Source organism: Tamandua tetradactyla, chromosome 10 (genome assembly GCF_023851605.1).
Source record: "Tamandua tetradactyla isolate mTamTet1 chromosome 10, mTamTet1.pri, whole genome shotgun sequence".
Lineage (NCBI taxonomy): Eukaryota > Metazoa > Chordata > Mammalia > Pilosa > Myrmecophagidae > Tamandua > Tamandua tetradactyla.
Genome location: NC_135336.1, coordinates 17,138,156 through 17,282,334, shown reverse-complemented (window position 1 = coordinate 17,282,334; position 144,179 = coordinate 17,138,156). Strand labels below are relative to the sequence as shown.

Genomic DNA, 144,179 nt, shown 5'->3' with positions numbered 1-144,179 from the left:
CAATCCATCACATACAAGGGAAGCCCAATAAGACTATGTGCAGATCTCTCAGCAGAAACCATGGAGGCGAGAAGACAGTGGGATGATATATTTAAATTATTAAAAGAGAAAAGTTGCCAACCAAGAATTCTATATCCAGCAAAATTGTCCTTCAAAAATGAGGGAGAAATTAAAACATTTTCAGACAAAAAAATCACTGAGAGAATTTGTGACCAAGAGACCAGCTCTGCAAGAAATACTAAAGGGAAGACTAGAGACAGATACGAAGACAGAAGAGTGTAGAAAGGAAGACTTATGAGTAAAGGTAAAAAGAAGGAAAATTAGATATGACATGTAAAATCCAGAAGGCAAAATAGTAGAAGAAAGTACTACCCATGCAGTAATAACACTGAATGTTAATGGATTAAACTCTCCAATCAAAAGACATAGTCTGGCAGAATGGATTAAAAAACAGGACCCATCTATATGCTGTCTCTACTCAAAGGACACGAGGCCAAGGACACAAATGGACATTTACACACCAATGTTTATAGCAGCATTATTAACAATTACCAAGAGATGGGAACAGCCAAAATGTCCATCAACAGAAAGCTGGCTAAACAAACTGTGACATTTACATAAGATGGAATATTATGCAGCTGTAAGACAGAATAAAGTTATGAAGTATGTAACAACATGAATGGACCTTAAGGACATTATGCTGAGTGTGATTAGCCAAAAACAAAAGGACAAATACTGTATGGTCTCACTGATATGAACTCACATTAGTGAATAAACTTGGAATATTTCCTTGGTAACAGAGACCATCAGGAGATAGAAATAGGGTAAGATATTGGGTAATTGGAGCTGAAGGGATACAGATTGTGCAACAGGACTGAATATAAAAACTCAGAAATGGACAGCACAATACTACCTAACTGTAACACAATTATGTTAAAACACTGAATGAAGCTGCATATGAGAATAGTAGAGGGAGGAGGGCTGGGGCATAAATGAAATCACAAAGAAAGACGATAAAGACTGAGATGGTGTAATCTAGGAATGCCTAGAGTGTATACTGATAGTGACTAAAGTAAATTTAAAAAATGTTTTTGCATGAGGAAGAACAAAAGAATGTCATTACTGCAATGTGCTGAAAATAGATGGTACTTAATAGTTTAAAATTTCAACCTATGTGTGAGACTAAAGCAAAAAATGTTTATTTGGTACAAATCTATACTTTGACTAGTGCATCTCCTAATATAACTTATGTAGATAGTTGATTGAACACCTTAAATACATGGAACTTTGTATAGGACATGAGATTTTGTTGGTTTGTCCAGGTGATGCCCTGATGAATTCCAGAGTGATTTTATCAGTGAGTGGAAAAGTATTTGCAAAGTCCCCTTTGGGGAATGGTGAGAACGGGGGAAAACTCAAAAACTCAACTTCCCCAAGTTGAATTCTTTTTTTCTTTTTTTATAGAGAAAAAAATAAAAATAATAATAATAAAAAATATATATATATATAAATTATAGTAATAACATGGATGGACTTAGAGAACATTATGCTGAGTGAGTCTAGCCAAAAACTAAAGGACAAATACTGTATGGTCCCACTGATGTGAACCGACATTCGAGAATAAACTTGGAATATGTCATTGGTAACAGAGTCCAGCAGGAGTTAGAAACAGGGTAAGATAATGGGTAATAGGAGCTGAAGGGATACAGACTGTGCAACAGGACTAGATACAAAAACTCAAAAATGGACAGCACAATAATACCTAATTGTAAAGTAATCATGTTAAAACACTGAATGAAGCTGCATCTGAGCTATAGGTTTTTGTTTTGTTTTGTTTTGTTTTTTTACTATTATTATTTTTATTTTTTTCTCTATATTAACATTCTATATCTTTTTCGGTTGTGTTGCTAGTTCTTCTAAACCAATGCAAATGTCCTAAGAAACGATGATCATGCATCTATGTGATGATGTTAAGAATTACTGATTGCATATGTAGAATGGTATGATTTCTAAATGTTGGGTTAATTTCTTTTTTTCCGTTAATTAATAAAAAAAAAAAAAGTATTTGCAAAGTCCCCTTTGGGGAATGGTGAGTATGGGGGAAAACTCAAAAACTCAACTTCCCCAAGTTGAATTCTTTTTTTTTTTTTGTAGAGAAAAAAATAAAAATAATAATAATAAAAAATTAAAAAAAAAAATATATATATATATAAAAATTATAGTAATAATATGGATGGACCTAGAGAACATTATGCTAAGTGAGTCTAGCCAAAAACTAAAGGACAAATACTGTATGGTCCCACTGATGTGAACTGACATTCGAGAATAAACTTGGAATATGTCATTGGTAACAGAGACCAAGTTGAATTCTTGATATTCTCACAAGCAGTGTGGACAACCAAAGCTATAGGCTGAGCCCCTGGTCTTGGGGTTTGTTCATATGAAACTTAACCCCACAGGGGATAGGTCAAGCCTACTTAAAATTAAGCCTAAGAGTCACTCCCAAGAGAACTTCTTTTGTTGCTCAGATGTGGCCTCTCTCTCCAGCCAACACAGCAAGCAGACTCACCACCCTCCCCCTATCTACGTGGGACATGAATACCAGGGGTGTGGATCTTCCTGGCAGCGTGGGACAGAAATCCCAGAATAAGCTGAGATTCAGCATCAAGGGATTGAGAAAACCTTCTCGACCAAAAGGGGCAAGAGTGAAATGAGACAAAGTGTCAATGGCTGAGAGATTCCAAACAGAGTCGAGAGGTTATCCTGGAGGTTATTCTTATGCTTTAAGTAGATGTCACCTTGTTATCCAAGATGTAATGGAGAGGCTGGAGGGAACTGCCTGAAAATGTAGAGCTGTGTTCCAGTAGCCATGTTTCTTGATGATGATTGTATAATGATATAGCTTTCACAATGTGACCGTGTGATTGTGAAAACCTTGTGTCTGATGCTCCTTTTATCTACCTTGTCAATGGATGAGAGGAAGATATGGAATAAAAATAAATAATAGGGGGAACAAATGTTAAAATAGATTTTGTTTGAAATGCTAGTGATCAATGAAAGGGATCAGTAAGGTGTATGGCCTGTAAAATTTTCTTTTTTCTGTTTGTTATATTTTTCTGTTGTCTTTTTATTTCTTTTTCTGAATTGATACTAATGTTCTGGGAAATGATCAGGATGATTAATATGCAACTATGTGATGGTATTGTGAATTGCTGAGTGTATGTGTTGGGAATGTTTGTTTCTTGTAACTTTTTTTAATTAAAAAAAAAGAAAATGCAGGAAAACAACAACAACAAAATGCTTCACTTGTTAAAAAGTAATTTGCATCCAAACAATGGATTATTATGCCATTCTTAAAAATAATTATATGTAATATAATGAAAAAAATCTGTTAAGATACATCAAGTGAAAAAATTCAAGGAGCAAAACAGTGATTGGCACAATCCTTTTTAGGTGAACAAAAACTGTTAATAGTGGTTAACTCTGGGAAAAGAGTGATGTAATATAATGGGAGTGGAAAGGTAGGAGAGGGAAGAAAGGTAGCTTTTATTTTTCACTGAATAGCTTTCCTACATAAATTGAATTTACTAAAAATGTGTAAAAAAGTTTTTTTCTTTAAAGTAACTTGGATTTAGAGCAAAAATATAACAATATGCAAAAAAAATTTTAAGTTACTTGAAGTACAGCACATGTTAGAAATAGCTTCTACTTAGCATGATCATCATCTCTTCAGTTCTTTGAAAACTACCAGTCAAAGCAACAGAAATATTGAAACTTCAAAATTCTCCCCTAAAACTTACCACATTAATGCTTAGTTTTCTTGCCAGTTCTTCATCACTTTTCAATTGTTCTTCTATCTCTCTTTGCCTTTTTTCTGCTTGTCTTTTTTCCTCTTCTTCTTCCTCTGCCAATAATCTTTTTATGAATTCTTCACTGGCTTTGTTTTCTTCTTCCTCATTGGCTCGTCGTTCTGCCTCCACCTTAAAAAAAAATGATCAATAAAAAACAATCCTTACTTGAACTTTTTACTATACTTGAAATAGTTCATAACAAGATTAGTAAAAGAAAAGAAAAAAGAGAACAAACAGGAATTAAAACATCTCAAATGACACAAATTTCGAGAGGCAAACTCCTATAAAACAGTTCACAAAGGCCCTGTCCAGAAGCCTTTCCAATAAGGCAAACGTAACTATGATCATAGCCTCATACCTCCTTTCCTCAGTCCTTATCACAGTTTCTACTGCACTGTCACACATCTGTGGAAGTGTTTCTTATAAATACCTTCCTTGGTTAACAGAGTGCCATATGCTGAACGACTTAGGCCTGGTTCCTGAACAAAAACCCTAGCAAATGATAAAACTGACTTAGACCCTTGAATTAGGGTCTATTTCAGAAGTTGGGTTAATCCCAAAGCTGGCAAAAGAGAAAAAAGTGTTGAACAACTCCAATGGTCATTATAATTTTTTTAATTTACAGTGGAGGAGGACACTGAGGCACAGATAAGTAGGGGCAGAGTTGGGACTCAAACCTAGATTTTAGAACCTAAAGCCATGCTTGTGGTCATTTAAACTATAATGCCTGATACAAATAATACAAGAAACACTTTAGCAATTCAAAGGATTTGCTTAAAAAAAAAAAAAAGACGCTCTTGATGTCATGTGAGGAAGGAAACATGAGGCAATATCTGTTAGAGGACTTTCAAGTTTTCTTGATTTTAATGGAAAATTATAGGAAGAGACTGCGGAAGAGACTGCTTTCTCTTCTTTTGCATGTTATTGTATGCACCTCTGAGGTTCAAGATTTTGCAGTCATCTTGCCATTAGCCTGAAACCAATAATGAATCCCTCTGGAATTCCAGTTATACTTTTCTCATGGTTTAAAAATGGTAGTTTAAGTTGGGTTTTATTTGTAGTCAAAAGTGTCCCAATACAATAGAGTCTGTTCTCACTACACTGTGAGAATTAAATAATTCCTTTAAAGTTTTTACTTAGCACATTGCATATATAATAAACTGATAATTATGTCAGCTACCATAATTATTTATTATTTATTAGTTCTTCTAGACCTGTACAGTCCAATATGGTAACGACTACTTATATGTGGCTAAAGAGAATCTGAAATGTGGCTAGTGCAAATTGAGATGTACTGCAAAATACACAGAAGATTTTGAATACCTGGTAGGAAAGATACAATGTAAAATCATTTAATTTTTATATTTATTACAGAATAGAATAATAGCATTTTGGATATATTGGGTTAAGGTAAAATACAAAACAACAGCATTTTGGACATATTGGGTTAAAATAAATGCCACCTTTGTTAACTTTTAAAAATGTAACTATTAGAAAATTTAAAATTTAAACTACTCATGGGCTCACATTGTACTTCTGTCAGACAGTGTTGATTTACACAGTTGGAGAATGGGGAGGACTAGGGCTCTTTAATTCAAAGACTTAACTAAGTATTTAGATAATTCACATCTAGCCCATTATGCTCTCTTCACCTAAACCCATAACCATTTTTCCATCCTTCAAGCTCAAAGCTTCAGGGAAATGAAAAATGAAATACAAAAAATCTCCACACTTAAACTTAGGGATCATTATTACATAAGATGAGCACCAATTATGCATAAATAAATAAAAGCTAGTTTCTTGCTATTTTAAACACACGTAAAAATTGAAAGCCTATAAAGTACATTAAAATTATTTAAATTCCAATATACACTTTTAAAATAAGCACATAAAACTATATATAAAATCTGAAACTGAAAACAGCAAAGAATTTTCCCAAAAGATAATAAATATTCAGCACCCACCTTGCTTATTTCTTCTTCATATTCTCTTCTCAATTCCCCAGGTTTACTTAACAGACGAACTGGCTGATAGTCATCAACTGTTTTATATTCAAAAAAAAAAAAGAAAAGAAAATAATACTATAGACAACACATAATATTATGGCTAGCTTCGGTTTTCTATAAAACTACATTAAAATAAAAATACAAAATTAATCTTCACGAAATTCCAATTTTGAAGGTCAGAGGTTTTCTAATTTAAAATAGCATGTGAATATATAAATTTAACCCTTCCTCTAGACTTTTTACTGTTGGTAAAATAGCAGTAAAGGAATAATAAAAGAAATATAACCCCCAACGAAGAATAACAAAACAAATATAATTCTCAATCAGTAAATGAAAGATTTCTAGAAAATGGGATTTAATGGAAGACAACTAACTTTTATAGGACAATGAAGAAAAATGCAACATTTAGAAGAAAAAGGATACAGCTGACATGGCAAAGGGAGGGATGATCTGCTTCATTTACCTGGAAAACAGCCCGGACCCTAAAACTCAAGGCAAGATAAAATCTAGAATAAAAAGGTATGGGATTGAAAACAGAAGAATTTAAAGTTTATAGACTGTACATACAGAATACATTTTGCCTGGATATATGTGCATGTGCACACATACACATTCACAGGTATTCTATAAAGAAACTGAACTGTATGGGGAGAGCCAAAGCAGCTAATGTGAGGAGTGGTGATCCTGAGAAAAGCACTCTACAAGCTGGCAATTAGGGGTGGCAAATCATAATGGCCAGCTTTCCATCTGCTTGTCTCCAATGTCAGCCACCAATCCCCATCCAATGTACACAGAACATTTCTGATAGTGGCTCATTTTTAAATATGAAAGCAAAACAAAAGTTCATTACACATTTGTATTAAACCTATAGGTTTAAAGAGAAAGACTAAGTTATACAAATTGGGGGAAAATACCCTGCAGTTAAGAGGCATTGCAGGAACAGAAAACAATCTGTGTGTATTTATCTTTCTAGCTATACAGCTCTACAGCAAATTGGATGACAATTTTAATCCATAAGACAAGAACAGAACACTATAAAAAGGAATATCCAGAGAACAGTTGAGAACACTTAGAAATTAAAAATGAGGGCTGGAAGATAAAAATTATTCCAGAAAGAAAAAAGACAAAAGAGACAAGAAAAGATGAATGATACAAAGCATCAATCCAAGGAGTCCAACTTTCAATCTATAGGAAATAGAAAGCATAAAGTAAACAGAAATAAAGAAATAAGCCAAGAAATAATAAAAGGGGAATTTGATAGAGCTGAAGGATCTGTTTGCAGAGAGGTAAGAGTTCACTGGGTAACCCCAAATTATACAAGTCACTGTAAAATTTCAGAACACCAGGGACAAATAGAATATACTAGAATCTTCTAGGATAAGAAAAAAGGGGTAAAAAGGAATAAGGATCTGTCTAAAACCATACTCTTCATGTTCAGCAATGAATGCAATAGATGAGAAAGGTACAGTGTCTTCAAAGATGGGGGAGAAAATTATTTTGCAGCTAAAATTGTATACCCTGCCTAGCTGTCAACCACATATACAGGAAGAAAACAAAGACATTTTCAAACATGCAAACTTAGAATGTTTACTGCCAATCACTTTTCTTAGGAAATATATTAAGAATATCTTCCAGAATACTAAAGAGGTAAGCCAAAAAGACTAAGAGATAAAGCTCATGGAACAATGGAACAATGGATCTAGGAGAGAGAGGAGTAGGGAAGTCTTTGGAAGACAGAAATGTAATGGGTCTAAAGAACAGAAAGCACAGACTGTAGCAGGAAGAAAGAAGAGCACCAGAATGGAAGCCTTCAGCAAAAATTTTAACATTTTATCCCTGGGGGAAGGATATGATTTAGGCAAAGGGAACCAATTAGAAACTTCAGGGTGAAAAAGAACTGCAAATAAAGAAGAGATAATCATAAACTCAACAATACTGTTTTCACTTAATGTTCCTACTTTGAAAATAATAATTTTATGATCATTGAAATAAATTTAAACGTCAAACTCCTTTGACAATGTAAAAGTATACTAGACAAAAGTTGAGGTAGAAGGAAAGAGAACTTAAATAAGAATAGCACTATTAATAATCTCATATTACAAATGTGGAGCCAAGACACGGGCAATGGTTGATGAAACAAAAAATAAAGGTATAAATATATAAAAGTTATAGAGATTAATATACCAGGAGTTGCAAACTCAAATGTGTATGGGGGTTTAGGAATTAAAGTAAATGAGTTTGTGGTGAACAGAAATACATATGCCTGTCTAAAGGGGCAGCTGATCCTCAACTCAGGCACATCAATATCCTATTTCTGCTTTTCCAAGAGCACCCAGAAATCCTGATTTTAGTGTAAAATTTCCCAGTTTTAAACACTGGTAAAGGATGGGTATTGGCCTGCAGGCCACAATTTGCAAACACTGCAATAGTGGAACTAAAAATAGTGATAAAACTCCATCAGGAACAAGAGAGGAAATATGCTAAATTCCCATTTATGTGAGCCTCTGAAGAGGATCCATTTGAGACAATGTAGTGGGAAAATATAGGAAAGAAAGGTAGAAGTCTCGTAAAAGCATAGGATGGGTGAAAAACAAAGCCCAGGTACATAGGAGAGACAGGAATAAAGGGTGGAATAAGATACATGCAGTGAGGTAAGCTTAATATCAGATAGTATAGATTAAGGGTTGGCAAACTTTTCTGTAATAGGCTATACAGATAGTATCTTCTGCTTTGTGGGCTATACAGTCTCTGTTGCAGTAACTCAACTGTATTTTAGTATGAAAGCAGCCATAAACATAAATTAGTGAGTGTGAAGCCTGTGTTCCAATAAAACTTTATTTACAAAAAAAAAAAAAAGATACTGCGGGAATAGGGAATAAAGGCTTAAAATGTACAGCATTTCTATTTGGGATGATAGAAATGTCTTGGTAATGGATGGTGATGATGGCAGCACAACACTGAATGTAATTAACAGCACTGAAATATATATATGAATGCAGTTAAAAGAATAAACTTAAAAAGCAATCCATGGAACTGCACTATGCAAAGACAGAAAAGCCTAAATTTAACCACTGTATTATATTAACAGTAAAATCATAAAGACATGTTTTTATCAACTGTAACAAATGTACCACCACACCAATTAAAAAAAAAAAGGCATGGGCCAAATTTGGCCTGTGAGAATTGGTTTGCTGGCCTATGGCTTAAATATCCCTAACTACTTTAAGTTCTCAAGAGAAATTCTTTGAGAACTTATTCTGATGGGTGTGAAGCCTTTATTATAAACAGTATCTCTTCAAGCTGTTACTGCAGTAAAAGAATGACCCAATTGAATAAGGCTGGGCTTTAATCTGCATTAATGGAGTCTTCATAAGCAGAATGAAATTCAGACATAGAGATAAGAGAAACCACAGGGAGCAGCCAGTAACTTGAAGTCAATGGAACCTAGGAGAAAATGAGAAGATGCTGCCATGTGCATTGTCACATGACGGAAAAGCCAAGGAACCCCAGAGACACCAACCCCAAGAGGAAGCAATCCTTCCAGCCTGTGAAACTGTGAGCCAATAAATTCTGTTGGTAAGGTCACCCATTGCATGGTATTTGTTTTAGCAGCTAGGAAACTAAAATAGGGAAGATTTCAAGTTTATTGTTATTTAAAAGCTCCCTAGCTACATAAAATAATAAAAATATCCAAGAAAATTTAGAAAAAGAATAATGAAAACCAACTTACTCTGTTAAATATCTAAACTTAAAATTAAGCAATATTAAGGAGAAAGTATGTGGCTAACATAGCTGTATAAAATAGTTAAAAAGTTAAAATCTCCAGAACTCTGGAAAATAGGCATATATTAAGGAAACTGGAAAAAGGATGGACCATTAAACAAGCGGTGTTAATACAACTGGCTAGCCATGTGGGAAAAAAGTTAAGATGCCTACTTCAAATAATACTAGAAATAAAGTCCTGGCAGATTAAAACATCTTGAATAGAAACAACTTATAAATGAGATTATGAGAAGAAAATAGAAGAGACAAATTTAAAATCTTAAGATGAAACCCCAAAACAATCAAAACTTTCATATGATGACAAAACCACAACATTTGAAAATAACAAACTGGGTGTAATTCTTTGCAAAAACACAAACTACTAAAGAATTAATTTCCAAAATTTAAAAAGAACCCCTACAGGCAATATACAAGATTCCACAAGGGTTCCAGGCACTGGAGTAATTTTCCAGAAACCTACAACCTCCAGATGGGTCCCTGGTCCAGATAATTCCTAAAACCTAGCCCAGCCTCTCCAGAACATCAGATAGTTCCATCTCCCTACCTCATATTAGTGACAGACCCTTGTAATATCAAAAACTTAGAACTGCCGTAGCCCAAACAACCCCAAAGAGAGGTACAGAAAGATCAAAGGTGATGGTAGAATTATACATAGAAGATAGGACTTAACAATTGATTATGAATGCTGAATCGTTAAATTCATACCTCTTTTAGTCTCCAGTATTTTAGAGCAGCTAGAAGTAAAAACCTAAAACTGAAATTGTAACCCATGTCAGTCTGAAATATGTTCTACAACTAACTGCGGCGCTGTGTTTTGAAATTTATAGCTTTTTGTATATATGCTATTGTTTACAAAAAAAAGTTAACTGTGATGATATAAAAAAAGTTATTTAAGCCCTCTAGCGTCCTATATTCTGGAGCAGCTAGAAGGAAAAATATGAGAGGATCACATGGTAGCCCATGACAAACTCTGGGATCTATCCTGTAACCACTTTTGAAGAGTACCTTGAAAACAAGTTTTTTTTTATTTTTTTGCTTTGTATATATGTTATACGATATAAAAACAAAAATTAAAAAAGTGAAAGGTTGGGAAAAGATATTTCAAGCAAACAATCAGAAAAGAGCAGGAGTAGCTATAGTAATATCTGACAAGTTAGACTTCAAATGCAAAACAATTAAGAGACAAAGAAGGACACTATGCATTTTAAAAAGGAACAATTCAACAAGAAGACACAATAATCATAAATATTTATGCACCAAGCCACAGAGCTCTAAAATACATGAGGTAAACACTGACCATTATAGTTGGAGATTTCAATTCCCCACACTCACCAATGGACAGAACATCCAGAAAGAAGATCAATAAGAGACAGAATTTGAATAACACAATAAATGAACTAGACTTAACAGACATTTACACCTCACAACAGCAGGATATACATTTTTTTCTCAATGCTCATAGATCATATTCAAGGAAAGACCACATGCTGGGTCACAAAGCAAGTCTCAATAAATTAAAAAAGACTGGGATCACACAAAACACTTCCTTAGATAATAATAGAATGAAGTTGGAAATCAATAACAGGCAGAGGGGCCAGAAAATTCACAAATATATGGAGGCTAAATAACATACTCTTCAATATCCAGTGGGTCAAGAGAGAAATTACAAAAGTAATCAATAAATATCTCAAGGCAAATGAAAATGAAAACACAACATGTCAAAATTTATGGATGCAGCAAAGGCAGTGCAGAAGGAAAATTACTGCCTCATTATTTATGATGAATTTTCTTTATCATTAAAAAGATGAAAAAGCAAAAATCGAGGAATTAACTGTTCACCTGGAAGAACTAGAGAAAGAACAGCAAACTCACCCCAAAAGAAACAGAAGATGAGAAATAATGAAGATTAAACCAGAAATAAATGAAATTGAGAACATGAAAAGAATCAAGAAAATCAACAAAGCCAGAAGTTGGTTCTTCGTGAAAAATCAACAAAATTGATGGGCCCTTAGCTAAGCTGACAAGAGAGAGAGAGAGAGAGAGAGAATATGCAAACAAATTCAGAAATGGAAGAAGAGACATAACCACTGACCCTGCAGAAATAGAGGAGGTGATGAAATGATAAGATGCGCAACTATATGCTAATAAACTAGACAATGCAGATGAAATGGACAACATTCTAGAAAGGCATGAAAAACCAACAATGACTTGAGAAGAAAGAGATGATCTCAACAAACCAATCATGGGAAAAGAGACTGAATCAGTTATCAAGAATCTCCCCAAAAACAAAAGTACCGGACCAGATGGGTCACGTGTGAATTCTACCAAGCAATCCTGCTCAAACTCTTCAAAAAAAATAGAAGAGGGAAAGCTACCTAACTCATCCTATGAAGCCAACAGCACCTTAATACCAAAATCAAACAACAATACTACAAGAAAAGAAAATTACAGACCAATCTCTCTAATAAAGGTACAAGATTTCTCCACATGCAAATCGATTCCAGCAGCACACTTAAAAGAATTATACATCATGACCAAGTGGGATTTATTCCAGGTATGCAAGGATGGTTCAACATAAGAAAATCAATTAATGCGATACACCATATCAACAAATCAAAGTGGAAAAACCACATGATCTTCTTGACTGATGTAGAAAAGGCATCTGACAAAATTCAAATCGAGAGCATGAAAACAATCAAGAAAATCAACAAAGCCAGAAGTTTGTTCTCTGAGACAATCAATAAAAATTGACGGATTTTCTTGATGAAAACACTTCAAAGGATAGGAACAGAAGGGAACTTCCTCAACATCATAAAAGGAATACATGAAAAACCCACAGCTAGTATCATTCTCAATGGGGAAAGACTGAATGCTCTCACTCTAAGATCAGGAACAAGACAAGGATGCCCACTATTACACTGTTCCTCAACACTGTGCTGGAAGTTCTAGCCAGAGAAATTAGACAAGAAAAAGAAATAAAAGGCAACCAAATTGGAAAGGAAGAAGTAAAACTCTCACTGTTTGCAAATGAGATGATACTATATGTTGAAAATCTCAAAAAAAACTACAGCAGAGCTACTAGAGCTAATAAATGAGTAAAGCAAAGTGGTAGAGTACAAGATCAACACCAAAAATATCAGCACTGTTTCTATACATTAGTAATGAGCAATCTGAGGCGGAAAATCAAGAAAATATCCCATTTACAATAGCAACCAAATGAAGCAAATATTTAGGAATAAATTTAAATAAGGATACAAAAACCCATTAACAGAGAACTACAAGAAATTGCTAAAAGAAATCATGGAAGACCTAATAGAAGTGTATACCATGTTCATGTAGTGCAGAAAGAAAAATGAAGTGGGAGGTCTCATACCATCTGACTTTAAAGCATATTATGAAGCTACAGGGATCAAAACAGCATGGTACTGGCATAGACAGATATACTGACCAATAGAATTAAACAGAGTATTAAGCAATAGACCCTCTCATCTATGGACAATTGATCTTTTTAAAAAAATATTTTTATTATAAACAACGAACAAACCATACACATATTCTTGACATACAAACCATTCTTGACATGGTTATAATCAACGGCTCACAACATCATCACATAGTTGCATATTCATCACAACGATCATTTATTCCATAATCAGACACAAGGTTTTCACTATCACACAGTCATATTGCAGAAACTGTATCATTTTACAATCATCTTTGAGAAACATGGCCACTGAAATACAGCTCTACAGTTTCAGGAACTTCCCTCTAGTTACTCTAATACACCATAAACTAAAAAAGTATATATATCTTCTATATATTGGATAAGAAGAACCTCCAGGATAACCTCTTGACTCTTTTTGAAATCTCTCAGCCACTGACACTTTGTCTCTTTTCTCTCTTCCCCCTTTCAGTTGAGAAGGTTTTCTCAATTCCTTGATGCTGAGTCCCAACTCATTCTAGGATTTCTGTCCCACGCTGCAAGGGAGAGTTTACACCCCTGGGAGTCATACCCCAGGTAGAGAGGGGGACGGCAGTGTGTTCCCTTGCCATGGACAACTGATCTTTTTTTTTTTAATTTATTAATTTTAAAAAATTTAACAAACAAACTAAAACATTAACATATATAATCAGTAATTCACAATATCATCTCTTAGTTGCATATTCACCATTTCTTACAACATTTGCATTAATTCATAAAAAGAAATAAAAAAAAAGAAAAAGAAATAAAACGAAAACAGAAAGAAAAAAAACAGATTATACCTACCATACCCCTTAACCCTCGCTTTCACTGATCTCTAGCATTTCAAACTAAATTTATTTTAACATTTGTGCCCCCTATTATTTATTTTTATTCCATATGTTCTACTTGTCTGTTGACAAGGTAGATAAAAGGAGCATCAGACACAAGGTTTTCACAATCATAGAGTCACACTGTGAAAGCTATATCATTATTCAATCATCCTCAAGAAACATGGCTACTGGAACACAGCTCTACATTTTCAGGCAGTTTCCTTCAGCTTCTCCATTACATCTTGAATAACAAGTGATATCTACTTAATGCTTAAGAATAACCTCCATCCAAATCTCTTTTTCCTGTCTTTTCCCTTTAGCCTGCATAACTCCTGTTAGTATTTCTTGTAGGGCTGGACTCTTGTTGATGAACTCTCTCAGTGTTTGCTTATCTGTGAATATCTTAACTTTCCCTCAATAAAAAAGAATTTTTTTGTATGCTGTATGGCAGGGAACACATTTCATTCTTTTTCCATGTGAGTTTCCCTATTGGAGCACCATTTGCTGGATTGTTTGTTTGGCTTTTCATTTATGTGTTCGTTTGTTTGGGAAGTGCATAGGCTGGGAATTGAACCCGGGTCTCCTGCATGGCAGGCGAGAATTATACCACTGAACTACCCTGGCATGCCCTCTCCCTCATTTTCTTTCTTTCTTTTTTTTTTTTGCATGGGCAGACACCAGGAGATGAACCCAGGTCTCTGGCATGGCAGGCAGAGCCATAGTGGCCTGCCCTCTCCCTCATTTCTGAAGGACAGTTTGGCCAGATAGAGAATTTCTGTCTGGTAGTTTTTTCTCTTTCAATACCTTAAATACATCATACCATTGCCTTCTTGTCCCTGTGGTTTTGATGAGAGAGTGGTACTTAGTTTTGTTGAGGATCCCTTGTGTGTGATGGATGGCTTTTCTCTTGCTGTTTTAAGAATTCTCTCTTTATCTTTGTCTCTTTACATTCTGATTGGCATGTGTCTTGGAGTATGTCTATTGGGATTTGTTCTGTTTGGAGTACACTGTGCTTCTTAGACATATATATTTAAATCTTTCACATGAGTTGGGGAATTTTCAGACATTACTTCCTCAAGTATTCTTTCTGTCCCCTTTCCCTTCTCTTCCCTTTCTAGGACACCATGGCACCTATGTCTGTGTGCTTCATGTTATCATTCAATCCCCTGAGACCCTGTCAATTTTTCCATTCTTTTTTTCTATCTGTTCTTCTGTCTGTATAATTTCAGATGTGCTGTCTTCTAGTTTGCTGATCCTCTCTTCTCCCTGATCAAATCTGCTATTTTATGCCTCTACTGTATTTTCAATCTCTTCTATGTACCTTTCATTCCCAGAAGTTGTTATTTTTCTTTGTATGCTTTAAAATTTTTCTGTATGCTCACCCAGCGTCTTATCTTTTTATCCATATTTTCCTTCATCTCCTTGAATTAATTTAGGCAATTTGTTTCAACATCTTTTATTAGTTGTTCCAAATTCGGTGTCTCCTCTGACTTTTTAATTTGTTATTTTGACTGGGCCATGTCTTCCTGTTTCTTAGTAAGGCTTGTAATTTTTTGCTTATGTCTAGGCATCTCATTATAAAAAAAAAAAGAATAACCTCCAGGATAACCTCTCAACTCTGTTTGGAATCTCTCAGTCATTGAGACTTTGTCTCATTTCATTCTTCCCCCTTTTGGTCGAGAGGGTTTTCTCAATCTCTTGATGCTGAGTCTCAGCTCATTCTAGGATTTCTGTCCCATGTTGCCAGGAAGGTCCACACTCCTGGGAGTCATGTTTCACGTAGACGGGGAGGGTGGTGAGACTGCCTGTTGTGTTGGCTGGAGAGAGAGGCCATATCTGAGCAACAAAAGAGGCTCTCTTGGGGGTGACTCTTAGGCCTAAATTTTAAGGAGACTTGACCTATCCTTTGCAGGGTTCAGTTTCATATGAACGAAACCCAAGACTGGGGGCTCAGCCTATAGCTTTGGCTGTCCACACTGCTTGTGAGAATATTAAGAATTCAACTTGGGGTAGTTGAATTTCTCCCTGTTCTCACCATTCCCCGAAGGGGACTTTGCAAATACTTTTCCACTCACTGATCGAATCACTCTGGGATTCATCGGGCATCACTCTGGACAAACTAACAAAATCTCATGTCCTACCTGAGATTCCAAGTACTTATGGCATTCAATCAAACTATCTACATAAGTTATATTAGGAAATGCACTAGTCAAATACAAATTTTGTACCAAATAAACATTTTTTGTTTTAGTCTCATACATAAGGTGAGATTTTAAAATATTAATTACCATCTATTTTCAGCACCCTGCAGTAATGACATTCCTTTGTTCTTCCTCATGTAAAAACATTTTTAAAATTTGTATATTTAGTCACTATTATTATACACCCTAGGCATTCCTAGATTATACCATCTCAATCTTCAACATCTATCTTTCTTTCTGATTTCATTTATGCCCCAGCCCTCCTTCCTCTATCATTCTCACATGCAGCTTCATTCAATGTTTTAATACAATTGTATTACTGTTAGGTAGTATTGTGCTTCCATTTCTGAGTTTTTATATTCAGTCCTGGACAACTGATCTTTGATAAGGTAGTCAAGCTAACCCACCTGGGACAGAGCACCCTCTTCAATAAATGATGCTTGGATAACTGATATCCATATGCAAAAGAATGAAAGAGGATCCATATTTCACACCCTATACAAAAATTAACTCAAAATGGATCAAAGACTTAAACATTAGAGCTAAGGCCATAATACTTTTAGAAGAAAATGTAGGACAAATAAAACTTGTAATAGGAAGCAGTTTCCTAGACTCAAAGAATGAGCATTAAGAAAAGAAATATATATAAATGGGAATGCCTCAAAATTAAATACTCTTGTGCATCAAAGAGTAAAACTCTGTCAAGAAAGTAAAAAGGCAGTCTATGCAATGGGGGACAATATTTGGAAACCACATATCAGATAAGGGCTTACTATCCAGAATATAAAGAGATTCTTCAACTCAACAGAAAGACAAATAACTCAATTCGAAATGGGCAAAAGACATGAACAGACACTTCTCAAAAAAGGAAACACAAATGACTAAAAGGCACATAAAAAGATGCTCAACTTCACTGGCTATTAGGGAAATGCAAATGAAAACCACAATGAGCTATCACTTCATACCCACTAGAATGGCCGCTATCAAAAAAACAGAAAACGACAAATGCTGGCGAGGATGTGGAGAAAGAGGCACATTTATTCACTGTTGGTGGGAATGTAAAATGGTACAACCACTCTATGAAGGCAGTTCGTTGGTTCCTCAGGAAGTATAAAAGTGCCATATGATCCAGGAAGCCCATTACTAGGTATATATTCAGAGGACCTGAGGGCAAGAACACAAATGGGCATTTGCACACCAAAGTTTATAGGAGCATTATTTACAATATGCTAGAGTTGGAAACAACCCAAAATATCCATCAATGGATGAGAGGCTAAACAAGCTATGGTACAAACATTTGACGGAATATTATGCAGCTATAAGACATAATAAAGACATGAAGGATGCAACATGGATGAACCTTGAGGACATTATGCTGAGTGAAATAAGCCAAAAATAAAAGGACAAATACTGTATAGTCTCACTAATATGAACTAATATTAATGAGTGAACTTTGAGAACTGAAGTTAAGAACACAGGTTATCAGGAGATAGAAATAGGGTAGAGGTTGGGCAATTGGTGCTGAAGGAATACAGTTCGTGCAATAGGACTGACTATAAAACCTCAGAAATGGACAGCACAATACTACCTGATTGTAGCACAATAATATAAGTACACAATAATATAAGCTCAATGTATGACTGAGGGAGAAGGGCTGGGGCATATATGAAACCATAACGAAAGATAGAGGATAAAGACAGATATAATTTAGGAGTACCTAGAGTGAGAATGGTGGTGGTTAAATGTATAAATAAAAAACGTTTTTGCATGAAGGAGAACAAATGAATGTCAACATTACAGGGTTTTGAAAATAAAGGGTATATAAGAAAAAGGACAACCAATGCAAACTAGGGTCTATAGTTAAAGTAACACTGTAATGTGCTTCCACTGAATGTAACAAAGGCATTAGGCCAAAACTAAATGTCAATGGGGGTGGGGGGTGGGGATATAGATTCTTAATGGAAGAAAAGGAAATGTCTTCAGATAGATTATGGTGGCGAAGGGAAGTCTACACACTTAGGGTGATATGTGAATAAAACTCTAAAAACGATCAGAGGGAAATAAGTGCTAGAGAAAATGAGGAGAAACAGACATGCCTATTCACTGTCAGGAGAGAAACTGAGAGGCGCAGCCCCTTGGAGGGCAGTGTGGTGGTTTCACAGAGGGCTAGGGGGTAGGTTTGCCACATGATCCTGAAACCCCTTTGCTCAGTATAATACCTGGAGCAACTGAGTCTTGGGACAGGAATGGACGTTTGCACACTGGACAGGAATGGACATTTGCATACTGGTATTTATGGCGGCAGTGTTCTAATCCACAATGGATGGAGGTGGCTTAAGCGTAAAATGACTGAAGACTGGAAGGAGGAACTGTGGTATATACATACAGTGGGCAACTGAGCGGACGCAAGAAGGAATGAAGTCGTGAAGCATCAACTAGGTGTATGAACTTAAGAAGTGAATGTTGAATGAAATGTCAGGAACAATAAGACAGATATTACCATGCCTCAATCATAAGACTATAAAAACTCGGTTAACTGAAGTCAAGAACATGGGCTATCAGGCTGCACCTACTGTAAAGAGTCTTAGATTGTAAGCTCTTACAGCAGTCACATATATTCAGGAGTCATAACTGTTATTTCTAAATTCTGTGATACTGAGCTGTTTGTTTATAACCTGGTCATTTCTACAAACTTCAGGTATTTATGTCCCACCTGAGACAAAGAGTTAGAGCTCTGAAGCTATGAAAGTCAGCAGTACCCCATACAGGAACTGTTTAAAAACTTGAAAAGGGTTCTGACTTTGAGTAGAGATGCAAATGAAGCTGATCTAGACAGGATGAAGGTAAATCAGAATACAGGGTAAAGGATATCATCCATATTTTAAAATTTCAACTTCTGTGAGAGACCAAAGGGAGAGATGGTTATTTGGTGCAAAATTTATATTTTGGCATTAATAACTAAATTATTATTTAGTTATAACAATAAACTAGTTTAACTTGTATAGTCAGTTAAGGTGAACTGAACTGAGTACATGGAACCTTAAACAGGATGTGAGATTTTGTGGTTTATCCAGGTTAGCACGATGGCCTAATATATCCCAAATTAAAGAAAAACATTAATCTACATATTCAAGCTCACCTAACTTCAAGTAGGATAAATGCAGAGATCCACACCCAGACACATCATAGTCAGTCAGAAAGAGAACCTATGTAGCCAGAGACCTTTGGAGATGAAGAAGGAAATACGTCCCCAGGAGGAGCTCAATGAAACAAGGAGCCTGGAGGGAAAGCTAGCAGACATTGCCACGTTCATCAAATGCTTTCCCAGTTGAGAGCTGTTCTAGTCTGCTAGCTGCTGGAATGCAATATACCAGATACGGAATGGCTTTTAAAAGGGGGAATTTAATGAGTTGTTAGTTTACGTTCTAAGGTTGAGAAAATGTCCCAATAAAAACAAGTCTATAGAAATGTCCAATCTAAGGCAGCCATCCAGGGAAAGATACGTTGGTTCAAGAAGGCCGATGAAGTTCAGGGTTTCTCTCTCAAGTGAGAAGGCACATGGTGAATATGGCATCATCTGCTAGCTTTCTCTCCTGGCTTCTGGTATCATGAAGCTTCCCGGGAGGCTTTTCCTTCTTCATCTCCGAAAGTCGCTGGCTTGTGGGCTCTCATGACTATGTCATTCTTCTCTGGCTGTCTCTGAATCTCCCATTCTCCAAAACGTTTCCTCTTTTATAGGACTCCAGTAAACCAATCAAGACCCACCCAAGTGGGTGGAGACATGTCGCCACCTAATCCGCTTAGCAACCACTCTTGACTAAATCACATCATCCAGGGAGATGATCTGATTACCGTTTCAAACATACAGTATTGAATAGGGATTACTCTACCTTTATGAAAAAGGATTTTGATTAAAACATGGCTTTTCTAGGGGGTATACATCCTTTTAAACCAGCACAAGAGAGAATCCCTGAACGTCATCGGCCTTCTTGAACCAAGATGAATTTTTGAAGGCTATCAACTACCCTTTCTCCAGTGTCCCACCAAATTACACTTGATAAATACAGTTCTCATACTTCATCTGGATGGATGAGGCAATACATCTGAGCTAGAGAGCAGACTTATTTCTTATATGTGATACCATTCCAGCACTGGGCTCACGGAGGCTGAACATTTGCTCAGTAATCCATAGAGGCTACTGTCTTCTATTGAAGAAGATATCTAACAGTAAGTAATATTATTTGGGAGACTTCGAAAATAATAAAAGAATCAGAAAAAAAAAATGGTGGAAGAATCTGTAAACAAAAACAAGTATCTATCTAAGACTGCAAGTAAAGAAGAAATTGAGAAAGAGGCTGAAGATACCAGTTTGTGTCAGGAGACACAGAGATGGACATCCACCTATGGTCATGTCAGGAAATGATCCAAGTCTAATTCCAAGCTGAAACTGGTGCACAACCTGGCCCTATGTGAGCAGTCCTCTACCCCATATGCCGATGGGCCACTACAAACCTAGGCAATAATTCAGTTGCCCATCACTTGTCCTTCTGACAAGGAAGAGAAGTCCACAAAGGATGTCTCTGAAAAGGAAGACAAGGTAAAAACAAAGAAAAGGTCCCAAGAAAGATGTGTCCAGAGACTCCAGTCAAGAATATATGGACTCGATCATATGATAAGAATGTTTTTATTTAATGTTATGTATCATAAATAAAAAATAAATTAATTTAAAAAAAGAATATATGGACTCTACTGAAATAGATCTACATGAATTTTTTGTAAATACACTGAAAATGAATCCAAGGGACAGAATGATGTTGCTAAAATTAGAACTGGAATTTATTAATGACAACAATAACCAGTTCAAGAAGTTGTCACTGGATGGTATTACACTGGTAGATGACCTATTTGATCAGACTGGAAAAGTTGTCATCATCAACAAAACCAGTAACACAAGAATTCCTTGACACAGATTCTCAGAACACATAAAGGATAAGAAGAACACAGAATCTCAACAGAGAGTCATTCTTAAGAGAGATGATGCCAGTATGGATAGAGATGATAAACAGATCAGAGTTTCATTGCGGGATGGAAGGAGGAGCAAGCCAATAGAAGAGAGAGGAGAATTATCAAAGAGTGAAGAGAGAATATTTGCCCGACAGACTGGCCGGAACGGATATCTAAATGACATCAGGGGGAACAGCAAGGGGCTGAGCCGTACCTGAAGCAGCCAACAGAGCAGCACAGGTAGCAATTCAAATCCCTGGAGCAGCACTGATTCTGAAGGCTCAGTCAGGAGGATGCAGCCCCTTGACATCAAAACCAGAGCGTCAGCAGAATTTCTATCCGCACCTGGGGTGACAATACTGTAAGCAGTAAAGGTGGTAGTGCAGGAAGGACTTCTAGGCCAGGTATGGTCTCAACCAGTATGGATCAAGATGATAACCAGTCTGTCTGGGGCCTTCTCCCTTGTACTGCCCAGTAGTAGCAGCTTCTTGCTCTTCCACCCACACCTCAGCAACTGCTAACCTTGAATAATCACATTATCTCATAGGCAGGTGACCTCAGCAAACCTTTTTGACAAATGAGCTTTAGCTTCCAAGGATCTGTTGAAGCAGCTGACCCATCCTCAGCTCTGTTCCGGCCTCCACTTATTTCCTAATACCCTCAGCAGACTAGCTTCATCATGGCTTCTACATGGACAGCCCCTCCCCACCTCGTAACTATTCTGCCTCTAGCCATGCACCACCTACTCAGCAAGTCCTGCTGTTCTGGGGCTACATGCAACCCCCTCAACAGATTCAGTTTTCTTACTTTACTATCCCTCTGGACAGTATCTTCAACAGCAATATTGACCTGTCTCTCACCTGGGGGCCTACAACCCCTAGCGTGGTCAGTAGCTGCCTCAGCCATCCCAGCAGCCTGGTTTACAGCCCGCAATGCCTAATCAGCAGCAGGTGGCTTACCAAGGCATGACTAGGGTCCAGCAGCCATAGAACCAGGGCCTGCTCAGCAACCAGAGGAGCAGCATGGGGGACCAGATGCAAGGTCTGGTGGTTGAGTACACTCCTCTGCCTTCTTACCAAGTCCCAATGGATAATGACTGTCAAAATATGGTCAGACCACCCTTCCAGCAGCCCATGCTGGTCCCTGCAAGCCAGTGTGTATAAAGGGCCTTCCGGCAGGGGGTGTACCAGTGTACTACAGCATGACTCCATTGGCTCAGCAGAATGGCATGAGCCCTTCTGTGGTGTTTCTGCAACCTCCTGGCTCTGAGCAACACCAGATGGCTCAGTCTACCTCTCCCTGCAGTCCACTACACATGCCACAGCAGTACTCAGGAGTGTCACCTTCTGGACCAGGTATGGTGGTCATGCAGCTGAATGTCTCTAATGGACCCCAAGCCCCCCAGAACCCCTCCATGGTCCAGTGGAATCACTATAAATATTACAGTGTAGATCAATGGGGCCAGAAGCCTAGAAACCTATACAATCCTGATAGTGGCCCCCAGACCAATACACAGACAAGCAGTAGCTCCGTCACACCCCCTATCCGTTCCTAACACCCTCTCTGGTCATCAGCCTCAGGAACATCTGCATAGTACTCAGTCCTCTACCTGTTCTCACACAGTCCTCCCGGCTTGGAGGTCCAGCATAGGGTGACAGGCAGTATTTCTCTTAGGCCACATCTGCCCTCCCTTGTTTCACGGCCAGTCGACTTATACAGTGCACCAGAGTAGACTGAAGCATGGAAGCCAGGGCCAGACAAACACTCAAATCTGCCTCCACTGACCTGGGGGCAGCTGACACTGTCCTGTGGCGGGTGCTGGAAGTGACAGATCTCCCTGAGGGCATTACCCACACTGAGGCTGACAAACTCTTCACTCAGCTCACCCCGTTTGCAACACCAAGATCCAAGACTTATCTGGACCAGGTAAGTCCTAAAATGCAGAGGGGCTCAAGGACACTCAGGAGCTGCCTGGCTAGGGTGGAGAGGACAATGGCGGGATTGCTAAGAACAGCCGCCATGCGGACCTTGCTGCCTTGTAAACCATCACGGCTGTGTCCCCCAGACCACTTGGCTGCCCAAAATGCCTCCCTTCGCCTCAATAACTCTGTGAGTCACTCCAAACTTTGAGTGACCAAAAAGAACTATGACCTGAGGATCCTGGAGCAAGCCAGCTCCCAATTAGTGAAGGAGGGAAAAAGAATGGCACAGTAGCAGTGGGGACAAGGTAAAGGAGGGCCGAGAGATCCAGAGAGACCACTGACAGAGATAGAAATACGGAGGCAGACACTAAGCTGGAACATAAGACAGTAGAAAGGAAGATGGAAATAAAACACTCACTGGCACTGGACTCCTCACTCCCCTGCCATCATCCATTTTCTGTCACAGTCAGCTCCTCTCTGCTTCCCTTTCCTCCCCATCCTCTTCTATCATTTTTTATCTCTCCTCCCACCACGAAGTTAATTTCCTTCATATTCTTCGGTAAGGCAGAATTGGGAGGGTCCACACTCCCCTATTCTATTTCCTTGGTATCCTATGCTTCCTTTCACTTTTTGGCCTTTCATATATTCATATGTCCAGAATATGGACAGAATTAAGAAAAATGAATTTCCCCTTCCTCTCACTTTCCTCATCTTGCCTCCCCAAATGCCACAGAGTTAAAACTTGGGTCCACCTTCACCCCCAGAATACTTGTGTATTGTTTGATGTTTGTGCCACAGTAAAAGACACAGTATTTAATTGCACATACACATGTTTGCTGGGTATATTCATTATAAACTTTATTTAATCTGGTTTTTTGTTTGTTGGGGGGGTTACTTGGGGGAGGTTGGTTTTGTTTAAAAAAAAAAAAACTTCTGTCAAAAAAACAAACAAACAAACAAAAGACAAAGACAGATGAACTAGGGTAACTTTCCAGAAACCTACAACCTCCAGATGGGTCCCTGGGCCAGGTTAAGTCCTAAAATGCAGAGGGGCCAGTCTCTCCAGAACATCAACTAGTTAGATCCCCCTATCCCATATTACCAGCAGCCCCATTCAACATGACAAAGTTAGAATGGGCATAGCCCAAATAGCCCTATAGAGTGGAAGAAAAGATCAAAGGTGATGGTGGAGTATAGAGATAAGGCACGGTTTAACAAATGAGTACGATTGCTGAATCATTATATTGATATTTATTTTAGTCTCCAATACTTTAGAAAAGCTAAAAGTAAAAACCTAAAATTGTGGAATTGTAACCCATACCAAACTCTGAAATCTGTTCTACAACTAATTGTTGCAATGTGCCTTGAAATTTACTACTTTTTTGTATATATTTTATCACAAAAAAAAAAGAGGAAGAGTATAGCAGAGAAGATTAGATTTAACAAATGAGGATTACTGCTGAATCATTACATTGTTTTCTTTTGGTCTCCAGTGTCTGGGGGCAAGAAAAAATGAAAAATCATGGAACTGTAACCCATACCAAACTTCAAAATCTGTTCTGTAATTAGTTGTTAAAAAGTACTTGGATACTTATTGCTTTTGTATATGTATTCTACAAAAAAAAAAAAAAAAGTTAAAAAAACAGAAAATTCTGAAACTAGCAAGAGAGAAATGACTGAAGTATAAGGGAACATAGACATCATATAACAATATCATACTACATAAAATGAAACACTGCTTAAATAACAAAGACAGCTCAAATGCCCTATCATTTTTTTGTCCTGAAATGCATGTATTCCGGTTAAATTTGGATTTGGGATCTCCTGATCAAATTTCTTAGCAAAGGATGTCATGATTTAAGAGGAGCTAAAAGTAGTGTGGTTTCTCAACATCTTAATGATGATGTATTCCTAACTATAAGTTAAAGCACATTATCATTTTGCAAAATGAATTTTAAAAACTAGCTTCCATTTACAAGCCAACTTTTTTCTGAAATCTGGAAGTACCCTTGAATCAATTTTCTATCTTTAGCAACTGAATAGGGATGATTTAAGAATCTGGAAACTAACATTTTTCATATGAGTATCTCAAACTAGTTTTCCATATTGGAAATGACACTTTTTCTTCTAAACCAAGAAACAAACACAAATCTAAAAATCCAACTATAAAAATAGATAAATCAATAATGACTATTTCTTTTACAAAGTAATTTTCTATAGTTGTTTAAATACCAAGTTTTGTTAGTATTTTTACAAGTAATCTGAAATGCAAAAATACATTCATAATCTAAGAAGTCAAGTATACCAGCGCACAGGCAACACAGCAGCAGTAAACACTGCAGAGTTTAGTACCCTAATCAGAGGAAACCCATTGAAGGCAAATATTGTTTGGAGTATGCTGAATAGATTTTGAGTCCACACTTTTGAGGGCTTTGGGTAAAAATGCTGAACTACACAGGACTGGCTATTTTAGACTAGTTATATGACTAACAGAAGAGAATAAAGAATTAGATGAATAAAAGCACATAGGCAAGAAAGTTAGAAACAAATTTAAAGTAAAAAGAAAAAAAAAAGAAAGTAAAAAAATTAACACAGGAATCCAGCAGTTTCCTTACTCCTATTGCTGCTGTTGTACTGTGGTTTACCGCTCATCTATATACACTTTACGTAACATTTTATATGACTAAGGCTTTAAACAGGCAATTCTTGTGGGGCTTTTCTCATTTTTAGCACAACAAACATCAACTTAACACTCTAAATATGGGCAGCCTGGGCATTATAACAATGAACAAAACCTTGCTTTGACCTCAATCCACATTTTGTAGGCCATAAAAAAAAACCCAAAATTCCCGTAAACAATTTGGCCAAATACTAGTGGTTTGACTTTTTTTTTCATTGGAAGGTGGTGATTCTGTCTTTAAAGCAATTTTTTTTTAAACAAATAAACACGCTGGGTTTTACTCACCGATTTCCTCTGATTCTTGCCCCGACGCTCTAAGCTTGCATTCTTTTGGGTAATGTTTCTGAATTATCTTCCACAGTTCCGTATTGATCAGAGAATTTCTTCGGGTATGATACCGGGTCCACGAAGAGACTCGGCGGCGACAGAAGGGACAGCATAAATTTGCCTTCTCAACAGTCGATTGGAAGCATGGATTACAAAGCGTGTGGTTACAAGGGAGAGTTACAGGCTCGATTAAGATTTCCACACAGATTCGGCACTGGCATTCCGATAAGGAAGGGATGGGGTCTTTACGTACAGCCATTTTAATTTGCTAATGACGCCTATTCCACATCAACTACTGTAAGAAAAAGAATCTTATTTTCGGCCCAATTACAGGGTGTTAGTTGTGTTTAAATATTTTTCCCAGCAACAGATCAGAATTCACCGATTAAGAGCATCAAACACGTCTTGCAGCAAAAAGAAAAAAAGGTTCTCTGAGGGTCAGAAAAACAGTAATACTCTGGATGGCGGTGAAGGAGTCCATTTTTAAGGCAAACGTTGGGTCAGAAAAGAAATGAACGTTTCTGTGGGGAGGCCCTGGCTGTTCCGAGGCATTACTATGCCTGTGTGGCAGGATGGACCGTGGGCTCCGCTTTCCTGGCGCGGAGGGAAGTGTACGTCACATTTCCCCTTCACTCTTACCCGGTGAGGAGGCTCCCCTTAGCTGCGGCAGCCAACCTCCAAGCCGCCAACTTGCGAAGCCACCGAGCCACTGCTACGGGAAGAACGCTGCATTTGCTGAAACGCGGGGATCCGGGTGGACCACAACTTCCCGCCTTGCGGTCGTTGAGGGGGCAGCCTGCAAGCCCCCGGCGTTCCAACTTTCCGGGACCTCGCGCGGTTTGTGAGGACTTCGCGTCCCGCCCCTTCCGTCGGTTTTGCCAGTCAGTATGCCTATTCGTGGTGGCGGTGTCGCAGCGACCCAGCAATGGCTGATGACGTCAGAACTGCCCGCCAAAAGGGCGCCTCCCAACCAGAGAAAAAGAGCCAAAGAGCAGAGCCGCCTGACGCAACGCGGGGTGGGACTTCCGGGTCTCGCGCTAGGCGCCGGGGCGCTGAAGAGGACCCGCCCCTCACTCCCACCAACCTCGGGACTCCCCGGAGGCGTGTGGAAGCCTTCTTCGCTTTGGCTTGGGTGTGGCCCCAGATTCCCCTGCGTTGTTTGCTTCCACTGACAGCGTAAACCTAGGGATGTAGCAAGATTAGTAGTCTGTGGGCAGAAAGAAGGGAATGCCTCAAAACAAAACCCCAAACTACTTTTTTGTTTGTTTCTGTTAATTTATAACTAAGCCCCTTAGGTCGCTTTCCGAAAGTTCTCCGCAGAGCTTGTCCGACAAAGGTTATGGTCAGAAAATCTGCAAACCCACCACAATTTAACAGGCATTTATCCTTCCTTCTGTAGCCTGGGTTCTTCCTAAAGTCTGCGGTCCGGAGACGGATTCGCAATCGCTTCTCGGCCTTTTGGCTAAAATCAAGTTGCAGAATTAGGTTGTTGTGGATGCCCTTCCTTCTCTGGGCGTGAGAAACATACTGCAGGGCTGCCTCTGCCTTGGGGCTTGGGCACGTCATGTGCATCATTTATGATACACTGTTTTATTATTAAATTACAATCTATAACAGTCAAAACTATAAAAGAGGCTGACACGCTTCACATTTTATTACATTTTTTTTACATTTTAAATAAGTTTTTACACCTTGGCGTAAAGTTTTTTAACTGATTCTACAGAGTTGGGTTCAATGAAAAAAAGCAGATTTTGGCTAGGAAAATGATGAATAGTGTGATCTCTAATACTTAAGAACCAGGACTAAGGTTTTTTGGTTTTTTTTTTTTAAGGAACTGGTAAATAGGTGTGAAAGGATCACTTTGCATGAAAACAGTCTTTTGGGTTTGCTCCAGGGCATTAAGGTTGGGAGGGGAGTGATTTCCAGATTGAGCTAAAACGAGGAGGTGTAGGTCTTGGCTAGAGAGCTTTGGGAGCTTTTGTTTTGTCTTTATTTAATGTGAGTTCTGAAACTTTTGGCTGTTACCCAGTTTTCTATAGTGTCAATCCCTTTACCTAGTATCCCACCTCCTTAATATGGCTCCAGTCTGCCTTTCCAGCAGGATCTTCTATTATTTAAACGAATTTTGATTAAACTATAATCTGCTTAACTGTTACCTAAATCTTGTGCATCCTGAATGTGTTGCTTTGTGGCTTTGCACAAAATCCTACTTCAAGGATTATTTTAATGTATTTCTTCTAGAAAACATTTATCCAATAACACAGGCATACCCCATCTTCTAAACTCTCCAATGCATATATGGCCTAGTGATAGTGATTTTTATAGTCAGATTATTTGACTGTTGCATTTTTAATTTTCAGATGTTTAGCCTTATGTAATGAATATACATTTAATGTATTTCCTCAAAGCCAAGGAAATTGCATTTTGGACCCACAGTCACTTGCTCTGCCTTGGTCAATTCCAGTTTGTATTCCTGGAATACAAACTGTAACGTTGCACTGAGCAGTATAGGAGCTGGCTTTCCAATGGCTGCTGAGAGGACCTGCATAATGGGGTAACTCACTGTTGAGCAAAATTTGATTAATTGAAAACAGTAGTGTGAGCCAGGGAGCTAGATAAATTCCCTTTCCTTTTTCCTTCCAAGGTATGGTTTCTCCAAACTGTATCTGATGATGGAGAGGACTAAATGAATGTACCTGCAGAGCAGCCTTCTGTGCCTCTCATGGCTCATCTTGAAGGAGGGTCCAGAAAGATAGTACCTTACAATTACTTCTCATCCTTTCCTGTCTCACTTCCCTGTTACCTCATTCTGGCTGCCCAGAATTTGCACCTCCCAAATAAAGCATTGGTACTTAATCCTTTCCTTGAGGACAGAGTCCACATTATTAAATGGTTCTATTATTTACAGCACCTATTGCATTTTATATAGGTGCATTTATAAAATTGCATTATTATAAATAAATGGTCAATGTGTGAGTTTCCTTTCCAGTATAAATGACTGTGGTACTGAATTAGAGAGAAAATGTACATCAACATATAATTTATAGCGTTTCATGATTGTTCTAGTTTACTAGCTGATGGAATACGACATACCAGAAACAGAATGGCTTTTAAAAACAGGAGTTTAATAAATTGCTAGTTTACAGTTTTAAGGCTGAGAAAATGCCCATAGAAGTCTATAGAAATGTCCAATCAAAGGCATCCAGGGAAAGATACCTTGGTTCAAGAATGCCAAGGAAGTTCAGGGTTTCTCTCTCAAGTGGAAGGGCACATGGTGAACACAGCATCATCTGCTAGCTTCCTGTTTCTTGAAGCTCCTGGGGAGGCATTTTCCTTCTTCATGTCCAAAGGTTGCTGGCTGGTAGACTCTGCTTCTTGTGGCTATGTCATTCTTCTCTTCTCTCTCTGAATCGCTGTCATTCTCCAAAATGTTTTCTCTTTTATAGGACTTCAGAAACTGATCAAGACCACCCAAATGGGTGGAGACATGTCATCACCTAATCCAGCTTAACAACCACTCTTGATTAAATCACATTTCCAGGGAGATGCTCTGATTACAGTTTCAAACATGCAGTATTGAATAGGGATTATTCTACCTTTATGAAATGGAATTTTGATTAAAACATGGCTTTTCTAGGGGACATACATCCTTTCAAACCAGCACAATGATATATATGTTAGGTGATTCTTACAGTTTGTTTTCTAATAGGTAATACATTCATGTGGCTCAAAATTCAAAATGTACAAATAGATTAACAGTCAAAAAGATTTCCTCTAAGTATTCCTCCCCAGTAAACCAATCCTACCACTTTCTTATGATCTCACCAGAATAAATTATTTCTGGATATGTGTGTGTGTGTGTGTGTGTATGAATACATATATATATATGTATTCATACACACACATATGCCCTTTTTTCCCAATTAACAGTATTTTTTTGGAAATAATATTTTTAAAGCAACAATAGATCTTAGTTATAACTCCATATCATAATATGAAGAGCTTCACTCTTTTATGTGGCTACACAGAAAAAATCCATTGTATCAATTTTTACTTCCTTTAGCATTCCCTTCACTTTTGTTATAAAAATAGGCCTATAATGAATAAATGTGTATATACATACACATTTTCTCCCATTTGCAAGATAAATTACTAGGAGTATAATCACTGAGTCATAGGGCAACTGGTTAGTTTTAGACTGATGGTATTAACTCTTTCAAGGATGACTTTTGCCCTTCTGAGGTCCTGACTGCTTTCCCCTTTTCAATTACTTGAACAGCTCTCAGCAAACCATCCTGCAGAGCCTGGTTCTTTACCATATTAGTGATCATGACAGTGAAATCCCTGATGTACATCTGCCTCACTTTAGCAGGATAGTGTTCTGCCTTGTTACCATGTGCAATAAAGAAAGTACGAAGTACTATGACATCTCCTTCTTCCAACCCAAACTCCTCCAGGACAGATTCCCACACAACTCTAATGCGCATGTTCTTGACTTTTCGCCTAAGAACAGAGGCTAAGGTGGGAAGACCTCTCGCCAGGTCTGGCAACTTCTCAAGCACATGCGTGTGCAAGCAGATGAGTACTTCAATGACATAGCTGTATAAAATATTCCGTTCCATTGATGTGAACCTATAAAAAATGTGAAGAGCTCCTTTAGCAGTAGACTCAATGTAACAAAAACAAAATGATTAACAATAAAAAACATTAAATAAAATAAAATGAATTCAATTAGGTTAGCTCAAAGTACAAATCCTTTAGGAGAACCAGCTTCTGTGTTATAGAAAATAGTTACTGCACTAAACTGGGAAGCTTAGCTGTCTGCCCTCCTGTACTATAAGTTTGTCAATGGCAGGGGATATATATTATCCATCTCTGTGTTAGTAAGACTAGCAAGCAAGAGGTTCTGTGATGCGATGAGTATCACAGTGCCTGGCATTTAAACAAGTACTCAGATTAATCTTTTTTAAATGAATGAACCTAAGAAGATGTAATTTTTTCAGACTCCATTGTTGGAACCATATTGGGAAATCAGTTCTGGAATGCCCTCTGGAAACTCACAAAGTCACAGAATTCCACTGATTTCTCCTTGGATACTCACTTAAGTGCTAGAACTGCTGTCCATAGCTCATCTTGGGCTGCCTGGCTTGCCAGGGTCTTACTGTGATGTTCAAATTTCTGTGTCAGATTATCCTTGGTGAAATCCAGTTCTTTGAACTGTGCTTCTAAAGCTTGGAGTTTGTGATCTATTCTATGGGATAAAAAAAATCAAGGGTTAATTTAGCTCACAGGACAAAACTAAGGTTTTGAATTAAAATAAGGCTTTAGACATTGATGGCAACAACTATTAAATATGGATAGCTATTTAAATTTAAAATTATGGACAGATGTTCCTATTTGTCATTCCCTTTAGCCACCATTCTAGTGTAGCAGGCAGGCCTTTCCGTCTTTCTGGTTTAGCTGTGCTCTCTGAAAAATCCCCAAACCCCCTCTCCTTGCAGGCAAGCGAGATGAGGCACATTTCCTGGTATAGAAACCGCCCCCCCCAGCCTTCAGAAACTGGTAAAGATGCACATAGGCAAAAGAAGACATTCCTGGGGTGGGGGCCCCTCAATGGTTAAAGCTCTGGGCCATTCTCAACTTAAATCAGCCAATTGTTTACCTTGTCTTTAACATATTGTACAGTCTATAAAAGCTAAGGTTGCCTTTTGTTCGGGGCTCAGACTTTTGAGGTGACTCAGCTGGGCCCTCGTGCACACAAGCTAATAAAACCTGCTTCCTGAAACTACGGATCCTTAGTCTCAGCCTGTTCTAACTCCGCGGAACGTTCCTGGAGGCCTGCAGCCTCGTTCCTGGTTTTCGCGCTACATTTCTGGGGGCTCGTCCGGGATATGAGGCAGGTGTACTGTCATCTCCCTCGCCCGTGGCGGTGGCGGCACCTTGACTTGAGACCCGATGGAATCCAGTGCCAGCAGCGGGGCATTTCCCCGTCTCTCAGATTCCTGAACTCCCTGGATGGGGCGCCTGTCACCGCCAGAGCGGCAATGGATCCGGGACAGTTTCTGGAACCAGGTTTCTGGGAGCACCGCCCGTCTGTCTGGTAAGCACTCAAGTGTGTCAGGTTATCAGCCCACTCATAGAAGGCCAGGGGCCTGAGTGGAAGGGGGGCCTGATCAACCCCCAAGACTCTCCAAGTACTGGTCTCCATCTGGAGGACCAAGGGAAACAGAAGTCTTCAGGTTCGGTTCTGGAAAGGGTGGTGCAGGGGGGGAGTGTTGGAACGTGTGTGTGTGTGTGTGTGTGTGTGTGTGTGGAATTGTGTGAATGAAAGGAAGTCCTAGGCTGCACACCAGGCCATGAGTGAGTCCGGATTCTGCAAGTTTGTGGCAACCCTGTTATGGCTCAGGGTGAGCAACCCTGAAAGGAGGTGGGGGGGCTGGCTGGGGGGTTAGATTTCCAGTGTCCCCATGGGGGAGCAGCCAGACTGAAGGAAGTAACAGTTTATTCAAAACCCTTTGCTGTTTGTCTGCAAGCCCTCCCACTGATCATTGGTGCCGCAGATGTGAGAGGTGAAGTCAGTAAGACACAGTTGAAATGCATGATTTCTAATTTAAAAAAAAGGCTTTCACTAATGACGGGGAATCAAGCTGACCCCTGACTGACTTAGGAAACTGTATGAATTAAAGTGGACCACTTTTAGGAAGAATAAAAAGAAGACATTTTCTTATATTACAGCTTATCATTACTCTGTCTTATAAAATAAATCTTACACATTTCAGAGTAAAAGGAAAACATCTATGTAAGGGTTTTAAAATTGATTTCATGAAAAAAATCTGTTCTGTACAATTACTGTTGCCATTATGTAACCTTGGTAAAACAAACAAAACAGTTCGAATGTGCACTCTAGGTGGGAGGACTGGCTATCCTCTCAGAAGGAGGTGTACTTTAATAAAAATATCTAGGTCCCAGGAAGCTCCTCTTGGTCCCTAGCCAGTTCCCAGAGGACCAAACTGGGCCTAGTCAAACAAGCTAATTAGAATTTGGCCACTACTCTGTGAAGTTATCATAAAAAGAGTAAAGAAGAAAAAAGTCTTATGAGAAAGGGACAGTACCTCATCAAAATCTTGTGCTTTGCTATGTATCTTAACTAAGGAAACTATGAATGCTCTCCCCAAAATTGCTATGGATTTTTACTGAAAGTTATAATGCTGCTTCTGAAATTCTCCAGTACTTCTCTTCATGCGGTAATGCCATCTTACCTGGTGATGTAACTATGCTCTATTTTTGAAGACTTTCAGTTACTATCTTTTAATTATTTTCTTTACTTACTTTCCTGACAAAATCTATTTTTATGAAGCTGAAGTCAGTGTTGTCCCCGAATCCGAACCTATAAATTAAATGGCCCCAAATATCACGTTGTCTTTTATGCACAAAATTGGCACTGGGAGCAGGATTTACATTTCAGCATGGCTTCATAGTAATAGAGATCAATGAGACAAGCTTTAAAAATTTATGCAGAAACTGTGGAATATGTTCTTCTAAATATTGTAATGCTTTATTAGGACCATACTTGATAAATTGAAAGTTGCTGTTTTCTTGTCTTTTTGTATGCAGAATTGTTTTAAATTTAAATATTTTGTCTCCCTGGGTTATACTTTCTGGTGCTTTAAAACATTTGGGAATTTTTACATCAGTAGACCCTCTTCAAAGTTTACTTAAAGTGAATTAACACTAAGCCATGGGCTTTTAACATAGATTAGGAAATAATGTCATTTTTTTAGGAAAAAATATCCTCTAAGCGCAAAATAAAAAAAAAAAAAAAAAAAAGAAATCCCAGGATGGGATAATTTACCTTACTCCTCACTTGCAGAGGAATGAGCAAAATGCACAGAACCCTGTAAAAATTAGGAAAATAAAATAAAACAGGAAAAGCCTATGAAAAGGAATTGGTAGAATTACAGGAAAAACTGTAAATACTGCAGGATCAAAATTTTGTTTTTGAAAAAAAAATTGTTTTAATTATTAATCAATAGCTGAGAGGGCCACAGTCCATATAGCCCAATATAAATGTAAGAAAGATAAGGTAAAATTAACAAAGGAAAAGTACATATGGTATTAGCCACTGCCACTGTGATTAGAACCCTGATAAGTAGGATGTTAATGTATAGAATAAAGCAGATAATAGAAATATTTTTAAATAAAAAAAAGTTTGTCAGGAAAAATATATATATATTAATTATCTGGATGGTCAAAATTGCTGATGCAGGGGCTGAAGGAGTGGTGTTGAACTATGCAGATTGTATGAAATTTATAAAAATTGGCACCAACCCCATCATATAAACTGCTTTTTAAAAGTTTAATTGGCAAACTGGAAAAAGTTCTATCTTTCTGGCATTGGTTGCACAAAGGTGTAATAAGCAATGCCCTGCTGACACTGTGGCTACAAAACAATCAACTTTGGTATACTTCATAAAATGGCAAAGCTGGGAAACATGGGAGACTGGAATACAGGGAAAAGAAAAGCCAAAATGAACAAACAACAAAAATTTTTATATGTTGGAATTTTGGTTGTGCATTAACTGGAGTGTTTTGGGTATTGAACATTATTCTAACAAATTTAATTTTCATAATAACTGTGTATAATGAAATGTTTGCTTGAAGTGGTGACTTAAGTTTGAAGGATATAAAGGATTTTTTTTTTTTGCTGAGAGGAAAACAGTAGTTTTGTCCTAACATGAAATAATTGCCGTTGCAAAATGAAAAATGTGGGACAATGCCTGAATGAATATAATAAGTTATCAAAGGTTTGTAGAGGGGAAATTATGGTCAAAGTTAAGAAAAGTTTTAAATGAAACTAAAAGGAGAGGTATTAAAAACGGTATCCAAACTCTTTAGCATCTACCCTCCCTTACCTGAGGTCAGACCAGGAAACATGGGATGGGTAAAAAGCTGAAGAGGAAAAAAAAAAATTAAAAAAAAAAAGGCTCCCTCCAGTCTTAATAGAAAGGTCCTTACCATGTTGTTTTAATAATTCCAACAGCTGTCAAAGCCGTGAGGAGCATCCTACAAATTCACCACTCTCAGGTCAAAAGGGCCACTGCAGACCACCCCTGGGAGTGCACCCCTGATCCTGAACACCTGAGATGCACCGTCCTCTGGGAGCCACTGTGCCCTTCTCCATCGCAGCTGAGATGAGCTGACCAGCCCACAACTGAGGCCAGAGTTACTGTCATTGCCTTGCTCTAGCTCACTGGAAGCAGCTAGTCAATGCACGGCCAAAGCCTGAGGAGACCTCCAAGCCCTGCCTCAGTCACCCCGGAAGCTGACTGATCTACACAGGGCCAAAAATTAGTAAATCAACACACAGACACCCCAGCCTGCTGGGTCTGTGGACTAACTGTCTTTTCTTGTTCTTTGCATTTGTCTTTCGTTTAGCAGTTTCAGCCCTCCTGGAAATAGGTCTCCTGAAGTTCTTCCTGAAAACCTACTTTACTCTAATTTGATGGAATCCCTCTTACCTGGGTAACTTCCCCCTTCCTAGCTGCTGCTCAGTGTGTGTGTCTACACTAATATTATAAAAAGGTTTTTTTGGGTAAAAAGTAAGTCACTGTTTATAAGAGTTAAGAGCTTGATGTTGAACCCCAAGCTTGCAGACACAAGTCTGTGAGGAAATGCAGACTTGGGATTTCAGGATCTGGAACTACAATAGAAGCTGAGATATGCAGATAAAGCACAATGAGGTGTGGAAGAGACTTGCTTAAGGGAAATTAACATCCTAGCCTTAGAAATATTTACCTCCCAGAACTTGTTTTTGCATTGTATAGCTTTTGCATGCAAACAACCTTTATCATCTTTCTTGTTAGTAAATAATTTTGTACTTGGCTAAAAATATGCACCAGTATACTATAATCCCACCTCACCAGGTTCAATAATGCTGTTTTCATTACTCTAGGATGGCAAAACTGAGAGGGCCTCCTGGGAGCTGGTGCTAACTTTATCTCTTGCCCAAAAGTTATGAGCTAAGCCTTCACTGAAGAAAAAGAAAAAACACGGGCTCCCAAAAGCATGTAACTAAAGCTAATGGCCCATGAGCAGGTAAAAACCCCAAAGCAGGTACGGCGCATAGAGGCCAGGGGGCATAGGCTGTCAAAGAAACAGATCGGACCCTCTCAGGGGTTGTTACTGCTCCCTCACTTGCACACCTCATACCACCTTGCTTGGCCTCAAAAGATGGCTGGTTAGCCAAAGACGGGTAAGATTCCTCAGGGGAGGAACAACCTAAGACAGGCACAGTCCAAAAGGGGCCATCAGGAGAAAACTTGAGGCCAACAGAGGGAGAACACAGACCTTTACCCCCTCAACTTCACCGGGGCCTAAACCCTGCATGGCTACATTGTTTCCCATGCCCAGCTCAGATCAGAACATACCAACACCTGCAGCAAATAAATAAAAATGAAATATAAGTGATGCTATAACCCCTCCCTAAAAGTTGGAGTAAGCATCAAAGGGGGGAAATGTAGCAGGCAGGCCTTTCTGTCTTTCTGGTTTAGCTGTGCTCTCTGAAAAATCCCCAAACCCCCTCTCCTTGCAGGCAAGCGAGATAAGGCACATTTCCTGGTATAGAAACCCCCTCCCCCAGCCTTCAGGAACTGGTGAAGATGCACATAGGCAAAAGAAGACATTCCTGGGGTGGGGTCCCCTCAATGGTTCAGCTCTGGGCCATTCTCAACTTAAATCAGCCAATTGTTTACCTTGTCTTTAACATATTGTACAGTCTATAAAAGCTAAGGTTGCCTTTTGTTCGGGGCTCAGACTTTTGAGGTGACTCAGCTGGGCCCTCGTGCACACAAGCTAATAAAACCTGCTTCCCGAAACTACGGATCCTTAGTCTCAGCCTGTTCTAACTTCGCAGAACGTTCCTGGAGGCCTGTGGCCTCGTTCCTGGTTTTCGCGCTACACTAGTACCTGCATTTCTTTTGTTGCTTAACTTTTTTAATTGTCTAATTTCTTGAATTGTCTGCCATCTTTTGTCTTTGTATTATACTTTACACTTTAAAAGGTATTTTATACAAACATTACTTTATTTGATTTTCACCACAACTGTGAGAAATAAAGCAGTCTTTTTTTTTTTAACCATTTTTACAGATAAGGAAATTGAAATTCAAAGATTGAGACCTAGCATTTAGATAGATGATGCTAAGAAAGGGGTTTGAATAAGGTGGCTTTTCTCAAAAAGATCTGACTGTCTAAATCTTACCTTTCCTTCAAGGATCAGTTCAAATTCTACCTCATCCTTGAGTTTCCTAGCCACTCCACCTGAAGATCTCCTTGCCCTCCTACCTCTCTCTGATTTAACTCCCTCTACCACCTATCACTCCCCACATCCTGCTTTATTTTAAGACTTAACTTTTCATGAACTAAATTGTAAGCTTTTGAGAGAAGAGGATCAGAGATTATTTCTCAAACATCTTTATGCCTGTCCCCCAACACATAGACATACTTTACAGAGAAGTAATAAAATGCTTCTCATATAATTGACAGCTGTGACGTGAATGCAATGCTGAGCTTCCTAGCCCAACATGGGAATTTGAGTTGCCATGAACAGACCTGATCATCAGAGGGTGCAATAGTACCAGAATTATGAATGAGCCACAAAAGAACTGGGGCATCACAACTCACTTGCCTGAAACGGCCCACACTGTCTTTCATGAAGGAAGGTATGCACACAAATACAGGCCAATTCCCTGACCTTCTTTGTCCCCAGTGACCTGAATGCCTTGGTTGTTGCTCAGGGTTCTGTCCTTGACCATCTTCTCTTCTCAGTTCTCACTTTCAACCAAGGTTACATCAACTTCAGTTACTACCTCTCTTCTGAGTTCTAAGACCTGCATTTTCAACTTTCTTGCACATCTCCACTTGGATGGATATGTCAAACTCAAGTGTCCTAAGCTTAATCTACTATCCTCCCTACCGTAAGAAATTGGCTTTGACTCCTATGGTGGAATGTTCTCATGGTTTTGAGTTCTATTTACACAGAGATAGGCTTAATATGAAATGTGTTTACAGGTATATAAATCTGCATGACCTAATATGCAGCCATCTCTGTCTCCGACACAAAACCATGTCATCTGGCATATTGTTTATATTAACTTTTAGACATTTAAGCATATTGTAGTAGGTTGAATTATGCATTCCAGAAAAAAACAAAAGCATGTTCTTAATCTTAATACACTCCTGTGGGTGTGAACCCATCCTAAGCAGGACTTTTGAAGATGTTATTTTTAGCTAAGGTGTGGCCCAACGGAATTTGAACTAGAGGCTTTATGAAGAGAAAGCAGCAGAAGCTGGAAGTCAAGGGAACCAAGAAGAGAAAGGGGAAGCCATTACAATGTAATGAAAAGCCCAGGACCCAAGGATCATGGGCGTCCAGCCTCAGAACACCACAGTCTTCAGGGAGAAAGCATTGCTGAAGCTTCAATTTTTACTTCTCCTAGCCTCAAAACTGTAAACCAATATTCTATTGTTTAAGCCAACCCATTATATGGTATTTTAGCAGCTGGGAAACTAAGACAAGTATATTGCTCATAGGTCATCTCTAGCTTGACCTTTAGCAATGACCTCTAACATGTCAATCAGTATACAAATTCACATTTGCATCAATTCTTTGGAATCCTCTCACCAACGGGCAATCTCAGGCCATTAAATACATCCTAAACAACGTACCTGCAAATCTTAATCCAGCCTGTTTTCTTCCCTAGCTCAATTAATGACATCACAATCTATCCAATTGCTTGAACTAGAAATCTCAGAACAATTCTCACCTTCGTATGGCTCTTCTTCCCCTTGAATGTCTTTCTAATCCATCCCACCTGTCCATCCCCATTGAATAAATTCCTCATCATCTTTTACCTAGACCCAGGATTACAGTATCCTAACTGGACCCCTACCTTCAGTCTCTGCCACCCTAAATCCTGTTCTAAAACACAAATCTGATCATGTTAACTCCACTGCTCATACATCTTTTATGCTGCCCCTGACTTGCCTGGTTGTCTCTTCAAAGCCAACTTCAGTCTCTTCAGAAAGAATCACAAAGCCCTTTATCTTTGCTCCCATCTTCTGCCAATTCTCTCAAATATGCTACTCACCAATCACATGAGAAATCTAGCCACTGACTGAATACAGTGTGGGATTTCAAAGCTCTATGGCTGATATGTACTGTTTCCTTACACTAGAATTCCTTACCATATTTTTCTTTCCCATAAACTCCAATTCACTCTTTTGGGGAAGCGTCAAAGGAAAATTATTTGAACCTCCCTTCATGTTTTCATTGCCGTTTAAGTACACCACCGTTACATGGCCAACAGCATTAAATTGTAATTATTTTCTAATACTCCTGTCATCCCTACAGGCTGTGAGCCCCTTCAGGGCAGAAATACATTTTACTTAACTTTGTATTCCTCGCATTTAGCACATGCATAGTAGGTATTCAGTAAATTGAATGGAATTAGCTCCTTGGAATAGATTTTTCTTTATTTGAAATTTACAAATTTTTGAACCTAGAAGATCTTAACCACTTCAACAGAAATAAAAATCTAATTAGCATATCTGTAGTTCTTTGCCTATTTTTATTCATCATTTTTCTTTTACTCATCTTCCCAGAAAAGCAGACCCATGCTTGCTCCCTCCCTACAGCCTTTAGCAACCTTTTCATTGCCTCCTTCAAGGATATCAGAGTTGTGGTCTCATTATTCATCTTCTTAAGGCAAAACAAAACAAAAACACAGTTGAGGCTTGAATTCAGGGTTTTCTACTGCCTTCCACTCAGCAACAGGCAGCAACAGCATGAGCATAGGATCTAAATTCTGCCTAAAAGATCACTCAGTACAAGACGCTTTTAATAGCCTGTAAATCCAAATATAGTTTCAAGGAACTGCCCATGTGAACACAGGTGTCCTGGAACGCACCATAATATTTGCCTTTGAAAACTGAGCCATAGTACATCAACATAACACAACAATCATGTGTAATTGTGGCTCTGTGTATATTTTGGTAAATGCATACAAAGATATACATATAGAAGGTTTAAATTTGATGGAAATATTAGTTACTCCCAAATTTTAACAGCTTCATTATTTAATTATCAAAATTAGGTTTAGAGATAGCCCCAGACCTTTTATAATGTACGTTGGTCCTGGAATGGAAAGACAAAGGGATGGATCTGAGAGACATTACAATTCCCCCAAGGATTCCTAGGGGTTGGAGTCAATGAGTCTCACCTGAATCTTCAGAAAAGTTTGTGTGTCCTGAGGGAATCAGGTCCTTCCTAGCCTCAGTGGGGGAAAACCTTGCAAGGGTCTTTGTGACCTATCAATTGGACATTTTCCCCATTACTCCTCTTTTTTCTCATTAATAGAATCTGATTTTTATTCAGGTATTCAGCAGTCATGTGCTTCAGTGAAAGCTGGGTCCTCTCTCAGTCTTGCGGAGGGGTGATAAATCTTGGTTAGACTAAACCAATCATGGAAAACTCATTATCATTCCCAGTATCACTGGTTTAGGAATATGCAGGTGGTAGGAATCTGGCCCATGTGAGAGGAAGTCTACTGTGGGACTTCTGAGAAAAGTTTTTTGGATGCCAAAAAGAGACAATGGGAGAAAAGAGTCCCTCTTCATCTCTTAATGTTGTTGAATCTTCATGTGATGCAGAGACCACACGCATCTGACATGCATTACGACAATGAGGGGAAGCCACATAAGAGAACAAGCCAGGAGATGAGAGCAGAAAGACAAAAAGAAAAGTCACTGAATTAACCTTCCCTGTAATATTCTATCTCTAGACTTGTTACTGTGAGGGATAATAACTTTGTCTATTGATTAAGCCTTTTATAGGTGGGGCTTCTGTCCTTAAAATGCTAACAGTTCAGGGAAGGAAACCTTATATATCAAGTTCTTCTTTGCTGGGGTTTCTTCTTCTGAAGTTGATCATTTCTCTGGAGCTGGCATTCATTTTCTTATGGATGGATCTGTGGCCAGACCTTGAGAAGGAAATAAAACGAAGAAGGAAGGAAAGAATGATAGAACAGAACTGCCTGAAAAGTAGAGCTGTGTTCCAGCAGCTATGTTTCTTGAAGATGATTGTATAATGATATAGCTTCCTCAATGTGACTGTGTGATTGTGAAAACCTTGTGTCTGATGCTTCTTTTGTCTACCTTATGGACAGACAAGTAAAACATATGGATTAAAAGTAAATAAATAATAGGGGGAAAAAAAAGAATGATAGAACATCTGATATAGCCTATTATATCTGTCCTCCGCTCACTCAGAATAAGTACTGTGAGACTGCCCATGCCCCACCCCACTTCCTTCCTTGACACCTAGCATCTGTTAGAAAATTTAGAACAGGATAAAGCACAAATAGGCTTGCTATGGGAATAGAACCTACTGATTCCACATACCACTGCTGTTTCCTCCAGGATGCTTCTTGCCTATCCAGATCCAATACTTGTTCCCTCCTTCCTGTTCTCATGTTCACCTCTTCTCTGTGTGAACCAAAATAGTCTCTATTATTGGAGTCCTTTATAAAGGGAATGAACATAAAAAGGGACAGAAATCCATGGAAGCAAGACGTGAAAGAAGCAGTTGATTGTACAACCAAGTGAGGACACTATAAGACATGGTTTGTTTATTTTAGACATTATTCATGATACTCAATGAATGTAGGTGGTCCGAAGGTACAATGACTGAAAAAAAAAATGGAACTATTTGTTGGGGGGCACACCAGAAGAGAGACCACACAAGTCAAAGCAATTTGCAAGCCAATTAGGAGTCTTTATTAGCAGGCCAGCGACTGCCTCAGAAACTCAAGAAAGAGGAAACAGAGAGCAGTCCTGAGGAGTTCTCAAGGGGGGCTTATAAAGGTAAAAACCACAAGCGTATCCACAGAAGCAGGAAAAAGGACATTATCTTTTTGAGCCACATCTTGGTTTGCAGCTGTAAGCAAGCAATTTTATCTACAGAAGCAGAGAAATGCCATTTGCTCTTGCGCAATACATCCCATTCTTTTTGTTTCTTAACAATTATTATTGTTCAATTTTTAACTCTTGGGAACTTCCTGCCCTGGATCTTGTGACTCCGGATACCTTCTTCTTGCTAGGGCCTGATTTATTGCCTGATTTATTGCTCCTGACCCCCCACACTATTAAACTTTCCCATCTGGGAAACCCCTGGTGCTCTCTCAAGCATTAGGAATCCCAAGGAAATAGGCCAAGTCCTTGATGAGGCTTGTCCTTTTGAAACCAATTTCTCTAGTGGAGAGGCTAAAACTACCTATAATTATGCCTAAGAGTTGCTTCCAGGAAAACCCTATAGTTGCTCAGATGTGGCCCTCTCTACCAAGGGTAATAAATTCAGGGGGGATGAACAAGAGATTGAGAGAGGTTTTGATTTTCTATTTGGTGAGACTGTGCTTATCGGTTCTTAGTCTCTTTGGATCAATGAAAATTGTCTAAAATTGAGAGTACTGCTGATTGTACAACCAAGAGAGGACACTGTAAGACATGGTTTGTTTATTTTGGACATTATCCATGATGCCCAATGAATGGAAGTGGCCTAAAGACACATGACTGAGAAGCTGAATGGTGAATTGAGATAAATCTCATTCTCTCTCTCTCTCTCTCTCTCTGTATATATATATATACATATATATACATGGAATGAATCTTGGGGACAATGTGTTATGCAAAATAAGCCAGAAACAAAAGAACAAATACGCCAGTCTCTTTCAGAAAATATTTATAAGAAAATTGGAGCCTAGGTTGTAAGCTCTTATAACCTTACTTAGTCTGAAGTTGTAAGCATATTTCTAGATTCTGAGACACTGAACTATACATGTATTTCCCTGGAACTCTGAGTAACTCTGTGACACCTAAGATTTAGAGCTGGAGTTCTGCAGATCTGAAAGAGAGCATTGCTACATACAATAACAATTAAAGTAACTGAAAAAGAGATCAGACTTGAATTAGAGATTAAAACAAAGCCAGTCTGGTTTAGGGACTAAGGTAAATCACAGCACAGGATAAAAGATGACAGTGTATGTACTCTAGAGCTTCATCTACTGTATAAAACTGAAGGCAGAGAGGTTTACTATGTCTAGAAAGTAAATTTTCTGTAACACCCAATAGCTCATTTAAACAACCCAAACACATGTTGCCCAGAACAGGAATAAAGCCTTGTAATTGCATCTTAAGGTAATACACAGAGACATCCCAGACTATGTTGGGCTGATAATTAGACTATGATGGTACAGTCCCTGGAGAGACTGGAGGAAGAAAAGTACTGGTAGAGTCCCTTGAGGGACTGGAGAAAAAATATGGAACTATTAAACTTTCCCATCTGGGAACCGCCTGGTGCTCTCTCAAACATTAAGGGCTCCCAAGAAAATAGGCCAAGTCCTTGATTTTGAGGCTTTCCCTTTTGAAACTGATTTCTCTAGTGGAGAAGCTAAAACTACCTATAATTATGCATAAGAGTTGCTTCCAGGAAAACTCTTTAGTTGCTCAGATGTGGCCACTCTCTCTCTAAGCCCAACTCTGCAAGGAAAATCACCCTCCTCCCTACATGGGACATGACATTCGGGGTGAAAGTCTCTCTAACAACATGGGACATAACTGCCAGGGATAAGCCTGGTCCTGCACTGTGGGATCAACAATGCCTTCCTGACCAAAAGGGGAAAAATAGCTGCATGTGATATTCTACAAAAGTTTCATGCACTTAGATTACTTTCCAGAAACCAACAACCTCCAGATGGTTCTTAGGCCAGATAAGCCCTGAAACCCAGAAGGGCTAGCCTCTCCAAGAACATTAACAAATTCCACCCCCCATCCCATATTGTCAACAACCCTTTCCAACATGAAAAAGTTAGAATGGCCATAGCCTAAATACCTCTAAAGATTGGGAGAATGATTAAAGGAAGAGGAGGAGTTATAATAGAGAAGATAGGATTTAACAACTGAGTTTCACTGCTGAATCACTATATTGGCATTTCCTTTAACCTCCAGTGTTTTAGCAGCTAGAAGGAAAAACCTGAAACTGTGGAATGTTAACCTATATCAAACTGTGAAATACATCCTATACTGCTTGTTGTAGTTACTTTGAAAATTATTGCTTTTCCTTTTCTTTTTGTATATATGTTAGATTTCACAATAAAAAAATGTTAAAAAAAAAAAAAAAGTCTAATCCATTCCTATGGGTGTAAACCCATTTTAAGTAGGAGCTTTTGATTAAACTACTTCGGTTAAGATGTGACCCACTTCATTCAAGATAGGTCTTAATACTATTATTGGATCCTTTATAAAAGGGATGAATATAGAGAGAGAGAAAGAGAGAGAGAGAGTACCATGTGTTTTAATTTGCTGGAATACAATATATCACATGTGGGGTGGCTTTTATAAAAAGAGCATTTATTAAGTTACAAATTTACTGTTCTAAGCCCATAAAAATGTCCAAATTCAGGCATCCAGAGAAAGATACCCCAACTCAAGAAAGGCCAATAGCATCCAGAACACCTCTGTCCAGCTGGGAAGGCATGTGACTGGTATCTGCTGGTCCTTTGGCTTCTGGTTTCAAACAGTTTCCCCATATGCATTTTCTTTCTGTATCTCTAGACATCTCTGTCTGTGTTGGGACTAAAGCTTTTTCCAAAATGGTTCCCTCTTAAAGGAACTACATAATAGTTTCAAACCAGCCCCAAAACTGTAAGCTTGTGAGCTAATAAATTCCCATTTTCTTTAAGCCAAACCATTTCATGGTATCTGCTTTGAGTGTCCTAAGAAGCTAAAACACCTCTCTTTCCAAAAAATAACATTATCTTTCATTATGGATTTGCTTTGCCTGGTTTTGAACCTTCTATAAATGGAATCATACATTAAGTATTTTAAGAGCTCAATTGAGATATAATTTATATACTATACAATTAGCTCATTTAAAGCATATAATTCAATAGATTGTAGTATATTCACTGAGTTTTGCAATCATCACCACAATCAATTTTAGAACATTTTTATCATTACACAAAAGAAACCCTGTATCCATTAGCAGTTACTGTCTACTATCCCTCACCCCAACCCTAGGCACCCATTAATCTATTTTTCTGTCTTGATGGATTTGCCTAATCATGCAATGTGTGGTCTTTTGTAACTGGCTTCTTTCACTTAACATGATGTTTTCCCATGTGTAGTTTTCAAATGTTTTAGCATGTATCAGTACATCATTCCTTTTATTTCTGAATAAAATTCCAGAACCTGTTTTGTATATACCATATATCAGTTTATAGACATATGGGATGTTTCTACTTTTTGGTTATAATGATATTGCTGCTATGAACATCCAAATATAAGATTTTATATTATATATTTTTGATCAACTTTATTAAGAATTATTTACGCTAATAAAATGAATATGGTATAAATCTTCATATATTTATCTTCTTGACTTCCCTTAAGCAGTGTTTTGCACACATTTTGTTAAAAATTCATCCCTAAATATATTGTTATTGATATTACTGTATATGACACTGTTTTAAAAGTTTTATTTCCTAATTGTTTGTTTCCAGTATAAGCAATACAGTTGATTTTAAGTCATTGACCTCTGAAATCTTGCTAAATTAACTTATTGGTTCTAGTGGTTTGTGGGTTCATTTTGTAGATTGTTAAGGAATTTCTATATACACAATTATGCCATTTGCAAATAAGGACAGTATTACTCCTTCCTTTATAGTCTATACGTATTATTGTTATTGTTGTTTTTCTTACTTTATTATAGTACCTAACACTGTAAGTATAATGCCAAAGAGATGTGGTAAGAGTTGACCTCCTTACCTTGTCCATTTGCTTTGCCTTGGAGGGAATATTTCACCATTTAAAAATATGTAGATTTTTTTTTCTACAAAAAATATGAAACTGATAAAGTTTCATTTTATCCTAGTTTGCTGCAAGTTTTTATCATGAATAGGTTTTGAATTTTGTCAAATGCTTTTTCTGTATCTATTGAGATAATCATACTAATTTTTCTCAAATGTTAAGTCAACCTTACATTTCTGGGATAAATACCACTTGGTTATGATGCATTATTTTTTTATACACTATAGTAGTTACGTTCAAGTGTCAACTTGGCCAAGTGATAGTGCCCAGTTCTGTTGCTATGGATGTAAATCATCAACATGTGAAATTAATCTATGGTGGATTACATCTGCAGTCAGCTAAGGGGAGTGCCTTCTGCAATGAGTGACATTTAATTTGACTAGCTAGAGTTTAAAAGGAGAATCAGAAGAGAAAGAAGCAACTCAGCATAATACAGCACAACTCAGCTCAGAGCTCAGAGCCAACACAGACCAGACATTCGTAGATGCAGAAAGGAATCACCCGGGGAAAGTCATTTGAATCCAGAAGCTGGAAGGGAAGGTCAGCAGACATTGCTGTGCACCTTCCCAAATGGCAGAGAAACCCAGATGAAAGCTAGCTGCCTTTCCACTGAGGAACTGCAAATTTGTAACTAAATAAATCCCCTTTATAAAAGCCAGTCCATCTCTGGTATATTACATTCTGGCAGCCTTAGCAAACTAAAACATACATCATTGGAATGAATTTGGTAATACTTTGTTAAGGACTTTTACATCTATGTTCATGAGGAATTTTGGTTCAATTATCTTTGGCATTTTTGTATCAGGATAATACTGCCCTTATAAATTAAGGTGGAAAGTATTTCCTCTTCTTCTATTTTATGAAACAGTTTAAATAAGAATTTTATTATTTCTTCTTTAAATTTTGTATGGAATATAGCAGTGAATACTTCTGGATCTGGAAATTTTTCTTGGGAAGGTTTTCATTTATAAATTCTTTTTCTTCAATAGTTGTAAGGCCAGTCATGTTTTCTATTTCTTCTTGTTTCTTGGTAATATATTCTTAGCTAGATTTGTACTTTTTCATAGTTGCTCTTAAGGTTTACAATATACATTTAATTTATCACAGCCTGTATTTAATTATATTAAACCATGTAGTGTATAATTTAAGAATCACTTAACTCCTCCCAACTTTTGTGGTATTATTTTCATGTATTTTACTATTACATATGTTATAAACATTTTTAAATACATTGTTATCCTTTTTACTTTAAACTGTCAATTAGCTTTAAGAGAAAATTTTTAAAGAAGAAAAAATATTTATGAACCCTCATATTTACCACTCTTGTAACTCTCTGTAAAATTTTGAGTTTCTATCTTGAATAATTTTCCTCCAGCCTAAAGAACTTCCTTTAAGCCATAACCATGGAGGAACCTCAGGTTACCCTTGATGTAGCAGGTAAGATTACTGACTTGTTAATTGATACAGGAGCCACTTACTCTGCCCTTACCCATCACTCTGGAACTTTGTCCTCAAAAACTTGCACCATTGTGGGAATTGACAGTAACCCCAAAACCCACCAGTTCATACCCCCCATAAATTTCAAACTAAGGGATAGTCTCGTAAGTCATATGTTCCCAGTAGTTCCTAGATGCCTAACCCCTCTACTAAGCCAAAATCTCTTGTTAGCCTTAAGCTTTATATATATCCTCTACTTTCCTTTTGCTCACATACAAATTTATCCTTACCTTAGTGTAGTCCAGAGTACAGTTAATCTCTTTCTCCTCCTGCTAGATATGTGTCCCTCAATGTAGGTAGTTTAAAGCATGGTTCACTAACACAAAACTCTGGGCCTCTACCTACCTAATGATGCATTTATTGAAATGGCAACCACAGAAGATATTCAGGCTGCAGTTGATTATTATACAACCACACCAGGATTAGTATTTGCCAAGCCAGTGAGAGTTCATTTGTCCCTGAAGTATAAAAGAATAAAGAAACCTAAAGAGAAGCCAGATGAGAAGTTTGATCAAAAGCGAGAGCTTGGACTTGTGATACATCTCAGCAATTTATCCCATTCTGACTATTCTGACAGTGCTGTCCTCACACTAGCTGACCCCTATGGGAAAATAAAGAATTATATATTGATAAGGATAAAAAGCAGGACTTTACTGAGATGGAAACCAGAGAAGATGCAATTGCAATGGCTGATCATTGTTTGAAAAAGGCTCTTTGGTTTCAGGGGAGATGTATGAAGATTGATCTGAGAAATATAAAATACTGCTACTGAGGATTATCAGCACAGGTATTGACTTACTAAAAAAAGATAAATTCCCAAACAAATCATATTCTCCAGATGGCAAAGAATGGTGATAAGAAACCCAAAACTGATGTTTCCCAGAAGACTGAAAGTACAGGTAAAGGTAAAGAACAAGAAGAGAAGTCAGGTAAAGATGAAGAGAAAGATATAAAAGATGACCAGACAGAACAACAGCCGAACATATTTCTTGAATCTGAAGATGAGCTATTGTAGATGAAGAAGTAGCAGCACTGCTAGAAAGTGGGAGTTCAGTGGGAGATGAGATCGATCTTGCAAATTTAGGTGATGTGACTTCTGATGGGAAAAAGGAGCCTTGAGACAAAGCTATGAAAAAAGCTATGAAAAAAGATGCATTAGTTGCATTTCATTTTTGGAGAACTTCGTTATATGTTACACTGGTAATTAAGATGCAGGTGCAGTTTTCTTTTAATGTCATGCTATTGTTTATGTAATAAGAAATATTAAGTGATTGCTTTAGATTTTGTAGTTTTTTTTTAACTAATTCCTGATAGATTTCATATTCTAGTAGTCAAGGTATTTTTAGTGAAATGTGAAAAATATTCTCATTCTCTTTGACCAGTATTAATTTCTTCAGATCTTGTTGCTTGTCACGTGAATCCTGTAGCTGTCATACATCTCTGGTAGAAGCAACATTTGAGTTTTTTTTTAATTAATTTTTTTATTAATTAAAAAAATTAACTAACACAACATTTAGAAATCATTCCATTCTACATATGCAATCAGTAATTCTTAATATCATCACATAGATGTATGATCATCATTTCTTAGTACATTTGCATCGATTTAGAAAAAGAAATAGCAAGACAACAGAAAAAGAAATAAAATGATAATATAGAGAAAAAATAAAAATAAAAAAATACAAAAAATATATATATAAAAAAACAAAAAAAAACTATAGCTCAGATGCAGCTTCATTCAGTGTTTTAACATAATTACATTACAATTAGGTAGTACTGTCCTGTCCATTTTTGAGCTTTTGTATCTAGTCCTGTTGCACAGTCTGTATCCCTTCAGCTCCAATTACCCATTATCTTACCCTGTTTCTAACTCCTGATGGTCTCTGTTACCAATGACATATTCCAAGTTTATTCTCTAATGTCGGTTCACATCAGTGGGACCATACAGTATTTGTCCTTTAATTTTGGCTAGTCTCACTCAGCATAATGTTCTCTAGGTCCATCCGTGTTATTACGTGCTTCATAAGTTTATTCTGTCTTAGAGCTGCATAATATTCCATCGTATGTATATTCCACAATTTGTTTAGCCACTCGTCTGTTGATGGACATTTTGGCTGTTTCCATCTCTTTGCAATTGTAAATAATGCTGCTATAAACATTGGTGTGCAAATGTCCGTTTGTGCCTTTGCCCTTAAGTCCTTTGAGTAGATACCCAGCAATGGTATTGCTGGGTCGTATGGCAATTCTATATTCAGCTTTTTGAGGAACCGCCAAACTGCCTTCCACAGTGGTTGCACCATTTGACATTCCCACCAACAGTGGATAAGTGTGCCTCTTTCTCCGCATCCTCTCCAGCACTTGTCATTTTTTGTTTTGTTGATAATGGCCATTCTGGTGGGTGTGAGATGATATCTCATTGTGGTTTTGATTTGCATTTCTCTAATGGCCAGGGACATTGAGCATCTCTTCATGTGCCTCTTGGCCATCCGTATTTCCTCTTCTGGTAGGTGTCTGTTCAAGTCTTTTTCCCATTTTGTAATTGTGTTAGCTGTCTTTTTGTTGTTGAGTTGAACAATCTCTATATTCTGGATACTAGACCTTTATCTGATATGTCATTTCCAAATATTATCTCCCATTGTGTAGGCTGTCTTTCTACTTTCTTGATGAAGTTCTTTTTGTTGTTGAGTTGAACAATCTCTTTATAAATTCTGGATACTAGACCTTTATCTGACATGTCGTTTCCAAATATTGTCTCCCATTGTGTAGGCTGTCTTTCTACTTTCTTGATGAAGTTCTTTGATGCACAAGTGTTTAATTTTGAGGAGCTCCCATTTATTTCTTTCTTTCTTCAGTGCTCTTGCTTTAGGTTTAAGGTCCATAAAACCGCCTCCAATTGTAAGTTTCATAAGATATTTCCCTACATTTTCTTCTAACTGTTTTATGGTCTTAGACCTAATGTTTAGATCTTTGATCCATTTTGAGTTAACTTTTAGGGTCCTCTTTCATTCTTTTGCATATGGATATCCAGTTCTCTAGGCACCATTTATTGAAGAGACTGTTCTGTCCCAGGTGAATTGGCTTGACTGCCTTATCAAAGATCAAATGTCCATAGATGAGAGGGTCTATATCTGAGCACTCTATTCGATTCCATTGGTCAATATATCTATCTTTATGCCAGTACCATGCTGTTTTGACCACTGTGGCTTCATAATATGCCTTAAAGTCCGGCAGCTTGAGAACTCCAGCTTCGTTTTTTTTCCTCAAGATACTTTTAGCAATTCAGGGCACCCTGCCCTTCCAGAGAAATTTGCTTATTGGTTTTTCTATTTCTGAAAAGTAAGTTGTTGGGATTTTGATTGGTATTGCATTGAATCTGTAAATCAATTTAGGTAGGATTGACATCTTAACTATATTTAGTCTTCTGATCCATGAACACGGTATGCCCTTCCATCTATTTAGGTCTTCTGTGATTTCTTTTAACAGCTTTTTGTAGTTTTCTTTGTATAGGTCTTTTGTCTCTTTAGTTAAATTTATTCCTAAGTACTTTATTCTTTTAGTTGCAATTGTAAATGGAATTCGTTTCTTGATTTCCCCCTCAGCTTGTTCATTGCTAGTGTATAGAAAAGCTACAGATTTTTGAATGTTGATCTTGTAACCTGCTACTTTGCTGTACACATTTATTAGCTCTAGTAGTTTTGTTGTGGATTTTTCTGGGTTTTCGACGTATAGTATCATATTGTCTGCAAACAGTGATAGTTTTACTTCTTCCTTTCCTATTTTGATGCCTTGTATTTCTTTTTCTTGTCTAATTCCTCTGGCTAGAACCTCCAACATGATGTTGAATAATATTGGTGATAATGGACATCCTTGTCTTGTTCCTGATCTTAGGGGGAAAGTTTTCAATTTTTCCCCATTGAGGATGATATTAGCTGTGGGTTTTTCATATATTCCCTCTCTCATTTTAAGGAAGCTCCCTTGTATTCCTATCCTTTGAAGTGTTTTCAACAGGAAAGGATGTTGAATCTTGTCAAATGCCTTTTCTGCATCAATTGAGATGATCATGTGATTTTTCTGCTTTGATTTGTTGATATGGTGTATTACATTAATTGATTTTCTTATGTTGAGCCATCCTTGCATACCTGGGATGAATCCTACTTGGTCATGATGTATAATTCTTTTAATGTGTTGCTGGATTCGATTTGCTAGAATTTTGTTGAGAATTTTTGCATCTATATTCATTAGAGAGATTGGTCTGTAGTTTTCTTTTTTTGTAATATCTTTGCCTGGTTTTGGTATGAGGGTGATGTTGGCTTCATAGAATGAATTAGGTAGCTTTCCCTCCACATCAATTTTATTGAAACGTTTGAGCAGAGTTGGTACAAATTCTTTCTGGAATGTTTGGTAGAATTCACATGTGAAGCCTTCTGGTCCTGGACTTTTCAACATTTGAGTTTTGAAGTGTATAGACCATCTCTTCATATTTCAATTACAGAAATGTAATTTTACATTTCTGCATTTTAAAAAGTTTGGCCATGATTCTAGACGCATGCTTCGAATACATGTACCTGTACAAGTGACCTTTGTGAAAAGAAATTTGCATGTATAATCTGTGTTTACTTGTAACTTTCTGCTTATATTCTGCTTATATTTGTGGATTCAAGTCACTGAAGTGAATGATAAAGAAACCTAGGCAAAAAAATTTTTATTTGAAAAAATATGAAAATAAATATAAAGTTTTAAAAAATACCTTTCATATCATCACTATAAAGATATCAGCAACCTGATATTGTATCTTGGTGTATGTTGGGGATTGAATCATGTCCCCCATAAAGACATCTTTGAGTCTTAATCTGTGTTCCTTTGGATGTGAACCTATTTGTAAGTTGGACCTTTGAGATGTTATCATTAAAGAGTGGGGTCATTTGGGAATAAAATTGCAATGGTCCTATTAAGATAAATCCAAATTAAGTCAAGGTTGCGCTTAATCCATATGATGGAGGTCTTATAAAAAGAGGAAATTCTAACACATTCAGTAGAAGCCAAAAGTCAAAAGAAGTTAAACAATGAAGCAGATCGCCATGTGATGGAGACAGAAATACAAGCCAGGAAACCCCAAGGATTGTAGAAAACCATCAGAACACTACAGACTCAGGAAGAAAGTATGGCTTATTGACACTTTGATTTTGAACTTCAACCTCCATGAGACAATAAATTCCTCTTGCTTAAACCTAGCCATTGTGTGGTATTTGTCCTAGCAGATCTGGAAAGCCGAGATAGTGTGGGTTTTTTGTGTATTCCATTTAAGCTTCTTTGAACTTTTGGGGTTTATATTTATCATCAAATTTGGAAACATTTCTTTCATTATTTCTACGAATAATTTTTCTGCCTTTCTCTCTTGCTATAACTCCACTACACATATGTTAGACATCTTGATACTGTGTCTCAGGTCACTGAGCCTCTGTTATTTATTTTTCAGCCTTACTTCTCTTTGTGCGTTAGTTTGGAGAGTTTCTATTGACCTGCCTTCAAGTTCATTATTTCTTTCCATCTCTAGTGCTTAATTATCCAGTGAAATTTTCATTTTATATGTTGCATTTTTTTTCAGTTTAAAATTTACATTTGGTTATTTTTTATAGTTTTCATTTCTTTCCAATTCATGTTTTTCTTAAACCCTAGAAGATATTTACAATAGTTTCTTTAAAAAATAGAATCTAATGTAATTTAATTCCATCATCTCTGTCATATCAAATTCTATTTCTTCTGAGTGATTTTTTTCCTCGTTATGTGAGTCACATTCTCCTTTTTCTTTAATGTTTAGGATTTTTTTTTAAAACCAGCATTTTGGAATATATTTCACATATCATACAGTGCACCCATTTTAAGTGTTAATCACAGTGATCCTTTCAAGGATGCTTTTTTTTTGCAAGGGCAGGCATCGGGAATTTAACCCGGGTCTCCAGCATTGCAGGCGAGAACTCTGCCTGCTGAGCAACCATGACCTGGCCTCAAGACTGGTTTTTTTTTTTTTTTTTTTTTTTTTTTTTTTAAGAGAGAGGGAGGAAAGGAAGAAAAGACAGAGAAGGAAGGAAGGGAGGAAGAAAGGGAAACATTTTTAAACATTTTCTTGTTTTATTATATTTTGTTTGTTTGTTTTTGTTTTTTACATGGGCTGGGGCGGGGAATCGAACCGGGGTCCTCCGGCACGGCAGGCAAGCACTCTTGCCCGCTGAGCCACCGCGGCCCGCCCCTCAAGACTGGTTTTTAAGCTTTGTGATGATGGGCCTAGAGTAATCTTTTCTCTATTCCATGCCTCTGTTCCAGCATTCTCTGCCTTAGCTGTCACATCGCTCATCTTAGAAGGGCACCAGGCATATTGTATTACAACCCCTCCCTCCAAATCTAGTTTGACCTCATTTTAACCGACACCTTCAAAGACCGGATTTCCAAATGAGGTCAATCCACAGGACTGGGGTTTAGGACTTGAATATGCCTTTTTTTGATAATTTAGATTATTTACATAAATTCATATCAATTTAACACAATCAGAGATTGAGCTGATTTGATGTTGGTTTCATACTTTTTACAGAACAGTCATGTATAAAATATAGGATTCCCATATATCACTCTATTATTAACATTTTGCATGGGTACAGTACATTTTTTACAACTGATGAAAGCATATTTTTACAATTGTACTATGGTTTAAGTTAGGGGTCACTCTTTGTGTTGTTCACTTGCCATGGATTTTTAAAAAATTTTTATTCTACCAATGGTAACATTTCACAAAATATTGTATAATATCACAATGAGGATATTGACATTGATACAATCCACTGATCTTACTCAACTCTCCCCAGTTTTACCTGTACTCATCTGTGTGTAAGTTCTATACAATTTTATCACCTGTAGGTTTGTATGTCCATCTCCACAGCCAAGACGCTGAACAGTTACACCACCACAGGATCCCATGTTGGCCTTTTATTGTCACACCTTTTCCTCCAACCTCCTCCAACCACCTTAACCCCTGAAAATTACTAATCTTCCCTCCATTTCTAAAATTATATCATTTCAAAAGTGTTATATATGTGTGATCATACAATATGTAGTCTTTCGTGATTGCCATTTTTTTTTCACTTATCATATTTCTCTGGAGATTGATCCAAGTTGTTGCATGTATTATAGTTGGTTACTTTTTATTGCTGAACAGTATTTGATGGGGATGTACCAAAGTTTGCTTAAGCATCACCTATTGAAGGACATCTGGCCTGATCGCAATTTTGGACTATTCCAAATAAAACTGCTATAAGCTTTCATGTACAGGTTTTTATGAGAACTTAAGTTTGCATTCTCTGGGATAAATGCTCAAAAGTGCAATAGCTGGGTCATATAGTAGTGGCATGTTGTTTCCCAAAGTGGCTGAATCACTTCATATTCCCACCAGCAATGTTTCTCCACATCCCTGCCAGCATTTGATGTTTGTCTTACTTTGCCAGGGTTGCTATAACAACCATCACAGACTGTTTGACTTACACAACAGGAATTTATGACTCAGTTTTGGAGGCTAGAAGTCCAAAATCAAGCTATTGGCAGGCCATGCTTTCTCTGAACTCTGTAGTATTCTGGTGGTGGCTTGCCAACAATCTATAATTCAATCTCTGCTTCCATCACATCTCTATCTCCTCCTCCTACTGCACAGAAACTTCTTCTGCTTATAGAACTTCAAGTCATATTGAAATAAGACCCATCTTGATTCAGTTTGGCCTCATTTTACCAGGATTCTCAAAGATTCCATTTACAAATAAGTTTGCATCCATAGGACCAGAGTTGGGACTTGAACACGACTTTGTGGGGGACACAAATCCATAACACAGTTGTTACTATTTTTTTGTTACTATTTTCTATTTAGTCATTCTGATAAGTATGTAAACATTTAAAAAAATATTTCATCCAGATTTTCTAGTGAGAGTTGATCTGCAACATGCTAAATCATTGTAACAAGTACTGAATCTTTTTTTCTGAGGGATAGGACCCAGGCATCTAGATATTTTTTTAAATGTTCAAGGTTGATTCTGATTTGTAGTCAGGGTTATAAACCACTAGTTTCAGAATATACAAGGTTTGAATGAAAAGTCATCGTTTGAAGAAGAAGGCATATCTAAGGATGGGTCTGTCATAGGCAATGAATATATGCAGTAGGGTAGTAGAAGCTGAATGATATTTGAGAGAAATAAAAAAGGATTCTATGACCTAGAATATAACAATTAAAAAATAATTTTTACAACTCTTGAAAATTCAAAATAGATTAATTATAAAGAGATCTACTTAGACCAAAAAAATTTTTTTAATTTGAATATCTAAATAATAAATGGTTGTTACCTAGAGCCATGGAGCAAAGAAGGTAAGGAAGGAAGGAAGGGATGAACAAGGGAAAGAGGGAGATAGGGAAAAGAGGAAGGAAGGAGGGAAGGGGGGAAGGAGGCTGATGAGGAGAAGTATAATTGTCCAATTTACCCAGAAAGAAATAAAAATATATATATATATAAGGTTCATATAGTAACCAATCAATTAATTGACTAATTTGAGGTTATCAAAATCACTGATGTGATCATTCAGAGGATCAAAAAATAGCTACATAGTACCTTTTTCTTGGAATTACTTAGTACTTTATTCATTAAAATAAGTTGACAAAAGGAAAAACAAAAAGCACAATCCTGCAGCATGTCTCATCTAGAAGAGCAATTTACTGTGAATAAGGTGTCACGCAGAGCTATGAAAGCAATAAATATTGTAATTATTGCTTTGTTCTATTTTTGCAGTTATTTTGTTTAGTTATAAAAATTATTGATTGGTAACAAATTTAAATCAAAACATCCTATGATCACCAGCTGTGGGGTTTGGGTGAGCTATGTGGGTAGTGTAGGTAGTAGCCACAGATGTGGGTTTGGGCTCTGGAGGAGTTTAAACCCCAGGCCTGGAAAGCTGATCACTAACATCACCAAAGATCACTGTTTGGGTAAGTGACATTGCTCAAGTAAGATGGATGCTGAGGCAGCATACAAAAATTTTGATAGTTGTAACACATGAGAGCCATTTAATGTGCTGGCACCACCTGGTTGTGGCTCCAAAGAGCCAACTGGGCTTCTCTTCCCAACAATGCACTCAAACAAAACAAAACAAAACAAAAAGCAACAACAAAAACATCACTTGATGACCCACAAAAATTGTGGATTGTGTCTCTATGAGGGAACTGGATTATACAAAGCAAATGTTAAAATGGGAAAATGTTAAAAATTCCCAAGCCAAAAAAGTAATGCCTTATGAAAGCAGAGGCATCAATTAGAAAATCCTATGTAAAAAGGAGCAAGTTTTAGAGTAAGGGGGGTTTAAGGGAAACAAGGAAAAAAAAGAAGTGTCTGTCCAGTTCCCTTTCTGCCTTACTCTGGTAACAGACATCATATGGCCTCTACCTTGCCAGTGAGATTGAGTAAGGGGCACCCAAGAGTCTTAATACCAAAAGCTATGTGTCAGTTTGGAGAACTAGTGGTAGTGACAGCAGAAAGGATAGTCATGGCTGTTGAGGTCACATAAAGGAGGTCTAAGGAGTCAAACCTGCTCAACTTCCCATGCTCCTCACCTGGATTAATGACAAGAGGATACACCCAGTTACTGAAGCCAGAACCCTGGGCTTCAATCTTAACTTCAATACCTTCTACTGATAATATGACAAATTTTCCTGCCTGGCTACCTTAGAATCCATGCTGGAAGATCCCTCATGCTCCTCCAGAATACCCTCTTTAACAGCAAACTATAGGACTCAATCTTGCTACTTCCACATATTCCCAAGCAACATCATGGCCATTCTCTCCTGAAAATACTAAAGGCCCCAAGAGGATTTTCAGGGCACTCTCTATAAGCAATATTTGCAAGTCTATGCATCAAGCTCGAGTATTGTATACTTTTAAAGGAAAAGATTCTCAGTCTTCCAGGACTGATTAATTGTTTAATTACACTAAAATTATTTTCAGTATAATTTTGCTTTAAATATACCCAAACCTGAGACTGGGAATAAACTTCTTATACTGATCACTGCTATGCACCTAAAAATTCAAAACAAATCTACATGGTAAATACAAAACAAACTTACAAGTAATAAAATTTAAATTGACAACATTTATTATGATGTTGCTGAAACTAAATCACCTCTTGAAATGAGGATTCAGCACTAGATGCTTTTTTTTTAATTGAGAAATCTACCCACTGTATACAATCAATGGCTCACAACTATCATCACATAGTTGTGTATTCATCACCATGATCATTTTTAGAACATTTGCATCACTCCAGAAAAAAAAATAAAAGGAAAAAATTCATATATCCTATACCCCTTAACCCTTCCTATCATTAACCACTAGTATTCAATCTACTCAATTTTTAACCCCTTATCTGACCCTCCATTATTTAGTTATTTTTCCTTATTTTTTATTCATCTGTCCATATCCTAGATCAAAGGAGCAACAGACACAAGGTTTTCACAATCACACTTTCATGATTAAAAGCTATATAGTTATACAATTGTCTTCAAGAATAAAGACTACTGGAGCCAAGTTTCTTGATGATGATTGTATGATGACATAGCTTTCACAATGTGACTGTGTGATTGTGAAAACCTTGTGTCTGATGCTCCTTTTATCTACCTTGTCAACAAAGGAGTAGAACATATGGAATAAAAAATAAATAATAGAGGGAACAAATGTTAAAATAAATTTAGTTTGAAATGCTAGTGATCAATGAAAGGGAGGGGTAAGGGGTATGGTATGTATAATTTTTTTTTCTGTTTTCATTTTCTTTTTCTGTTGTCTTTTTGTTTCTTTTTCTGAATTGATGCAAATGTTCTAAGAAATGATCATGATGATGAATATGCAACTATGTGATGATATTGTGAATTACTGATTATATATGTAGAATGGAATGATCATAAGTTAAGAATGTTTGTGTTTCTTTCTTGTCATATTTAAAAAATTTTTTTCAATTGATTAAAAAAATTTTTTTTAATTAAAAAAAAGTGTTAGCAACAGATGATGGTGATAGAGGCACAACTTTATGAATGTAGTAAATACCACTGAATTGAGTATCTGAAAGTGGATAAAATGGGAAATTTCAGGTTAATATAAGTTACCAGAAAAAATAACACAGAATTGTATGACACAAAGAGTGAACCCCAATGTAAACTATGTTCTATAGTTAATAGTATAATTGTAATAATAATGTTTCATCAATTGTAATAAAGGTACTATTCTAAAAAAAAAGAATAAAGGCTATTGGAACACAGTTCAGTAGTTTCAGGTACTTTCCTATAGCCACTCCAATACACTGTAAACCAAAAAGGGATATTTATATAATGCATAAGAATAACCTCCAGAATAACCTCTCAACTCTGTTTGAAATCTCTCAGACACTGAAACATTATTTTGTCTCATTTCACTCTTTCCCCTTTTGGTCAAGAAGACTTTCTCAATTCTATGATGTCAGGTCCTGGCTCTTCAGGAGTCCTGTCCCACAATGTCAGGGGGATTTACACCCCTGGGAAGCATGTCCCACATAGGGGGAGGGCAATGAGTTCACTTGCTGAGTTGGCTTAGAGAAAGAGGCCAAATCTGAGCAACAAAAGAAATTCTCTAGGGGTGACTTCGGCATAATTATGAGTAGGCTTTCCTTCTCCTTTGCTAAGTTTCATAGGGGTGAACCCTGAGATCGAGACAACAACCTATTGAATTTGTTGTCCACATTATTTTAGAGAATAACAGGAATTTCCCAGATGGGGAGGTTTAATATGTCCTCCTTTCTCCCCAGTCCACCAAGGGATGTGGCAAATAATTTTTATTCTGTCCAAATAACTCTGGGATATACTGCGGCATCACACTAACCTGTAAAAACCAACAAGATCTCATGCCCTATTCAAGATTCCATGAACGTATGGTGTTCAACTAAACTGACCATTCAAATTAAATCAGGTAATGTGCTACCCAAAATATACATTTTTTCACTAAAAATGTTGTTTTTATTGATAATCTTTACACACATACATTCCATACATGGTGTACAATCAATGGCTCACAATATCATCACATGGCTGTGTATTCATCACCATGATCATTATTTAGAACTTTTGCATCAATCCAGGAAAAGAAATTTTAAAAAAAGAAAAAACTCAAACATTCCATACTCCTTACCCCTCCCTCTCATTGACCCCTAGTATTTCCATTTACCCAATTTATTTTACCCTTTGTTCCCCCCATTATTTATTATTTATTATCCATATTTTTTTACTCACTTGACCATACCCTGGGTAAAAGAAGCAACAAACACAAGGTTTTCACAATCACGCAGTCACATGATAAAAGTTATATCGTTATACAATCATCTTCAAGAATCAAGGCTGCTGGAACACAGTTCAACATCTTCCGGTACATCCCTCCAGCCACTCCAATATGTCATAAACTAAAAAGGGATATCTAAATAATGCATAAGAATAATCTCCAGGATAAACTCTTGACTCGGTTTGAAATCTCTCGGCCACCGACATTTTATTTTGTCTCATTTCTCTCTTCCCCCTTTTGGTCAAGAAGGCCTTCTCAACCCCTTGATGCTGGGTCCTGGGTCATCCCAGGATTTCTGTCCCATATTGCCAGGGAGATTTATACCCCTAGGAGTTATATCCCATGTAGGGGTGAAGTCAGTGAGTTCACTTGCTGCGTTGGCTTAGACAGAGAGGCCACATCTGAGCAACAAAAGAGGTCCTCTGGGGGGTGACTCTTAGACCTAATTTTTCTTTAATGATTTTATTGATAAATCTTAACACACAAACATATAAACATCTTAACATACAAAGATTCATACATGGTATACACTCAATAGCTCACAATATCATATAGTTGTAATATTCATCAGCATGATCATTTGTTTTAGCACATTTCCAACACTCCAGAAAAAGAAATAAAAAGAAAAAACTCATACATACCATACCCCTTATGCGTCCCTCTCATTAACCACTAGTATTTCCATCTACTCAATTTATTTTAACCTTTGTGCCTCCTATTATCTCTTTATTTTTTATCCATATATATTTTTAAATTATTTAAAAACTACAGATAATTTTTTTTTTTTTTTGCATGGGCAGGCACCGGGAATCAAACCTAGATCTCTGGCATGGCAAATGAAAACTCTTATGGTGGCCCGCCCTACAGGTAATTTTAATAAAATAACTTCAAGAATATAACTTGGTTATAAAATCAATAATTTTTCTAATGAGTTTAACAATTCATCTGTAAATTCTGTAAGAACATGTTTGTTTATATTCACAAAATCTGAACTAAAAATAAACATGCCTTCCATTTCTAACACAAGGTAAATTCAAAAACTCACTTTGAAGACGGTGAGTTTTTAGTTTAATTTTGCTTTTCATTCCAAACATGCTGCCTGAAAAAAGTTTCATTAGTCAGTGATAGTAATGTTAAAAAAAAAAGAACATGAAAATGTCATTGTTCTAATTTGCTAGCTTCCAGAATGCAATATACCAGAAAAGGAATTGCTTTTAAAAAGGGGGATTTAGTAAGTTGCTAGTTTACAGTTCTAGGACTGTGAAAATGTCCACATTAAAGCAAGACTATAGAAATGTCCTATCTAAGGCATCCAGGAAAGATACCTTGGTTCCAGAAGGCCAATGATGTTCAGGGTTTCTCTCTCAACCGGGAAAGCACATGGTGAACATGGAGAACATGGTGACATTTGCCAACTTTCTTTCTAAGCTTCTTGTTTCATGAAGCTCCTGGTAGACATTTTCCTTCTCCATCTCCAAAGGTTTCTGGCTCTATGCTTTGTTGTGACTGCTCTGTTGTTCTCCTCGTTCTGAAGTTTTCTCCAAAATGCTTCCAGTAAACTAATCAAGAGTCATGTGGAATTGGTGGAGTCATATCTCCATCTAATCAAGGTTAATAACCACAAAACTTGGGCAAGCCACATCTCCATGGAGATAATCGAATCAAATGATTCCATCTTACATTATTGAATTGGAATTAATGAAACATTGCTCCCACAAGATTGAGTCAGGACTAAAATATGGCTTTTCTAGGGTACATAAATCCTTTCAAACCAGCACAGTTGGTAAATGCTGCATTTTAAAAAATTATTTTATTTTTTTTAAACATAACAGCATACAACCACAAACATTCTTACCATTCCATTCTTGGTAAATTCTTGATCATTCCATTCTTGGTAAATAATCAATAACTCACTATATCATCACATAGTTGTATATTCATCATCATGATCATTTCTTAGAACATTTTCATCAATTCAGAAAAAGAAATAAAAGAAAAAAGAAAAAACTCATACATGCCATACCCCTCACCCCTTCCTCTCATTGACTTCTAGTATTTCCATCTACCCAATATATTTTAGCCTTTGTTTCAGCTATTTTTTTCTATACCCCTGTTCTAGTTTGCTAGCTGCCGGAATGCAACACACCAGAGACAGATTGGCTTTTAATAAAAGGGGATTTATTTTGTTGGTTCTTCAGAGGAAAGGCAGCTAACTTTCCACTGAGGTTCTTTCTTACGTGGAAGGCACAGGATGGTCTCTGCTGGTCTTCTCTCCAGGCCCCTGGGTTCCAACAACTTTCCTCAGGGTGTCTTCTTTCTGCATCTCCAAAGGCCTGGGCTGAGCTGCTAGTGCTGAGATGAGGAATGCCGAGCTGCTTAGGCTGTGCTACGTTGTGTTCTCTCATATAAGCACCAGCCAATTAAGTCAAGCGTCACTCATTGCAGCAGACATGCTTCCTAGCTGACTGCAGATGTAATTAGCAACAAATGAGGTTCACGTACCATTGGCTTATGTCCGCAGCAACAAAGACTAGGTATGCTCACCTGGCCAAGTTGACAACTGAATCTAACTAACACAACCCCTTACCACTTCCTTTCATTGATCACTATATACTGCATTTTTTGAAAGGTTACAAATCATTTAAATTTGGTTTGTATCTATATGTCTACAATTCTTTCTTAAATAAAAAAAACCTTTTATATATGGTCATTCTGAAGCATAATTAAGAGCAACTTGGGTTTCAACCTATGTGTATGTAGAAAAATGGAGTGCCAACAGCTAAATAGCATCATTTCTTTATCAAAGACAAGTGATACTATTGAAAGATAGACAATCCTCAACTAATTTAGTTTGCAAATTAAAAATACTTTCCCAGAGCTAAAGGCACAATTTTTATTCACATTTGACATAGTAATGACACATAAAAATTACTTATTTTTAACATAATAACTGATTGACATTTCTCAAACAAGCTGTTTTCAGTCCTGAGCGTTCTTTATTTTCTTTAATATATTTGCTATGTGCTGCCAATTTGCACTAGATGTTATAATGAGAATAACCAAAATTAGATAAATGTGACCACAGATTGACAAAGTATTTCACACCCTTGAATTACACCAAGTCAAGGAGGGTGGGGAAGCATTGCATAAGAAGACTGCTGCAATGCTATTTATATTCTTGCATAAAACCAGCTATGCATTTATGTCTAGAAAGTTATCATCTCACTTCCAATTTCTTCCCCTCAAGAACAATTTGAATCTCTTTGGCATCTAAAGTCTCATAGGTTAATAAGGCTTCTGCTAGATTCTTATGCTCTTTTGCATGAGTCTTCAAGACTTGTTTTGCACTTTCCTGAGTCCTTAGAAGGATTCTTATTTCTTGTTCAATAGCAGATTGAGTTTTGGGACTCAGTTTTCCTGTGTCATTGTAGGTCATAACATCAAGCTTTTTACTCAATTCAAATTTGGTAACCATGTGCTTTGTAATTTTAGTTGCATTATCAAAATCACTGGAAGTATCTGTTATAATATGGTCAGTTCCAAATTATTTTTTATCCATATTTTTTACTCATCTGCCATACTCTAGAAAAAAGAAGCATCAGACACAGGGTTTTCACAGTCACATAGTCACATTGTAAAAGCTGTATCATTGTACAATCATCTTCAAGAAACTTGGTTACCTGAATACAGCTCTACATTTTCCCTCTAGCCACTCTAATACACTGTAAACTAAAAAAGGATATCTATATAATGCATAAGAATAAGCTCCAGGATAACCTCTCAACTCTGTTCGTAATCTCTCAGCCACTGACACTTTATTTTTTCTCATTTCTCTCTTCCCCCTTTTGGTCAAGAAGGCTTTCCTTGATGTTGGGTCCTGGCTCATCCTGGGATTTCTGTCCCACATTGCTAGGGAGACTTGCACCTGTGGGAGTCATGGCCCACGTAGTGGGGGAGGGCAGTGAATTCACATGCTGAGTCATCTTAGACAGACAGGCCACATCTGAGGAATAAAACAGGTTGTCTGGGGGGTGACTCTTAGGCCTAATTTTAAGTAGGCTTAGCCTAGCCTTTGCAGGAATAAGTTTCACAGGGGCAAACCCCAAGACTGAGGGCTCGGCCTATTGATTTGGGTGTCCCCACTGCTTGTAAGAATATAAGAAATTCTCCAAATGGAGACATTGAATATTTCCTTCTTTCTCCCCAGTCCTGCAAGGGGTCCTTGCAAATGCTTATTCATTCACTGCCCAAATATAATGGGGCATCACACTAACCTAGACAAACCAACAAGATCTCCCACCCTATTCAAGATTCCATTACTTATGGTGGGCAACTAAACTGACCATAAAAATTAAAATAGGTAATGCACTATCCAAAATATAATTTTTTTTACCAAATAAACATCTCTCCCTTTGGTCTCACACAGAAGTTGAAGTTTTAAAATATGGACAATATCACACTTTACCCTATGTTCTGATCTACTTCATCCTATCCAAATCAGCTTCATTCATATCAATAATTGAAGTTTGATCCCTGTTTCAACTTTTTAAACAGTTCCTTTATGGGGTAATGCTGATTTTCATAGCTTGAGCTCTAACTCTGAGTCTCTGGTGTCACATAAATACCCAAAAGTTTCTGTGAACAACCAGGTTACATATAAACAGCTCAGTATCTCCAAATTTAGAAATAACAATTACAACTCCTGAATGTATGTGACTGCTGTAAGAGCTTACAATCTAGGACCCTTTACAATAGGCCCCCAACCTGATAATCCATGCTTTCAACTTCAATTCACAGAGTTTGTATATTATAGTTAGTCTACATGAATCAGGTATGGTAATATTTGTCTTTTTGTTTCTGACATTTCATTAAACTTACAGCCCTTAAGGTCCATTCACCTAGTTGCATGCCTCACAACTTCATTTCTTCTTGTGGTCACTCAGTAGTCCATTGTATGTATACACCACAGTTCCCCCTTCCTTCCTTCAGTTGTGGTACCCTTAGGCCACCTCCATCCATTGTGGATGTGCCACCATAAACACCACATTCAGTTTCTTCAGGTACATACCTAGCAACGGGGTTGCAGGATCATATAGCAACTGAACCACTAGCCGCCTGTGAAACCACCACCCTGCCCTCTGGAGGGGCTGCACTTCTCAGTTTCCCTACTGAGAGTGAATAGGTACATCTCTTTCTCGTTATCTTCTCTAGCACTTGTTTCTCTCTGTTAATTTTTTCCCTCTATTTATTATTTAACTTTTAAAAATTGTATAATATAACATATATACAAAGCAAAAAAAGGAAAAAGCAATAATTTTCAAAGTACTCTTCAACAAGTAGTTACAAAACAGATTCCAGAGTTTGTCATGGGCTACCATATGCTCCTTTCAGATTTTTCCTTCTAACTGCTCCATAATATAGGAGGCTAGAGGGCTTAAATATTTTTTTATCATCACAATTGACTGTTTTTCTTCTATTTTTGTGAAAAATAACAGATATACAAAAAAGCTATAAATTTCAAAGCAGAGCACCACAATTAGTTGTAGAACATATTTCAGAGTTTGGCATGGGTTATGACTACACAATTTTAAGGTTTTACTTCTAGCTACTCTAAGATACTGGAGACTAAAAGAGTTATCAATTTAATGATTCAGCAATCATATTCACTTGTTAAATCCTATGTTCTCTGTATAACTCCACCATCACCTTTGATCTTTCCATACCTCTCTTTTAGGGCTGTTTGGGCTATGGCCATTCTAACTTTTTCATGTTGGAAGGGTCTGTCACTAATATGGGATAGGGAGATGGAACTATCTGATGTTCTGTTCCCTCTAGGTTTCAGGACTTATCAGGTCCAGGGACCTATCTGGAGGTTGTAGGTTTCTGGAAAGTTACACCAATGCATAGAACCCTTGTGGAATCTTATATATTGCCCTTTGTTTCAGCTATTTTTTTCTATACCCCTTACCACTGCCTTTCATTGATCACTATATACTGCATTTTTTTAAAGGTTACAAATCATTTAAATTTGGTTTGTATCTATATGTCTATAATTCTTTAGGATTGGCTGGAATGGTCCTGGTTGCGGTTTGGCAGATTAAAATAGACAGCAATGTCTAAATGAAGCTTCTGTAAGGGCAACCTCCAGAGTAGCCTCTTGAGTCTATTTGAACTCTCTCTGTCACTGATACTTATTAGTTACACTTCTTCTCTCCCTTTGGGTTAGGGTGGAATTGTTGAGTCCATGGTGCCAAGGCCAGATTTATCCCTGGGAGTCATCTCTCACGTCTCCAGGGAGACTTTCTGGCTCATTTTTCTTCACCAAATGTCCCACACATTCATTCACATCATTGCTTGCCTCAAGACTTCATTTCTTTTTTGTAGCAGCACAACATTCATTCATAAGTATACACCATCATTCGCCAATCTACTTCTCAGCCAGTGCATCCTTCAGCCACCTTTACCATGGTCATAAAAGTGGAATCATACAGTATCTATCCTTTTGTGTCTGGCTTATTTCACTCAGCATTATGTGTTCAAGGCTCATCCATCTTGTTATGTGCTTCAGGACGTCATTTCGTCTTAGTGCTACATAATATTCCATCGAATGTGTATGCCATAATTTGTTAATCCACTTGTCTGTTGATGGTTATTTGGTTTGTTTCCATCTTTTTGCTATTGTGAATAATGCTGCTATGAACATTGGTGTGCAAATGTCTGTTTGTGTCATTGCTTTCAGCTTTTCTGGGTATATACCAAGAAGTGCTATTGCTGGGTCATAGAGCAACTCGATATTTAGTTTCCTAAGGAGCCGCCAAACAGTCTTCTATAGTGGCTGCACCATTATACATTCCCACCAGCAATGCAAAGTGTCCCAGTTTCTCCACATCCTCTCCAACATTTATAGTTTCCTGTTTGTTTAATAGCAGCCATACTTATAGGTGTGAGGTGGTATCTCATTGTAGTCTTGATCTTCATTTCCCTTATAGTCAATGAAAATTGAGTATCTCTTCATGTGCTTTTTTTTTTTTTTTTTTTGGCATGGGCAGGCACCGGGAATCGAACCCAGGTTTCCAGCATGGCAGATGAGAACTCTGCCTGCTGAGCCACTGTGGCCCACCCTCTTTATGTGCTTTTTTTTTTTTTTTGATTTTTTTTTATTAATTAAAAAAAGAATTAACAAAACAATTAGAAATCATTCCAATCTACATGTACAATCAGTAATTCTTAATAACATCACATAGTTGCATATTCATCATTTCTTAGTACATTTGCATCGATTTAGAAAAAGAAATAAAAAGACAACAGAATAAGAATTAAAACAATAATAGAAAGAAAAAGAAAAAAAACAAACAAACAAAAAAAACAAAAAACCTATACCTCACATGCAGCTTCATTCAGTGTTTTAACATAATTGCATTACAATTGGGTAGTATTGTGCTGTCCATTTTTGAGTTTTTATATCCAGTCCCGTTGTACAGTCTGTATCCCTTCAGCTCCAATTATCCCTTCTCTTTTTTTTTTTTTTTTTAATTAACGGAAAAAAAGAAATTAACCCAACATTTAGAGATCATACCATTCTACATATGCAATCATTAATTCTTAACATCATCACATAGATGCATGATCATCATTTCTTAGTACATTTGCATTGGTTTAGAGGAACTAGCAACACAACAGAAAAAGATATAAAATGTTAATATAGAGAAAAAAATAAAAGTAATAATAGTAAAATCAAAACAAAACAAAACAAAACAAAAACCTATAGCTCAGATGCACCTTCATTCAGTGTTTTAACATGATTACTTTACAATTAGGTATTATTGTGCTGTCCATTTTTGAGTTTTTTTTGTTTTTTTTTTTTAGTATTCACATTTTCTTTATTTAAAACTTTTAATACTGAAAAATTTCAAAGCTACAGAAAAGTTGCAATAATACAAAGAACGTTCATGGACTTTCACCCTAGATCTTCTAGTTGTTAACATTTTGCCAACATTTGCTTTATTTTTCCACGTGTATATTTACATATATATAAAATGTAAGCATATATATATATTTTCTGTATCATTTGAAAGTAAGTTGCAGACATCATGATCCTTTACCCCTAATTACCTCAGCATTTATCTTCCAAGAACATTTTCTTAAATAATTCAGATACCAAATTCAGGAAATTTAATATCAATTTAACATTAATATCAAGATTAGCTAGTATAAAGGTGATGTTCAAATTCTTCCAACTGATACAAGAATGTCCCTTCTAGAATTCTGATTTAGGACCAAATCTAGGATCATGCATTCATTAGATGTTATGTCTCCTTTAATCTGCAAGTTCCTCAGCCTTATTCTGGGTTTTATAACACTGACATGTTCAAAGACTACAAGCCAGTATTTCTCATTATACACTTTTAAGAGAGTCATTTACAGAATTTAACTTTGAACAAGGCTCTCCTTTGACCACTCTAAAGGAAATGAATTAAAGACAACTTTTGAGTTCACTAGTGTTCTAGTTTGCTAGCTGCCACAACGCAACAGAGACGGATTATCTTTTAATAAAAGGGGATTTATTTCGTTAGTTCTTCAGAGGAAAGGCAGCTAACTTTCAACTGAGGTTCTTTCTTACATGGGAAGGCACAGGGTGATATCTGCTGGCCTTCTTTCCAGGACTCTGGGCTCCAACAACTTTCCCCGGGGTGATTTCTTTCTGCATCTCCAAAGGCCTGGGCTGAGAGTGCTGAGATGAGGTATGCTGAGCTGCTTGGGCTGTGCTATGTCAAGTCTCTCATTTAAGCACCAGCCAATTAAATCAAACATCATTCATGCAGCAGGCATGCCTCCTAGCCAACTACAGATGTAATCACCAATAGTTGAGGTTCACGTACCATTGGCTCAAGTCCACAGCAACAGAACTAGGCACCTTCACCTAGCCAAGTTGACACCTGAATCTAACTACCACAACTAGTCTCTCCCCACCCCACCCTGCAAATTAAAAACCCTTGGCAGTTCAATTTCCCTTATTTTGTAGTGAGTCTTTCTTTTTTCTTTTTTAAATATTTTTACTGAAAAATATCCACATATATACAGCACAATATTATACAGTTAATGGCTCACAATATCACAAGTTGTGTATTCTTCACCAAGATCATTTTTAGAACATTTGCATCAGTCCAGAAAAAAGAAATAAAAAGAAAAAAAGAACTCATACATCCAATACTCCTTACCCTTCCCTCTCATTGACCCAGAGTATTTCAATCTACTCACTTTTTACCCATTATCTCCTCCCTATTATTTATTTATTTTCTTTAACTCATCTGTCCATACCCTAGGTAAAAGGAGCTTTAGACAGGGTTTTCATAATCAGAAAGTCACACTGTAAAAGCTATATAGTTATACAGTCTTCTTCAAGAATCAAGGCTACTGGAACACAGTTCCACAATTTGAGGAACTTCCATCTAGTCACTTCAATACACCATAAACTAAACAGGGCTATCTATAAGAATAACTTTCAGGATAGCCTCTTGACTGAAATCTCTCAGCCATTGAGACTTTATTTCTCTCTTTCCTCTTTTGGTCAAGAAAGATTTCTCAATCCCATGATGCCAGTTCCCAGATCATCCCTGGGAGTCAGGTCCGTTGCCAGGGAGGTTTATACCCCTGGGAGTCATGTTCAACATAGGGCCTTATATGTATATATATATATATTTTTTTTTTCTGCATGGGAAGGCACTGGGAATCGAACCTTTTATGTTTTTTAACATACAGAATTTTATCCCATCATATTCAGGCCCATACTGTAGATAGATAATAGTTTCAGGCCCAAAACAACTTTAGTGGTCTTGCACAGGATCCAGGAATCAGGTTTGTTCTGGAGCTTCCACTATCCATGCAAGCTTGGAATCTTTTGTCTCAAGCTTGGCTAGGGAGAAGGAAACATTGATTACTAGTAAACTTAAAAATCACTGTGTTCATTTCATCCCTGGAAGTCCCCAGGGACATGGAGTCCCAAGGACGTTTCCTTCTCCCTAGCAAAGCTTGAGACATTAGGACTCCATCTCCCTGGGGACTCCCAAAGACAAAATGAGCACAGTGATTCTCAAGTTCACTAGCAATCAATGACAGAGGATTGAACAAAGGTATAAACAGACATGGAGAATTTATAAAACATACAGTTGGATGTTCTCAGTCCTAATCCTGTGTTGAGCACCATCAGTCCTTTCCCCTTCTACTTGGAGCTCCTGAGCCCTGTTATTCATTAAACATGGTTTTATTGGGTTCCTCTGCCTGGCAGTGGGAATGGTGAACACCAGGGAGTGTAGACTGAAAACCACTTAGTGATACCCTCACATCAGACCTTCCTTTACTACTTCTAATCCACTGGTAGGGGGTAGTGACTAGTGAGAGGGAGAAGTGCCTTTGGGTCAGGTAGCTACCCCTTGAATGACTACTGTGGTAGCAGGGAAATGCAGTTTTAAGTTTGGTATCCTAGGGACAACACCATGTACATGTACTCAGATGAGTATCAGCACCAGTGCCTTATGTTTGGTACTCCTGGCCAGGAGAAGAACACCCTAGGTACTTATCAACATCCATGACCTGACCCCATTGACTTTTTAAAAAGTGAACTCATACCAAACTACCTAGAATCCCTTAAACATACCAGATTCTAAATCCTTAAAATCTGGGTAGATTGTCTTCCACTTGTCCTAATGCTTCCCAAATGGTACCTAGGAGACACTTCCAATATCACATGTATCACCATTATGGATGTTATGCTCAGGATGAATTTGTTGGGAGGAACTGGGAAATAAAAGCTAACTTTTGAGTGCCTACTCTGTGCCAAGCATTGCTCTTACTTAGCACTTTACATGTACTCTCCAAGCAACTGTATGATAGGAATTCTTTATCATCCACACTTCAGTAGATGAGGAAACAGAGACAGAAGATATGTGTCTAAAGTCCTAGGTCTGAAGCTAGGAGTTACCAAATACTCCCTTCAGCCATTTGTGATTTATAAAAGTATGGATATTTAAAATCCTTGGAGTGACTGTGACTCTAAAATCTAGATAGTGGTATGTTTAATGATATCTTAAAGCACAAAGAACCTGCTTCAGAATGACACCAAGATGATGAAGATAACCTGAAAAGTTTCAATTCAAACCAGCAGATACACAATATGGGGAGAGACATTAGCTTATGAGACTTATAGAACTTGTAAAAGTGCAGGTGATATTGATCATAAAAGGAGGATAAAAAAGTAAGAATTTTGATATCACATTGACCAATAGTGAAAGGAATTCTGCATGACTAACTTGACTGTGAACAAGAAGGTCCTAAATAGGTAAAACCTGAAGGACCAAGACAAGATAAATGTATGTCTTAGGCATTGTTTCTGCTAGGTGGTACAGGCTATGAAGTTGACAGGTTTCTTAACCACTGCTGCTTGTGCTGTGCTAGTTAGTCCCTTTTTAAATGAATCTCTGTTCATAAAATTAATGGCCAAAGAGTTAAGGGTGAGGTCCTCTATTAGCAGTTTTTCTTTTGGGCTGTGTCCATGGTAAAAAGCCACTGTACAAATAGCTATAACTCTTTCAAATATGGCCCTATTTCTGAATTAAGTGGCATTATTCTTCTTTGATCCAACAGATCTTGCCATTTTCTCCAAGCCACACTGTTCCACTGGCCACCAGTTGCAGGGCTGCAGGAAATATTTTATGTTCTACTAATTTTACTCTTTCAGACAGAATCTCAACAGTGTCACCCCTCTTCACTGGAACAGCTTCTTGTAAAATAATTTGTCCAGCATCTACATCTTCAGTTACAAAGTGTACAGTACACCCAGTGACTGTGACTCCAGCTTTCAGGGCTTGCTCATGGGCATTTGAACCCTTAAAAGAAGGCAGCAAAGATGGGTGGATGTTGAGCATTTTCCCGTTCCATTTTCTGACAAAGGGGCTTGACAAAATTCTCATGAATCCTGCAAGACAAACTATGTCTGTGGAGAACTCTTCAAGGATCTGGTCAATTGCACTGTCAAAATCGACACGATTTTTATATAATTTATGATCAATTACTTTGGTGGGAATACCAGCTCTTTCTGCTTTATCTAACCCAGCTACTGCGGCTTTGTTGGAGATAACCAAAACAATGTGTGCAGAGCTATTTGGTTCATGAGTACTGTCTATGAGTGCCTGGAGATTTGATCCTGTTCCAGATATTAAGACAGCAACTTTTGCCTTTTTTGGCTGGACAGAGAAATGATTTTTCAAGGAGCCATTCTCCAACACTGACCCATTTATCTGCATGGTTTCAATTAGATGCTTGACTTTCACACGAGGGGAGCCTGCAGGACATGTAACCACACTACCAATCACCCAAGCTTCTTCCTTTTGCTGCTGAATATCCCTTAGAATCTGCTCCATCCGATCCTTTGGTACCACAAGGGCAGCCCCGATCCCACAGTTAAATGTTCTGGCCATCTCTTCTTCAGAAAGGTGTCCTTCGTGCTGTAACCATGAGAAAATCCCAGGGATCCTCCAGGTCCGGGCATCTAAATCCACCCCGAACTTCTGAGGGAGGACTCTGGGGATGTTTTCTAGCAATCCTCCTCCAGTAATGTGGGCAAAGGCCTTGACATGTCCTGAACGTAGGACAGGTAACAGTGTTTGGCTGTAGATTCTGGTTGGTGTTAGAAGTAATTCCCCTAATGTCTGGTTACCATAACCACCAGGCGCTGGAGAGCAGTACTGGAGGGAAGACTGTGCCACAATTTTCCTCACAAGGCTAAATCCATTGCTGTGGAGACCTGAAGAAGCTATTCCAATCACCACATCCCCTTCAGCAATTCTTTCCAAGTGAGGAAGTTTCTGATCCCGCTCCATTGCACCAACAGCAAAACCAGCGAGGTCATACTCTCCAAGCGGATACATGTCAGGCATTTCGGCAGTTTCACCTCCAAGAAGAGCACAGCCAGCTTTTCCACAAGCTTTAGCGATACCAGTGATAACGGCTTCAGTTGTATTGAGGTCAAGTTTTCCACATGAAAAGTAATCGAGGAAAAAAAGAGGTTCTGCTCCTTGCGCCAGAATATCATTTACACACATTGCAACCAAATCTTGACCAATGGTATCATGTTTATTGCACAGCTGGGCAATCTTCAGTTTAGTTCCAACACCATCTGTTCCAGATGCCAGAAGAGGATCTTTGAAACCAGCTGCTTTCAAGTCAAAAAGACCAGCAAAACCTCCAAGATCAACTTTACAGCCTGGTCTGGAGGTGGCTTTTGCTAAAGGCTTAATTTTCTGGACCAGCATATTTCCAGCAGCAATATCTACCCCAGATTCCTTGTAAGTTAGGCCCCTGGCCTGCTGGAGGAAAGCTATGGCACGATAGCCAATGTCTTTCCTATAAACGGCTCCCTCAAACTTTATAGCAGCTAGTCCTTTCTTGGCTTCTTCAAGGGCTGATAGGAGATTTTCCCGTATGGCTGTCACTGCAAGGACTCTACCCCCGTTGGTTACCACTTTGCCATCTTTCAGGGCAGTGCCTGCTTGGAACACTTCCAGACCAAAAGTTTGAGCCTCAGGAAACCCTGTTATCTCCACTCCCTTGGCGTAGTCTCCAGGATAACCTTTACTTGCCATGACAACAGTTATGGCAGCGCGGTTTTCAAGCCAAATGGGCAGACATGTGCAGAGCAGACCATCTAAAGTAGACTGAATCACTTCATAAAGATCACTTTTAAGAAGTGGGAGGATTACTTGGCATTCTGGATCACCAAATCGGCAATTAAATTCCAGAACTTTTGGGCCATCCTTTGTCAGCATTATACCAGCATACAAAACACCTGTGTAAGGAGTACCCTCCTTCTGCATGCCGTCCACTGTCCTCTGAAGAATGGTAGTTTTAATTTTTAGTAACATATCCTTAGAAACCTGAGGGGCTGGACAATAGGCTCCCATGCCCCCTGTATTGGGGCCATGATCTCCCTCCAGCAGTCGCTTATGGTCCTGCGCTGGGGGCATGGGGGCCACAGTCCTTCCATCGGTGAAACACAGACAAGATACTTCTTCTCCTTCAAGAAGCTCTTCAATGACAATAGTTTCTCCAGCAGTTCCAAAAGCTTTATCTTGCATAACCTCCTGTACAGCTTTGCAGGCCTCTTCTTTGCTATTTGTGACAATCACCCCTTTCCCAGCTGCTAGACCACTGGCTTTCACAACCAAAGCAGGGAAGTCCACACTCATAATGAAGCTGTGGGCCTCCTCAGGTTTGGTGAATGCTCTCCATTTTGCAGTTGGGATTCCATGTTGGTCCATAAACTCTTTGGCAAACCTTTTGCTGGACTCTAACTGAGCAGCTTCTGCTGTGGGGCCAAAGCAACGCACTCCCGCAGTTGTCAGGTTCCCAACAATTCCAGCAGCCAGTGGTGCCTCTGGTCCAACAACTACAAATTCAATTTTTTCCTCTTTGCAGAACTGAGCAAGGGTAGTATGATCGCTGATTGAGATATCAGTATTTGAAATCTTTCCAGAGCACGAAGTGCCTGCATTTCCTGGGGCGACCAACACTTGCTTGACGTGGTGAGACTGTGCAAGTTTCCAGGCCAGTGTATGTTCCCTTCCTCCACTGCCAATTATCAGCACACGGGCTGACATGGTTATCGACACAAAAACGTCCCGCGCTGCCGCCTCGCACCCATTTTTGAGTTTTTGTATCTAGTCCTGTTGCACAGTCTGTATCCCTTCAGCTTCAATTACCCATTGTCTTACCCTGTTTCTACCTCCTGCTGGACTCTGTTACCAATGACATATTTCAAGTTTATTCTCGAATGTCCGTTCACATCAGTGGGACCATACAGTATTTGTCCTTTAGTTTTTGGCTGGATTCACTCAGCATAATATTCTCTAGGTCCATCCATGTTATTACATGGTTCATAAGTTTATCTTGTCTTAAAGCTGCATAATATTCCATCGTATGTATATACCACAGTTTGTTTAGCCACTCTTCTGTTGATGGAGATTTTGGCTGTTTCCATCTCTTTGCAATTGTAAATAACGCTGCTATAAACATTGGTGTGCAAATGTCCGTTTGTGTCTTTGCCCTTAGGTCCTTTGAGTAGATACCTAGCAATGGTATTGCTGGGTCGTATGGCAATTCTATATTCAGCTTTTTGAGGAACCGACAAACTGCCTTCCACAGTGGTTGCACCCTTTGACATTCCCACCAACAGTGGATAAGTGTGCCTCTTTCTCCGCATCCTCTCCAGCACTTGTCATTTTCTGTTTTGTTGATAATGGCCATTCTGGTGGGTGTGAGATGATATCTCATTGTGGTTTTGATTTGCATTTCTCTAATGGCCAGGGACATTGAGCATCTCTTCATGTGCCTCTTGGCCATCCGTATTTCGTCTTCTGGTAGGTGTCTGTTTAAGTCTTTTTCCCATTTTGTAATTGGGTTGGCTGTCTTTTTGTTGTTGAGTTGAACAATCTCTTTATAAATTCTGGATACTAGACCTTTATCTGATATGTCGTTTCCAAATATTGTCTCCCATTGTGTAGGCTGTCTTTCTACTTTCTTGATGAAGTTCTTTGATGCACAAAAGTGTTTAATTTTGAGGAGCTCCCATTTATTTATTTCCTTCTTCAGTGTTCTTGCTTTAGGTTTAAGGTCCATAAAACCGCCTCCAGTGGTAAGATCCATAAGATATCTCCCAACATTTTCCTCTAACTGTTTTATGGTCTTAGACCTAATGTTTAGATCTTTGATCCATTTTGAGTTAACTTTTGTGTAGGGTGTGAGAGATGGGTCTTCTTTCATTCTTTTGCATATGGATATCCAGTACTCTAGGCACCATTTATTGAAGAGACTGTTCTGTCCCAGGTGAGTTGGCTTGACTGCCTTATCAAAGATCAAATGTCCATAGATGAGAGGGTCTATATCTGAGCATTCTATTCGATTCCATTGGTCGATATATCTATCTTTATGCCAATACCATGCTGTTTTGACCACTGTGGCTTCATAATATGCCTTAAAGTCAGGCAGCGCGAGACCTCCAGCTTCGTTTTTTTTCCTCAAGATGTTTTTAGCAATTCGGGGCACCCTGCCCTTCCAGATAAATTTGCTTATTGGTTTTTCTATTTCTGAAAAATAAGTTGTTGGGATTTTGATTGGTATTGCATTGAATCTGTAAATCAATTTAGGTAGGATTGACATCTTGACTATATTTAGTCTTCCAATCCATGAACACGGTATGCCCTTCCATCTATTTAGGTCTTCTGTGATTTCTTTTAGCAGTTTTTTTGTAGTTTTCTTTATATAGGTTTTTTGTCTCTTTGGTGAAATTTATTCCTAGGTATTTTATTCTTTTAGTTGCGATTGTAAATGGGATTCGTTTCTTGATTTCCGCCTCAGCTTGTTCATTACTAGTGTATAGAAAAGCTACAGATTTTTGAATGTTGATCTTGTAGCCTGCTACTTTGCTGTACTCATTTATTAGCTCTAGTAATTTTGTTGTGGATTTTTCTGGGTTTTCTACGTATAGTATCATATCGTCTGCAAACAGTGATAGTTTTACTTCTTCCTTTCCAATTTTGATGCCTTGTATTTCTTTTTCTTGTCTAATTGCTCTGGTTCTAAACCTCCAACATGATGTTGAATAATAGTGGTGATAATGGACATCCTTGTCTTGTTCCTGATCTTAGGGGGAAAGTTTTCAATTTTTCCCCATTGAGGATGATATTAGCTGTGGGTTTTTCATATATTCCCTCTCTCATTTTAAGGAAGTTCCCTTGTATTCCTATCTTTTGAAGTGTTTTCCACAGGAAAGGATGTTGAATCTTGTCAAATGCCTTCTCTGCATCAATTGAGATGATCATGTGATTTTTCTACTTTGATTTGTTGATATGGTGTATTACATTCATTGATTTTCTTATGTTGAACCATCCTTGCATACCTGGGATGAATCCTACTTGGTCATGATGTATAATTCTTTTAATGTGTTGTTGGATACGATTTGCTAGAATTTTATTGAGAATTTTTGCTTCTGTATTCATTAGAGAGATTGGTCTGTAGTTTTCTTTTTTTGTAATATCTTTGCCTGGTTTTGGTATGAGGGTGATGTTGGCTTCATAGAATGAATTAGGTAGTTTTCCCTCCACTTCGATTATGTTGAACAGTTTGAGGAGAGTAGGTACTAATTCTTTCTGGAATGTTTGATAGAATTCACATGTGAAGCCGTCTGGTCCTGGACTTTTCTTTTTAGGGAGCTTTTGAATAACTAATTCAATCTCTTTACTTGTGATTGGTTTGTTGAGGTCGTCTATGTCTTCTTGAGTCAAAGTTGGTTGTTCATGTCTTTCCAGGAACCTGTCCATTTCTTCTAAATTGTTGTATTTATTAGCGTAAAGTTGTTCATAGTATCCTGTTATTACCTCCTTTATTTCTGTGAGGTCAGTAGTTATGTCTCCTCTTTCATTTCTAATCTTATTTATTTGCATCCTCTCTCTTCTTCTTTTTGTCAATCTTGCTAAGGGCCCATCAATCTTGTTGATTTTCTCATAGAACCAACTTCTGGTCTTATTGATTTTCTCTATTGTTTTCATGTTTTCAATTTCATTTATTTCTGCTCTAATCTTTGTTATTTCTTTCCTTTTGCTTGCTTTGGGATTAGTTTGCTGTTCTTTCTCCAGTTCTTCCAAGTGGACAGTTAATTCCTGCATTTTTGCCTTTTCTTCTTTTCTGATAAAGGCATTTAGGGCAATAAATTTCCCTCTTAGCACTGCCTTTGCTGCGTCCCATAAGTTTTGATATGTTGTGTTTTCATTTTCATTCGCCTCTAGGTATTTACTAATTTCTTTTGCAATTTCTTCTTTGACCCACTTGTTGCTCAAGAGTGTGTTGTTGAGCCTCCATTTATTTGTGAATTTTCTGGCACTCCGCCTATTATTGATTTCCAACTTCATTCCTTTATGATCCGAGAAAGTGTTGTGTATGATTTCAATATTTTTAAATTTGTTAAGACTTGCTTTGTGACCCAGCATATGGTCTATCTTTGAGAATGATCCATGAGCACTTGAAAAAAAGGTGTATCCTGCTGTTGTGGGATGTAATGTCCTATAAATGTCTGTTAAGTCTAGCTCATTTATAGTAATATTCAGATTCTCTATTTCTTTATTGATCCTCTGTCTAGATGTTCTGTCCATTGATGAGAGTGGTGAATTGAAGTCTCCAACTATTATGGTATATGTGTCTATTTCCCTTTCCAGTGTTTGCAGTGTATTCCTCACGTATTTTGGGGCATTCTGGTTCGGTGCGTAAATATTTATGATTGTCATGCCTTCTTGTTTAATTGTTCCTTTTATTAGTATATAGTGTCCTTCTTTGTCTCTTTTAACTGCTTTACATTTGAAGTCTAATTTGTTGTATATTAGTGTAGCCACTCCTGCTCTTTTCTGGTTGTTATTTGCATGAAATATCTTTTCCCAACCTTTCACTTTCAACCTATTTGTATCTTTGGGTCTAAGATGTGTTTCCTGTAGACAGCATATAGAAGGATCCTGTTTTTTAATCCATTCTGCCAGTCTATGTCTTTTAATTGGGGAGTTCAGTCCATTAACATTTAGAGTTATTACTGTTTGGATAATACTTTCCTCTACCATTTTGCCTTTTGTATTATATATATCATATCTGACTTTCCTTCTTTCTACACTCTTCTCCATGCCTCTCTCTTCTGTCTTTTTGTATCTGACTCTAGTGCTCCCTTTAGTATTTCTTGCAGAGCTGGTCTCTTGGTCACAAATTCTCTCAGTGACTTTTTGTCTGAGAATTTTTTAATTTCTCCCTCATTTTTGAAGGACAATTTTGCTGGATATAGGAGTCTTGGTTGGCAGTTTTTCTCTTTTAGTAACTTAAATATATCATCCCACTGTCTTCTAGCTTCCATGGTTTCTGCTGAGAAATCTACACATAGTCTTATTGGGTTTCCCTTGTATGGTGATGGAGTGCTTCTCCATCGCTGCTTTCAAGATCCTCTCTTTCTCTTTGACCTCTGACATTCTAACTAGTAAGTGTCTTGGGGAACGCCTATTTGTGTCTAATCTCTTTGGGGTGCGCTGCACTTCTTGGATCTGTAATTTTAGGTCTTTCATAAGAGTTGGGAAATTTTCAGTGATAATTTCTTCCATTAGTTTTTCTCCTCCTTTTCCCTTCTCTTCTCCTTCTGGGACACCCACAACACGTATATTTGTGCGGTTCACATTGTTCTTGAGTTCCCTGATACCCTGTTCAAATTTTTCCATTCTTTTCCGGATAGTTTCTGTTTCTTTTTGGAATTCAGATGTTCCATCCTCCAAATCACTAATTCTATCTTCTGTCTCTTTAAATCTATCATTGTAGGTATCCATTGTTTTTTCCATCTTTTCTACTTTTTCCTTCACTTCCATAAGCTCTGTGATTTGCTTTTTTCAGTTTTTCTATTTCTTCTTTTTGATCAGCCCATGTCTTCTTCATGTCCTCCCTCAATTTATCGATTTCGTTTTTGAAGAGGTTTTCCATTTCTGTTCGTATATTCAGCATTAGGTGTTTCAGCTCCTGTGTCTCATTTGAACTATTGGTTTGTTCCTTTGACTGGGCCATATTTTCAATTTTCTGAGCATGATCCGTTATCTTCTGCTGGAGTCTGGGCATTTAGTCAGATTTTCCTGGGTGTTGGACCCCACAGGTTGAAAGATTTTTCTGTGAAATCTCTTGGTTCTGTTTTTCTTATCCTACCCAGTAGGTCGCGCTCGTGGCACCCGTTTGTCTACGGGTTCCACCGTGAAAGTTGCTGTGGGTCCTTTAACTCTGGAAAACTCTCGCCGTAGGGGAGGTTCGGCAGCCAAAACGTCTTGGAAGAGTGCCAGCCGGCCCGGGGGTCCGAACACGGGGAGGGTCGCCGGCTGCCGCAGCACGGGAGAGCGCCCGACCGAATTTCCTAGTGGGCCCGGGGCGCCAAGCGTGGCGGGAGGGCGCCAGCTGTCGCAGCCCGGTAGAGTGCACTGTTCCCAGCCGGACCAGGGAGTCATGTGTTTGGAAGGGACCCCCGGTCACCGTTCTCCGCAGTCTGGGGATTTCCGACCCAACTCTCTCAGTTGGTCTGGGGGGCCACGCGTGGTGGGGGCAGCAGCCGCCGCGGCCCAAGGGGACCGCCTGCCCAATTCTGCCAGCTGGCCTGGGAAGGAGGAAGGGAGGGACTCCGGACGCTTGCTGTCCCGCCCGGGAAAGCCCGCGCCCCTCGGTGATCTCACCGGAGCTGATTCTCCCAGACAGTCAGCCGTTCCAGGATGGGGTACGCTGTCCCTTTGATCTCCGTCGTGGCTCCGGGAGCTGCTCTGTATTGTCTCCACTCCCCCAGTAGCTGTTCTGGAGGAGGAAAGGTGAGGGTGGCAAGGCTGTCGAGGTCGGTGGTGGAGGAGCCAGTGAAGGCGGAAGAGGGCACGGTGGTGGTTGGAGAGCGCGGAGCAGGCGGACGAAGAGGGGAGAGGAGGGTGGGCGGGCCGGCTCCGTATTTATTTTTAAACATTTTTAGATTTTATGTTTTTTTCCAGACCAAATGTACTCTAAATGGAAGTTAAATTCAGTCACTACTGCTTCTGAGTGGAGAACTTACTACGGCAGTACATTGGGGAGAGGTTGATCGACACTTATGTTGAGTGATTCTGTTGGCTGTGGGGTACCTGTGTCTGCTGAACAATCAATCAAAATGTTTTAGTTCAACATTTTATATTGTTTATTTTTAATATCAAAACTTTTAAACTAGAAAGAGAAAAGATGGAAAAAGTATCAACTCAAGTCACAAAATATATGGGGGGAAAGTCCTTATTTTAAATGTAAAATTAATAGTGATGAAAGAAAGCAAATCAAGACAAACATTAATGGCAGTGAAAGTGCAAACTTTCTATGTAAGAGGAGCTTTGGGTAGTAAATAGGTTTGGAAAGAGAACTAAGAGTCTTGTCTTGAAATACATTTTTATAGCAAGCAAGCTTTTTTTTTAACATCAGTTTTATTGAAATACAATTCACTAATTAAAAAACTATAATTTAATGAGTCTTAATAAATGTTTTCAATCATGTAACCAGCACCACAATCATGAAAAAGATCACAGAATTTATCTATTGTCTTCTTATTGAGTTGTAAGAGTATCTTAATACATTCTGGATAAAAGTCCTTTACAAGATTTATCTTGTGTTTTCTCCTAGTCTGTGGCTTGCCCTTCCATTTTCTTAATGTTTTTCTTTTTATTGTGAAAAATAATATATAAATCCTGTATAGCTTAATGTAAGGCCTGGATACTCCCAGAGTATATTAAGCAGATAATCAAAAAGTATTGGTAATGTCCCTTGAGGGATAGGAGAAAAATTATGGAAAAGTTAAACTTTACCACTGGGGAAACACTGGATACTGTGCCAAACATTAGGGACACTCAAGTCAACAGGCCAAGCCCTTGATCCTGAGGCTTGGTCTTGTGAAGCTTATGTAGAGAGTGGAGAAGCTTAGCCTACCTATAGATATGCCTAAAAGTCACCCCTGGAAGACCTCTTTTGTTGCTCAAATGTGGCCTTTTTCTCTCTAAGCCCAACTCTGCAAGTGAAACCACTGCCCTCCCCTCTATGTAGGACATGACATTCAGGGATGAAAGTCTCCCTGGTGGTGTGGGAGATAACTCTCAAGGATGAGCACTGTGCTATTTTGACCAAAAGGGGGGAAAGAAGTGTAAAAAATAAGGTATCAGTGGCTGAGAGAGTTCAAATAGAGTCAAGAGGCTCTACTGGAGGTCACTCTTATGCATGCTTCAGTTAGACATTGCCACGTATCATAACTTGCCAAACCCCAACGAAAACCATTCCTGCCAATCCTAAAGAATACTTAGGGCATTATATAAGATTCTACAAAGGTTCCATGCACTAGGGTAACTCTCCAAAACCTACCACATCCATATAGGTCCCTGGACCAGATAAGCCCTGAAATGCAGAGGGTCCAGCCCTTCCAGACCATCAATTAGTTCCATTTCCCTACCCATATTATTAACAGACCCTTCCAAATGAATAAGTTAGAATGGGCATAGCTCAAATAACCCTAAAGAATGGGAGAAAGATCAAAAGGTTATGGTGGAATTATACAGAGAAGGTCGGGTTTAACAAATGAATATGAATGATGAACCATTATACTGATATTTTATCCTCCAGTACCTTAGAATAGCTAGAAATAAAAACCTAAAATCATGGATTTGCAACCCATATCAAACTCTGAAATCTGTTCTACAAATACTTGTTGTAATGTACTTTGAAATTTATTGCTTTTACGTATATATGTTATTTAAAGAGAAGGAAGGGTATAACAGAGAAGTTAGGATTTAACAAATGGGTATGACTGCTGAATATATTTCTGTTGGTCTCTAGTGTCTTGGAGCAGCTCGAATTCATAATGAAAAATCATGGAACTGTAACGCATACCAAACTTTAAAATCTGTTCTATAACTACTCGTTAAAATGTACTCGGAAATTTATTGTTTTTGTATAAATATTATATTTCACAATAAAAAAATTAAAAAATAATATAAAAAGAATAAATAACAAAAAAGATAAAAAAAGCAATAAATTTAAAAGCATACCACAACAATTAGTTATAGAACAGATTTCAGAGTTTGATATGGGTTACAGTTCCACAATTTTCGGTTTTTCCTTCGGGCTGCTCCAAGATATTGGAAAATATAAGATATATCAATATAATGATTGAGAAGTCATACTCATTTGTTAAATTCTATCTTCTCTTTTATAACTCCACCTTCTCCTTTGATTTTTTTTTATTGATATATATTATATATTCACACACCATGCAATTGTCCAAAGGGTACAATGAATGGCTCACAATATTATCATATAACTGTGCATTTATCATCAATAGACTTTTTTTTGTAAAAAATAATATATAAAAAAAGCAATAAATTTCAAAGGACATCACAATTAGTTGTAGAACAGACTTCAGAGTTTGGTATGGGTTACAATTCCACATTTTAGGTTTTTACATCTAGCTGCTCTAAGATATTGGAGACTAAAAGTATTGATATGATTCAGAAATCACACTAATTTGCTAAACCCTACCTTCTCTGTACAACTCCACCATCACTTTTGATCTTTCTATCCCACTCTTTAGGGGTATTTGGGCTATGCTCATTCTAGCTTTCTCATGTTGGAAGGGACTGCTGACAATATGGGATAGGGAATGGAACTAGTTTATGTTCTGGAGAGGCTGGCTCTTCCGCATTTCAGGACTTACGTGGCCCAGGGACCCATCTGGAGGTTGTAGGTCTCTGTAAAAGTCACAGCAGTGCATGGAATCTTTGTAGAATCTTACATAATGCCCTAGGTGTTCTTCAGGATTGGCTAGGAATGGTTTTAGTTGGGATTTGGCAAGTTATGATACGTAGCAATTTTAGCTGAGGTATGCCTAAGAGTGACCTCCAGTGTAGCCTCTCAACTCTATTTGAATTCTCTCAGCCACTGATACCTTATTTGTTACATTTCTTTCCTCCCTTTTGGTTTGGATGGCATTGTTGATTCCAAGGTGCCAGGGCCAGGCTCATCCCAGGACCAGGCTAGGCTCATCCCTGGGAGTCATCTCCCATATCACCACGGAGACTTTCACCCTTGGATGTCATGTCCCTTATAGGGAGGCAGACAATGATTTCACTTGCCGTGCTGGACTTAGAAAGAGAGGCCACATGTGAGCAACAAAAGAGGTCCTCCAGAGGTAACTTCTGGGCATATCTGTAGGTAGGCTAAGCTTCTCTGCTACATACATAAGCTTCACCTGTGTCCTTTTAATTTACAATTTCAGCATATGTGTTTGCTTATAATATACTTCATCCCATCTTTAATTAGTTCCTGAGTCTGAGATGTCTATTTAGATGTCTGTGAACACCTGGGCCAGCAGTAGTACTTGGGTTGCTAAAGGAATAGAAGCTAAGAGAAAGGTCTTGACTTAGAGAGTGTGCCACCTATTACCTTCTGCTTCAGATGGAGAGACAGAATTAGAGTTGTCCCACTAAATGGCAAGACGAAGCTCCCAGGATCCTGTGCCACACCTCTGTTTACCACAGTACTTCAAAAAAATTGTTCCCAATTCAAGCATCTAATTTATGCAACTTTCGTTTTTTTAAGAGTACACCTCACTAACCTACCAAAGCAAAAGCTGTTTCAATCCATACAGGTGACTACTGAAGCTCCTATTTGGCAGCTGAATAGCCAGCCGCACAGAGAGGTAAACTGTATTCAAAATGATATCCCAGTTCTCCATGAGCCAAGAACGAGGTGTTTACTTTAACCTTATGTTTTCTCAAACTCTCATCAACTCAAGCAATTTGGGCATCTCTCTGTTGCTTGCAAACTGACAAGGTCAAATTGTGGCAGTCAATATTCCTAAGAAAAGTTCATTTCTTAGGTTGTTTCCACACTGCAAATTTGTTAATAAAAATCAAGCTAGTTGTAGTGGAGAGGCTGGAGGGAACTGCCTGAAAATATAGAGCTGTGTTCCAGTAGCCATGTTTCTTGATGATGATTGAACAATGATATAACTTTCACAATGTGATTCTGTGATTGTGAAAACCTTGTGTCTGATGCTCCTTTTATTTACCATATCAACAGACGAGTAGAACATATGGAATAAAAATAATAGGGGGAACAAATGTTAAAATAAATTTAGTTTGAAATGCTAGTGATAAATGAAAGCAAGGGGTAAGAGGTATGGTATGTATAATCTTTTTTTTTTGTTATCATTTTATTTCTCTTTCTGTTGTCTTTTTTTCTAAATCGATGCAAATGTTCTAAGAAATGATAAATATGCAACTATGTGATGATATTAAGAATTACTGATTATATATGTAGAATGGAACGATATGTTAATGTTTTTGTTTGTTAATTTTTTAAAATTAATAAATAAAAATTTTTAAAAAATCAAGTTAGTGTGCAGATCTTTTGAGGCTGTTATTTCAGCCCTTACTCCCCTTATCCTAGAAACACTTCCATTTTGACAATGTTGACATTATATGACAACACCCCCTAAGTAGAGCTAATTAGTTCAGGGGTGAGCACTTGACTATGCTGGAATAATCAGATTCTCTTTGGAAGCTTGGAACTAAGACTATGTTCACTGGGCTTCTGGCATTAAAATAGGTTGCTGATGTGGCCCCCAGGAAAAGGCTTCTTTTGCCAAGTGAAAGCCATTATGTAAAGAGAAGCAGAGACAAGTGACCAGGTGACTCAGAGACTAAAAATTGCAGCTGCCTTGGTTCTTAATCACTTCCATGATTAGAGACCCAAGTCAAGTGACATTTCTGCCCTTTGTTAGACAAAATTTTGCTTCCTTTGCGTCCTGATAGTAAAAAGTTCATTTCTCTTTTTGTTTTGGTAGTCTGAATGGATATCTGGTATCAATAAATGAAAGAGGTTTGACTAAGACTGATGTTTTAATCCTGGCTTAAATATTTTTTACCTTGCTTATATAAAATGACTTAGGTTCAGCAACAAAAAGATAAAAGATTCAATAAAAAATGGGCAAAAGAATTGAGCAGGCATTTCTCCAAAGAAGATACACAATGGCCAATGAACACATGAAAAGCTCTCAATATCAACAGCCATTAGGGAAATGCAAATGAAAACTACAATGATATACCACCTCTTACCCATTGGATGGCTATTACTTTAAAAATGGAAAATAAGTTATGGCGAGGATGTGGGAATTAATAGGAACCCATGGATATTGCTTGGTAATGTAAAATGATGCAGCAGTTGTGGAAAACAGTTTGGTGTTTCCTCAGAAAGTTAAACATAAAATTACGTGAACATACAACCTGACAATTTCACTCCTAGAACTGAAAACAGGGACACAAATATTTGTACTACAATGTTCATAACAGCATTATTTACAACAGTCAAAAGATGGAAACAACTCAAGTGCCCACCTACAGATGAAAGGATAAACAAAAAGTGCTATATACATACAATGGAATATTACTCGGCTATAAGAAGGGACGAAGTTCTAGTATATGCTAAAATATGGATCAACCTTGAAGACATGTTCAGTGAAATAATCCAGATACAGAATGACAGATATTGTCTGATTTCACTTATAAGATATACCTAGAGTAAGCAAACACAGAGAGATAGAAAATAGATTATAGGTTACCAGGGTCTGGGGGGATGAGGAGTTACTGTTTAATGGTTTCAGTTTTGTTTGGGATGATGAAAAAGTTTTGGTACTGGATTGTGGTGGTGGTAAATCAATACTGGGAATGTAATTAATATCATTGAATTGTACACAAGAAATTGGTTAAAATGGGAAATTTTGTGTTGTATGTTATTACAACAGTTTAAAAAAATCATTTTGGCTCATAGCAAAAATGATGCTATTCTTGCATACTTTTTCAAAAGATTACACTAAAACCTCCAAAGACTGCTAAATGATTATTATTTCCTGGCATTTAAATATTAGAATCATTAGATAAGCACTGTGAGCCCTAATATGACTGTGTTGTTTTCATTTCATAAAATAGTGACATGAAAAGGAACCCTAATGGACATTTAACTCAGCCCCTTAACTTTTCTTTTTTTATCTTTAGCCTTAAGTCTTATTTTAAGAGATCACCATTTTCTTCTGTACTAAACTTAAAAGGGTCCACCTATTTCATCAGATTTATTCTTTAGCAGTTGAAGCATTAAACAATGACTGTTTCACTTCTTAATAATATTGTGCTTATTATGTTTGATTATTTAGCCTTCTTAATGAGAAAAAAAGCCCAAGAATAAACCTTCATATTACCTACCTAATAGTTCTGCAACACAATTTTTTTTGTTCGGGGGAAGGGGGTGCATGGTCCAGGAATTGAACCCAGGTCTCCCGCACGGAAGGCAGGCATTCTAACCACTGAACTACCCGTGCACCCCCTGCAACACAATTTTAATGCAAGTTTTATTGATATTTGGATGACTTCTGTGATGTGGGCAGAGATATCAAGAATGATGTAATGTGGCTAGTCTTGTATGTCAAGAACTAAAATGGTCTTTGACCATATCTCAATCCATTTCAATATCTGATTTAATATTATTCTAGCTCTTCCAGATTACTGTGGGACAGCTGATGCACTGTTTCTTCCCTGTAAGATGCTATGGTTTCTTCATAAAAAATGTGAATATTTCACATTAATTATTATCTTATAGTTTCTTCTCATTATAACTCCTTGTTGAAACTCTTTTGTGCAATACACTGTTTTCTGTTACAACAAAAACTGTATGAAACCAGAGCTTAAGGGGAAAAAACACTACCATGGTAATCAATAACCCCACCTTTTTTCATTTGGTTTTCTAACTCATTAACTACTTTATCTAAAATGGGATAATCATATTCTTTATCACAGCTACCGTGTAATTGCCCTTCTTGAGCTAAATCACCCACATCAAGGTATTTTTGTTTTGATCCTGATCCAAGTTCTTTGCTTAGTATGGTTTCTCCATCCCCAGGTGTACCAGTGAGCAAGATGTTTGGCAGCAACATGGTCCCTCAGCAACCCCTTCACTTTTGTTTTTTTCTTTTAGCTTTTTTTAAAAATTAAAAATAGTCTGTTTATTTTGTTCTTCAAAGTATGAAACGAATATCTACTTGTAAAGAATTTCAAAAAATATAGAGGTGTATAAAGTAAAGCAAGGGGATTATATGTTGTTCCATAATACACTTTTAAATATGCATCATTATGGTATTTTTGCCTGTATTCTTTCTTTCTTTTTTTTCTTTAATTAATTTTGCCCTTTCACTTTGAAGTAAGGAAATAGAGGCCCAAAATGGCCAAGATCTTTGCCCAGTGCTGGGATAAGAACTCTTGTTTCTCTCAATTCTCGGGCTAGGGAACTTTGTCAATGAACTTTTTTTTCCCCAATGAATTTTTAAATTCAAGAATGGTATTATTCTTTCCTTAAATTCCAAGTGAGATCACTAAACATTTACTGATATTCCATGTAACAGGTCAAGACTCTTTTAGTTCCAAGTGTTAAGAATCTAGAACAAACTAGGTTAAGTAAAATGTATGAATAAATGAATGAACGTAGACAAGCATACTCATAGAGCTACGAAGTCCAGGAGTACAGTTGTTTCAGCCATGGCTGATTCCAGGCTCAAAATTACTGAGGATTCTGGCTCTCCATATTTAGGAGAGACTTCCCACAGGTGAGGCACCTCTAGACTAACATCCTGTCATCTTGATCTCCAACACTTATCCTCCTCAAGCTGTATCATGTACTACTTCAGGTCACAAGCAAGCCTACTCCTGCTTTTCTGGTACTATATCAGATATTTAAAAGGTACGCCCTTAAAAGAATAAGAATTCAGGGTCAATAATTTAATCAAACATATCAGAACGTTTACACAGTGACCTAACTTATATTTCAGTCATTTTGGGAGGCTGATTCCAATAATGACTGGCATTGCTCAAAAGACATTTTTGGTAACATTTCCTTTGCCTTCAGAACAAAGATAAAAGGACTGAAATTAGGAGACATGGGACCAATAATGGCTTCACTAGTAGCTGTGTCAACTTAGGTAAATTATCAGGGCTTATTAATAACAGTAATATTTTTCAAAGTTGTGAATAATTAAATGAGGAAATAAAAGTTAAAACACTTTAATTATATAGTACTATGCTAATAAATGATAAAAAATATTGTCAATAACCAGTTCTCAAGTTATATAAGAAACCTAGTAATTTTTCTGATCAATGCACTGTTGATCAACTTTATACTTGACACTGGACAAATTATGGAGCATTCCCAAATATTAAACTATATCATCAAAATGGGCACATGTGACATTACTAAAAGTCTCTCCCTAGCTCTTAAGGTGATTCTCAAAAGAGATGTCAGTATCACTGAAATAAACCAATGTGTATATTTTATAGTAATAATGAAGTTCTGGAATGCCAGTCACAAAATTCAAAAGCATTACCTTAGAATCAAATATTGTACAAAGTTAATCAAAAAAGATTAATTTCACTTAGGTAAACATTCTTACAAACGTGAAGTAAAAAATCTTGATAATATGACAAACTTTAAATCAACTGCCTTATGTAAAAGATATCTTATGGGTTCAGGTGATATGACTGGTGTTGCTGAATCGAATTGCTTCCATTCATGCATATTCATTTCTTCTTAATTGCTTTCTAGCATGAATGAAAGAAAACTATTTTATTCAGAAACTGTATTATAAACTTAATAATTTTTTTTAGTTTGTAAAGCATTAGTAAGTGCTTGTGCATGCTTAAAATCGTTCTTTTAAAGAAAACTGATTTGATTTGTACTGGACAGCAAGACACTTGCTTTTCTTCTAGTAACTGAAATAATTTCAGTCTATACAGAAGGGTATCCCACTTCATCCTCCTCCAACCACAAGGCTGGGTGAATGACCCAGACCTTATATTAGTTTTAATAATAGTGACTCATTCTGGAAATTTTGCTGGAATTCTGAAAAGAGACTCACTTCCAGTTGTGATAGTCAAGGAGAGGACACTAACAGAGAAAGAAAAAATATCAGACATTAAAAACCTTGATTCAACCATGCCTGACTATCCCTGAATTTCTCAGTTATGTGAATCAATAAAATCACTTTTTAATTTCCTTAAGCTATTTTGAGTTTTGTTTCTGTCACTTGCAACAAGAGTACCAAACTGCTTCTCAAATACTACATCTGTAAGATGTGAATAGGTTTTTCATGCAAAAAGCATTATGTGGTCAACTTTGGAAATTAGACAATATAAGATCGATTCTTTTTTACTGAAGGACTTCTCAAACCCTTTAATAATCCAATATTCATTGAGAAGCTCCAAGAAGGTAATGACATGCATAAATTTCTTAAGTGATTTGACCCTGGTACCCTTTTCTTAAAAACATGAGTAAAATGTAATTGTTAACAAAGCCTTTGAGCTTTACACAAAAGCAAGAACAGGTAGCCTCTCAACTTGGTAAGGATCCTAAGAACATCTTGGGATCAGAAATAACTAATGTTATAATTACTGTGGTGACTACATTTGGCTAGGTTTGTGGGCTTCTCTAAAGGAGGCTGGACAAGATAATCAAGATCCTTTTCAAACAATTGTGCTTGCATTTTTCCTGGAACCTCAAATTACTTAACATCTTGGAGTCTTGATTCCTATGGCATTAAAATGGTGGAAATTATCCACTTCATTGATCTGGAATAAGAAATGATAAATCTGTAAAATGTCTGTTAAATGTTCAGAACTCAATATTAATTTTCTTTCCAATTTCTAAATTTGCTTTTCTTTTTCCAAATTTTAGTATCATTTACTGTATGAACTATTAATCAATTGTCTTTTGTCCAAGTGTCCTAGAATTTATACAATGTTCTATATATGACAAACAATTTAAATGATGAATCAGGATTTTTTCCAACCTAAAAAAAAAGTTTGCTGCAGTTCTTCAAATGTTTTTATTGGATTTAAAATTCATTTACGGGATATACAGATATACAACTAGTCTGATCAGCTACTAATATATTTTGGCATCCCTTTATTTTTGCACCTAAGAGCCAGTTTACTTTCTCTCCATGTTCAATACTTAGCTTTGGTAAAATTTTGCCATGTTCTTCATTTTTCAATGAGGCATCACTGTTTCCACTTTGCTTAGTGTAAGCTGCTCTTTTAAAAGTTTTCCTCCTGTGGGAATGTTTCGTAGGACTCTTGTGTTTTTTCTCAACTTCACTGCTCACATCCCACAACATAATCTTTCCATCATTCCCTCCAGTAAGCAGAAAATTGGATTCTGGCAGAAAGCAGACCTGAGATACCCCCAAAGCATGGCCCCTAAATCCCAGTTCCTGTTCACACTTGACTCCCGTCACCCTAAAAATTCGAACCTTACCATCCTCTGCACCACAACTAAAAATATTGCCACATGATGCCACAGAGAGAGAATGGGCTAGAGCAGGGTTTAAGAGCTGACCAGGTGATCGTGGGCTTTCCATTTCTTCTATTTCATCCTCCTGTAAGTTTGTAATCCAGAGTGGCCGGGCTTTCTGAAGGTTCCACAGCATCACCTTTAAATAAGATCCAAAAGTTACATAGTCATACAGAGTTCTTGCCATTCTATTCAACTATCATGGTTACTGAGCTTTTAATAGAGCCATCAAAGTAGTCTGAGAATGATAAATAGGACATTCCCAGCAATATTAACAAAAAAAGTTAGATACTACCACAACATGCCAATAGATGCTACCCTGGGGTGAAAACTAGAATACCAATGGGAAGTCAGGCAGAATTCACAAAAAAGATACTAAGTAACTTTTGATTAGCAAACTCTATTAAAGTGTAATCCAATTTTTTAAGCAGCTGCTACTTTCTATGTCATTCAACCTCATCTCTTCAAGTAAAACTGAAGATAATGAAATTTATTAATTTTAGTCTATGCTGATTAGAAGAAAAAAAGACCTACTTAACTAAATATACTAAATCTGGAGTATCACTGAAATGATTTCAGTCTGGAATGCTTTTCCTTTCCTTTCATGTTACCGAACAGCTCATTCTAGAATGAGTCTCAAATGCCTATCCCTCCCAGAAGGCTTCACTAACTATTCCAGTCTATTTCTTTTTCCCATCTCTAACTCCTACAGTACAGAGTAATTATTAGCCTATTCTATTAATTGGCATATAGAACTACTTTGTCAATTTCTCAAGATTTAATTCATCCTAGGACAATTACTGAAAAAGAGTAGAGATCCCAAACAGGTCTGTTGCTTAACTGGACACAATGGTATTATATTTGGCTTTTTGCAGTTGTTCCCCTACCATGCTCTTTGATCTACTAAACTCATTTAAACTGAAGGTGTAACTATAACCTGTTTACAACAAAACAATCATCTTTGTGAATGGATTTTATACTAAAATTTAGCGATTCATTCTCTTCCCATAAGCAATTTGAAATTCTTTCAGAGAGAACAAACTGCTTTATTTTTACTATCTAGTATTATCCCTGATTTAAGATTCACAATTAAAAATGGACACTAGGATAAGAAAGACCTTGTTCAGAGAGTCTAAAGCATGTATCTGAATTTACAAGATTACCATCACTGATGCTATTAAGAGTTTGATTTTATTCAAGGTAACTTCCTTCACCACAATATGATTATTCTCATTAGTTTTTTTTTTTAAAAAAAAGACATCTAATAACACATTTCTACACGGGAAAGCACTAAATTCTTTTTTGGTTGTATTTACAGCATTTTACTGAATGGTTAACAATCATGATTTAGGTAATGCTAAAATCCAAACAAACTGAAATAAACTAAAGAAAAATAAAGAAATATCAGAAAATATAACACGAATGAGTACTGAAACTAGAAATGAAAATAGTCTATTTAAAACTGAACACAAGGAAAATGAACATTTCAGAATCTAACAGCTTAACCATACTGGCAGCTACCCCAGATCTCTTTCCACAGATGCCATATTTTTTGGATTATATTTTCTGTCCTAAAGTATTCACACACACACTGAACCAAAGCATCATCAGCTTAAACATTTTAGTATCTGACATCTTAATGTCATCTAAATGTGGTAACACCCATCCCAGATTCTACTAATTCCTGAATCATTTCCAAGTATGGAGGATTCCCAGGTTGTTTCTGCCTAGACATTCTCCTTATACTTTTTTAATCTTCCGTATAGCCAAAGACTCCAAGGTGTTTCACACTCAATTTCTCAACTGCCTTTTTAAGCAGTATCACTCTTGAATGATTTTATAGTAAAATCTTCTTTCACATACTAAAAGGAGAACTAGATACCAAAGGAAAAGAATGCAAAAGTTCGGGATTTATGGTCTTGTCAAACACAGAGAAAGTGGACAATTGGCAAATGTTCAGAAATGAATGTAATTAAAGCTATTCTGCTCAAAATTATATACACACAAATTTTTCTTTCTACATAAAAGATTCATTTTCAAGTTAAAGAGCCTGTTTTAAAAATGCAAGACCCCCCTCCTCCTTCATCCAGATCTTTAGAGGTGTTGGTATTATAAATCTTATAAACCTCAGAAGACACCTTCAAATAATTTGTTTTCGGATATGGAAATGAGAAAAAAAAAAATCAAGGTGTACCCTACAGAAATATATGATGGTTTCAAATTTCCAAAGGTCCTTATGAAAAAACACTATAATTGAGTGTTAGGTACACAGGTTATTTATTTAATACTATTTTTTTATACCTTGTACAGGTGCTAGAAATACTAATTTGTATCTAATAAAAAATTAAGCAGTCTCTGTCTTAATAAATCATGCTTTGTTTTTTAAGCCCTTTTCTCTGAGGTTTGCCTAATTATTAAAACCTATCTAAAATCAAAGGATGTAATTTTGTAATTTCTATAATAACAAAGATGACTATGTTGAACATGGGAATAATTCAATTCTGGTTTTGAGATAAAATGTGTTTTTGCTAAGGGAGAAATAACTCTCAAAATTATCCTGATAAGAATTCTCTTCCATTATTAAGCTTACATTCTTGGGTTCCTCTATAGCTGACTATTCTTAAATTGCAGACCAACACTGGATAAGCAGGTTTTAAGAGGTACAGACTGTAGAAAAAATTACAAAATTTCACTTTCAAGGATGGAATGTCTTAAAAACATAGTTGTGCTGTTTTAGCCATTGTTGTTATCACAACTCAGTAAAGATGGTAATCTACAGTGAACTTTTAGTAATTTTTGGCAGTCAAATCAACAAGTAATTACCTAAGGACTTCCTTTCACAAAATATTAATTTCCTAGACAAAACAATAAATTCTGGGTACTACTTCTTATCTAGTCTGAAGAATACAGGCCACTTTTTGCATACCCAACTGTCTGCCTAGTGGTTAATTAATGAATCAGTGATTGAAAACCGGTTATCAAGTGAGGAATAAAAGATCATTCAAATATATACTGTACAATTTGCTTACTTAAAACAGATATCCACCTGGTTTTATAGGTATTTCTGCCTAACTATGTAGGCAGGTATCACCACTAGGGCGGAGAATGCAGGTTTACAAAGGGCTTGGTCAAGAACTAGTTGTAGAAAAGGAGTTTAGAGATTGTAGGGTCATTGTACCCTCAATAAAGGCACTATATACATTTTTGGTGGACAATTCCTTTATTGTTTGGGGATTCTGTCCCTACATTGCAAGATGTTTAGCATCTACTTATTCTGTAACAGTAACTTTTTAATGTAATGTTAAAACTGTAAACAAGCTGGAAATTCTAACAGTAGCCTTTAAATATGACCTTAAAACAGCCTTTAAATATAACTTTTAAAACTGGAGGCAGGGCGGGCCACAGTGGCTCAGCAGGCAGAGTTCTCACCTGCCATGCCAGAGACCCGGGTTTGATTCCCAGGGCCTGACCATGCAACCGAAAAAAAAAAAAAGTAAGCAAGGTGTGAATGTGAGTTTTTAGTCTCGCAAAGGAGCAAAATGTAGCCTGCATGCACCTAGATGTGAATAAGCCTTCACCTACTACCCCAGACCTCCTAGATATGAATAAACTTTCATCTATCTCCCTAGACTTAGAGGCATCTTTCCCAATTGTCTCAGAGATAGGAAATAGACAAAAATAAACTCAAGTTGTCCAGACCTCTGTTACCTGTTAACTAAGATGATCATCTCTCTGTCTCTAATGTGTATAAAAGCCAATTGAAAAATCACTTCAGTGGGGCTGATTTCGGAAATCTCCCCTGTCCTCAGTATAAATTAACCTATTTTTCCTCCTCAGCCCCATTAATTTAGTATGACTTTGATTGGCCATGCTGAGCAAGGTATCCCAGATTTTGGAGTACTCCACCTACAGTTCCACTGATTATGCCTACTAAATGATAGCAGCTTGTGGGGTGAGGGGGCAATCATTATGACAACAAAAATTGAGCCCATGATTTCTAAATTATGTGGGAGATGGGGAAAAGCATTAAGTGTGGACGACAGGACTCTTTACCCCCAGGTTGTAGCCTACCCTGGCATATATTTCAAAAAGCCTTTTTCACCCAACCTGTACCAGCCCAATGTCTCCTTCACCCTCAATCATCTTCTTCACCCTCCATCAGCTGCCCTCTTGCAATAATCTCCCATTACTTAGCCCCCATTCTCTGGAAAATGCACTCTGTGTAAACTCCCCTTAGACACTGTCCACACTCCAGCATTTACAACCCTGCATGCCTAAACAGCATTTAAATTTTAAACTTTACCAATGGAAAGCCGCAACTCCTAATTAGCCCCCTATTTCTGAAAGCTAGCCAACAGATAGACCTGCCGCACCCTGCCCACCAATTCCCTAACCCTAAACCTTTAAAATCCTATCCCCCACCACCTCAATGCAGCAGTTTTTCTCTCTCTTGAAATGCTGCCCGGACAGCTCTGTTTCTCCCTGAAATAAAGCCTTTGCCTGAACTTTTTGTTACCACCTAGTTCCTGGTGAGTTTGCTGAGTTTGCCTTTCAAAAGGTTGGTTAAGATCATTGGATAAGAAAATGAAAAGACAAAAAAAAAGTGTTTGATGTTATTCGCAGAATCACAGAGTCTTAGAAGATTCTGCCTATAATCGAGAATTCATATTAAACGTCTAGAACAGTATACATACGTTGTTAATACACAACGGTTCTCTTTCTAGAAGTCATCTCTTTCCAAACCAAGAACCTCTTCTACCACGCTACTGATGATATTCTACTTGAATAGCTCTGGTATCACAGAAGGAAAAATATGCTTTAGAGCCAGAGACACTGAGCTTTGAATCCCAGGTCAGGCAGCTGTATGGATACTTAATTTGAATGTTTCTTCATTTGTAAAAAGGGCGGGGGATGATTAGAATTAAAACTAATATACTTAAAGGTTTAGAAAGTACTAGGTGCTCGCCAGCAGAAGTCATGATTATTCTCACCCCAGTGATAACAGATTTATTCTCAAGAGGAAGCATATCCCACTGTGGTAAAGTTCTAGCTCCTTGAAAGCTCTCTATTTTATTAAACCAAAACCTACTTCCCTGTGATATTCCCTATTTAGAACAGCATAATCCATCTTTCCCCTTAAGAAAATCAAGAAGTAAACACTTTCTATATGTACTTCCACTCCTGATGACCTTCCTCTGGATTTAGGTTAATTTGCTGATGTTTCTTTCAAAACTCAGCATTGAATACAATGCTTTGATCTTGGTCAACAAGACACAACATTTCAATTAACACATCCCAAAATTGTAAAGTCAAACAAAAGACTCAGCCCATCCACTTTCTTTTAAAACAACAAGTTCGTAGAGAATGGGTGGTAAACTCTGCCTTCTGAACTCCCTTGTTTGTTTTAACAAATGTTTAGAATCAGATATCTGAAATATCAGGTTTTAGGACTATCATAACACAGAGAAAGACAGCTAAAACACTGATGATTATTTGTGAATAAAATCTATTAGGCTTTGTAAGGGTAGCATTAAATGTGCAGTAAATTAAAGCTTATACTTCATAAATGGGTGTGAGAATAGAAAATGCAAAGATAAATGTAGCTTGATCAATGACATGATTCTGTCAGCAAATCCCATTTAGCAAGTACTCTCTGTAAAGCATCACCTGCATATCCAGTCCACATGACACCAGACTTTGAGGCCTCTGAGGCCGAAAAGCTACGGAGGAACAGATATTGGAATGTCTTCTCAGGGATCTGCTAACTTTCTTATTTTCCAAGTCTAAGATTTTGATTGCCCCAGAGTCATCAGCAGAAGCCAACAGGTTTTCTGTTTCATTCAATGAAAGACAATTGATTTCTTCTTCATTCACATGAAAACGATCCAAGGTATCTTTGAGTGACCTGACATCCAGAATGCTTATGGTTTCTCCATGTGAAGCATACAGCTTGGTGGGGCAGGCAGGGGAGAATAAGACACTGGTAACATCATCAGCTCCTTGGAATTGTATGTGTCCTACTGGAGTCCCATCTTCACTCCAAGTCATGAGATCTCCACCCTCAGCTCCAGAAGCCACTAGCCCTTCTTTACTTGCATTCAGGCAGAGAATCGAAGATTGTCCACCAGCCCACTTGACTGCCATAATGGCTCAGAAGACTCTGTGAAGGGGGGAAAAATTTAGGTTTCATACAAGGATTTAGCAGTAGGAGACAAATGCAAATAATTAAATAAGGAATATTTAATTCAATGAAAAGATATTTTGAAATCTCACTTAATAGTGTCTGGGACATATTGAGTATTTAAGGAATGTTATATCATTTTATTTTCATTAGGCTAGTCAAGGTGGCATTATATATATACTATACAAATGATTCTCAAAGTGTGGTCCTCAGAATAGCAGCATCTGCATCAAACCTAGGAACCTGTTAGAAATAGATCGTTGGACCCCACCCTACACCTACTGAATCAGAAGCTAGGGTGGGGCTCAGCAATGCATTTAAGTTCCCCAGGTGATTCCAATACATGTTAAAATTTGAGAATCAGAACTATAACAATATCCACCTGGGAAACTGGTTAAAAATGCAGACCCTTGGAAAAAGGACTTGAGCTTGGGGCCAAGATGGCGGCTTAGCGAGGTATGGGATTTAGTTCGTCCTTCAGACCAGCAAATAAATAGCCAGGAACAGTACAGAACAACTGCTAGGGCCACGTCAGTGACCAGACACACATCCCAGTCTGGACCACCTGAACCAGCTATGAGCCCACCCAAAACTATGAGTTCCCCAAGCCGCAGGAGCTGGTGCCCCTCCCCGACAGGCTGCTTCCCAGAGGGGAAAGGAAAGGTAATTTACCAGTAGCAGGGGCTGAGCACAACCAAACTCGAACTGTGGAATTAATTAACAAATTCTGACTACTAAAAACAGGCCCCCAGCTCAGCTGAACCTCCTGTAAAAGGGGAGGTTGCTGGTTGTTCCCCAGTTGCAGAGGGGGCAGGGCTGACAGAAAAAGAAAAAAAAAAAGGTTTTTTTTGGATTTGAAAAGGTCTGAGCCCTGAAGGAGAGGAGGGGGCACATAGGACCTGGAGATAGACAGAGGAAGTACCAACTTAAGCTCTTGACTGGCAAACCTGAGGAACAGGGGTCCTACTCTGAAAAGGATTTTTCTCTTTCGTTTTGGTGGCTGTGTTTCTACAGCTTGACTGCTCTTTGGATACAGCTGCAAGGCTTCTTGGGCTCCACTGCCCCAGGAATAGGCAGAATTAAGCTTGTCTGAGTGTTTGTATGGAGCCTATGCCTTCCCCAGGAGAGGGTGGGGCCCAGCTCAGGTGGAACGCCTCCCTCAAAGAGTTCCGACCCCAGGGTCAGGAAAAGTGAAGCGATTAAAACCAGCCTACAACCTCTCCTCTGTCTCCACCACGCCCCCAGCAGGGAGAGTCTGCTGAAGTTAAAGGTACCACATCATCTTATGCTGGTGGGACCTGCAGGCAGACAAACGCCACATACGGGGGAGGATGGGAAAAACAAAGAGCCCAGAGGCTTCATAGAAAAGCTTTTCAATCTGCTGTGTCTCACCCTCAGGAAAAGCCGATACAGGTGAATCTTTCCTCCTGACAGGAGCCAGTTTGGTCTGGGAAAATCTGGATTGGGGTCTCTAATACCTAAGTAGACCCTCCTAAGGGGGGAAAGAGGCACCAAACGGGCAGGGCAAGAAACAAGAAAACAAGAACTGAAAAAATCTGATCTGTTACACAACACCTAAGCTAGAGGTCCAGAAAAAAACTGAACTGAATGTCAAAGAACAGACAACAAATTCATTCAGCAAGAAAACCCTAGGCAAAAGAAGTGAAAGCAATCTCCAGAATAAACTAATTAAGGTAATTAAATGCCTAGACAACAGCAAAAAATAACAAATCATACTAGGAAAATAGAAGCTATGGCCCAGTCAAGGGAACAAACCAACAATTCAAATGAGATATAGGACTGATACAATTAATTCAGGATGTTCGAACAGACATGGAAAACCTTATCAAAAATCAAATCAGTGAATTGAGGGAGGATATAAAGAAGGCAAGGAATGAACAAAAAGAAGAAATCAAAAGTCTGAAAAAACAAATCACAGAACTTATGGGAATGAAAGGCACAGTAGAAGAGATAAAAAAAAAACAATGGAAATATACAATGTCAGATTTCAAGAGGCAGAAGATAAGATTAATGAACTGGAGGATGGAACATCTGAAATCCGACAAGCAAAAGAAAATACAGGGAAAAGAATGGAAAAATATGAGCAGAGACTCAGGGAACTGAATGATAACATGAAGCACACGAATATACATGTTGTGGGTGTCCCAGAAGGAGAAGAGAAGGGAAAAGGAGAAGAAAAACTAATGGAGGAAATTATCACTGAAAATTTCCCAACTCTTACGAAAGGCTTAAAATTACAGATCCAAGAAGTGCAGCGCACCCCAAAGAGAATAGATCCAAACAGACATACTCCAAGACACTTACTAATCAGCATGTCAGATGTCAAAGAGAAAGAGAGACTCTTGAAAGTAGCAAGAGAAAGCAATCCATAACATACAAGGGAAGTCCAATAAGACTATGTGTAGATTTCTCAGCAGAAATCATGGAGGCGAGAAGACAGTGGGATGATATATTTAAATTACTAAAAGAGAAAAACTGCCAACCAAGAATTCTATATCCAGCAAAATTATCCTTCAAAAATGAGGGAGAAATCAAAACATTTTTGGACAAAAAAATCACTGAGAGAATTTGTGACCAAGAGACTGGCTCTACAAGAAATACTAAAGGGAGCACTAGAGACAGATACGAAAAGACAGGAAAGAGAGGTGTGTAGAAATGAAGACTATCAGTAAAGGTACAAAGAAGGAAAATTAGATGATATATAAAATCCAAAAGGCAAAATGTTAGAAGAAAGTACTGCCCGTACAGTAATAACACTAAATGTTAATGGATTAAACTCCCCAATGAAAAAACATAGACTGGCAGAATGGATTAAAAAACAGGACCCATCTATATGCTGTCTACAGGAAATGCATCTTAAACCCAAGGATGAACATAGGTTGAAAATGAAAGGTTGGGAAAAGATATTCCATACAAACAACAATCAGAAAAGAGCAGGAGTAGCTATACTAATATCCAACAATTTAGACTTCAAATGTAAAACAGTTAAAAGAGACAAAGAAAGCCACTATATATTAATAAAAGGAACAATTCAAGAAGAAGACATAACATCATAAATATTTATACACTGAGGCAGAGGGCTCCAAAATACATGAGGTAAACACTGAAAACAGAAATAGACACATCTAATATAATAGTTGGAGACTTCAATTCACCACTCTCATCAATGGACAGAACATCTAGACAGAGGATCAATAAAGAAACAGAGAATTTGAATGATACAATAAATGAGCAAGACAACAGACATTTATAGAACCGTACACTCCATTAAAACAGCAGGATATATCTTTTTCTCAAGTGCTCATGGATCATTCTCAAGGATAGCAGGGTCACAAAGCAAGACTCAATAAATTTAAAAAGACTGGAATCATACAAAACACTTTCTCAGATCATAAAGGAATGAAGTTTGAAATCAATAATAGGCAGAGTGCCAGAAAATTCACAAATATATGGAGGCTCAACAACACACTCTTAAACAACCAGTGGTCAAGGACGAAATTACAAGAGAAATCAGTAGATATCTCGAGGTAAATGAAAATGAAAACACAACATATTAAAATGTATGCGATGCAGCAAAGGCAGTGCTAATAGGGAGATTTATTGTCCTAAATACCTATATCAAAAAAGAAAAAAGAGCAAAGATCGAGGAATTAACTGTCCACTTGGAAGAACTAGAGAAAGAACAGCAAAACTAACCCCAAAGCAAGCAAAAGGAAAGAAATAACGAAGACTAGAGCAGAAATAAATGTAATTGAGAACATGAAAACAATTGAGGAAATCAACAAAACCAAAACTTGGTTCTATCAGAAAATCAATAAAATTGATGGACCCTTAGCGAGGTTGACAAAAAGAAGAGGATGCAAATAAATAAAACCAGAAACATAAGAGACATAACCACTGGCCCCACAGACATAAAGGAAGTAATGAGAGGATGCTATGAACAATTTAATGCTAATAAACTCGACAATGTAGATAAATGGACAACTTCCTAGAAAAGACATGAACAACCAACTTTGACTCGAGAAGAAATAGATGACCTCAACAAACCAATCACAAGTAAAGAAATTTAAGCCAGTCATTAAGAAGCTCCCCCAAAAGATGGCTTCACATATGAATTCTACCAAACATTCAAGAAAGAATTAGTACCAATCCTGCTCAAACTCTTAAAAAAAACTGAAGAGGAGGAAACGCTACCTAACTCATTCTATAAAGTCAACATCACCCTCATAACAAAGCCAGACAAAGATATTACAAAAAAAAGAAAACTACAGACAAATCTCTCTTATGAATGTAGATACAAAAATTCTCAACAAAATTCTTGCAAATCGAATCCAGCAGCATATTAAAAGAATTATACACCATAACCAAGGAGGATTCATCCCAGGTATGCAAGGATGGTTCAACATAAGAAAAACTTACTACCCTCCCCCTCTCTACGTGGGACATGACTTCCAGGGTGTGGACCTTCCTGGCAATGTGGGAAAGAAATCATAGAATGAGCTGGGACTCAGGGCCAAGGGATTGAGAAGACCTTCTCGACCAAAAGGCAAAATGGTAGAAGAAAAGATTAACAAGACTGAAATCATACTTTAGTCCTGACCAGATCGGCTCTGTTTTTATCTCTAATTGAAGCCCAATCTCTTTTTCAGATTCTTTAACAGCTGTTGCATGTAGCAATGCTGACTTTGAGAGCCAAAGAACTCCACCTGTGAGTCTTAGGTGTTACACAGGTACCTAAAGTTCCAGGGAAATACCAGGTTATACATATATAGCACAGCACCTCAAAAAATCTAGAAGTAACATTTAAAGTACTGGACTAAATGTGACTGGTATAAAAGCTTACAATCCATGCCCCAATTTTCTTATACATATTTTCTTAAGAGATCATACAATATTTGTTCTTTTGTTTGTGCCTTATTTTGCACCACATAATGACCCCAAGGTTCATTCACCTCGTTGCATGTCTCAAGACTTTGCTCCTTTCTGTAGCTGTACAATATTCCATCATATGGGTACACCAGAGTTTGCCTTTCTGCCTTTCAATGTATCCTTCAGCCACCTCCATTCACTGGGCCTCATGAATAATGGGCAAAATAAACAACCTATGTCTCACATCCTCACATAGTTGAATGATCATCAACACTCTTAATTTTATAAAATTTTCATTGCTCCAAAGAGAAAAATAACAGATAAACACACCCTGACCAAATAGAAAATCCAAACCTCCCCTTAACTCTTATCGCTCCACCCCAGTTATTTACTCCTGGTATAGCTGTGGTACTTTTTTGATGTCTTCCTGTTATACATAAAGACCATAGCATATGTCCTGAAACCTTAAGCTCTGCTGGTCTACAGGTCATGGTTCCAAAAGGAAGAGTGCTCCTACCAGGAGACACAACAATGATTCCATTGAACTGGGAGTTAAAACTGCCACCTGACCACTCTGGACTTCTCATGCCACTGAATCAACAGGCACAAAAAGGTATTACTGTTCTGCCTGAGGTGACTGACCCTGACTAACAAGGGGAAATAGGATAGCAACTATATAATGGAGGTAAAAAAAGAGTTTTCTTGGAACACACAAAACCTCCTAGGGTGTCTCCTAGCATTACCATGCCCTGTGATTAAATCAATGGAAAACTAGAAGAACCCAACCCAGCAGGACTACCAATGGCCCAGAACCTTCAGGAATGAAGATTTGGGTCACCTACCTGGCAAAGAACCACAACCAGCTGAGTGCTTGCTGAGGGTAAAGGGAACATGGAATGGATAGTAGAAGGTAGTGATAAACATGAACTATGGCCATATGACCAGTTACAGAAGCGAGGACTGTGAGTATACAAATATTCTTTCCTGTTTTGTAATAAGCATGTTTGCATTTGTACACAAGCATCTATCTTGTTTTCCTCTTATTATATGACATAAGTTATAATGTTCATGTTATAGAATTTAAGTCATAGGATACGAAATTTAAGAGTGAATGTTACCCAAGGACTTGCACCCTATGCTGGAGAGATGTTGTATGCTTCTGGTTGTATGCAGGACAGTTGAGTACTATTAGACAAAACATATGTCTGTAACTGTGTTCTATTTTAAAGTGATGTATACAGCTGCCAAGTTGACAAGGGATGAACTGTGATGGTTCGGTTCTGGTGTCAACTTGGCCAAGTGACAATGCCCAGTTGTTTGGTCAGGCAAGCACTGGCCTGACTGTTACTACAAGGATATTTTGTGACTGGTTGATAAACTGAAGGCTGATGTATTAAATTATCAGTCAGTGGATAGCATCTGTGGCTGATTACACCTGCAATCAACTAAGGCATGCCTCCCAATGAGATAATCTAATCCATTGAAGTCTTTCAAGGAAGAGAGGCTTCTTCACTGCTTCTTCAGCCAGTGAGCCTCTCCTGTGGAGTTCATCCAGATCCTTCATCAGAGCTTCCAGATTTATAGCCTGCCCTGTGGATTTTGGACTCTTCCATTCCCACGGTTGTGTGAGACACATTTATAAATCTTGTATTTACAGGTATCACCTGTTAATTCTGAGTCTTTAGAGAACCCTAATACAGCATGCAATAGTACTTCTCCTCCTATACTCTCTGGTATTGGCTCTTCACATAGGAGTCATACCTTTAAAGTAGTTCATGCCAGTACTTATATTTGTAGCACTTATGGGTGGGCTACATGGCTCTCTATATAACCTCTTTTAATCATGCTCACCTTAACTATGGCAATGTTACTTATAAACCCACTAATGGACTGCCTTCACTTCTACCTATTCCCTTACATTTAAGCCCAGCCTCGTTAGCTAACCGTTTACCCATCCCTAGGTTCCCTGTTTTTTACATTATAAGGGTATAAGTTTATATTTACCAAGGTCATAATAGTGAAACCATTTAGTATCTATCCTTTGTATCTGGCTTATTTCACTCAGCATAATGTCTTCAAGGTTTATTTATGCTGTGACATGCTTCAGGACCTCATTTCATTGTACTGCAGCATAATATTCCATCATATGTATATACCACATTTTGTTTATCCACTTGTCTGTTGATGGGCACTTGGAGTGTTTCCATCTTTTGGCAGCTGTGAATAATGCTGATATGAACATCAATGTGCAATAATCTGTTTGTATCACTGCTTTCAGCTCTTCTGCGTATACACTGAGTAGCTATATTGCCAGGTAGTAGGGCACTTGATACTTAGCTTTCTAAAGAACTGCCAAACATTCTTCTACAGTGGCTGGACCATTATACATTCCCACCAGCGGTGAATAAGTATCCTAGTTTGCAAGCTGCGGGAATGTGATATACTATAACTAGAACAGCTCCTAAAAAGGGGAATTTAATAAGTCACAACTTTACAGTTCTAAGCCTATGAAAATGTCCAAACTAAGGTATCTAGGGAAAGGTCGACGGGTCAGGAACACCTCTGTCAGCTGGGTAGTCAAAAGGCTGGCAGCTGCTGGTCCCTTGCTCCTGGGCTCTGTTGCTTTCAGCCTCTGCTCCTGTGGAGGTTCTTCACTTTGCTTCTCCAGGGCTGGGTTTCATCTCTTGCCTTTCTTTCAGTTCTCTCTAGGTTCCGGCTTGCTTAACATCTCATGGCAACATCTGCTGGGCTCCCAGTATCTCCTAACATCCATGTCTCTGTTTTCCAAGTGTCAGCATCTGTGTCAGCTCTGCTCTGAAGTTTCTGTTGGCTCAGTCATTTCTATAGGGTCTCTCTCTGTCAGCTGAGATTTCTCCAAAAGGTTTCCTCTTTTAAAGGATTCCAGTAAACTAATCAAGACCCACCTGGAATGGGTGGAGTCACATCTCCATCTAGTCAAAAGACCACAGCCACGATTGGGTGTGTCACATCTCTGTGGAGATAATCTAACCAAAATTTCCAGCCTACAGTATTGAATAAGAAATGGCTGCTCCCACAAAATTGGATCAGGATTAAAACATAGCTTTTGTGGGGTATATAATACTTTGAAACTAGCCCAGTAAGTGTTCCAATTCCTCCATATCCTCTCAAAAATGTGCAGTTTCCTGTTATGTTTTTCAAGAGTGGCCATTCTTTTTTTTCTCCAGAATCTTTTTAAAATTTTTTTAGAAATTTATTTATTAATTAAAAAATAAAGAAACAAAGTAAAACAACATACATAATCAGTAATTCACAATATCATCACTTAGTTGCATATTCATCATTTCTTAGAACATTTGCAGTAATGCAGAAAAAGAAATAAAAAGACAATAGAAAAAGAAATAAAATGAACACAGGAAAGAAAAAAAAAACGATTATACCTACCATACCTCTTACCCCTTGCTTTCATTGTTCACTAGCATTTAAACTAACTTTATTTTAGCATTTGTTCCCCCTATTATTTATTTTTATTCCATATGTTCTACTCCTTTGTTGACAAGGTAAATAAAAGGAGCATCAGACACAAGGTTTTCACAATCACACAGTCGCACTGTGACAGCTGTATCATTATTCAATCATCCTCAAGAAACATGGCTACTGGAACACAGCTCTACATTTTCAGGCAGTTTCCTCCAGCCTCTCCATCACATCTTGAATAACAAGATGATATCTACTTAATGCATTAAGAATAACCTCCAGGATAACCTCTTGACTCTATTTGGAATCTCTCAGCCATTGACACTTAGTCTCATTTCCTTCTTCCCCGTTTTGGTCGAGAAGGTTTTCTCAATCCCTTGATGCTGTCTCAGCTCATTCTATGGTTTTTCTCAATCCCTTGATGCTGAGTCTCCGTTCATTCCAAGATCTCTGTCCCATGTTGCCAGGAAGGTCCACACCCCTGGGAATCATGTCCCATGTAAAGAGGGGAAGGGTGGTGAGACTGCTCGTTGTGTTGGCTGGAGAGAGGGGCCACATCTGAGCAACAAAAGAGGCTCTCTTGGAGGTGACTCTTAGGCCTAAATTTTAAGTAGACTTGACCTATCCTTTGTGGGGTTAAGTTTCATATGAACAAACCCCAAGACTGGGGGCTCAGCCTATAGCTTTGGTTGTCCACACTGCTTGGGAGAATATCAAGAATTCAACTTGGGGAAGTTGAATTTCTCCCCGTTCTCACCACTCCCCGAAGGGAGCTTTGCAGATACTTTTCCACTCACTGATCGAATCACTCTGGGATTCATCGGGGCATCACTCTGGACAAACCAGCAAAATAAGAGTGGCCATTCTTATAGACATGAGATGATATCTCATTACAGTATTGATCTGCATGTCCCCTGCAGCTAATAAAGATGAGCATCTCTTCATGTACTTTTTAGTCATTTGTATTTGCTCTTTGGAAAAACATCTACTCATATCTTTAGGCCATTTTATAGTTGGGTTGTTTTTTTGTTGTTGGATTATATGATTTATGTACATAATATATGAAATCCTTTGATGGGTGGTTTCCAAATATTTTCTCCCATTGAGTTGATTGCCTGTCCACACTTTTAACAAAGTCCTTTGGGGCACAGAAACATTTGATTTTGAGGAGTTTCCATTTATCTATTTTTTTCATTCCCTGCTTGTGCTTTGGGTATAAAGTTTAAGCAGCTACTTCCTCTTATTAGGTCTTGAAGATGTTTCCCCGCATTTTCTTCTAGGAGTTTTATGGTACTGGTATTTACATTTAGATTTTTGATCCACTTTGAGTTAATTTTTACAAAGGGCGTAAAGTAAGGGTTCTCTTCCATTCTCTTTGATACCCAGTTTTCCCATGCCTATTTATTGAAAGTCTATTCTGTCCCAGTTCAGTGGATATGCAGACCTTGTTGAAGATCAACTCACCACAGATTTGGTAGTCTAACTGCGTACTCTTGACTCAATTCTATTGGACAAAATTTCTTTGTGCCAGTACCATGCTGTTTTGAACACTGTGGCTTCATAATAAGCTTTAAAATCAGGAAGTGTTAGTCCTTCCATTTCCTTTTTCTTTTTAAGGATACTCTTAGCTATTTGAGTTCTCTTTCCTTTCCAAATACATTTGATAACTAGCTTTTCCAAGTCTTCACAGCAGGTTGTTGGAATTTTGTTGGTATTGAGTTGAACCTGTAGACCAATTTGGGTAGAATTGACCTCTTATCTACATTTAACCTTCACATTCCTGAGCATGAAAATGTCTACCTATATAGATCTACTTTGATTTCTTTCAGCAATGTTTTGTAGATTTCTGTGTTCCTTTACATCCCTGGTTAAGTTTATTCCTATATACTTGATTCTTTTGCTATTTTGAATGGATTTTTTCCTCAATTGTCTCTTCAGTTTTCTCATTGCTTGTGTATAAAACACTAATGACTACTGTACATTAATTTTATATCCTGCCACTTTGCTTATTTGTGTATTAGCTCAAGAAGTTTCATCACAGATTTCTCAGGATTTTCTATGCATAGTATCAATGTCATCTGCAAATAATGAAAGTTTTCTTCTTCCTTTTCTATTTAGATACCTTTTATTTCTTGTTCCTGCCTAATTACTATAGCTAGAACTTCTAGGAGAATGTTGAATAACAGTGATGAGAGAGAGTATCTGTTCTAGTTTGCAAGCTGCTAGAATGCTGTATACCAGAAATGGATTCTCTTTTTTATAAAGGACTTTAATAAGTTACAAGTTTACAGATCTCAGTTAAGTGAAAGTGTCCAAATTAAGGCACCAACAAGAGGTTACCTTCACTCAAGAAAGGCCGATGCTAAAAAAAAAAAAAAAAAAAAAAAAAGAAAGGCCGATGGATCTAGAACACCTCTGTCAGCTGCTTCTCAATCTTTGGGAAAGGCTTTCAGTTGCTTCCCTTTGAATATAATGCTGGCTATGGGTTTTTCACATGTCCTTTATCATATTGAGGACATTTTCTTCAATTCCTACATTTAGAAGTGTTTTTATCAGAAAAGGATGCTGAATTTTTGTAGAATGCTTTTTCAACATTAATTCAAGATGATCATGTGATATTTTTTTCCCTTTTGACTTGACGTGCCGTACTACGTTGATTGATTTTCTTATGTTGAACCACCTTTGCACTTCTGGTATAAACCCTACTTGGGTGTGGTGTATGATTCTTTTAATTTGTTGTTGGATTTACTTTGCTAATATTGAGAATTTTTGCATGGCATTTTGTATTCATTAGGGAGATCGGCCTGTAGTTTTCCTTTCTTACAGCATTTTTATCTGGTTTTGGGATTAGAGTGATGCCAGCTTCCTAAAATGAGTTAGGTAGTGTACATTTTCTTTAATTTTCTGAAAGAGTTTGAGCAGAATTGGTGTTACTTCTTTTTGGAATGCTTGACAAAATTCCCCTGGCCCTGGGATTTCTTTGTGGGAAGTTTTTTAATGACTGATTGAATCTCTTTACTTGTGAGTGGTTTGTTGAGATCTTCTATTTGTTCTTGAGTCAGTGTAGTCTGCTCTTGTGTTTCTAGGATTTCCCCATTTCATCTGAGCTGTCTAGTTTGTTGGCATATAGTATCTTCTTGTGATTTCATAGCATCCTCATGATGGTATTGGCATAAAGATAGATATATTGACCAATGGAATCAAATAGAGTGCTCAGATATAGACCCTCTCATCTATGGACATTTGATCTTTGATAAGGCAGTCAAGCCAACTCACCTGGGACAGAACAGTCTCTTCAATAAATGGCGTCTAGAGAACTGGATATCCATATGCAAAAGAATGAAAGAAGACCCGTATCTCACACCCTATACAAAAGTTAACTCAAAATGGATCAAAGATCTAAACATTAGGTCTAAGACCATAAAACAGTTAGAGGAAAATGTAGGGAGATATCTTATGAAACTTACAATTGGAGGCGGTTTTATGGACCTTAAACCTAAAGCAAGAGCACTGAAGAAGGAAATAAATAAATGGGAGCTCCTCAAAATTAAACACTTTTGTGCATCAAAGAACTTCATCAAGAAAGTAGAAAGACAGCCTACACAATGGGAGACAATATTTGGAAATGACATATCAGATAAAGGTCTAGTATCCAGAATTTATAAAGAGATTGTTCATCTCAACAACAAAAAGACAGCCAACCCAATTACAAAATGGGAAAAAGACTTGAACAGACACTTCTCAGAAGAGGAAATACAAATGGCCAAAAGGCACATGAAGAGATGCTCAATGTCTCTGGCCATTAGAGAAATGCAAATCAAAATCACAATGAGATATCATCTCACACCCACCAGAATGGCCATTATCAACAAAACAGAAAATGACAAGTGCTGGAGAGGATGCGGAGAAACAGGCACACTTATCCACTGTTGGTGGGAATGTCAAATGGTGCAACCACTGTGGAAGGCAGTTTGGCGGTTCCTCAAAAAACTGAATATAGAATTGCCATACGACCCAGCAATACCATTGCTGGGTATCTACTCAAAGGACTTAAGGGCAAAGACACAAACGGACATTTGCACACCAATGTTTATAGCAGCATTATTTACAATTGCAAAGAGATGGAAACAGCCAAAATGTCCATCAACAGACGAGTGGGTAAACAAACTGTGGTATATACATACGATGGAATATTATGCAGCTTTAAGACAGGATAAACTTATGAAGCATGTAATAACATGGATGGACCTAGAGAACATTATGCTGAGTGAGTCTAGCCAAAAACTAAAGGACAAATACTGTATGGTCCCACTGATGTGAACCGACATTCGAGAATAAACTTGGAATATGTCATTGGTAACAGAGTCCAGCAGGAGGTAGAAACAGGGTAAGATAATGGGTGATTGGAGCTGAAGGGATACAGATTGTGCAACAGGACTAGATACAAAAACTCAAAAATGGACAGCACAATAATACCTAATTGTAAAGTAATCATGTTAAAACACTGAATGAAGCTGCATCTGAGCTATAGGGTTTTTTTTTTACTATTATTACTACTTTTATTTCTTTTCTCTATATTAACATTTTATATCTTTTTCTGTTGTGTTGCTAGTTCCTCTAAACCGATGCAAATGTACTAAGAAACGATGATCATGCATCTATGTGATGATGTTAAGAATTACTGAGTGCATATGTAGAACGGTATGATTTCTAAATGTTGTGTTAATTTCTTTTTTTTTTCTTTCTTTCCGTTAATAAAAAAATAAAATAAAATAAAATAAAAAAATAAAAAAATGGACAGCACAATAATACCTAATTGTAAAGTAATCATGTTAAAACACTGAATGAAGCTGCATCTGAGCTACAGGTTTTTTTTTTTTTGTCTGTCTGTTTGTGTTTGTCTTTTTTTTTTGTACTATTATTATTATTTTTATTTTTTTCTCTATATTAACATTCTATATCTTTTTCTGTTGTTTTGCTAGTTCTTCTAAATCGATGCAAATGTACTAAGAAATGATGATTATGCATCTATGTGATGATATTAAGAATTACTGATTGCATATGTAGAATGGAATGATTTCTAAATGTTGGGTTAATTTCCTTTTTTTTCTTTAATTAATAAAAAAAAATTTCTTCAGGATTGACATTAACAAACTCCCTCTCACTTCTGATTTTTGTTTATTGCAATGTCTCTCTTTTTTTTTTGTCAGTCTAGCTAGAGGTCCATCAATTTTATTGACTTTCTCAAAGAAGCGACTTTTGGTTTTATTGATTCTTTCTATTGTTTTTTGTTTGTTTGCCAGCTCATTTATTTCTGTTTTAATCTTTGTAATTTCTCTTATTTTATTTGATTTGGGGTTAGTTTGCTGTTCTTTCTCTAGTTCCTCCAGGTGAGCAGTTAATTCTCCAATTTCTGCTCTTTCTTCTTTTTTAATATAGGCATTTTGCACAATAAATTTCCCTCTCAGTACTGCATTTACCACATTCTATAAATTCTATGCTGTATTCACATTTTCATTTATCTCCAGATACTTACAAATTTCTGTAGCAATTTCTTCTTTGATCCACTCATTATTTAAGAGTCTGTTATTTAATCTCCATATATTTGTGAAAGTTCTGGTTCTTTGGTGGTTATTGACTTCCAGCTCTATTCCATTCTGATCAGAGAAAGTGCTTTGAATAATTAGTCTTTTAAAATTTATTAAAGCCTGTTTTGTGCCCCAGCATATGATGTATCTTGGAGAATGTTCCATGAACACTAAAGAATGTATACCCTGGTGTATTGGGGTGTAATGACCTACATGTCTGCTAGGTCTAATTCATTATCAAATTGTTTCAGTTCTCTATTTCCTTGCCAATCCTGTCTGGTCATTCTATCTATACAGAAGAGTGGTGCATTGTATTCTCCCACTATTATTGTTGAAACCTCTATTGCTACCTTCAGTTTTGCCATTGTTTCCCTCATGTACTTTGCAGCTCCTTGATTGGGAGCATAAACATTATGGTTGTTATTTCTCCTTGGTGAACTTTCCCTTTTATGTATATGTAGTGTCCTTTCTTGTCTCTTATGATGTGTTTACCTATTATATTTACACTGCTTTTTGTTTCTTAATAGTATAGCTACTCTTGCTTTCTTTACATTACAGCTTTCATGGAACATCTTTTTCATCCTTTCACTTTCAATCTATTTGTATCCTTGGGTCTAAAAACGAGTCTCTTGTAAGCAGCATACAGATGGTTCATATTTCTTAATCAATTCTGAAAATCTGAATCTTTTTGTTGTTGAGTTAGTCCATTAACATTCAAAGCTATTATTGCAAAGGCATTTCTTGAATTTACCATCTTATCCCTTGGTTTTTATTTTCCATACCTATATATTACTTTTCCTCTCTCTGTTTTTATCCTTTAAGTTAATCTTACTGGTACTGTTCAATTCAGTGCTCTCCTCCAGACCTCCCTCTCTTTTATTTTTTTGAGCCAACAAAACTCCCTTTAGTTTTTCTTGTAGGGCAGGTCTTGTGTTGGCAAATTCTTTCTGCTTTTGTCTATGGAAATTTTAATCTAGGCTTCACATTTGAAGAAGAACTTGGCTGGATAAAGTATTCTTGGCTGGAAGCCTTTACAATCAGGATCTTAAATATATCATACCACTGCCTTTCTGCCCCCATGGTGCCTGTTGAGTAATCCGAACTCAATCTTACCTTGTATGTAGTAGACTTCTTTTCCTGTGCTACTTATGGGATGCTTTGCTTCTCGTCAACATTTTCAGTTTGATTCGTATGTGTCTTGGAGTAGAACTATTTCGATTTATTCTACTTGGGGTTCGTTTGGCTTCTTTGATTTGCATATTATGCGTTTTATAAAGGTGACAAAACTTTCTCCCATCATCTCCTGAACTAATCTTCCTAGCCCTTTACTCTTCTCTTCTCTTTCTGGAACATGGATAATTCTTACATTTGTGCACTCCGTGTTGCCCATCATTTCCCTGAGATTCAATTCAAATTTTTCCATCTTTTTTTTTGCCATTTGATCTTTTTTCCATTTAAATTCAATTGTCCTGTCCTCTAGTTCGCTTATTGTTTATTCTACCTCTTCAAATCTGCTATTGTGTGTCTATGGTATATTTTGAATTTGGTCTACAGTATCCTTCACCTCTGTGAGATCTGCTATTTTTCTACTTATTCTTTCAAATTCTTCTTTATGCTCTTCTAGTGTCTTCTCGTTTCTTTATATCATTAACCAACCCACTGAATTTATTTAGGAGATTTGTATGAATATTTCTGATTAGTTGTCCCAAAGTCTGTGTCTCCTCTAGTATTTTAATTTTGGTCATTTGGCTGAGCCAAATCTGCTGCGTTTTCATATGCTTTGTGATATTCTGTTGGCTTTGAGGTATTTGATTATACTGATGGGGTTGTTTTGAAAGTTGATTTCCCTCAGTCATCTAAGGTTTTGTATTTGCTTGGATTTGTGTTGAGCATTCCCTTTTGCACCACGTTGGTCGTTAACTCCCCATCAAGCTAAGCCCCAGATCTTATACAGGGGACGCAACTTTACTTGAAGATTTGTTTAAAGCTAGACAGGCAGGCAATTTACCAGGCTGCACTTTCTGCTTCTTCCCAACAGATGGTGCTCTTGGGTCACCATTTTCCCTTAGGCTCACCTCTTCCTGACTGCGGCAGCCAGCTGACCTAGTTGGAGATAGAGTGCAATTCCAGTCAGATCTGCTGGTCCCAGTGCATGCTGAAAGCTGCCAACCACGGGGCTGGAGTGGTCAGTGAACACCTTGGCAGAGATCTCACTTGTGGGCCCAATGGATCTGGTGTTCCCAGGCTCCTCCTTACAGTGACCTTGGGCTGTGGGACTAGTTATTTCAGCTGCCCCTGCCCACAGCCAACCTAGAAATGCTTGCTGGCCCAGTGGGGCATGTTGCAGCACATGGTGATGTGGCTCTCTTCCTTGTCGCCACCTGTGCACTGGTGAGGGCTCCGGATCTCTGTAGGGAAAGGGGAGTGGTAGGTACTGTGTGCTAGTCGGACTGCCTCTATGCATAGCAAAAGCAAGCCTACTGGCTTCTGGGTTCCCCACAGGAATTCCTGAATGCTGCTGAGCTGCTGAGGCAGATCTCCCCAGCTAACTGCAGGGGTAGGGTTAGGCAGGAATGCAGGGGTGTTCCACTCCTTTGGGACCCACACATACCTGCATATTTACCTCTTGTCCCCAATGGAGTGACAGCTTAGCACACTTAGCCCATTCTCTCCATTCCAATTCCTGGAACTGCTGTCCCGGTCATTTTTCTGAAACTTCTCTAGTTGTTGCATGGAGTAGGGGTGACCTCAGCCTATCCTATACCACCATCTTTCTGAAAGTTCTTAATTAACTTTTGATATTAACAGCTCTTTAAAAGAAGGCAAAGAAAGTTGTTCAACACAGCTGCTATATATTGGTGGTCACATCAGTGAACCAATCTTGAAGCCTGGGGAAAATTCACAGGTTAAGGGGAAGGAGGAAAAAAAATTCTGACAGGGTTTGAACACCAGATTTCTCTGATATGCATAGCTGATTCTCATGTAAAGGAGAGAGCTGTTCAAGGTGATATTAACTAGGTCAAAAGTGCCAACGGTGGACCACTGAGAAAAGGTTTTTCCTTTAAAAAAAAAAAAAGAAGAAAGTCACTTGGATCTTACTGCCAGACTAATTCAATACATCATCTAATTTTATTCTCAAAGCAACCCTTCTAATTGCTATTATTCCACTTTACAAATAAAACTGAATCTCAAAAAGGTTAAATAATTTGTCGAAGATCAGTTGCTCCTTGGGATGTGTATATGCGACACATGTAACTTTAAAATAATGAGGATCTTTTCTGACAACTCAACAAGAGTTTTACTTATTAGTATTCTTTGTGAATATAGACAATGACTAAAAGCTATCAGTAATTCATAACTGCCTTTAAATGTACTCATATAACTTGTACATTATCATCTACCTGAACTTACGCAACAGTCTTGCTTATGTGCAAAAGTTATCGACTCCTGCTCCCCTACACATCCCAGATCCATAAACTGGGACTCACCAAATACTACTACCCTGTCCTAACTGCCTATCTGGCAAGGAAAAAAGGAAATCAGGGTAATATATACAATTCTAATGATCAAGTGAAAGGAAGCAAATATGTGGACAAATTTAAATTTTCATTTCACAAACCTAGGGGAATTTGGTGAGTGAAAAACTGCGATAGTTGCTTAATTATTTTCAGCTAAGTCACTCTGAATTTAGTCCAATGGTACAGAGATAAATTTCCAATATTTTTTGAAAAAATTATTTAAAATAATCTGGTAATCTGTTTAAAGTTTCCATTCTGAACCCAAAGCTGCTTATTTCCTCCCACTTTTAGTCACAGACAAAAATTTCTATCACTAGACTGCAGAACATCACTAATTTAATCTTTCAGTTATAAGGTAACAGAAACATGGTCACAAATCAGATAAAGCAATTTTCATAAAGACAACATAATGAGAAAAGACAAAAATATACATTTTTTAAATGTCAGCAGAAGCACCCAATTAGCATACAGAGGAAACAGAGACTGAAGCAAATAAGATTTAAAGGAGAGGCTTGAGGAGGAAATGACTCAGAGGGAGGTAAAGACAGGGAACCCTAGTAGTTTGACTGTTGCTGAAATAGTTTTAAATAATTTTATGACCCAACAAAGACTCTTAACAAACGCTGCAGATTAACGAGGAAAAAAGGATGTTTAACACAATTTAAAATAAAAGGTATCTAGGGCATATAACAAACTTAAAAATTTTGTTTAGAATAGTTAACATCTATATAAAGCATTAACTTTTTTGTAAGATACTAAATACTTAATATGTGGGAAACTTTTTTGCATGATCCTTGGGCTTACAAAGTGCATTGAATAGTTCTGTGTAAGAATCCAAGGTGGATACAATTAACTGGTCTTTGAAATATGCATATGCTTTATATTTTCTCTATTTGCAACTCTACATGTACTTGTGTTAATGGATAAAAAATGTATAAATGTCTATTATCTGACTAAAACAGAAGCTCAAATGAGAAAAAAGGTATCAATATTGTTACTGAGGCTTAAAACTCTGATCTGGAAAAAAAAAAAAAGCAAAAATGTCACCTGTGATAACTACTGACCTATTATATAAGACAATACCTAATCTTAAAATATGAAATCTGAATTAACAATCGAGAAGGACAATTAGGTTACAAATAATTTTGTTTAACCCTGTAATTGTTACTGGACAAAGGTGGCAGATTCTTTTGCCCATGTGTTCAAATGACCAATTTCTGAGACACTGGGGTTTCAAAGAGATACAAAGTTTATTGCCAAGCGCTAAGCAGGAGATCAGATGGCCTATGGGCCCCAAATCTGTCTCTCCTAACTGCAGTGATTCTGATAGTTTTCTAGCATTAAAAGATTGACAGGTTTCAGATAATAAGCACAACAGTTCTAGATGATGTAATTAGAGTAACCTAATTATTGAGTATGAGAGATTGATTACATGCTTAGTCACAGAAGGTATGAAAGAAAATGGCAGCCTTAATATGATGATGGCCATGATTTCTAGTATTACAGTGAGGTATAGGTGACTTATAGGTTAAAGTCTAAGCTACCGCACACGTCAGGGGGAACCTATTTTGGTTATATACAGTTTCAGTTATTAAGATAACTTTGGATTTGTGGTGGGTTAGTTTTGGGCTTCATTAATAAACATTAGGGGCTGTCTTTAGTGATTACAAGACTCTAAAGTAAAAAAACTGGAAAAATGGGTACAAGTGAAGGTTAGTCACAAGGTTTTTACAATTATAAGATCAGAAGATAAAGGCTATACAAACATTATAAGACATCAAGGCAACTGGATTACAATTCAAAGATTTCAGTTATTTCCCTCCATCTACTCTTATACACCAGAAAGTAAAAATGAATATCTATATAATAATTCAGTAATCATAATCATCCCTTAAATCCTAACTTCTTGGTTACATTATGAATCTTTAGGGTGTTGATCACTTATTGCTGTTTTAATTTGCTATAATAAATCAACTTTAAAGTTTGAAAGATGGTATGTTACCATTTTTAGGATTTGCTGAGTTTTGTGTGTGCACACAGATTTTGGATCCCTACTGGGAATTTAGGTTTTCTCTAAAACCAGAACGAAGCAAGATTTCTAGTACTTCCATTTTTCCATCATAGGTTACTCACAGGAGATCCAAGAAAATGTTGAGTGGCAAAGTTTTAGCATTTGACTTCCTAATCTAATTCCTTTCTGGAAAAGATGAGCTCTATTTTAAAGGTATATTTGGTTACCCCAATGAGTGAAGTTAGACAGTAAATAAGTTTTTACTACTATACGCAGTAACATAGTTTCTATAGTTTTTTTTCATAATGCAACCAGTGTTAACTATGGTTCTGTTCATCTCACAAGACCCTAAGACAGACTATCTAAACTCTAGGCAGGGGAGTAAAAAACTAATTAAATTGTTACTCTCTATATCATTGGCTGATATTCAATGATCACCTAGCTAGTTGGAAAAATAAAACAAATACCTATTATGGGGAATATTAAAGAAAAAAAAATTGGGAAAGCCTCAGAAATCCATATACTTCTGTGAAGCTGTTAATTTTAGCTGATCAATATTTATCTTGCAGAACACTGATCAATGATTTAACCAGAGCCTTTAAAATCACTTGTTTACTTAGTCTACAAAATTAAAATTACTTATTATTTGAAACACTCCCAAAGACCACCACCAGAAAGTGTTAAACACTAACACTGCTGTGGTAGAAGAGTAGTAGGAAAAAATGTAATTCAACCTAAGTTAAATCAAAGCAATCTTTTAGAAATGAGATGTCAAGCCACTGTTTGATTTTCTATTACCTGGACTAGAAAATTTACCAGAAATAGCTCAGTGCCACCATCTCCACATTCATGCATCAAGTCAACAAGCTTTTTTCTTCATATGTAGATACCTTAAAGGAGGGGCTAGCACAGTAATTAGTCATATCCTATTGTGAATTAGCTTTAATTAGATAATAGATACCTTCCTTCCAACACCTAATGAGATCATAGAGTGGGTGGAAGAGTAGGATAGGGTAATTTGGTAGCATTTTTAGAAAGGGTGAGGCACTACAGTTGGCAGTTCTGACCAGCCCAACAGCAGAATGAGGGCATGGAACATGGGAGAGAGACCTGGTGGTGAGAGTGTGGAGTAGGTGAAAGAGCTGTAGAAAGAAAAGGACGGAAAAAGGCTATTTCTTCCGACTTTGAAATTCTACCTGGGTCACTTGAGGAGCAGACTACCACTGAAAGTCACCTCAGTGACTGGACTAGATTAGTATCAGAACTACCTCATCATACCCTTCAAATGCTCTACCTCACCTATACTGCAAAAGACAAGAAAAAGTCCAAAGCCTTCAGTAACTGAATGATCTCTAACTACTGTATTTCAGTCACACCTCCACTTACCCACTTGTTCTTTGTAAGTATCCATGCCTTAACCTAAACTCTATGAGCGGAGTTGTAGAGATTAACAATTTAATTTGTTTTTTACTCTGTTCTTACATAAAGATGTAAGACACTGAAGTTGACTACTAAGTGAGTCATAGTATTATTATAATCACTTAAGTCAAAAGGTTGTTTTGAGAATTATATAAAAACCCACAAAAAGGACCTATTATAGTACCCGACTTACACTATGGCTCAATTATGTTATTGCTTGCTTACTAAGCATTACTTGAAAGGCTGTCCAAAACCTTTAGGACCCCTAGGAAAAGGGAGTATGACCAAATATTTCCCAAATTCTTTTCCTTCCAAGACGTCATCTATAATTATGACCTCCAAATAATTCTCTGTACTGGAATGCCTGAGTAAAAATTTCGTGCCTTAATACACCTGCTAAGCAGCGGATCTGGGGAAGACAACACCTTGTCCAAAGTAAGTGGCACTTAAAGGGCACTGTTCAAGACACAGCGGGGGTTGTGGGTAGTACAGATGTGGCGACCACGTTTTCCAAATATATGCTGGGACACACTTTCTGATACTTACCGATACTTAGGGAGACGAAAGAACCCAGCCAGGAAAAGACTGCCTAGGCTGCAGAAGGTAAAGAAAGAGGTTCCAACTAAAGTCGAAGTGTGGTTGAGCCAGGATCTGGCTAGCAAGAGCGAAGTTTCATGCGTTAGGTCGGAGTTTGGAGCGGGGACCTAACTGACAAAGGACCTAAACCTCATAGAAAAAGGGGACCAGGAGAGCCATCGCGGGGCCACTAGATTAAAAAGGAAAACGCACTGCAGAGTCGCCACGAACCCCCGAGATCACCCTCATACCTGCTCTTCCCGCTCCTCTCCTCGGCGTCTCGTGATGACCTCACCCGCGAGAGCCCAATCCCAACCACCGTAGGGTGCGAGGCGCCTCAGCCAAACAGTCACATCCGGGGCCGAGAGGAACCCTGAGCAAGCTGGGCGTGCGCCCTTGCTTCGTGCCCTCAACAGGCATGGCGGAGCCACGGGCGCGCCGCGGGGAGGCCACGCGAATCGGGCGGTTCCGGCGCCCGCGCTGAGCCGCGGGAGCAGGGGAGGGGCAGGGGACGCCCGCGCGGCCGACGCGTTTGCCCTCAGTGAGGCGGAGCGCGCTTCGGACGCCCAGGGCCAGGGGCGGGAGTGGTGGAGGAGCCGGGCGGTTGGCTGTGAAAGGGGCGGTGAGCGATCTGCTCCGGTCTCTAGGCGAGGCTTGGCCTCCTGAGGAGAGACGGGGGGAAGCGGTGGTGGCGGCGGCCCTCGGGCCGGCTAGTGAGGCGATGGCGGCGCCGGCCCCAGGGGCTGGGGCAGCCTCGGGCGCTGCTGGCTGTAGCAGTGGCGGCGCGGGCGCCGGCTCCGGCTCGGGCTCCAGCTCCGGCTGCGCGGGGTTCGGGGGGCGGCTGCCCAGCCGGGTGCTGGAGTTGGTGTTCTCCTACCTGGAGCTGTCCGAGCTGCGGAGCTGCGCCCTGGTGTGCAAGCACTGGTACCGCTGCCTGCACGGCGATGAGAACAGCGAGGTGTGGCGGAGCCTGTGCGCCCGCAGCCTGGCCGAAGAGGCTCTGCGCACGGACATCCTCTGCAATCTTCCCAGCTACAAGGCCAAGGTGAGAGCACCCCGGGCCACGCCACTATCCCTAGTCCTGCTCCTAGGCGCCGCTCTCAGTGTTTCTCCTTTAAGCTTCTGAGTCTGACGCCTTGCCTCAACATCCCAAGTTTCCACGGCTCCAGTCCATACCTTCCTCTCTTCTGCCTACTCCACAAGATCTTCTGTTTGGATTGCTATTAAGTTCTGCCGCTTAACCCACCCCACTTCCGTGATCCACTTTTTAAAGGACCGGATGGTTTCCGTCACTCATACTTTGGAATCTTTCCCCTTAAAGACAGCCACCCCCATTGTTGTGCTCTTTAATACTCATATAATTTTTCTCCCTGCTCTCCAAATAGACTCTATTAGATCATCACAGCTGCCTTATTTTCACCCTTAATATCATGGGCTTAGTTTCTAAGATCTCTGCTTTCACCCATTTTTCACCTAACCCTTTCCAAACTGTGATTTATAGCCATTTGTTCCTTTATTTTAGACCAGGTTTTCTTTAATTTCCTCCACAATGTTGCAGACTTGAAAGTGAGTGTGTTCCTTGGCATACTGCTAACTTTCAAGATACAGGCATTCATAGAACATCTTCTCACCTGTACCACTTCACCGTCAGAATTCTGCCTTGCTCCACTACTATTTGCTACTTACTTGCCAACTTTTTCATCGTTCCCCTTTAATGTTGTGTCTCTTGGGTTCTGTTTCTCCTCAGACTTGGTGAATCCAGTTTTTCTTGTTTTTTTCTTCTACATTTTTATGTATAGTTCTGCCTTTTTCTTTTGCAAATAAAAATGCCAAGTTACAGGTTGTGGTAGGCTGAGAGGGCTTTCTAGGCAATGTACACAAAGGGTCTCAGGCTTTGATTTAGTCCAGTGGATAACAGCTATTCAGGGTAACAATTACCGAGGTTATATATGAGAAAGGATAAAGACTGTGACTTGGAATGTGATAAATATATAAAAACATATTAATAATTAAAAAGGAGGAAAATCCCTTTTAAATGTTAACTGCCAATGGGGGTTAGAATAAGAGCTAACAAATTGTTCTTGTGAAATAGATGTACAATTCATTTTTCTGTAATAAAACAGGCTTTAGTTTAATAAGATAGGGAGCATTGCTGTTAAATACATCAATTGTCAAGTTGTTTTAATAATCCTTGCAATAGCTTTGTTAATTTCCTAGGCCTGTATTTGTGCCTGGTAGATGCTCAATGGAGTCTAGGTATAATTCATACAGTACAGAAGATTGCAATTTTGCCTGGTAAACATGTAGGTTTCATAAGTTTTATTTTTGTTTTTCCATTAAGTTTATTGTTTTTGTTTGATTATTTTAAAATAAGAAGTGTAAAAATAATTGGTAATATGTAGTAGATAATATGTTCACATGCTTCATGACTTGTAATAATATGTAATGAGTAATATGTTCACATTATTCAAGATTCAAAAGTAAAATGTTATGCAGGAAAATGTCTTCCTTTTACACTTCTTCAAACCCAGCCACCCAGTTCCCCTCCTTGGAGACAACTTGTGTTACCAATTTCTTTGGTATCTTCCAGATATACCTTAAGATGCTGAAGTTTTTAATACTTTGTATACCTTTCTACTATGTGCACCATAGGTGTGGTAACTTCCATTCAAAAATGTTGCAGAGCATTTTGCTCTAATATCTTGAGGATATAAAAAGATTAAATAAAAATGAGTCAGGTAGTCTAGAAGGGGAGTCCTCAGGTTAGTAGAGGAGAAAAAAAAACAGAACTACTTGTATGCATGGTAGAAATTACTCTTTACTGTTAGAGATCTAAAATCAGTATGCTAGAAGTTCAGTGAAAGAAGAGATTTACAAGTTGTGTGGGGATTTGGAGAGCTTTGAATTGGGGTTGTATTTGAGATGAATTTTAAAGATGGGAAGGATTTGAACACTTTAGGAAGGGGAAATACTCTGAATAGAAGCAGGACAAGAGGAAAGCAAAGGGTTTGTACAGCAAATATTTTAATTCAGAAACATCTTAGTGCCAGGCAGTCTGCTCAGTACTCGGGATACAGTGGTGAATAAAGACAGACACAAACTCTTATGGATGCCTTGCTTTATGGAGCTTACAATCTGGTGAGGGGGTGGCACGGAGATGATCAAAGGGTTATAAAATTGTGTTGAATGCTAAGACAGGAGATTCGTACTGCTCCAAGTGTCAGTAATGGAGGGCTAGGTCTTAGAGCTATAATGTAAAATCTAGGTTGTGCATGGGACTGTGAGACAAACTGTGAATTTTTACTTATTTATATATTTATTTTTCATTTCATGAATTCTTAAGCATCCATCTCTAAAAGATAAAGATGCTTTAAAAAACATAATCACAATACCAATATCACATCTAAAAAGACACTAGCAATAATTCCTTAATATAAAAAATGCAGTATTCAAATTTCCAATTGTTGTGTGTCAAATCTTCTGTTTTTAGTTTGGAATCTATTTTAATCAGGATCTATATATGATTCCCATTGCAAACATTTAATAGGTCTCAAAGTCTGTTTAGTCTGAGGTTCACTGTCCATTTCTCTTTCCTCTACCCCAATCATGTAATTTATTGGTTGAAGAAACCACGTTGTTTTCCCTCTAGAGTTTCCCTTAATATGGATTTTGCTGATTTCATTCCTGTAGTGTCGCTTAATGTGTTCTTCTGTCCTCTGTATTTCCTATAAAGGTTTGATCAGTTTAGACTAGGTCACATTTGCAGGGAAGAGCCAAGATTTTTTTTTTTTTTTTTACTATTATCAAGTGGTTAGGGAGTATTAGAAAATAATATCTACGAAATTGAGTTTATGTGGTACACACTTATGGTAGGTAGAAATTCAGGAGAGAGAAATGATGGGGATTATTTGGCCTTGGTTAAGAATAGCTTCATGGAGAGTGGCACTTCTGGAGCTGGTCTTAAAGGATGGTTGGGAGGACGAAAGTAGGTATGACAATTCAGACAAGGAAAACAACATGTAAGTAGCTAGAGGAAGGACCAGATCCAGAGGGCTTTGACAGCCAGGCAAAAGAATTTATAGTTGATATGGTAGTAAATGTGAAACTATCAAAGGCTGTTGAACTGGAATGTGATGTAATAATGTCCCTGTTTTAGAAAAACTGATCTGTAGAGCATTCAGATAGAGGGTTATGAATTGAGTTCTGGAGAATAACGACGGTAAATGGAATGGATGCAGAAAGGTAACCAAAAAGAATACAGAAGGATCAGTTTGGAAGGAAGGTAGGAAGATGACACATTTGAGGAAGAGGTTGTCAACAATATCAGTTTGACAAAATGAAAAAGGGCAGATAAAGCTATTTGAATTTATAAGAATTGGGAAACTGTCATAGGAAAGTATTAGTTAAACATTTTATAGTGAGAAATTATTCTCTTGAATTATTTATATAGTTCAATACTGCATATTTTGGGACATTTCCCTTCCCCATTTAAATCTCTGCTCTACTGTAGAGCAACAGTGAAATAATAAAGTACTAATTAATGGTAAATGGACACAGAATGAGGGGACTGGATCTTTGCCTTCTCTTTGGTGCTTTTGCAGTAACAATCTGTTGACTAGTCGGCAGTCCATAGCATTCTCTGCCTCAGTCAACACGTGATCTCCCCATGTCTGTCTGTGTCCTATTCTCCCCTTACTATAGGATGCCAGTTATATTGGTCCTGCCCACTGTAATCCAGTTTGGCTTCATCTTAACAAATAATGTCTTCAAAGACCCTATTTCCAAATAAGGTCACTTTAACAAGACTGGGGATTAAGACTTGAACATATCTTTTGGGTGGACAGTTTGAATAAAGTAAAGAAGGGATTTTGTTGTCATTTTATATGTACAAACCAAGTATTTTAAATTATTGAAACATGAGAATGTTATTATTCATACAAAATAAAGTTTCCTTTATTTTGGAAGCTTAAAAACTTTGTAATTACTAATGGATCAACTAACCTGTCTTAAAAGTGGCAGCTGCTCCTAATGAATCTCTTTATAAATTCCAGTGATTGAAATTAGATATTATCAGGAGATTATTTGATTTGGTAAAATGAGAGTGGTGATGTCTTAGAGTATGAGTAATACCTAGCAAGGAGGCTGAGGGTCTAAGATAGTTTGTAGTTACTAAAATTTTTCATCAACTTTAGAGCTCTGATGATTAAGGTCTCTATTTTACTTAAAATATAATTATTTTTGGTGACATCATTATGAACATGAAAAAACTGTGTATCTCTTTAATTTTTTGTTATAAAAATATCAAGCCTAAACAAAAGTAGAAAAACTAGCTTAATGGACCTGCTCATACCCATCACCCACCTTCAACAATGATTAATTCATGGCTAGTCTAGTGTCATGTTTTCTCCATTTACACCCCTGGGTTATTTCAAAATTCCTGTGAATCATTATTTCATCCATAATATTCAGCATTATCTCTAAAATATAAGGATTCTTATTCTTTTAATATTTTAAGAAGTCTATTTGGATGAATTTACCTACAACTTAGAATTTTGGTCAAATCCTGAAGGGAAAAGTTGGCAGTTATTTTTAATGTCATATGATTTTTTTTTTTGCGGGGGCGGGGTGCCTGGTCTGGGAATCGAACCCAGGTCTCCTGCATGGAAGGCAAGCATTTTACCACTGAACCACCAGTGCCCCCATTATAAGATTATTTATGTTAATACCCCACCTGAAACTTCAGTCATTTTTTTAGAAATACTTATTATTTAAAAGTTATATAGTTTTATTGTTTAAAAACATGTAGTCTAAGGTTTGGGTGCTTTTTAGGATCTAAGAAAAATCAAATTTCTGTTTCTTGGGCCTCTTATCTTTTCAGGTTCGTGCTTTCCAACACGCCTTCAGCACTAATGACTGCTCCAGGAATGTCTACATTAAGAAGAATGGCTTTACTTTACATCGAAACCCCATCGCGCAGAGCACTGATGGTGCAAGGACCAAGATTGGTTTCAGTGAGGGTCGCCATGCATGGGAAGTATGGTGGGAGGGCCCTCTGGGCACTGTGGCAGTGATTGGCATTGCCACGAAACGAGCCCCCATGCAGTGCCAAGGTTATGTGGCATTATTGGGCAGTGACGACCAGAGCTGGGGCTGGAATCTGGTGGACAATAATCTACTACATAATGGGGAAGTCAATGGCAGTTTTCCACAGTGCAACAATGCACCAAAATATCAGGTGAGAAACTGGATATTTTCTCAGGTGTGGGCTTTTATCAAATCACACCTTAATTTATTTTAAATTTACAGATGTTTATATAGTAGCTTTATATGTCTTTTGATAATTTTTAAACAATGGTATAACTGGCTTTTCTTTGTTTCCGTGATAACCAGCGTTTAGTATCTCAATATTTGTTTCCTAATACATATTCTACCTTGAGCAACTCATCTTTTCTGTAGATCAGAAGTTGGTAAACTTTTTTGTAAAGGGCCAGATAGTAAATATTTTGGGTCTTGAGGACCATATACTGTCTGCCAGAGCTACTCAATTCTACTGTTACAGCACAAAAAGCAGTCATAAAAAATATATAAATGAACAAAAAGCAGTCATAAAAAAATATATAAATGAATGAGTATGACTGTGTTTCATAAAACTTTAGTTGCAGGCAATAGGCCCATGGGCCATAGTTTGCCAACTCATGTTTTAGATTGTCATTTTTCCTATACCATGGCATATATGAATCTTTTCTTTCTAAACCTCTCACTGCCACAAATGCACATGTGTACATGCACATACATACTCTCTGCTATTAATAAGTCTGTGGATTCAGAGCCCCTGGAGGCTTCTGTGATTTCTGTAGAGAAAGAAAGTTCAGGTAAACTGCTGCACATTTTAATCTTTTCTTTATCTTAGCCTCAAGTCACTTTATTTGATTCTAGAGCCAAAATTGTAGTTCCTATTTGTAAAATAAAAGTCATGTTATTATTGAAGATTCAGCAGTCTAAAATACAATAATCTGATAAGAAATTAGAAGTCTTGAGAAATTATGTATTGCATATTTCAGAGCTACGCGTGGCTTGAAAACTCTAGCATCAGTAATGACCTTACGCCAGGCATACTAAAGCAGAAGAACTAAAAATATCTCATTACCTGAGATATGTTGGTTCTCACCCTCTCTGTGGTTCCCTTGCTTTTGGAATTCCTCTTTAAGTTTCCTGTTGCTCTGCCATCCCCAAGTTTTGTTCTCCAACATTTAAAGCTAGTAAGATTTTTCTGCTTTCTGCTCCTTGTTTTTTTTTATTTATTTTTTATTATTTATTTTGTATGCTGTATGGTGGGTCACATTTCATTTTCCATGTGAGTATCCCATTTTTGCAGCACTATTTGTTCAATTTTTTAAAAATTTTATTTGTTAAACATACCAACATACAGACACAAACATTCTTACCATATGATCATTCCATTCTACATATATAATCAGTAATATCATCACATAGTTGTATATTCATCATCATGATCATTTCTTAGAACATTTTCTGCTCCTTGTTTTGTGTGCTTAGGGAAAGGCAGAGCAAACATGCAAATTTCACTGGATCAGTTTTGTCCTTTCACTTTTGTCTACTGTAAAATAGGGATAATTCCTAGGATTGCTATGAAGATTAAATAATAGAAATAAAGCACAAAACAAATCTAGTCCCAATATATTAGTTTTTCATTTCTGTTTTTGTAGTTGTTGATGTTTTCGGGGTAGCAGTGATGGTGATAATGATTTAGAAATTCTTAGGTCCATAAAATGGGGCATGGATTAATCCAGTGAGTTGGACAAAGGGAAGAAAAAAACAGATGTTGACAATTGTTTGTGATAGGAATGACACCGAAGGAAAATTACATCTGTAGGTGCTACTGTGGCCAGGAGGTATTAAATTTTGATTTTTGATTGCAAAGGCTAGGACTTTCCTATCTCAAAGTATATAGATGCAGCTTCCCTTTCAGATATTTGCCTAATGTTATTGTTTGAGTTTTTCCTTTTCCTTATTTTTTCATATACTTTTCCAAATGGGAAATGACCTAGATATATTGTGCTTCCAGTTTAGTTTAACAGTTAGTGCTGCTGTTTTTGTAACAAACAGATGTTTCAAAGTAGTGGACCGCAAAATGACTGTTGAATAATACAACTGTGCTTATTATATCTTAGTCAGAGTTGACTATTCATGATTATATAAGGGGGTGCTTTGTAAACTTTAAAGGCTTTATAACTCTGCTTTATTACAGTAATTTAAGAAGGTTGATTAGACAGCCTTTTTTGGTAAAATACACTAAATTAGAGATTTTAGTGGTAACATTCTTAAGAAAAACCTCCAAACAAAAAAGTAAATAAAATTTGGAGATTGTTCAGGGTAACATTTAAATTTTCCATATTAAGAATAGAGCCTATATGAGCCTCTTAAAAAAACAAAACACCAAAATAAACATTCTTGTTGAGACTAATCTGTGTTCTTTTTTCTGGTTGTTTCTCCCTGGCCAGAAAAATTCTGATTTTTCTAGATAATTTTTTGGATATATATTCTTAATATTTTTAATTTCTTGACTTGCTTTAATTTTCTTCTAGTTTTGCCCTTGGTAGATTTTCTTTTAACCTTCTTTTGATGTCTGTTTACAGATAGGAGAAAGAATTCGAGTCATCTTGGACATGGAAGATAAGACTTTAGCTTTTGAGCGTGGATATGAGTTCCTGGGTGTTGCCTTTAGAGGACTTCCAAAGGCTTGCTTGTATCCAGCAGTGTCTGCTGTATATGGCAACACAGAAGTGACTTTGGTTTATCTTGGGAAACCTTTGGATGGATGACGATGGCTTTTATTGGGATGAAAGACTAAATGGAGGAGAGATCTGCTTGTGGAAAGTAGAATCATGAAGTGACAGTGTCATAAATGCATGTCCAAGAAACATCCTGAAAAAACACATGAAATTGTAAACTGGAGAAGCAACTCTACAGCAGTGATTATCTTCATGTTTCCTTTTTCTACCGGGTCAGAAAAATCCTCAGGGTTGCAGTTGGTTGAGTGGGCAGTTGACATATGCATGTTGCAACAGATTTTTTCTCTAAGTTAGCAATGTGTTATTCCAACTTAATGGTGAGATTTTAGAGATGCTATAAAAGGGATAAGATAAGGATATAGCAAGATTTTTAAGTAGTTTGTAAAGAAGGACTGATCCCATTTTACAACTGCCCATTCTTTCTCCGATCCCTTTTATCCAGCCAGCTTGACTATTAGAGTATGAAACTGGTTGGGTTTTATTTAATATTTTTAATATATTGAGAAGCATGGTCTGCCTGGACTGCACTTCTCTAGCAATGAGATATAAAATTGTGCAGCTATTTTAAAAGTTGTATATACTATATGTATGTTTAAAAAACTGTAAAAAAAAAAAACAAAGGACAAAGGAGTTGCTTTGTTCTAGTTCAATCTCTTAAAACCACTACATGGTACAAAATTAGAATAACATTTGGGGACAATTGAGTAACTACAAAGGAGAGGGTTTTAAAAGGAGATGTCTTGTATTGGCTCATTTTGTAATATATTTGGCTTACAGTTTCCATAGCTATTGCAGTCTGACTTTTTTTTTTTAAACAATCAAAATTATAATAAAGATACCCTCAGTCTCCTGGCTGAAGATTGAGGGAGGGCAAATCTGTTTCTAATTACACATATACATCAGTAAGGAACATCAAAACATAATAGTAATATGCATCTTTTAGTATCTGGTTTTATTTTTTGGCCTTCAGAGAAAAATGTCTCATAACAACGTAAAACATTGCCATTTACTCTTATATGCCTCAAATATGAAAGCTGTTAGTCACAGACCCTAAGAATTGATTAATGGCCTTTTATTTTGTAATTTTATAATACAGTGGATATTATAAAAAATTTTTCTGATTCCATATTGTTTACATCATGCAACAGTCTAAGCCTCAAACCCTCCATTGGGGCTATTGAATAAGTGTTTACTCACCCATCTGAAGCTGTGTCAACCTGAACCCAGGTTAAGAAATGTTCTTAATCTCATTATAGATAATTGCCCCCATGGGACTTGAAATATAACGCATATAACACCTTGTGCTGAAAACTTCAGGTTGGCAATATTTTGAAGATTTCATTGTAGAAGAGTTTAACATTAATTCCTATTCTGAATTTTTGACTGATAAATCTGATTGCACTTCACTATTATTACTCCAGTACACATGAGCTGAGATTTTCTTTTGTTAGAAGAGAAACAAATATCGTCTTTCTGTATGAAAGTATAAATTGTATAGTTTCAAGTACATCTTTGTGATAAGAATTGACTAAGGCAAGTGGAATATTTGTACTTTTTAGGTTATTGCTGTATGTATCTTTTGTTTTAAATCTAATAAAATTAGGGTCAGCAAGCAGCTGGCTGGGGTTCCTGGGTTGTTCCTTGAGAGTTAAGTTTATCAGTACTCCTGTGAATCAGGATTTCAGCCATAGAACAAAGATATACTACTTTAACCACCTGAAAGTCTTACAAATATTTATTGTGTATTTTGGTATGTTACTTGAAAGTAAAATTTGTTAAAGATTCTTTTTGACCACTCATATCAAGAGAAAGCTTCTGGAAACTATTTTTAAGTAGTACAGAGTAAAATAATGTATTAGAGAATATAGCTGCTACAGATACTGATTTTTCTTTATGATAAAATAACTTAATTTGGCAAAAGTTTAAAATTTGGTTAAAGAAGAGAACTGGTTTCGGTTAAAAATTGACTAGTTAGAAGCTATAAAGTCCTTTAGGTACTTGCTTCATTTTCATATTATGATATTGACAATTCCAAGAGCATTGGCTGAGAGTTTTGTTTATAACTTCTGTTTTGTCTTATTAGTAAACATTCCTTTGCTGCAAAGTTTTGAAGGTGCTGAACAGAAAACAGAAACACATAGTTAATGCATATTGAACATAGAGTCAGTAATTGCCTAAATGTCTAACAAGTCATTCTTATCTGAGAGATTTAAATTTCCTAATATCCCATTTGAAAACTTTATAAAACAAAGGTACATAGTTAGGATGAGCAGCAGGAGAGTAAAGAGACTTCATTTATAACCTGATAAAATAATTTATTACTGGAGACCAAATTAATGGTACTAAATTAGCAGTGTTAATACAAACTGCTACAACATTCAAGGAAGCTCTTCTTTTTCATTTGTGCTAAGATATCGTTTAGGTAGAAAACAGATGATTAAGGATCAACTATAAATCATCTAAACCATTGTTTCTTAATCTTAGCTGTACTTTGGAGTCATGTGCATTTTAAGAAATAAATGATGCTTGTGACCCATATCCTGAGATTCTGGTATTGTTCTGGGATATGACCCAACCAGTCCATCAGGACTTTGTAATTTTTTAAAAATTTTTTTCATCAAGACTTTTTAAAACTTTCCTAGGTGACTTCAATATGCTGTCAGGTTTGAGAATCACAGATTTAAAATTCACCTGACGTTTTCTCATCTGCAAAATAGAAAAAAATCCTTGCTCCCTCCCTTTGCTACCTCACAAAGATATTGAGGCTAATGGAGAAAATAAAGGGAAAGTCCTTGTTGTGCTATTAAAAGGCAAAGTAGTATTTGTTGTGTTTAGACAAATTAGAATCAGGGAAAAATGTGTAATTGAATTAGCTTTGCTGGTTGGGAAACCAGGAGCACTCTCTTTGGTTCTTAACTTCAGTGAAACATGCAGATGTGGAAGCAAACATTACTATTACTCTTATTCATATTATGTTCTTTTTAATTATCTGATTTTACATAGGAAAAAATATTAAGGCTTGGGAATTCTATAATGATCAATAGCTCATATTGATTAAAACTTCATATAAGGAATTTTGTGGTTAATAGATGCCATTTCATAGTTACCATTATATTTTTATTACCTTTTGAATGTTAAACCCTCCATCTCATTCTCACTCATAAAAGTTTATACAGATTTGGTAAAGCACCTAAAACAAGTAGGTTTTGTCCCATTCAATAAATAAAACCATAACTCAATGATTAGACATCTTCTGCCTTTTAGATATGATTTGACCAGAAAAAGAGAGCCTCAGAAATAACAGCCCCCTTCTACCATATAGAAGCTATTACATTATAATTCGCTTTTAATTAAGTCCTGAAACTACTATCTATATAGACAAAATATTACAAAATATTGTGTTGTATATAATATACTGTCTATATTAATTGGTGATTTTTTAAAAAAATAAGCAGTTTGTAGAGATAGAAACTTAAGGGATTTTCAAGAGTAGTATCGATATCACTTTTCAAAAAATTTAGACCACCAGAACTGGGGCCATTTTGAAGACTTTACTAGGAAAGAAGAGTCCATACCCAGCCCAAATACTGTCTTCATAAAGCATTCCTCAGTTCCTCTAGCTGAATGTAATGTCTCCTTTATTGAAATGTCCCTACCTTTATATTTTATCTGTACTTCTCATACTGTATTACTTTATACCTTATATAAAGTTATATTTATTGATTATTTATTGGTGTCTTTTCTCCCCTAAACATCTTAGGAAAGGATTTGTGATAGACTCATCTTTATGCCTCAATTCATCAAAGTCCAATGGGCAGATGTGCACATATTTCCTGAAGGAACAAATGAGCTATGTGGGAAGACAAAAGCTCCTCTAAAATTAAAGGTTATAATTGCAAAAGATAGATGAAAAAGAAATTCTGTGTTCTATTTCAAGTGAAGGGAGGAATGAAATCAGAGGCTAATAAGGAAGAAGTACTTATTGTGACTGCAGTTTAGCCATTCCTCTATTCATAAATATTGATAAAGTCTGACTTTTAGTTCTTGGTGTGGATTTCATGTTTGTTTAGATGTAAAATAAGAATTCTGTGTTTTAAGTCTTCTTAAAATTTTGTTTTGTCTTAGTTTCTTAATAAAAAGTTAAAACAAATAAACATTAACCACCTGTGATTGCATACATTTTTCAAAATAACTTTTTTTACACAAGAGAAAGAAAAAATGCTTCCTTAAGCAGCCAAAGGTGGTGATGGAATTTATAAATGCCCTGGATTTTAATATGGAATCCACATTTCCCATATATAGAATGGAACATGGACAGGGAATATTAATAGACTAGGATCCACTGAGCTACCAGTTTTTAGGCAGTGTGGTTGTTTGCCAAGATTTACAAGAGATAGGCATACTGCTCCTGAATGGGCTAAAGAAATGGCTTCTGTGGCCCTAAAGTTTAAAAATAATCAGTTGTTCATATCGCTAGAAGCTTCCTGTATGGTTTCATATTTATACAAAGGGTTTCAATTTTCTAAAGTAGGGAAAATTAAGTAGGTGTGAAATTTCCACATTTATCTTTTTGTTTAATGAGGAGACACCAGGGGCAGTTTTATCAGTCTGTTGTCCTAATTTCTCTTTTGGATCCTCCTCCAAACCATTTGCTTTTATTTAATGTATTCATTAGAAGATTGTTGAGAGCAACATGTTCTCTAGTCTTTAGAAGATAGTTTATTGAAAGAATTAGTCTTTCAGGATTTAAGATTTCAGGAGGAGTGATTCAAGAAATAGGAATCATTTAGGAAGTTTCTTTAGGTCGCCCTGTTGATAGTGCTTAATTCCTGTTTCTTTTGAAACAAGAAAACAGAAGAAAAGATTAGTTTAGGGAAATTAAGTCCTGTCTAACTAGTCTATACTATGATACTTAGCAGAAAGTCATGACTTTCTGGATCATAATGTATCTCTGCTCCATTCTTTCCTTTTGGGGGATGAAATGGAGTAATGGAAATGGTTCTGAGGTTATGTCTTTTGAGAAAGGGTCCATGCAATAATTTATTAAAATGCTAATATCCAAAGTTAAATCAATTGGAGACATGGTAATAGAGCTTACTTCATTTTTCCAGCCAATGTTCATTATTTTATTCATCTGTGCCCCTTTATTGGTGACTTCACCTTTAAAGAAAGGGAGGCTTTAGTAAATGTCTGTAAAGTAGAAATGAAGGTTATAAATGACATCTCTCCCCACTTCAAAAGGCCAAAGAGCAATATAGTTTATGACAATTTCCCAGAGCAGTAGAGGGCATGGCAGATGGCCTCCTGCTAAAAGGTGTACTGGTAGCAGGAACTGCCTGAATTGACTTTTTTGAAATCTGCCAAATGCATCCACCCTTTCCAGCACAGCCTGCAGGAATAGTGAACTCAAATACCTACAGAGCCACGTAGGACCTACTGTGATTCCCTAGGCCACTCTGGGTTTGCTGTGGCCATATCTGGGCCACAGCTGAAATTCTAAATCTCCTTGCCCACCGAGCTGCTAGCCACCCACTTATTAACTTAAAAAGAATGTAAAAAGCAAAAAAGATGTTGCATAATTCATTGCATAATACATTAAATATTTCCTGAGGATCCAGTATGTACCAAGCTCCTGCTAAGGCATAGGACTGCAGAGATGAAAAAAAAAAAAAAAACTCAAATAAATATAAATACCTGTTTTGAAGGTGCTCACAAGCTAGTGAGTAAACAATGTGAAAGTCTACCTTAATAAAACTGGAATAATTTAATGTAGTTATGTAATGTATGAGGTCCACTGTGGCATAGAATTAATATACTAAACATGAAGTGATATTTAAGCTGAGTCTTAAAGCGTGAGTAGAAGTTAATGGGGATGGATCCTTTATTCTGGGTAGATGGAATAATATGTATGATGATACAGAGAAATAAGTATATCTGGTATGTCTAGGAGCAGAGCAGGGTACATACTGGAGGAGTGGTAGGAGAAGCTGTATAATAGAGGATTTGGGACTGGATCATAATTGTCATGCTAAGGAATTTGGGTTTTAATCCTATTTCCATGGGAAAACCATTAAAAAGTTTTCAGCAGGGGCATGACATGATACATCATGTTTTAGAACAACTATTCCAGCTGCAAAAGGCAGTAAAATAAAGGAGGAAATCAGTCAGGAGGTGTAGTTAGGAAATAAAGACCTAAACTACAGTTGTGACTGGAAGGATGTAGAGGAGGGGATGGATTTAAGAGATATTCAAGAAGATAACTGGATATAATTTGGCTGTAGAGAATGATGAATGTTTTGGAGTGGATATTTAGGAGGGAAATGGTACTCTTTATTAAGGTAGGGAATTGAAAAGGTGAAATACATTTGGGGGAAGGTGATGAGTTGAACTTTATACCTACTGAATTTGATACAGAAATACCCAAGAGGCAGTGAACAGGCCACTGAACAGTGAATGAGAGCTAATAATGTGTTGCTTTCCTCTTTGGCTCTACTGTCTCCGCCAGACTTCACAATCCAGTAGACAGAATGAGGAGAGAATATAGGTGGAGTACATAGAAAGGACAACCAGTTGTTCCCCTAAGTCATGATTCTACCAACCAAAGGCTGGGTTCTTTTTTAGCTCTCCCACCCCCACACCTCACAACATTCCCACTTCTAAGTAACAATCCCAAGATTTTGAATTTTTCGAATGCCTCAATTTCACTTTTTTTGTAGAACTCAATAATTTTCTATCAGTTTTGTTCTAAGGCAAGAATACCAGATTAGTACTTTAGGTTCTAGTCCTGGCAGTGCTGCTAGTCATGACATTCCTGGGCAGATTTCTTCCCTTTTAGAGCTATTTTCTTATTGGCTAAAATGAGGAGGTTGATCTAATTCAATGGTAGTCAATTCAGGATGCCCACCAGAATCACCTGGGAAGATTTTTTTTAATGCTTTTTTGAGATATAGTTGACATACAATAAAATGCACATGCTTAAAGCATGCAATTTGATGTTTTTGATTCATCACAATCAAGATAAATAAACTCGAAAAGCTTTTAACAGATTAGATGCCCAAGCAAATTAAATCATTTTCAAGTTACAGGTAATTCTAACCTGAACTAGAAGATCACTAATCAGACCTGATATACTTGAGGTGCTTGAGAGTGAAAGCAACATCTCTTTTACAACCAGGGAAAAAAAAAAACACACATGAAAAACTCTAGCCCTAGACACAAAGCAAGTCAAAAGCTGAGTCAGTGCAAGTGCCCAAGCTATCTAATATTTCCTCTGTTGGTCTTTCCATGGCTCTGCCTGCCCCTTGGGGCTAAATATATGCAGTAATTTAGAAGAAGTCAGTGTCCTCATCAGGATTCTTTCAGGAGCAGATTTTTTTTGTCCCTCCTGAATCAGGATAGCAATGAAATTTGGGTGCTAAACTAAAGCGGAGAAGCTACACCAGGTCACATCTTAGAGTCAAACTTTTTATCTCTTTGAAAAAGAAAAAGATGCAATTATTGAAAATTTCTTCAGAAAAGAAATAATGAAAGCTGGTAAGTTTTCTCTCTACCAGTTCTTTTATTTCTCTCTGGTCTCCAGAGGCAACTTTGATGCTGGATTTGATTGTTTGCTGAAATGAAAGGGAAGGCCAAGAACAATTTTAGGGGTGTTACAGATTAGTTGGAAAGGATCTTGTCACAATGCATTTGTAATCAATGTTGGTAAAGAAAGTAGTATATGGGGTTAAGAACATGAAATCTGGAGTTGACTGCCAGGATTCAAGCCCTAGTTCTTATTAACCACTTATTAACTCTGTGGTTTGGGGTAGAGGCATTTGATCTCTCTTTGCCTCAGTTCCCTTCTCTGCAAAATGGAGGAAATAGTGCTACCTACATTAAAAGGTTTTGTGAGGATTAAATGAAATACACATTGAGCTGCTTAGAAGTGCTAGGAACATAGTAAGCATCTAATATACTCTCATTATCATTACTAAACTGTTCCACAATTTGTAATAGCCATTAGGAGCCAATTTTGAAAGAAAAGCTATTTTAGTTGCTTTCTCTCTCTCTCTCTCTCTCTCTCTCTCTCTCTCTCTCTCTCTCTCTGTGTGTGTGTGTGTGTGTGTGTGTGTGTGTGTGTGTATGTGTAAAATACAAAACTTTCAACTCATCTGGTTCTAAAATTAAGAAGTGGAAATATTTTTAAATTTTGAGGTAGTTTAAGCAAAAGGAATTTATTGGGAGATACAGGGGTATCTTACAGAGGCCCATGGCAGGAATGCAGTTGAGCTGCATGAGAGATTTGGACAAAGCAATGGAAACCCCTGAAAAAATCAATCTACCCCCAAAATTGGGTAGATTGAAATACTAATGGTCAATGAGAGGGAAGGGTAAGGGGTATGGGATGTATGTATTTTTTTTCTTTTTATTTCTTTTTCTGGAGTGTGGAAATGTTCTAAAAATTATCATGGTGATAAACACGCAACTATGTGATGATGTTGTGGGCCATTGATTGTGTACCATGTATGGACTATATATGTGTGATGAATTCTCAATATAAATATATATTTTTAAAGATATCAGTGATTAAGGGAGTTCAAATAGATTAGAAAGGCTATTCTGGAGGCTACTCTTACACAAGCTTAAGCTAGATATTGCTGATTGCCATAGTTTGCCAGAACCCAATCAAAATCACTCCTGTTAACTCAAGAACACCTAGGGCTCTGCACTAGCTTCATGCACTAACTTGACTTTCCTGGAACTTATAACTTCCAGAGGGTTCCTAGGCCAGTTATATCCTGAACCCCAGAGGGACCAGCCTCTCTGGGATTATCTACTAGTTACATCCCCCTCATTCCTTCATTGTTGACACCCTTTCTCAACATAGGTGTTGCCCAGGGGTCCCTGTGGTTGGGTGGGGAGAAGGATCAGGGGAGAAGGAGGAGTTATGACAGGGAGGGTTGGGCTTACCAGATGGATATGACTGCTGAATCACTGTGTTGATGCTTCTTTTGAGCACCACCTCTCCCTTGTCCATTAGACATCTCTTTATTCTTTCCCTAAACTTTCCTTTCTAAACAGTCCACATTGTGGAAAATGGTCAGCCATTGCTCTCCTCTTTTTTCAAGAGATTAACCCAGAATAAGATTAGAGTCTTGTGGTCCCACTACCAAATTCCCAAGGTAGGTACTCCAATTCCTACTGCTAATCCAATAAACTATGATCATGGATTGGAAGACGGGTTCACATAATACCTAAGAGGCTGCTCAGTACCTATGGCAGGTGGTGGGCGATTGGAGGCGGAGACCAGGAGGCTGGGTACTGCAAAAAGACATGAATAGACATACTTTCCTTTCCAAGTTTGGCCATATAAAGAATAGCACATCTGCAGAACCTAAAAGAAAAAAAGACCAAAGAGACTGAAAGGGGCAAGAGGAAAAGAATGCAGAGGTGGGGAACAAGGCAACCCCATTGAGCGATGGCGATTCACAGCAAGATAGCCACCCAGAGGGAGAGGAGCAACCTGTCTCAACGCAGACTCCAGATTATGCCTTGCTGAGAGGCCTTCTCTGAAAGGCAAGAGATGTTGCCTGGCCTTCAGAAGCTGATCCTTAGCAGAAACTGATTTTCTAAATCAAGGGCAAGAATAGAAAGTTCAGGTCTTTTGGATCTTGGGGAAAACAACTCACAATATCTGTTTCTTGCCTCACACTTCTGTACCCCACTTTAAGAGAAAGACTAAAGAATGATGAGGTTTGAAATTCAAAGGGAAGCCAGTTTTTTGTTTGACTGATCTTGAATCATTTACACCCAGATGCTCATTGGCTGTTCATTTTGAACATTAAAAAAGAGGATAATTTCATCATTAATAAGTTGCTCCCTCTCTTGCAGGCGTTATGCTTACACCTTTCACAGGACCCCTTTCCCAGAGATCCCAGAGGCTTAATTTTGGTTGTTTTAGGGATACTGAAGTGATTTGAGGGTCATAGCCTGGAGGAGAGTTTGGAGATGAGGTGAAATGAAAAAATACTTTAGGGAAAGAGTGGCATAGGATTATGTGTTGAAATTTACTGCCTCTGCTACCCTCAGGCCTTTCCTGCTCAAGCCTGTATGTGTCCCCTGACTCCACCAGTTGTGGCCTTATACCCTCACACCCAATCGCTGACTTGAGGACTCCCAAGAGGAATTAAAGGCTCTTCTCAGCCATTACCCTGCCTATGAGGAAGTGTAGAATATAGGTCAAAGACAAAGAGTATTACAAGACCTTGTCCTCTGTGAATCTCTCTTTCAGGGTCTTATCAAAGATGGTTAGAAATATTTTTTAACGTCATCTATCGTGAAATATAATATATATATATATATATATATATATATATATATATATAAAGAAAAGAAACAAAAAGTAATAGTTTTCAGAGTACACTTCAACAAGTAGTTACAGAACAAATTCCAGAGTCTGTCATGGGCCACCATTCCACTATTTCAGATCCCTCCCCACAGCCACTCCAAAACACTGGAGGTTAAGAGAAGCATCAACACAGTGATTCAGCAGTCACATCCATCTGCTAAGCCCCACCCTCCCTGTCATAACTCCTCCTTCTCCCCTGATCCTTCTCCCCACCCAACCACAGGGACCTCTGGGCAACACCTATGTTGAGAAAGGGTGTCAACAATGAAGGAATGAGGGGGATGTAACTAGTAGATAATCCCAGAGAGGCTGGTCCCTCTGGGGTTCAGGATATAACTGGCCTAGGAACCCTCTGGAAGTTATAAGTTCCAGGAAAGTCAAGTTAGTGCATGAAGCTAGTGCAGAGCCCTAGGTGTCCTTGAGTTAACAGGAGTGATTTTGATTGGGTTCTGGCAAACTATGGCAATCAGCAATATCTAGCTTAAGCTTGTGTAAGAGTAGCCTCCAGAATAGCCTTTCTAATCTATTTGAACTTCTTTAATCACTGATATCTTTAAAAATATATATTTATATTGAGAATTCATCACACATATATAGTCCATACATGGTACACAATCAATGGCCCACAACATCATCACATAGTTGCATGTTTATCAGCATGATAATTTTTAGAGCATATCCACACTCTAGAAAAAGAAATAAAAAGAAAAAAAATACATACATCCCATACCCCTTACCCTTCCCTCTCATTTACCATTAGTATTTCAATCTACCCAATTTCTTACCTTTTATCCTTCCTATTATTTATTTATTTTTATCCTTATTTTTTTTTTACTCATTTTTCCATACCCTGGATAAAAGGAGCATCAGACACAGGGTTTTCACAATCTCATGATCATATTGTAAAAGCTATATAGTTATACAATCGTCTTCAAGAATTAAGGACACTGGAACACAGCTCAACAGTTTCAGATACTTCCCTTCAGCCACTCCAATACACCATAAACTAAAAAGGGATAGCTATATAATGCATAAAAATAATTTACAGAATAACCTCTCAGCTCTGTTTGATATCTTTCAGCCACCAAAAGTTTTTTTTGTCTCATTTCTCTCTTCCCCCTTTTGGTCAAGGAGGCTTTCTCAATCCCATAATACTGGGTCCCAGCTTATCTCGGGATTTCTGTCCCAAGTTGCCAGGGAAATTTACACCCCTGGGAGTCATGTTCCACGTAGGCAGGAGGGCAGTGAGATAACATGCTGAGCTGGGGTAGAGAGAGAGGCCATATCTGAGCAATAGAAGAGGTTCTCTGGGGATGACTCTTGATAAGTTGGTTTAGCTTCTCCTATGCAGGAATAAGTTTCATAGGGACAAACCCCATGATGGAGGGCTCAACCTATTGAATTAGTTGTCTGCACTGTTTGCGAGAATATCAGGAATTCCTCAGATGGGGAAGTTGAATATTTCCTCCATTCTCCCCAGTGGTGCTTTGCTTTATTACACTTCTTTTCCCCCTTTTGGCCAGGAAGGTGTTGTCAATCTTATGGTGCCAGGGCCAGACTCATCCCTGGAAGTCATGTCCCACCTTGTCAGGGAGAATTTCACCCCTGAATGTTATGTCCCACATAGAGGAGAGGGTAATGATTTTCCTTGCAGAGTTGGGCTTAGAGAGAGAGAGATGCCACATCTGAGCAACAAAAGAGGTTTCCTAGAAGGAGCTGTTAGGTCTTATTATAGGTAGTCTTAGCTTCTCCACTTCAGAAATAAGTTTCATAAGGAAAAGCCTCAAAATCAAGGGCTTGTCCCATTTTCTTGGGAGTTCCCAATGGTTGAAAGAGTACTCAGGGTTTCCCAGATGGAAAAGTTTAATAGCTCTGTATTTTTCTCTTTAGTCCCTCAAGGGACTCTACCAATAATTTAAAGTATCAGCCTACCATAGTTTTGGATGTATCCATGTATTACATTAAACTATACAAATTTACAAGGCCTTATTGCCATTCTGGGCTCCATGAGTTTGGCTTGTTTTAATGCGCTATTCGGACAGGTTGATTTAGATAGTGTGTTACAGAAAATTTAGCTTCTAGAGGCAATAAACCTCTGTGCCTTTGATCTTAAACAGTAGGTGAAGGTCTAAAGTATATACACTCTCATCTTTTATTCTGTATTCTGATTTACCATAGTCCAAGCCAGATCAGCTTCATTTTTATCTCTAATTGAAGCCTGATTTCTTTTTTGGTTACTTTAACTGTTATTATATAAGCCCAGCTTTCAGTGCTGCAGAACTCCATTTCTGAGTCTTAGGTGTCACAGAGTTACTGAAAGTTCCAGATAAATACCAGCTTATAAACATACAGCTCAGTGTCTCAGAATCTAGTAATACATTTAGAACTTCAGATTAAGTGTGGCTGCTATAAGGGCTTACTATCCAGGCTTCAATTTTCTTATAAAGACCTTCTAAAAGAGACCTTAGCATATTTGTTCTTTTGTTTCTGGCTTATTTTGCACAGCCCACTATACCCAGGTTTCATTTCATTCATTGTGTACCTCATAATGTCATTCTTTTTTGTAGCTGCACAATATTCCATCATTAGATATAGATACAGATACAGGTATAGATAAGTTCACCATTCTGTTTTTCAGTGGGCCTTTTGTCCTCCCCATCTATTGGGCATCATGGACGATGTCCCAAATAAAAAGACCATGTCCTATATTGTCCTCACCTGGTTGTACATTCAGCAGAACTCTCAACTTTAGACAATTTTCATTGGTCCTAAGAGACAAGAACTGATAAACACAGTCTCACCAAATACCAAATCAAAACTTCCTCTTATCTCTTGTCCCTACCTCCAGTTAGTTACCCTTGGTAGTACTATTGTACTCTTGATATCTACTGTTAATTATTGGCCATAGCATGCAATTTTAGTTTTCCCCCTGTATCCCTCTATTATTGACGCTTTGTACAATATCAAACCTTTGAAGTAGCTCATGCAAAAACTTATTTATAATTGCAGAGATCATCAGTGGGATATATGACACTATACAACCCCTTTCAAACATGTTTACTTTCAATATGGCAATGTTACTTATAACCTCACTAATTAGTTACCATCCTTCCATCTGTAAGTTCAACCTCATTGGGTAGGGTGGTTAGAAATTTTAATGAGAACTTCTTATCTCTTTCTTCATCAGAATCAGGAATAGCCACAAGAAGAAAATATTATAGTCCACACTATAAAGCTCCATTCCTTGCTTTGATAGCTCATTGATCTTTCCAACATTTAATGAGCACCCCTGAATAACATACATAGTGCTGGTACTGCTAAGACTAGGTCCCTGCACTCTACAACTTCGTAGATATTGTGTTTAACATTTCTGATCACCTACTAGGTACTTTACCTACTGTCTTAGTTTGCCAGGGCTGCTATGACAAATGCCACAGACTGATTTGAAAAATGGGAATTTATTAACTCAGTTTTGGAGACTGAAAGTCCAAAATCAAGATAATGGCAGGCCATACTTTCACCAAAGTCTGTAGTGTACTGCTGGCAATTATTCTCTGTCTCTATCACATGACAATCTGTCTCCTTCTGTCTACTCCTTTGGCTTCTACTCCTTCTTCTCAGTTCTGTCTAGATTTTCTCTCTTTATGAGGACTCCAGTCACACTGAATTAAACCCTTCCCATTTCCACACACCCCCCGTTCAATCTGGCTTCACCTTTATCAGATCTTCAAAGATTCTATTTATAGACGAGTTCACACCCACTAGATGGGGATTAGGATATGAAAATGTCTTGTGGGAAACATGATTCAATCCTCAACCTACATTATCTCATTTATTTATTACATTACCTCGATAGTACTAACATCTTATAAAAGAAGAAACTGAGACTAGAAGAGGATAAGTGACTTGCTAAAGCTGCACAGCTTTAAGTTTCAAAGTAGAGATGTGAGGACAGATCTCTCTGACTCAAAAGCTTTGTCACTTTCCACTCAGGGTGGAGGTAGGTAAACATCCTATAACAAGGCAAGTGCTCTCAAAGAGATAGACAGAGTAGTGGTGGCAGTGGCTAACTTTGGGGAGTCAGCAGAGACATTGTGACATTTGTTTTATTCACCAGGACTGGCGAGACAAATGGGAATAATATACGTTCCCTGCTCTCAAAGCACATCTAGGGTTTGGACTACTCTCGGCTTCCCTTCTCATCTCTGTGAATTGTTTCCTCCTAGCCTGCCTATTAATTATGATCACCAATAATTACATGACCCAACCACTGATCTATATTTGGAAACCCAGTAGGATTGTCACATAAAATACAGTTCCCCCAATGACATCTGAATTTCAGATAAATAATAAATAATTTTTTAGTATAAGTATTTCCCAAATATTGCAAGGGACATACTTATACTAAAGAATGGTTTATTGTTTTTCTGCAATTCAAATTTCATTCAGCATCCTGAATTTTTATTTGCTAAATCTGGCCATCCTAAAAGCCAGCCAGAGCTCTTGTCTGGTCCTAATTGTCGTTAGCCTTAGCCTTCTTAACCCATGTAGCATCCTGACAGCAGCCTGACTCTGGGCATCTGGTTGCCACCGAACCATTCCTCATCTGCTGCTGTGCATGCCCTAGCATGAGAGCCAGGTCTACACTGCTGCTGCTGCAGGAAAAGGTTTCATCATATTTTCTTTATTTGCTTCCTCTGAGAGCACTTCCCTGGCAGAACATTGGCAGGCTGGCATCATAGGCTGAACCTGAAAGTAGAAATTGGCATAACTTCATCTCAAAGGAAGTGGTCCAGGAGAGGAAAATGTTGAAACATCAGAACTCTGTGGCCTAGACTCAAAGAACAGACTGTTAAAGGCATCCTGAACTTAGCAGGATAGAAGAAGTGGACATTTTTAGTTATTTTAAACTTTCCTCAGTCAGAGTCCCAGGTATCTCTTTTCCTCTCCCTTTTTCAGAAAGGACCTAGCATGAGTACCATACTAGAAGGCAGGAAAAGACAAGTAAAACCTTACCTGCAAAGATCTTACAGTTCAGCAGGGAAGCCAAGACCTGTCTAACTAGCTGCCACCGATGACAGAAATGATGACGTTCAAGGGAAGTGCATAAAGAATACTGTGGGACTTTAGAGGAGGAAGGGGATATTTTTGGGTGATGGACAGGGTTCTATCCAAGCAACTGCATGGAGGACATGTCTCAAAGGACTTATAGCATTTAAATATGAATCAACATGCCTAAAAAACAAAATTTGTTGAAAACTAGTTAATTATTAGTGATTTATCAAATTGGCACATTACCAAATGATGAGCTCACTAAAATGTTATTCCTTTTAATTATAGAACATGAAGCAATTATTTTTCACCAAAGCCTCCAATATTCAGTTCATTTTATTTATTTATTTTTAATTTCAAGTGATTTTATCTCCCAAATGTCAAAAATGTGATCATAAGATTGATTTCACTCTTCCAACTTTATATACAATTTGCTGCCTACCGGGAATTCTGTGACTCTACTGGCATGATTCTTGCAGGATTCTCTTATGTAGCCATATGCTTGAAGTTTTCTTTCTTTTTCCCTTTTTTTGGTGGATTTTTTCTATATACCACTTGTTCTAGTTTGCTATCTGCCGGAATGCAATATACCAGAAATGGAATGGCTTTTAAAAAGGGGAATTTAATAAGTTGCTAGTTTACAGTTCTAAGGCTGAGAAAATGTCCCAGTGAAAACAAGTCTATAGAAATGTTCAATCAAAGGCATCCAGACAAAGATACCTTTGTTCAAGAAGGCCGATGAAGTTCAGGGTTTCTCTCTCAAATGAGAAGGCACATGGTGAGCACAGTCAGGGCTTCTCTCTCATCTGGAAAGGTACGTGGTGAACACAGCGTCATCTGCTAGCTTTCTCTCCTGGCTTCCTATTTCGTGAAGCTCCCCAGGAGGCATTTTCCTTCTTCATCTCCGAAGATCGCTGGCTGGTAGACTCTGCTTCTCTTGGCTGTCTCGTTCTGCTCTGCTCACTCTGAATCTCTCGTTCTCCAAAATGTTTCCTCTTTTATAGGACTTCAGTAAACCAATCAAGACCCACCTGAATGGGTGGGGACATGTTGTCACCTGATCCAGCTTAACAACCACTCTTGATTGAGTCACATCTCCGGGAGATGATCTAATTACAATTTCAAACATACAATAGTGAATAGGGATTAGAAGAAACGGTTGCCTTTACAGAATGGGATTAAGATTAAAACATGGCTATTCTAGGGTACATACATCATTTCAAACCAGTGCACCACTCTATAATTAACACCTTGCATTGGTGATGTACATTTGTTATAGTTCATGAAAGAGCATTCTTTCCTAAAGCAATTTTATTGAGATATATTACAAATTCACATACCATATAATTATCCAAATTGTACAATCAGTGGTTCACAGTATCATCATATAGCTGTGCATTCATCATTACAATAGATTTTTGAGCATTTTAATTTCTCCAAAAATAA

At 37.6% G+C, this 144,179-nt stretch overlaps 4 protein-coding genes and 4 pseudogenes across 11 annotated transcripts in view; 3 read left to right on the top strand and 5 right to left on the bottom strand.

Annotated features, from left to right (window-relative positions):
* RNF168 (ring finger protein 168) overlaps positions 1–27,016 on the bottom strand; it is a 52,726-nt gene extending 25,710 nt beyond the window's left edge. The window contains exons 1-3 of the mRNA XM_077117986.1: positions 26,026–27,016; positions 5,816–5,892; positions 3,801–3,980 (exon numbers count right to left, since the gene is read on the bottom strand). Of these exons, the coding sequence (XP_076974101.1) occupies positions 3,801–3,980; positions 5,816–5,892; positions 26,026–26,326 (558 nt within the window). The 5' untranslated portion in view covers positions 26,327–27,016. The remainder of the gene's footprint in view (positions 1–3,800; positions 3,981–5,815; positions 5,893–26,025) is intronic.
* Positions 20,874–35,351, top strand: LOC143648259 (R3H domain-containing protein 2 pseudogene; annotated as a pseudogene). The gene is made up of 2 exons (XR_013158474.1): positions 20,874–22,493; positions 35,108–35,351. The product of XR_013158474.1 is annotated as a R3H domain-containing protein 2 pseudogene (transcript).
* On the bottom strand, positions 29,179–39,914 carry SMCO1 (single-pass membrane protein with coiled-coil domains 1). Its single transcript, XM_077117987.1, has 3 exons — positions 39,771–39,914; positions 31,169–31,318; positions 29,179–30,699 (listed from the first exon to the last, which is right to left on the bottom strand). Exons 1-3 carry the CDS (start codon positions 39,818–39,820, stop codon positions 30,261–30,263), a joined length of 639 nt encoding a protein of 212 aa, XP_076974102.1. The 5' UTR covers positions 39,821–39,914; the 3' UTR covers positions 29,179–30,260.
* Positions 39,915–47,801: 7,887 nt separating this feature from the next.
* LOC143647597 (matrin-3 pseudogene) lies at positions 47,802–48,735 on the top strand (annotated as a pseudogene).
* Positions 48,736–68,307: 19,572 nt separating this feature from the next.
* Positions 68,308–74,543, bottom strand: LOC143648256 (trifunctional purine biosynthetic protein adenosine-3 pseudogene; annotated as a pseudogene).
* Positions 74,544–84,714: 10,171 nt separating this feature from the next.
* LOC143648255 (adenylate kinase isoenzyme 6 pseudogene) lies at positions 84,715–88,186 on the bottom strand (annotated as a pseudogene).
* Positions 88,187–90,356: 2,170 nt separating this feature from the next.
* On the bottom strand, positions 90,357–118,904 carry WDR53 (WD repeat domain 53). Of its 7 annotated transcripts, none has more exons than XM_077117977.1 (3): positions 118,733–118,898; positions 96,510–97,002; positions 90,357–90,981 (listed from the first exon to the last, which is right to left on the bottom strand). In XM_077117977.1, exons 2-3 carry the CDS (start codon positions 96,984–96,986, stop codon positions 90,385–90,387), a joined length of 1,074 nt encoding a protein of 357 aa, XP_076974092.1. In that variant the 5' UTR covers positions 96,987–97,002; positions 118,733–118,898; the 3' UTR covers positions 90,357–90,384. The 7 variants fall into 7 exon arrangements, with proteins under 7 accessions (XP_076974092.1, XP_076974094.1, XP_076974093.1 ...); XM_077117979.1 differs by lacking the exon at positions 118,733–118,898 and adding an exon at positions 118,452–118,726; XM_077117978.1 differs by lacking the exon at positions 118,733–118,898 and adding an exon at positions 118,099–118,417.
* Positions 118,905–119,040: 136 nt separating this feature from the next.
* On the top strand, positions 119,041–128,909 carry FBXO45 (F-box protein 45). Its single transcript, XM_077117984.1, has 3 exons — positions 119,041–119,526; positions 124,360–124,716; positions 127,139–128,909. Exons 1-3 carry the CDS (start codon positions 119,203–119,205, stop codon positions 127,322–127,324), a joined length of 867 nt encoding a protein of 288 aa, XP_076974099.1. The 5' UTR covers positions 119,041–119,202; the 3' UTR covers positions 127,325–128,909.
* Positions 128,910–144,179: the final 15,270 nt, after the last annotated feature.

What these genes read in the sequence shown, in the direction of transcription:
- SMCO1 (XM_077117987.1), bottom strand. Translation starts at nt 39,820, where the DNA reads ATGAATAATGAGACCACAACTCTGATATCCTTGAAGGAGGCAATGAAA. An exon ending in TTGAAGGAGGCAATGAAAAG is followed by an intron (nt 31,319 to 39,770) that starts GTTGCTAAAGGC and finishes TTTATCCCATAG; the next exon opens with AATAGATCACAAACTCCAAG. An exon ending in ACAGCAGTTCTAGCACTTAA is followed by an intron (nt 30,700 to 31,168) that starts GTGAGTATCCAA and finishes CATTTTTTATAG; the next exon opens with GTTCACATCAATGGAACGGA.
- FBXO45 (XM_077117984.1), top strand. Translation starts at nt 119,203, where the DNA reads ATGGCGGCGCCGGCCCCAGGGGCTGGGGCAGCCTCGGGCGCTGCTGGC. An exon ending in TTCCCAGCTACAAGGCCAAG is followed by an intron (nt 119,527 to 124,359) that starts GTGAGAGCACCC and finishes TTATCTTTTCAG; the next exon opens with GTTCGTGCTTTCCAACACGC. An exon ending in ACAATGCACCAAAATATCAG is followed by an intron (nt 124,717 to 127,138) that starts GTGAGAAACTGG and finishes GTCTGTTTACAG; the next exon opens with ATAGGAGAAAGAATTCGAGT.
- WDR53 (XM_077117977.1), bottom strand. Translation starts at nt 96,986, where the DNA reads ATGGCAGTCAAGTGGGCTGGTGGACAATCTTCGATTCTCTGCCTGAAT. An exon ending in CATGTGGACTGGATATGCAG is followed by an intron (nt 90,982 to 96,509) that starts GTGATGCTTTAC and finishes TCTTATTTAAAG; the next exon opens with GTGATGCTGTGGAACCTTCA.